The sequence below is a fragment of the Triticum urartu genome, chromosome 3A (assembly GCF_056163025.1).
Source record: "Triticum urartu cultivar PI428250 chromosome 3A, HENAU_Tu73, whole genome shotgun sequence".
Classification (NCBI taxonomy): Eukaryota; Viridiplantae; Streptophyta; class Magnoliopsida; order Poales; family Poaceae; genus Triticum; species Triticum urartu.
The window spans coordinates 75,308,198-75,452,376 of record NC_141875.1 but is presented as its reverse complement, the minus strand read 5'-3'; the positions used below and the strand labels follow the sequence as shown (position 1 = coordinate 75,452,376).

Sequence of the window (144,179 nt, the reverse complement as noted above, 5' to 3'; positions counted from 1 at the left end):
ATTATCGTCGTGTTCACCTATTAGACTCCGAGACAGTACCAAACTAATGCTGAAACTTGAGTTTTTAAATGGTTGTGGGGTACATATTGGGGCGGCAATCAGTACTATCTGTCTACTATCTGGTTAATCTCCGGTGTCTACTATGAGTTTCATGTTGGGTGCAAACAAACATTAAAGGAGCCATTATCTGTATTTTTTAACTAAAGCTATTATCTGCCTGCTATCATTGGTTTTGGGTCTATCCACAGTTTGCTACCATCACTCTGGATTTGTGCATGCACTCCTTACATAATCTCACTATGTTTTACTCCTATGCATGCCAGTTATTGTACACAATGGAACTGATCATGTAGAGCAAAAGAGATGAGCCTTGTGTGGCAATAAAATTTCATGCAAACGTCGTTCCATGGTGGGCGCAAAGGCAGCCCCCCTCCACCCATTTCAGATCGTAATCAAGAGGAAGATAACTGTTATGAGGGGGATTCAGAAGGAGAAGACCACTCCTATTTACCACATGAGGTCTTCGCTCTAACTTGGCATGCTAATGTTGGTAATATCATGCATATGGTGCCTTGCATTGCTTATTGTATACATTAAAGATGTCATCTGCTTAGTTTAGACATGCTTTGTGTCAATGCCATCTGTTTAGTTTCTTTATCATATATGTGAATCATGCAATGCCATCTTGTCTAGCCAGGCATCATATATGTGAATTTTGCAATGCCACCCTGGTTAGCCAGTCATCTTATATGTGAATTATATCATGCCATCATTTTTTATTACATGTTAAATTTGTCAACAATTTTAGTACATTCAATTACTCTTCCTGTGCATCAGCCATTTGGCACGGTCATGGAAAAATCTGGAGTGGAAACAAGGTCTTCAGAGCAGACAATGCTATCTGACAAAGCGCATGTCTTGCTGGTTACCGATAGCTCCTCAGAGGAGGATTCAGAGACAGATGACCAGTCATATTCCCCCCCCCCCCCCGAGGTGCATGCCCTAACTTGGCAGGGTTATGTTGCTCATATCGTGTGTATGGTATCTTGCATTGCTATGTCATTTGCTTAGTTTAGACATGCTTTGTGTGAATGCCACCTGTTTAGTGTCTAATTACCATATATGCGAATTATGCAATGCCATCTTGTTGCAAGACATTATATATGTGAATTATGCAATGTTATCTTGTTGCAAGGCATTATGTATGTGAATTATGTAATGCCATGCTGTTTAGGCAAGCGTCATATATGTGAATTATATCATGTCGTCCTTTTTTTGTATTTCTCATTGCTTTTGTCGACAATGTTTGTATATTCAACTGCTCTTCCTGTGCATCAGCCATTTGAATTGGTGATGGACAAATCTGGAGTGAAAACAAGGTCTTCAGAGCAGACAATGCTACCTGCTGAAGCAGATATCTTGCTGGTTATAGATAGCTCTTCAGAGGAGGATTCAGAGGTAGATGACCAGTCCTATTATCCCCCTGAGGTGTATGCTCAAACTTGGCAGGGTTATATTACTCATATAATGCATATGTTGTATTGCAATGCTTAGTTTTTACATCATATACACAATATTGAATGCCATCTCCTTAGTTGACACATCATATATGCGATTGCCCTCTGCTCACTTCCTTAGTATATAAATCATATATTTGAATTATGTCATGCTATGATGTTTACATAGACAGCATGTATCTGAATTATGGCATGCCAACCCATTTTCTAAAGACATAATATAGTTATATCATCTCATCCTGTTCACATAGTCATCATATTTAAATTATGCCATTCTATCCGTGAATTATATCATGCCATCATGTTTCCATCGACGGCATGTTTGTGATTTATGGCATGCCAACCACTTTAATAGACACATCGTATAGTTATATCATGTCATCCTATTTACATAGTCATCATATTTTGAAGTATGTCATTCTATCCTGTTTAGTTAGCCATCATACATGTGAAATTGTGTCATGCTATCCTGTTTAATTAGCCATCATATATGTGAAATTATGTCCTGCTATTCTGTTTGCTTAGACAACATAAATGTGAATTATTTCATGCCATGTTTTCTTCCCTACTATCCATTGCACCTGTCTATCTTACAATGTTTGTACATTCAATTACTTTTCTTATTTATCACCCATTTCAATTGGAGGGAGTGATGGCAGTATCTGTGGGAGTAAAAACACAGTCTTCAGAAAAGATCGTGCTACCTATCGATGCAGGTAGAACCACGGTTGTACTTGCCCAAGAACTAGCCCCACCACACATAACCTACACTCATGCAGATTATACCCCTACCCAGTTGGACAGAGAACCAGCTACACCCCTTCTAACCCCAACCCCAGTAGATAGACACCCAGTTCCCGTTGACACAGCACCGTCTCCACCACAGAGCACCCAAACACGAGCAGTTAGTAAGGCAACTGCAGTGCCCAAATCACGAGGACCACCACTCCGAACCCGAAGTCAACGCTTAAAGCAGAAGAAAAATTGTTCTCAGGTCAGGTTCCGTAGCTATGGTTCATACTACTTTGCTCTTGCATCACTCTATTTACTGATACCAACTAATTTCAAATTTGAAGGATGCAATTGAAACTCCAATGGCGCAAAAGGTATGTTTTAAACCTGTTTCTTCAACGTGTTTGGCTGTTTGCTGTTGTAACTTGCTCTATGTTGATTTCAGTTTCAATTGAATAAACAATTATGTTCTCATGCCATGCACATTACATGTGTTGTTATTGCTGTGTAGTTTCCCACACTTATATTCTGTCTATGCTGCTTTGTCTTAAATAGATATGATTCGAACTGTATCTATCTTGATTTGGCAACATAAACTAGAATGATATAGACCATACAGTGACCATACTACATAGATATATGTTTGTTTCATGTTGTTATCCTGTCCACCTTACTACTGAACTGGTAAACCTGAGATGTGTTTGTTTGTTTCTCTTTTAGAACGCGGATAAAATATTGGAGAAGAGTACCCTGTTATGCAATGGTAAAGGAAGTAATGCAGATAAGGTTCAAGATAGTGAGACATCCCTGTTGGTCTCCAAGAAAGCTGATAAAAACTATATTGAAGACACTAAGACAACCCCAAAGTCCTGTCTTGATGTAGTGTTAAAGTTACTGGCTACCACTGTTGGCACCAGCTCTTCGAACTCGTTGCCTGAATCAGTTCGGCTTCTTGAGTCTCAACTTCAAGTTAAAAGACATCGATCAGATGTTATGCGACAGGAAGCCGAAGGACTGAGGAAGTCCCTGCAGAATTCAGATGCATACTTTCTGATGCAACAACAAGCGCTGGAGGACTTAAGCGCCAAATAAGAGAAAGTTAATAAGCTTGCTAAGCATCTTGCCAGCATTATGGGTACCCAGGATATTGTTTCTTGAACTCTTCTGAAGCGGTTTCAGTTCTGGACTTGTTTTGCTGCGGTGTTTATATGCTGTTGTGTTCCCTATATTTGCACTGGTGGCGCACTTTGATGCCCAGTGGATGTAATATGTGTAATAGCCGTGATAGCCTAGTGTAAGTTGCTTGCTTATTTATTTCCTTGTTGTCTTGTTTATTTGTTTTCTTGTAGTCAGTGCAGTTCTTTTTCTGCGGTTTGCTAGTGGCTACAATAACCTATTTTTTAAAACTAGGCCACAATAACCATGGGCTAATATTTACTGTAGTGACACTTGGCCTCCTACGGGCCGTAGAAACTATGGGCCTTCTACGGGCCGTATAAACAGTGGGCCTTCTATGGGCCGTAGAAGCAGTGGGCCTTCTACGGGCCGTAGAAACAATGGGCCTTCTACGGGCCGTATCATCAATGGGCCTTCTACGGGCTGTATCATCAATGGGCCTTCTACGGGCCGTATGATCGATTGGCCAAACATGGGCCGAACAGACCGCATTCTGGCCGTAAACGGGCTAGAGTTGGAATCGTCCGTTCATGGGCCGACCATAACGGGCCATCGTTAATAGGCCATATTTGACGACGCTATGAAAACGGCCCAACATATTAACGGACCACAAACGGGCCTACTGTAACCACGGGCTGAATTTGGCCCACAAGCAGAAAATGACAGTAACGGGCCGTAAGTAAACGAATGCTGGAAATGAGCCCAAGAATAAATGGGCTCTGAAGAAGGCCGGAAGATAACATGGGTTGGAAACGGCCCAACGGTATAACGGGTCGTTAATGGGTATAAAGTGATATATTGTTCATCACGGGCCAGTTCCACCACGGGCCGTTAGCGGGTGTAAAGTGATACACTGTTCATTACGGGCCAGTTTCACCACGGGCCGTTAATAGGCCAAGAGTTACATAGGGCCTCATATGGGCCGAAAGACCTCATGGGCCATACATGGGCCAGAAGTGAAAACGGGCTGGAATCATATTGGATGGCCCAGATGACGCTACTAGGCCTAATTCGGATAGGGCGTAACGGGCCTTGGGTTAGCGGGCTGTAAATGAGCTATATTCGAACAGGCCGTTAACAGGCTTTCCATGGGCCGGGCCGCCAGCTTTTCACCAAGTCAAACGGGCCGGCCTTTACACAGGGATGGCCCTCTGTTGGGCCGTGCCACATGTCGACGTATCATAGGCGCCTATATGACCCACTGACAAGCTGACATGTGTTTCGTCCAGCCAATAAGAATTTTACACGTGGAAATTTCCCATTGGTCGGGGCTGTTAATGGGTTATCGGATCCAAAACCCGACCCGATAGCTTAACGGCGTTCCGTTATGGTGGATGCCACGTCTCGGTCACCCTTGACGAAAGCACTTCTGTGACGCGTGATTTATCGTCATGGAAGTGGACACTTCCGTGATGATAATTTTGGTAATGTCATGGAACACTTCTACGACAGCACAGGTATGACTATCTTGATTCTATCATAAATTTGTCATGGATGTACATGCATGACAAAAAAGCGACCTACTGTGACAAACACGTATCATCACGGAAGTGTATTTTTTTGTAGTGACTCCCGGTGATGACCATAGTTTGAGGAGTTCATGTATTCACTATGTGCTAATGCTTTGTTCCGGTTCTCTGTTAAAAGGAGACCTTAATATCTCTTAGTTTCCAATAGGACCCTGCTGCCACGGGAGGGTAGGACAAAAGTTGTCATGCAAGTTCTTTTCCATAAGCACGTATGACTATGTAACGCCCTCGATGCGGCTATAGCTCCCACGTGTCGAGGCACGACTTAGAGACATAACCGCATTGAAAGCAATGTCGCAAGTCAGGCAATCATTACAACATCCCATGTAATATATAATAAAAGGGGGAGAACATAGTTGGCTTACACTCGCCACGTCAATCAAGAACATAAATAACATTACATCATCCAAAACACTCATGGCCCGACTACAGCGCCAAAATAGAAAAGAACCCAACATGCGACAAGGCCCTGAATCGAACCCCAACTAGGCACCACTACTGATCATCAGGAAAAGACACGTAGTAACGCTGAGAGTCCTCATCGAACTCCCACTTGAGCTCGTACTCGTCACCTGGAGCGGAATCACCTGGACCTGCATCTGGAGTTATAGTATCTGTGAGCCACAGGGACTCAACAATCTCGCACCCTCGCGATCAAGACTATTTAAGCTTATAGGAAGGATAAGACAAATATATGTGGAGCTGCAGCAAGCGACTAGCATATATGGTGGCTAACTTATACGCAAAAGAGAGCGAGAAGAGGAGGCAAGGCGCGAGCGAGAATCTAGAGGAACAACCTGCGCAAGCATCACTCCAACACCGTGTCCACTTCCTGGACTCCGCCGAGAAGAGGCCATCACAGTAACACACACAGTTGATTCATTTTAATTAATTAAGGTTCAAGTTATCTACAACCGGACATTAACAAATTCCCATCTGCCCATAACCGCGGGCACGGCTTTCGAAAGTTCAATCCCTGCAGGGGAGTCCCAACTTAGCCCATGACAAGCTCTCACGGTCAACGAAGGAATAGACCTCCTCCCAAGACGTTCCGATCAGACTCGGTATCTCGGTAACTCAAGACACTTCGACAGGTTAAAACAAGACCAGCAACACCGCCTGAACGTGCCGACAAATCCCGATAGGAGCTGCACATATCTCTTTCTCAGGGCACACTCAGATGAGCAAGACGTCGGGTAGGCCAGCCCAGAGTTGCCCCTGGTAGCCACCGGCGGCTGACGGTTTGGACCAACACTCAGAGGAGCACTAGCCCGGGGGGGGGGGTTAAAATAAGATGACCCTTGAGTCTGCAGAACCCAAGGGAAAGAAAAGGCTAGGTGGCAAATGGTAAAACCAAGGTTGGGCATTGCTGGACAAGCATTAATCAAGGCGAAATATCAAGGGGTTCCCATTATAACCCAACCGCGTAAGGAACGCAAAATCCGGGAACATAACACCGATATGACGGAAACTGGGGCGGCAAGAGTGGAACAAAACACTAGGCGAGAGGCCGAGCCTTCCACCCTTTACCAAGTATATAGATGCATTAAGATAACATAGCAATATAATGATATCCCAACAAGTAAATAAATGATGTTCCAACAAGGAACGGCCTCCAATCTTCACCTGCAACTAGCAACGCTATAAGAGGGGCTGAGCAAAGCGGTAACATAGCCAATCAACGGTTTGCTAGGACATGGTGGGTTAGAGTTTCAACATGGCAATTGGGAGGCTGACAAGCAAAATGTAGGCATCGTAGCATTGGCATAGCAAGAGCGAGCAAACTAGCATAGCAAAGATAGTAGTGATTTCGAGGGTATGATCATCTTGCCTGCACAGTTGTCAGAGTTGACTGGATCCTCACAAGCAAACTCAACGGGCTCCTCGGTAGCGAACTCGTCTCCCGGCTCTACCCAAACAAGACAAACAAGCAACAATGATACAATCAACCACGTGCAAGACCAAGCAATAAGATGAAATGATGATATGCTATGCGGGATGCGATGCGGGATGCAAAATGCAAGATATGATAGGAAATGCATGAACCTGGCCTCAACTTGGAATTCCAAGGGTGCCACTGGAAAGATGAAATGAAATCTCTTGAAAACGATATAAAGATCATCGGAATCGGAGTTACGGTTTGGAAATGGCAAGCGTTTCAAAAAATGACTCCGGTCTGCGATTTACATCAAGTAGGCATCTAAATGCAATGAAATGAACATGCTACAGCCACCAAACATGACAATAAAATACATGGAAGGGATGCACATAAGATGTTTAACAAAAGTCTAGAACTGAGCTACGGTCAATTCATCCATTGGGAGGTTCAAACAAGCATGGCAAAAACGCAAATGCAAAACAGATTCCAGACTTAGTGAAATTAACACTTGTCTGAAATTTCAGATCACGAAGCCCTCTTCGGAGCAGCAAAACAACATGATACATGACCTGATTAAGACAAGTAAGAACATGGCATGGAGCTACTCAACAAGCTTAACAAAAGACCCAAAGTGACCTGAGGCCAAAAGGGTGCACAAAATATACTAACGGGCACACGAACATAGCTAAAACACAATCAGTTTTCAGACTTGGTGAAAACTGAGACATGCTGAAATTTAACTCACGAAGGCAAGTAAACGAGCTCGATGCACTCACTACGGTGCAAGTCATGGAAAGACAAGCATACATCCATAAAGAAGGCACAAAATGCTAGCTAGACATGGCAAGAACAATGGCATAGCATGCACGGATCAACTACAATAACATCGGCAAAATCGCAAACGAGTTGACGATCTGCCCAGATTCACAACGAAGCAAAAGTAGAGCTCGATTGAATCAAGCTAGGTTGCTCCATAATTGCAAGTAAAGACATGGATAGATAGAGCATAACATGATTAACAAAACTCCTTTACTGATCATCCTCAAAAGAGGCACGGATCACTAGGAAACAAGCCGAACATATGGCATCATGAACTAAATAATCCCAGACTTAGTGAAAACAACTAAGTCCCTGAAAACAGATTTACCGGGTGCCTCACTTTGCGAGCTTGCACAAGTCATCACACACATACTAAAAATGCATGGGTTGCACCTATGTAAAGAAGACAAAACCCTTAACAAAACATATGAAGGACTCACAGGCATATCATGCACACAATAATCATGGCAAAAATGACAAAAGTCTAAGATGAACTAGCAGATCTGACAATTAACTCACGAAGCCTCCTTCTAACAGCATTTTGGGCATCAATATGAACTCAAATGAAAATGATGCAATGGAATGAAATGATGTACTCGTCGAGGCGAACATTTTGATATACTATATCTCCAAATCAGAGCTACGGATGCGGAGATACGACCGGTCAAAGTAGGCATAAAAAATTAGGGTTTGGAGGGAAAAGTCAACCGTGAGGAGATATTTTTCTCAGATCTGGATCTGGCACGCAATCCGAGGAACGCCAGAACACTGTAGCTGGCCGGAACTTGGTCGCCGGAGTTCGTCGTTGCCGGGGAAGGAGAGGAAGAAGCCGGCCTTGGCGCGGCTCCCGAGGACGGCGGCGGGCTTGGACGGGGCGGCGCCGGCGGCGAGGGGCGGCCGGGCGCGGGCGGCGTGGCGGCGAGGCGGCGCCGGCAGCGGTAGGCGGCGGCGGGCGGCGAGGCCGGTCGGGCGGCGCGGCAGCCAGGCGGCGGGGAGGGCGCCGCGGCTCGGGCGGGAGGAGAGCCGGGCAGCTGGCGGCGGCGACCGGGCTCCGCGGGCCAGATCTGGGCCCGGGCGGGCCGCGGAGAGAGAGAGACGGCGGCGCGGATGAGGTGGCGGCGTGCGGTTGGCCGGGCGCGGCGGCGGTGCTGAGGTGGCGCGCTCTGATTGGTCGGAGCGATGTGGAGGGCGGACGTGTCCGGCCGGGTCGGAAAATGTCCGGCCGGCGCGAGGGATTTTTAGGGTTTCGTGGGGGAATGAGATCCGAAAAACGGGGGGTCTATTTATAGGCATAAGTGGAGCTAGGAGAGTCCAAATGAGGTGCGGTTTTTGGCCATGCGATCGTGATCGAACGCTCTAGGACATGGAGCAGAGTTTGGTGGGTTTTGGGCCAAATTGGAGGGGTGTTGGGCTGCAACACACGAGGCCTTTTCAGTCCCTCGGTTAACCGTTGGAGTATCAAACGAAGTCCAAATGATACGAAACTTGACAGGCGGTCTACCGGTAGTAAACCAAGGCCGCTTGGCAAGTCTCGGTCCAATCCGGAGATGTTTAATCCCCACACACGAAAGAAAGCTAGAAATGGCCACCGGAGGAGAACAGAGCGCCGGAATGCAAAACGGACAACGGGAAAAATGCTCGAATGCATGAGATGAACACGTATGCAAATGCAATGCACATGATGACATGATATGAGATGCATGACAACGAAAACAACACACGAAGACAAAGACCCGAACTCGAGAAATAAATATAACTTAACGCCGGAAACGGCAAGAGTTGGAGTACAAATAGGGAAAGTTACATCCGGGGTGTTACAGACTATATACGGAATACATGCCTACATTACATTGATGAATTAGAGCTAGTTCTGTGTCACCCTATATTATGACTATTACATGATGAACCGCATCCGGCATAATTATCCATCACTGATCCGGTGCCTACGAGTTTTCTATATACTAGTTTACGCTTATTTACTTTCCCGCTGCTACTATTACAATCACTACAAAATACCAAAAACATTACCTTTGCTGTCTTTACTTTTGTTGCCGCTACCACCACTATCATATTACTTTGCTACTAAACACTTTGCTGCAGATACTAAGTTTCCAGGTGTGGTTGAATTGACAACTCAGCTGCTAATACTTGAGAATATTCTTTGGCTCCCCTTGTGTCGAATCAATAAATTTGGGTTGAATACTCTACCCTCGAAAGCTGTCACGATCCCCTATACTTGTGGGTTATCAGCGTCCTCCATGGCAATGGAGGTGATAGAGAGGATGCGATTGGGGAAAGAGAGACGACAAGGTGGGAGAGGAGAGGGAGTGGAGAGCGAGACGATGTGGCGGGGGGAAATGGTGGGCGATGAGGCCGGAGGTAGTTGCCGTCCACATTTATATGATGGGACAGTTTTGGCTTGTTGCCATGGACACGTGCTGCCACACGGACGCGGACGACTGCACGCGAAAACGAAACGCATGCCATATACAAATACGTATAGGGCCGGACATACGATCTAACCGGGCCCGTACGGGCCTCCCAGGGCTCCTCGATGGCTATACGCGGGCGCAATAAAGACGATCGTGCGCCTCGTGATGAATCGTTTTTGGTTCATCCTGGCCGTCCTTGTGTTTTTCCCCTCGCGTTCAGCCCGGGGGGAGCACCGGAGCAGAAACGGATAGACAGTGTACATCGCAGTACGCCCATGCTGGGACATTCTTGCATCGTAGTACTAGTTTCTACGAGGTCCGAGACGACAGATCTGGAATTTTCGGAGTCCGATCCGCTTTCCGTCGCGTCGGAGATTGTCGGAGAGAAGTTTGTAGACGCATCGGCATAGACTGGAGTGAAGTAAAGTGGCTATGTTTTGTCAGGGATCGATAGAGACACATATTTGTGGGGTCAGGATGGGCCAACATGAACCAAATTCGACGTAATGGACGCATCCAAGTGTCATCATATCCGTCTCACATATGGAATGGATATTTGAGGGTGCGGGGCAACCTGGATGTATGGGTCGGTTTAAGACGCAAATGATATATGTCACTCTTTGTGAGCGTTATGGCGCCGATTGGCCTGGCCCACCAAGCGGAAGGATACCCAACATTTTGGGGAAGCTTCCAGATGTTTCTTTTCTTCCCTATGTTTTTTTCTTTTTTTTCCTTTCTTTCTCTTTCTTTTAAACTCATCACTATTTTTTACTGGTTTTTTGTTTCCTTTTCAGGTTTTCATCCTTTTGGTTTTTCTGTTTCTTTTTTCTTCTCAGTATTTAAATTTCATAAAAAAATTAAAATGTTCAAAATTTAGAAAATTATTAGCATTTTTTGAAATGTTCACATTTTGAAAAATGTATTTGTGTTTTCTCAAAACATGTTTGGAATTTATTTAATTTTCACAATTTCAAGAAATGTTCACAAATTTTAAAAAATACTTAACATTTTTAAAACAAAAATTGGGATGTCAAAAATTGCTCGTGAATTTCAAAAAATGTTCACCGTATATCAAAAAACGTGTAACTGAAAATTGTTCACCGTATACTAGAAAATAATTCAGTGCGTACAATTAGAATACCCATCGTATATTAAAAAAATGTTCACTGTGTATTTTGTTAAAGACATCACTGTATATTTAAAAATGTTCATTACATATATATGATGTTCATCATATATTAAATAATTTTTGAGTATGTCCTTGGTAAAAGTGCTCACCATATTTGAAAATTTGTTCTATTATCCAAAAAATAGAATTTGAATTTGAGGGTTTTTTGAATTCAAAGTTTTTGTTTAGGATTCCAAAAAATGTTCCTATTTACCAAATTTGGTCTTATTTTCAGAAAATGTTTGAGGAATTTCATGTAATTGTCACATTTCCAAACATATTCGGGTATTTTTATAGAATTTTCTCGTTTCCAGAAATTATCAGAATTTGAATTTGTGGCCATTAAGAAAACATTTTTTGAGACTAAAGAAAGAAAAACAAACACGCTAGTTGGTGCTTACTCACTCGTGCCACAACGCTTGTTCGCAGGCGCTTGCTCCCTCGGATGGGCCAGGCCTGTTTAAGATGGCGTGCAAGCGACACATGTGCTACCGCTCGCAAGCGATGTATAGAAACACCCGGTTTAAGATGTCCGGTTAGGTGACAAAAAAGCCAGACTGTGATCAGGGAGGCTGCCCGAACATTTGATAATGATATGAGAACTCCGGTTACAGATGCTTCAAGTAGTCCCAAACACCTCAAGCCGCGAACCACTCACATACAAACGGGACAATGTGCGCCTCCCAAGGCCTCGATGCACCCCGAGCGTGCATTTCCTGGGTGCTGGCCCGGAATAGAGGATACACACAGCTAAACCCACCAAGACCCATCTAGAGAGGTAGACCGAACAAGCAATGGATCCAACATCGGCAAAGTCGCCACCAAGGACACCGCAAGCGAACAAGATAGCGCCTTCGTGAAGGAGAATGATGCCGAGACGCCGTCTCCATCCGATCCGGAGAACCGGACCTAGGGTTCCTCTGAGCTCGAAGAGGGGCATCGATGGAGGCCATGGCCGCACCTTCAATAAGAGAAAACAACACTCGTGAGTGACGCTGCTGCCGGCATCGGCTAGCTAAGCAAGGATTTCTCCTTGGACTGAGTCTAAGCAATCCCATGGCCACCGAATATGGACTCTATGATGAGGAAGTCAAACATCGGCCGAAACTGCCACGTCAAGAAGAGAGTTGGTGGGGCTGCACCTGTCGCTGGAGGGGGCACTGAGCGCCATCGGACACACGAGCATTGGATCTAGCCCAAGGCGAGGCGTGGAGGTATACGGCGTTGGGGACGCGATGAGGCGGAGAGAAACCTGCACAAGGCAATCATTGGCAACCGGCAACACCGACAAGCTAGGAACCGGAGGAACACAGATCCAAGCTGATGGGGTCGTAGCAGACAGGATACTGATGGGCAAAGTAAGCTGGAGGAGAATGCATCTACTTGGTCGTTGGGGCCGGAGCTGCGCCGGCAGAGGCCCCGCAAGCCACGGACATCGGAGAATGCAGGCCCGAGGCCATCAGGGACGGAACAACGCCAACAAACCCGCTGCAGGGTGCCACTCGCCCACCATGCCGCCAAGCCGAAGCTTAGAAAACTTAGGAGATACATTGTGCCTCTCACTAGGAATAGGAACGTCGGCGTATGGCCCTCACCAGGTGTGCAGGCGTATTGCTTCATGGAGCTTGGTATTTAAAATAATAACAAAATTCATATTTAAATATTTTTCTAAAAAAATTCTTGTGAAAACTAATATGTGTGCAGTAATGCCTGTGAAAATTTGTTTGAAAATATTGTGATTTGTAGGCTACACGGATAAAAGTCAGCCCAACAACTTTTCTGGCCCATTTGAAATAGATATTGTTTTGTATGCCACATGTGAAAAGTATTACTTCCTCTCTAACTTAATAAACGTCTTATGTTAAGTTACAGAGGTTGCGTAAAATTTTATAAATACATAGTGCACATGTGTATGTGTATTCACAATTTTCTTTCTAAATCAAGTCGAACTCGTTGCCGCCACATCCCGGCACCTTCTCCTTCGCGAAGAGCATCGACAGAAGTCCGCTACCCATCTCTGGGAACTTGATCACGTGATAGGTCAACACACTATAGTTTTGCGAGACAAGAAGGAATCAAAGAAGCATGATTAGTACGCGTGTTTCGGTTATCGGATGGAGAGAAGAGGAAAGTGCCCGGCAAGTAAAGGACGAATTACTCATAACATCGCCCTTTTTCTTTGCTCCAGGGCTCGAGCAGGAGTGTTCGGTGGTTTAACCTAACGGAAAAATGATCGTTATATTATCTACTCCTTTTAACGGTACTTAAAATTCATCTTACTAATCACTACATAAATATGTATATATTTATAAAATAATTCTGAGAAAGAAGTCACGGGCATGTTAGGGGTCACATGTGCGTGTACTACTCCAAGCAACAACCTTTATTCAACTTCTGGTGGTAATAATGTAATACATAGGGTGGTGTAAACATATACGGCATGCTAGTACGCATTACCAACACACATGGCTATCTACCGCCTAGTGCTTAGTATAGAGCGTGACGTTGGTCCATCGTGACTCCATGCAGCTGGATTGGTCATGGTGCTGCATGTACACCCCAAACTTGAAGTAGTAGGACTCGCTGGGGGTCACGCTGGTGCTGAACTTTCGCTCGCCGTCGACGTACACGGCCACCGTGGACGCGCCGACGTCGTGCATCACGTTGAGGCGGAACCACCGGTCGTAGATGTCGGGCTCGATGGCCGCCCCGCTGTAGAACCGAAGGACGCCGTCGTAGACGTGCAACATCAACACCGTCGAGTGCGCGGCGCCCTCCTCGTTGTGGATCTGCATCACCGACACGCCGGAGGTCCCCGACGGCACGTAGCCATAGCCCTCGAATTGCCACACCCCCGACGAGTAGTCGTGGCCCTGGAAGAGCATAGATCATATATTATGTGACTCCATGGCAGGAGGAATCTCAACAATGTGCTGCCATGTACTTACCCGGAGCTTGACTTCAGAGCGCGGGTTGGTGTGGGTGACGGTGTTGAAGGGCTTGTCATTTCGGTGCACCCAGAACGTCCGCACACCGTTGCGGTACTGGAACCGCTGGCTCTCCGGCACGTTGTACGGGCTCTGCACCTGGAAATCGCCGTCGGCGAGCTGCACCTTCTGGAACCCGGCGGCGGGGTTCCCGCTGCCACCGGCGGCCGCGAACGTGCCGCCCATGGCCACGAGAAACAGTAGGAGATGAAGCCATGGACTACTCGAGAGAGAAGCCATTTTGCAACCTGTGAGCGAGGATGTGTACGTACGTAGCTGGTGTCCACAATCAGCTGTTAACTGATCTCTAGCTAGCTAGTAGTAAGCTGTCTTGGTGCAGATCGACATGGGAGAAGATCGAGCTTAAATAGCCATCGACCAGCCAGTTTGAGGCGTGTGGATGCATCACGGGAGCAGCACGCGTTCACTTTGTCTGACGTGCATTGTGGTGCACGGTATAGGCGGCCCAAGCACGTACGTACGTAGTTGCGCAGCGGTGCGATTGGATATGCATGCAATCGTTTTCCTCCGCGCGTGCTTACTTGGACCTGTGGTTTCATATTCAGAGAAAAAGTCTGGAAGAGGGCACCCTGCTTGAAACGTCACGAACAGGGTTCATGCCCGATAGACAGGAGCCTTGCTCCGGTTCACCCCCCTAACTCAATTTCCTAGGGGTATTCTTGACCCCCGTCATATATTTTTTCTCCGGCCTGCCGCTGCCCATATCCAAGCCCCGTATAACCCATATAACCCATACGTCTGTATACGGTGACATCTCGAGAAAAAGATGACACGACCCCACGACCAGGTATGACCTGCCGACGGCCGATACATCAATCACGCAGCTCCATCATTCACGCAGCTCTTCCATCATTCTGTTGAGGTTCTGTAGAAATATCGACGGCAGTGATCTCGTCCGAGAGCGCGCGCGGCACCGTCGTGAACCTCCAGCGCTCGCAGGCACCGCATCCCGTTTCCCCATATTTGTCTCGCTCGCGGCAGCATCCTGCCGCTGTTATCGTCGTAGTGGTTAACCTAGCGGGGCGGGTAACCTAGCTTTCCGGCGGTCCAGGTCATCGCACATCTTGTTCTGGTAGTGCTGCTCGTCGTGATATACACAGTGATCACGCGGGCTAATGTGGGTTTCTTCTTTCTAGGGTTAACTTAGCGTCGTTCGCCGTCGGTTGTGTGCACGACGGCTTCGTTATTTGATGCGGCGGCTTACTGTAACGCCCCGAGACCGTTGCGCCAGGTGTCTTCCAGTTATTCGTTGTTGTTGCCTTGTCATTTGTTTGCGTGTCATGCATTTCATATCATGTCATCATGTGCATCGCATTTGCATACGTGTTCGTCTCATGCATCCGAACATTTCCCCGTTGTCTGTTTTGCATTCCGACACTCTTATGTCCTCCGGCGCCCCCTGTTGTCTTTTTTGTGAGCGGGTGTTAAATTTTCTCGGAATGGACCGAGATTTGCCAAGCGGCCTTGGTACGCCACCGGTAGACCGCCTGTCAAGTTTCGTGCCATTTGGAGTCCGTTTGATACTCCAACGGTTAACCGAGGAACCGTAAAGGCCTCGTGTGTGTTGCAGCCCAACACCCCTCCAAAGTGGCCCAAAACCCTTCCAAACCCCCTCCATCCTCTCGGCCGTTCGATCACGATCGCATGGCCGAAAACCGCACCTCATTTGGACTCTCCTAGCTCCCTCTACCTATAAAAACATCTTCCCCCCGAAATCTCGGATGAAACCCTAGATCTTTCCTCTCTCGCCTGCCGGACATGTCCGTCCCGGACCGGACGTAACCGCGCCGCCGCTCCCAGCCTCTCAGCGCCGGCCACGTGGCCTCCGCCACCACGCCCCGCCGCCCGGCCCGCGGGGCCCGCAGCCGTCCGCTCGGCCCGCAGCCGGCCCGCTCGGCCCGCGCGCCCGCGCCTCTCCGCCGCCGATCCCGCGCCGCCACCGGAGTTCTTCTCCGTCCCCCGTCCGCCGGCGCCGCCTTCGCCGCTCTGCGCCGCGCCTCTCCGTCGGCTGCGCCGGCCGCCGCCACGGGGCACCGCCGCCGCCTGCTCCGTCCGCAGCGCGCCCCGCCGCCTCCTCTACTCCTCGTCGCCGGCAGCGAGCTCCGGCCACCTCCTCCCCCTCTCCAGATCGGTCGCCTTCGTCTCCCTCCTCTCCGGCGAGCCCGCTCCGGTCATCCTCGATCCGCGTGCCCCTGAGTCAACCCTAGATCTGAGGTCTAACCCCCCTCTTTTTCTCCAAGTCTTTTCAGTCTGCAATAATTTCAAGCACTATTCATCATGCCATAACTTCTCATCCGTAGATCCGTTTTGCATGCATGAGATATCAAAATGTTCATCATGTTGTGCTCTTCATTTTGTTCAATTGTGCCATGCTTGTTTGAGTCGATCTTGATGCCCAAATGTTTGATGCAAGAGTGCTATAAAATGTTAGTTCCAGTTTCCTATCAGCTTATGAGCATTTGTCATTTTTGCCACGATTATTGTGTGCTCCATATGGGCATGAGCTCTACATGTGTTTTGGGCTATGTCATGCCATCTTTAGAGGGGTGTATGCCATGTATTTTTGTGATCAATGTGGTGACTAGCACATGCATGCAAAGTAGCTCTCGTGATGTTGCTGATTTCAGGGACTTGGAATTTCACCAAGTCTTTTCCCAGCTGTTATTTTAATGCCATGTATTCATATTGCTACATAGAGATCCATGCTTCTTTTGGGCATGTTCAGTAAGGATGATTTTGACATATGGTTACGCTCTATCCATCCATGCCCCTGTTTGCATTTATGGAGTGCCCTAGCATGACTCAATCTTGCTCTACTTTTGCTACAAAATGTTCCTGGCAGATTGTTTACGTGTTAATCAATTTTGCCAAGGTTGTTGTAGTTGATTCATGCATGCTATGAGATTGTTCTTGCCATGGATAGCTTCTTGAACATGTCTTCTTGCTGGTAATATGCTTAGTTTTTCATGCAATGCCTTGTGTTGAGTGCATCGAGCTCGCAAACGTACCTTCATAATTCTGTTTATGTCGTGTCCAGTTTTTTTGCTAAGTCTGAATCTGTTAACAAAACTTGTTATGTTTACATGGGTGCCATCATATCTTCATGTTCCTTTTTAGCTTATGGTCATTAAGGGACTTTTGTTATATGCTTTGAGTAGATTCATGCCATGCCTTGTATTGCTATGATCTAATCCTGTAGCATGTTGTTATCTTGCTCTAAACATTGCTTCCTGATGTTAATTCTTGACATGTTAGTTTTCTCACTAAGTCTGTGATGCTGTTATCTTTTGCACTTTTGCCATGCTTGTTTGAACCTGCTCTTGTGTGATTTAGCCATAGCTCAGTGTTTATCTTTTGTCAAGCATCTTGAGTATATCACTGCCATGTGCTTTGTTGTTATGTTGGAGTGCAGTAGCTTAGTTTCTTGTTGCATTCTAGATGGCATCGTGCTGTTAATCGCAGAATTGTGTCATTCTTGTTTTGCTTGCCATTTGCAAACCGTGCATCCGATTCCGGTGATCTTTATATCGATTTCGACCGAAATCAACTCATCTTTCCAGCGGCACTCTTGGATTGCCAAGTTGATGCCTGGTCCAATCTTTTCCTTCTGGAGCACGCATATGCATTGCATACCACATCTCACATATCATGGCATGTTTTGCATCATGTTGCTTGCGCATTGCACCGTGGTTGATTGTTGTTTTCCTTTGCTTGTGTTCTTGCCTTGGGTAGATCCGGGAGACGAGTTCGTGATCGAGGAACCCGTTGAGTACGCTTACGAGGACCAAGCTTACGTCAACTCCGAGAACTTTGCAGGCAAGATGACCATACCCTCAAAATCACTTCTATCTTTGCTTACTAGTTGCTCGCTCTATTGCTATGCTGCGATACCTACGACTTGCTATATCATGCCTCCCATATTGCCATGTCAAGCCTCTAACCCACCTTGTCCTAGCAAACTGTTGTTTGGCTATGTTACCGCTTTGCTCAGCCCCTCTTATAGCGTTGTTAGTTGCAGGTGAAGATGAAGTTTGTTCCATGTTGGAACATGGATATTGTTGAGATATCATTATTATATCTTGTTTAATTAATGCACCTATATGCTTGGTAAAGGGTGGAAGGCTCGGCCTTATGCTTGGTGTTTTGTTCCACTCTTGCCGCCCTAGTTTCCGTCATACCGGTGTTATGTTCCTTGATTTTGCGTTCCTTACGCGATTGGGTGTTATGGGAACCCCTTGACAATTCGCTTTGAATAAAACTCCTCCAGCAAGGCCCAACCTTGGTTTTACATTTGCACTAACGACCTATCACCGTCCCTTGGGTTCTGCAGACTCAAGGGTCATCTTTATTTTAACCCCCCCGGGCCAGTGCTTGTCTAAGTGTTGGTCCGAACCAGAGCCACTTGCTGCGCCACCTCGGGGAAACCTGAGGGCTAGTTTTAGCTGTACGTAGTGTTCATCTGGTGTTGCCCTGAGAATGAGATATGTGCAGCTCCTATTAGGATGTCGGCGCATCGGGCGGTCTTCTGGTCTTGTTTTACCATTGTCGAAATGTCTTGTAACCGGGATTCCGAGTCTGATCGGGTCTTCCTAGGAGAAGGAATATCCTTCGTTGACCATGAGAGCTTGTGATGGGCTAAGTTGGGACACCCCTGCAGGGTTTTGAACTTTTGAAAGTCGTGCCCGCGGTTATGGGCAGATGGGAATTTGTTAATGTCCGGTTGTAGAGAACTTGACACTTGACTTAATTAAAATGCATCAACCGCGTGTGTAGCCGTGATGGTCTCTTTCCAGCGGAGTCCGGGAAGTGAACACGGTTCTTGTGTTATGCTTGAACGTAAGTAGTTTCAGGATCACCTCTTGATCACTTCTAGTTCACGACCGCGCTTTGCTTCTCTTCTCGCTCTCATTTGCGTATGTTAACCACCATATATGCTAGTGCTTGCTACAGCTCCACCTCACTACCCTATCCTACCCATAAGATTATATAGTCTTGATCGCGAGGGTGTGAGATTGCTGAGTCCCCGTGACTCACAGATTACTTCAAACAGTTGCTGGTGCCGATGACAACCGTGCAGGTGACGCAACCGAGCTCAAGGAGGAGCTCGATGAAGATCGTGTTCGATTGTGTTGTTTCGTTTCCAGTTGATCAGTAGTGGAGCCCAGTCGGGGCGACCGAGGATCTAGCATTAGGGGTTGTCTTTCTTTATTTGGTTCTGTAGTCGGACCTTGATTGTATTCTGGATGATGTAATGCTATATTTATGTATTGTGTAAAGTGGCGTTTGTAAGCCAACTCTTTATCCCTTTCTTATTCAGTACATGGGATGTCTAAATATTACGCCTCTTGCAACATGCCTACTATGCGAATATGCCTCTAAGTCATGCTCCGACACGTGGGAGATATAGCCGCATTGTGGGTGTGACAAGTTGGTATCAGAGCCATTCCCGACTTAGGAGCCCCCTGCTTGATCGAATCGCTGACGTTGTTGAGTCTAGAAAAATGTTTTGAGTCTTATAGGATTATATATATAACGGAGAGTAGGATTCTTTTTACTCCTTATTCCCTTCGTCGCTCTGGTGAGGCCTCTTGACGTAGATATTGACTCTTCTCTTCTCAAATTTCATGAAATTTTTTTTAGGATAACGCGGGTATCTTGGAATCGTTCCGATGGTTTTGTGACGAGAACATTGTTCTTGGTGCCTCCTGACATTTAGGGGTTGTGGCAGTGTCCCGGGGAGTTGAGCTCCGAGGTGTTGTCGTCACAATTTTATCGTTGCAGTTCTGGAATACCTGAGTTTCATTGACATCGAAAATCTCTTTTATGCAGTTGTTGGTGAGATAACCTCGACGCCACCCAGTACTGGGGCGGGAGGTCGGGAGTATTGCCATAACTCGTATAACGGATGCTTTTCAAAGGTTGAGGTAAATGATTTCCGAAGGTTTCTTGGTTATGTGTTGAAGGATGGATACAGCTGGATGTAGGTTTTGCTAGTTTGGGTGAGATATTATGCTTCCCCTGTATCCCAACACCTGATTGCATAACCAAAAAGTTTCGGGAGTTTATAAGTGATTATTCAAGTATCTCCTAGAATATCTTTTCCAACAGACACATGATACGATATGGGATCTATCATATATTTGTTCCGCCTTATTTTGCAAGCCAATCCTTTGTTTTGTTTTGATTGTGGTATTCGAGTTGCTTCGAAGTCAAGTGTTGATTCCATACCTTTTTGAAGCGGTGTTCTCATACTCCTATGTGAATACCAATCCTTCATGATAATCGAGATTGTCATGTCAATCCTTTTCAACTGATGTCTTTCTCTTCAAGTGGTTCCGATCATTTCCACATCCGCAAGTTCAATTCTAAGTTCTCTCAACGGTGCTCGTTTCATCCGCCCCCAAGTTGTCTTTGTTTTCCCGCCCACCCACCCTTTTCTTCAAGGATTCAGATTTCTTAATCAAGTATCCATTTTATTCATGTGAAGTCTCTTCATTCTTTTCAATCAATGTTCTTACCCGGTGGTTCTCGTGAAGATGCTCTACAAGTTCATCATTATTCGTTCTCTTTCTTCTCCGGTGGATTTAATTCAAGCTTTGCTGATCATATCCCTTTTCCTCGTTTCAAATATTTTTCCCATACTGGTGCACCTCATAATCATTCCCTGCTTGCTATTCAATTGTTCCGGAGTACTGAAGATATCTCGAAGATTCGTGTTTCCACTCTGCATTCGTTCAAGCTCTTTCGAGATTGGTATCTCATTCAAGCCATTTAATTCAACCGGTGTAATCTCTCTTTTCAAATAATCGTTCAACAGTGTTTCTTTTGAGTGGGCCCTAACCCACAAGTCTTTTCCCAGGATCTTACCTGACTCCTCTATTTTCCCAGAGTTACTCTCAAATTATTTTCCAAGTTTGACGTAAGAATGAATTATCATCAGTCATATGTATTTCTCCAAGATTGGTCAAATTCTTTTCATCGTTGGCTCAACCTCTTCGCTTTTGATTCTTCCGGAGTACCTCAACAATTCATGGTGGTGTTTCTCATCGTCATTCTCAAATCTTGAAGACCGAAGAAGGGTTTTCCTCCAAATTTTACACGTTCTTTCAAAGATTCATGGTTCTAGCCTTATGCCATCCTCTCATAATTGGTTTCGATTGTGAGAATTCTTCCACCCATCCGGAGCAATTCAGGAGTATTATCAGTTTGTTTCTCCGGAGCCCATCATCTCAGAATTATTCATTCCAGCTTTCAGCTCTCATTCTCCAAATCATACTGGTGCATCATTCAAATCTCTTGTTTTCCTGTTTTAGGGTTTCGAAGAATAGGAATATCAAACGGAGTCCAAACGGAATGAAACCTTCGGGAACGTGTTTTTCTCAATGAACAAGACCCGGGAGACTTGGACCCTACGTCAAGACACAAAAGAGGAGGCCACGAGGTAGGAGGCGCGCCTACCCCCCAGGCGCGCCCTCCACCCTCATGGGCCCCTTGTTGCTCCACCGACGTACTCCTTCCTCCTATATATACCTACGTATCCCCAAACGATCAGATATGGAGCCAAAAACCTAATTCCACTGCCGCAACTTTCTGTATCCATGAGATCCCATCTTGGGGCCTGTTCCGGAGCTCCGCCGTAGGGGGCATCGATCACGGAGGGCTTCTACATCAACACCATAACCCCTCCGATGAAGTGTGAGTAGTTTACCTCAGACCTACGGGTCCATAGTTATTAGCTAGATGGCTTCTTCTCTCTTTTTGGATCTCAATACAATGTTCTCCCCCTCTCTTGTGGAGAACCATTCGATGTAATCTTCTTTTTGCGGTGTGTTTGTTGAGATCGATGAATTGTGGGTTTATGATCAAGTCTATCTATGAACAATATTTGAATCTTCTCTGAATTCTTTTATGTATGATTGGTTATCTTTGCAAGTCTCTTCGAATTATCAGTTTGGTTTGGCCTACTAGATTGATCTTTCTTGCAATGGGAGAAGTGCTTAGCTTTGGGTTCAATCTTGCGGTGTCCTTTCCCAGTGACAGTTGGGGCAGCAAGGCACGTATTGTATTGTTGCCATCGAGGATAACAAGATGGGTTTTCATCATATTGCATGAGTTTATCCCTCTACATCATGTCATCTTGCTTAAGGCGTTACTCTGTTTTTAACTTAATACTCTAGATGCATGCTGGATAGCGGTCGATGAGTGGAGTAATAGTAGTAGATGCAGGCAGGAGTTGGTCTACTTGTCTCGGACGTGATGCCTATATACATGATCATACCTAGATATTCTCATAACTATGCTCAGTTCTGTTAATTGCTCAATAGTAATTTGTTCACCCACCATAGAGTACTTATTCTTTCGAGAGAAGCCACTAGTGAAACCTATGGCCCCGGGTCTATCTTTATCATATTAATCTCCTACTACTTAGTTATTTCATTTGCTTTTATTTTACTTTGCATCTTTATCACAAAAATACCAAAACAATTATCTTATCATATCTACCAGATCTCACTCTCGTAAGTGGCCGTGTAGGGACTGACAACCCCTATTCGCGTTGGTTGCGAGGATTTATTTGTTTTGTGCAGGTACGAGGGACTCGCGCGTAGCCTCCTACTGGATTGATACCTTGGTTCTCAAAAACTGAGGGAAATACTTATGCTACTTTGCTGCATCATCCCTTCCTCTTCGGGGAAAACCAACGCAGTGCTCAAGAGGTAGCAAGAAGGATTTCTGGCACCGTTGCCGGGGAGGTCTACGCAAAAGTCAACATACCAAGTACCCATCACATACCCTTATCTCCCGCATTACATTATTTGCCATTTGCCTCTCGTTTTCCTCTCCCCCACTTCACCCTTGCCGTTTTATTCACCCTCTCTCTCTATCCTCCCTCTATTTCTCTATTTATCTCTTTTTGCCCGCTTTCTTTTTGTTTGCTTGTGTGTTAGTTTGCTTGCTTGTCACTATGGCTCTACCTAAATTTGGTGACCTTCAACTTAAAAGGTTAGAAGAGATGGAAAGCAATGTCAGGAGTTTCATGGTTTTGCAATTTGAACATAATAGTTTCTTCAGAAATGATCTTAAAGAACAGAAAAGTTTTATGAATAAAGAGCTTGATGATATGTCTAAAGAAATCGATGGTTTAAGATCCCAAATTGTTCATCTTGAGAAATTAACTACTGAAATTTCGGATAGGCAGGCTACCTTAGTTAATAAGATGGCCGCTAAACCAGATTGCTATGAAAATAAAGATGAAGATCTAAAAGTTATTGATGTGTCCCCTATTAAATCTCTATTTTGCAATATGAATCTTAATAATGATAGGACTGAATATGATCCACGTTTACCTAGAAGGCGTTCCAAGAATTCAGAATTTGTTGATCTTGATGCTAAAATTGATAAAAGTGGGATTGAAGAAATTAAAACCCTGGATGTTGCTAAACCCACTATTATGGATTTCAAGGAATTTAACTATGAAAATTGCTCTTTGATTGATTGTATTTCCTTTTTGCAATCCGTGCTAAATTCTCCTCATGCTTATAGTCAAAATACAACATTTAGTAAACATATCGTTGATGCCTTGATGTAATCTTATGAAGAAAAACTTGAATTGGAAGTTTCTATCCCTATAAAGCTTTATGATGAGTGGGAACCAACTATTAAAATTAAAATTAAAGATCATGAATGCTATGCTTTATGTGATTTGGGTGCTAGTGTTTCCATGATCCCAAAGACTTTGTGTGATCTGTTAGGTTTCCGTGATTTTGATGATTGATCTTTAAACTTGCACCTTGCGGATTCCACTATTAAGAAACCTATGGGAAGAATTAATGATGTTCTTATTGTTGCAAATAGGAATTATGTGCCCGTAGATTTTATTGTTCTTGACATAGATTGCAATCCTTCATGTCCTATTATTCTTGGTAGACCTTTCCTTAGAACGATTGGTGCAATTATTGATATGAAGGAAGGAAATATTATATTCCAATTTCCATTAAGGAAAGGCATGGAACACTTTCCTAGAAATAAAATTAAATTACCTTATGAATCTATTATGAGAGCCACTTATGGATTGCCTACCAAAGATGGCAATACCTAGATCTATCCTTACTTGTTATGCCTAGCTAGGGGCATTAAACGATAGCGCTTGTTGGGAGGCAACCCAATTTTATTTGTATTCCTTGGTTTTTGCTCCTGTTTAGTAATAAATAATTTATCTAGCCTTTGTTTTGGTTGTTTTTTTTGTGTTTAATTAGTGTTTGCGCCAAGTAGAACCGTTGGGAAGACTTGGGGAAAGTCTTGTTACACTTGCTGTAAAAAACAGAAACTTTAGCGCTCACGAGAGCTGCTGCCATTTTTATTTGTAAAGTGATATTTAGTTAATTATTTTTTAATATGATTAATAGATAAATTCCTAACGTCCAGCAATTTATTTTAGAATTTTTGGGGTTCCAGATCTTGCGCTAGCTACAGATTACTACAGACTATTCTGTTTTTGACAGATTCTGTTTTTCGTGTGTTGTTTGCTTATTTTGATGAATCTATGGCTAGTAAAATAGTTTATAAACCATAGAGAAGTTGTAATACAGTAGGTATAACACCAATATAAATAAAGAATGAGTTCATTACAGTTCCTTGAAGTGGTCTTTTGTTTTCGTTCGCAAACGGAGCTCACGAGATTTTCTACTTTAAGTTTTGTGTTGTGAAGTTTTCAAGTTTTGGGTAAAGATTTGATGGATTATGGAACAAGGAGTGGCAAGAGCCTAAGCTTGGGGATGCCCATGGCACCTGCAAGATAATCTAAGGACACCTAAAAGCCAAAGCTTGGGGATGCCCTGGAAGGCATCCCCTCTTTTGTGTACTTCTATCGGTAACTATATTTTTATTCGCCACATGATATGTGTTTTGCTTGGAGCGTCTTGTATGATTTGAGTCTTTACTTTTTAGTTTAACACAATCATCCTTTCTGTACACACCTTTTGAGAGAGCCATACATGATTTGGAATTTGTTAGAATACTCTATGTGCTTCGCTTATATCTTTTGAGTTATGTAGTTTTGCTCTAGTACTTCACTTATATCTTTTAGAGCACGGTGGTGGATTTGTTTTATAGAAACTATTGATCTCTCATGCTTCACTTATATTATTTTGAGAGTCTTAAATAGCATGGTAATTTGCTTAAAATCCTAATATGCTAGGTATTCAAGAATAATAAAATTCTCTTAAGAGTGTGTTGAATACTATGAGAAGTTTGATGCTTGATAATTGTTTTGAGATATAAAGATGGTGATATTAAAGTTGTGCTAGTTGAGTAGTTGTGAATTTGAAGAATACTTGTGTTAAAGTTTGTGATTCCCGTAGTATGCACGTATGGTGAACCGTTATGTGATGAAGTCGGAGCATGATTTATTTATTGATTGTCTTCCTTATGAGTGGCGGTCGGGGACGAGCGATGGTCTTTTCCTACCAATATATCCCCCTAGGAGCATGCGCGTAATACTTTGCTTTGATAACTTGTAGATTTTTGCAGTAAGTATATGAGTTCTTTATGACTAATGTTGAGTCCATGGATTATACACACTTTTCTCACCCTTCTACCTTTGCTAGCCTCTCTAATACCGCGCACCTTTCGCCGGTATCATACACCCACCATATACCTTCCTCAAAACAGCCACCATACCTACCTATTATGGAATTTCCATAGCCATTCCGAGATATATTGCCATGCAACTTTCCACCGTTCCGTTTATTATGACACACTCCATCATTGTCATATTGCTTAGCATGATCATGTAGTGGACATCGTATTTGTGGCAAAGCCACCATTCATAATTCTTTCATACGTGTCACTCTTGATTCATTGCATATCCTGGTACACCGCCGGAGGCATTCATATAGAGTCATATTTTGTTCTAAGTATCGAGTTGTAATTGTTGAGTTGTAAGAAAAATAATAGTGTGATGATCATCATTATTAGATCATTGTCCCAGTGAGGAAAGGATGATGGAGACTATGATTCCCCCACAAGTCGGGATGAGACTCCGGACGAAAAAAAAGAGAAAGAAAAGAGGCCATAAAAAAAGAGAAAAGGCCCAAATAACAAAATGAGAGAAAAAGAGAGAAGGGACAATGCTACTATCCTTTTACCACACTTGTGCTTCAAAGTAGCACCATGATATTCATGATAGAGAGTCTCCTATGATATCACTTTCATATACTAGTGGGAATTTTTCATTATACAACTTGGCTTGTATATTCCAATGATGGGCTTCCTCAAAATGCCCTAGGTCTTCATGAGCAAGCAAGTTGGATGCACACCCACTTAGTTTCTTTTTGAGTTTTCACATACTTATAGCTCTAGTGCATCCGTTGCATGGCAATCCCTACTCACTCACATTGATATCTATTGATGGGCATCTCCATAGCCCATTGATACGCCTAGTTGATGTGAGACTATCTTCTCCCTTTTTGTCTTCTCCACAACCACCATTCTATTCCACCTATAGTGCTATGTCCATGGCTCACGCTCATGTATTGCGTGAAGATTGAAAAAGTTTGAGAACACTGAAAGTATGAAACAATTGCTTGGCTTGTCATCGGGGTTGTGCATGATTTAAATATTTTGTGTGGTGAAGATAGAGCATAGCCAGACTATATGATTTTGTAGGGATAAATTTCTTGAGCAATGTTATTTTGATAAGACATAATTGCTTTGTTAGTATGCTTGAAGTATTATTATTTTTATGTCAATATTAAACTTTTGTCTTGAATCTTTCGGGTCTGAATATCCATACCACAACTAAGAAGAATTACATTAACATTATGCGAAGTAGCACTCCGCACCAAAAATTCTGTTTTTATCATTTACCTACTCGAGGACAAGCATGAATTAAGCTTGGGGATGCTTGATACGTCTCCAACGTATCTATAATTTTTGATTGCTCCATGCTATATTATCTACTATTTTGGACATTATTGGGCTTTATTTTCCACTTTTATATTATTTTTGGGACTAACCTATTAACCGGAGGCCCAGCCCAGAATTGCTGTTTTTTGCCTGTTTTAGGGTTTCGAAGAAAAGGAATATCAAACGGAGTCCAAACGGAATGAAACCTTCGGGAACGTGATTTTCTCAACGAACAAGACCCGAGAGACTTGGACCCTACGTCAAGACACAAAAGAGGAGGCCATGAGGTAGGGGGGCGCGCCTACCCCCCCCAGGCGCGCCCTCCACCCTCGTGGACCCCCTGTTGCTCCACCGACGTACTCCTTCCTACTATATATACCTATGTACCCCCAAACAATCAGATACGGAGCCAAAAACCTAATTCCACCGCTGCAACTTTCTGTATGCACGAGATCCCATCTTGGGGCCTGTTCCGGAGCTCTGCCGGAGGGGGCATCGATCACGGAGGGCTTCTACATCAACACCATAGCCCCTCCGATGAAGTGTGAGTAGTTTACCTCAGACCTATGGGTCCATAGTTATTAGCTAGATGACTTCTTCTCTCTTTTTGGATCCCAATACAATGTTCTTCCCCTCTCTTGTGGAGAACCATTCGATGTGTCCGTGTAGGGATTGACAACCCCTATTCGCGTTGGTTGCGATGATTTATTTGTTTTCTGCAGGTATGAGGGACTCGCGCGTAGCCTCCTACTGGATTGATACCTTGGTTCTCAAAAACTAAGGGAAATACTTACGCTACTTTTCTGCATCATCCCTTCCTCTTCGGGGAAAACCAACGCAGTGCTCAAAAGGTAGCAGTGTTATGTCTTTCTTGACAATTTTCCCTTCATGCTTCATGATTCGAAAGTTGTCAGGAATGAGATATTTAAATCCATCATTTTCTCACTTGGAGTTATCTTGGTATAGATTTCACTCAATGCCTTCCCTAAGGAATGTTGCTTATTGTGGTGTCTATCAATGATACAAATTTTTCTCCTATCCTCTCGACGAAAGGAGTTGTCATCTCCTTGTTGACCTCAATCCAATCTATTGTTTTTTCGTTAGTGGCAGAATTTCACCTCATTTTTGAGATGTTTTCCATAAGCCCACAACAAGCTTACTCTTTTCGTTGTTGGTTTCCATCAACTCCGTTTGACCCTTCCCCTAAGGATGCCTTTTCAAGCTCTTTTGTGGCAGAAGTTGGCATCTTCTTCTCCATCCTTTCATTTCAAAGATCTATATTCTTTCATTTCTTCCGGAGGCATCGTGATGTTGCTCTTTCCTCTCATCATCTCAGATTGTAAGGACCATGTTCTTTTCGTGCTTATCCTTTAACCGGAGTGTTGTGCCCTGTACTCAAGTTCTTTTCATCTTATCAAGTTTCATATCTCTTTTCAACCGGAGTGCTGCCCCAAGTTGTTCTTCCTTGTTCCTCTTTTCTAACAGAGTGTTTTAAACTTTGTTCATCTCTGTTGTATTCCTTTATTGAAATTGGTTAACCTTTCAAGATTCTTTGGTTTCACTTGTTTGTCAAAGAAGCAACTTTGTTTTACCTCTTATCTTCCTCTTCCTTTTCCCTCCGGTGCCATCCTAGATCTCGGGATGAGATCCTCTCGTAGTGGTGGAGTGTTGTAACGCCCCGAGACCGTTGCGCTAGGTGTCTTCCAATTATTCGCTGTTTTTGCCTTGTCATTTGTTTGCATGTCATGAATTTCATATCATGTCATCATGGGCATCGCATTTGCATACGTGTTCGTCTCATGCATCCGAGCATTTTTCCCGTTGTCCGTTTTGCATTCCGACACTCCTATGTCCTCTAGCGCCCCCTTTTGTCTCTTTTCATGAGCGGGTGTTAAATTTTCTCGGAATGGACCGAGATTTGCCAAGCGGCCTTGGTACGCCACCAATAGACCGCCTGTCAAGTTTCGTGCCATTTGGAGTCCGTTTGATACTCCAACGGTTAACCGAGGAACCGTAAAGGCCTCGTGTGTGTTGCAGCCCAACACCCCTCCAAAGTGGCCCAAAACCCTTCCAAACCCCCTCCATCCTCTCGGCCATTCGATCACAATCGCGTGGCCGAAAACCGCACCTCATTTGGACTCTCCTAGCTCCCTCTACCTATAAAAACATCTTCCCCTCCGAAATCCCGGATGAAACCCTAGATCTTTCCCCTCCCAGCCTCTCAACGCCTGCCACGTGGCCTCTGCCACCGCGCACCGCCGCCCGGCCCGCGGGGCCCATAGCCGGCCCACTCGGCCATCGCGCACCGCCGCGCGCCCGCGCCTTTCCGCCGCCGATCCCGCGCCGCCACCGGTGTTCTTCTCCGTCCCACGTCCGCCGGCGCCGCCTTCGCCGCCCTGCGCCGCACCTCTCCATCGCCGGCGCCGGACGCCGCCGCGGGGCACTGCCGCCGCCGCCCGCTCTGTCCGCAGTGAGCCTCGCCGCCTCGTCTGCTCCTCGTCGCCGGCAGCGAGCTCTGGCCACCTCCTCCCCCTCTCCAGATCGGTCGTTGTCGTCTCCCTCCTCTCCGGCGAGCCCGCTCCGGTCATCCTCGATCTGCGTGCCCTTGAGTCAACCCAAGATCTGAGGTCTAACCTCCCCCTCTTTTTCTCCAAGTCTTTTCAGTCCGCAATAATTTCAAGCACTATTCATCATGCCATAACTTCTCATCCGTAGATCCGTTTTGCATGCATGAGATATCAAAATGTTCATCATGTTGTGCTCTTCATTTTGTTCCACTTTTCCATGCTTGTTTGAGTCTATCTTGATGCCCAAATTATTGATGCAAGAGTGCTATAAAATGTTAGTTCCTGTTTCTTATCAGATTATGAGCATTTGTCATTTTTTCCATGATTATTGTGTGCTGCATATGGGCATGAGCTCTACATGTGTTTTGGGCTATGTCATGCCATCTTTACAGGGGTGTATGGCATGTATTTTTGTGATCAATGTGGTGACTAGCACATGCATGCAAAGTAGCTCTCGTGATGTTGCTGATGTCAGGGACTTAGAATTTCACTAAGTCTTTTCCCTGCTGTTATTTTAATGCCATGTATTCATGTTGTTACATAGAGATCCATGCTTCTTTTGAGTATGTTCATTAAGGATGATTTTGACATATGGTTACGCTCTATCCATCCATGCCCCTGTTTGCATTTATGGAGTGCCCTAGCATGACTCAATCTTGCTCTACTTTTGCTATAAAATGTTCCTGGCAGATTGTTTATGTGTTAATCAATTTTGCCAAGGTTGTTGTAGTTCATCCATGCATGCTATGAGATTATTCTTGCCATGGATAGCTTCTTGAACATGTCTTCTTGCTGGTAGTATTCTTAGTTTGTGATGCAATACCTTGTGTTGAGTGCATCGAGCTCGCAAACATGCCTTCATAATTCTGTTTATGCCATGTCCAGTTTTTCTTCTAAGTCTGAATCTGTTAATAAAACTTGCTATGTTTACATGGGTGCCATCATATCTTCTGATCCTTTTTGGCTTATGGTCAGTAAGGGACTTTTGTTATATGCTTCGAGTAGATTCATGCCATGCCTTGTATTGCTATGATCTGATCCTGTAGCATGTTGTTATCTTGCTCTAAACATTGCTTCCTGATGTTAATTCCTGACATGTTAGTTTTCTCACTAAGTCTGTGATGCTGTTATCTTTTGCACTTTTGCCATGCTTGTTTGAACCTGCTCTTGTGTGATTTAGCCGTAGCTCAGTGTTCATCTTTTGCCAAGCATCTTGATTATATCACTGCCATGTGCTTTGTTGTTATGTTGGAGTGCAGTAGCTTAGTTTCTTGTTGCATTCTAGATGCCATCGTGCTGTTAATCGCAGAATTATGCCATTCTTATTTTGCTTGCCATTTGCAAACCGTGCATCCGATTCTAGTGATCTTTATATCGATTTCGACCGAAATCAACTCATCTTTCCAGAGGAACTCTTGGATTGCCAAGTTGATGCCTGGTTCAATCGTTTACTTCTGGAGCACGCTTATGCATTGCATACCACATCTCACATATCATGCCATGTTTTGCATCATGTTGCTTGCGCATTGCACCGTGGTTGATTGTTGTTTTCCTTTGCTTGTGTTCTTGCCTTTGGTAGAGCCGGGAGACGAGTTCCTGATCGAGGAACCCATTGAGTACGCTTACGAGGATCAAGCTTACGTCAACTCGGAGAACTTTGCAGGCAAGATGACCATAGCCTCGAAATCACTTCTATCTTTGCTTGCTAGTTGCTCGCTCTTTTTCTATGCCTCGATACCTACCACTTGCTATATCATGCCTCCCATATTGCCATGTCAAGCCTCTAACCCACCTTGTCCTAGCAAACCATTGTTTGACTATGTTACCGCTTTGCTCAGCCCCTCTTATAGCGTTGTTAGTTGCAGGTGAAGATGAAGTTTGTTCCATGTTGGAACATGGATATTGTTGGGATATCATTATTATATCTTGTTTAAGTAATGCACCTATATACTTGGTAAAGGGTGGAAGGCTCGACCTTATGCCTGGTGCTTTGTTCCACTCTTGCCGCCCTAGTTTCCGTCATACCGGTGTTATGTTCCTTGATTTTGCATTCCTTACGAGGTTGGGTGTTATGGGAACCCCTTGGCAGTTCGCTTTGAATAAAACTCCTCCAGCAAGGCCCAACCTTGGTTTTACATTTGCACTAACAACCTATCACCTTCCCTTGGGTTCTGCAGACTCAAGAGTCATCTTTATTTTAACCCCCGGGCCAGTGCTTGTCTAAGTGTTGGTCCGAACCAGAGCCACTTGCGGCGCCACCTCGGGGAAACCTGTGGGCTAGTTTTAGCTGTACGTAGTGTTCATCCAGTGTTGCCCTGAGAATGAGATATGTGCAACTCCTATCAGGATGTCGGCGCATCGGGCGGTCTTGCTGGTCTTGTTTTACCATTGTCGAAATGTCTTGCAACCGAGATTCCGAGTCTGATCGGGTCTTCCTGGGAGAAGGAATATCCTTTGTTGACCGTGAGAGCTTGTGATGGGCTAAGTTGGGACACCCCTGCAGGGTTTTGAACTTTCAAAAGTCATGCCCGCGGTTATGGGAAGATGGGAATTTGTTAATGTCCAGTTGTAGAGAACTTGACACTTGACTTAATTAAAATGCATCAACCGCGTGTGTAGCCGTGATGGTCTCTTTCCGGCGGAGTCCGGGAAGTGAACACGGTTCTTGTGTTATGCTTGAACGTAAGTAGTTTCAGGATCACCTCTTGATCACTTCTAGTTCACGAGTGCGCTTTGCTTCTCGTCTCGCTCTCATTTGCGTATGTTAGCCACCATATATGCTAGTGCTTGCTGCAGCTCCACCTCACTACCCTATGCTACCCATAAGCTTAAATAGTCTTGATCGCAAGGGTGTGAGATTGCTGAGTCCCCGTGACTCACAGATTACTTCAAACAGTTGCAGGTGCCGATGACAACCGTGCAGGTGACGCAACCGAGCTCAAGGAGGAGCTCGATGAAGATCATGTTCGATTGTGTTGTTTCGTTTCCAGTTGATCAGTAGTGGAGCCCAGTCGGGGCGATCGGGGATCTAGCATTAGGGGTTGTCTTGTTGGGGAACGTAGCAATAATTCAAAATTTTCCTACGTGTCACCAAGATCAATCTATGGAGTCATCTAGCAACGAGGCAGGAGTGGATCTACATACCCTTGTAGATCGCGCGCGGAAGCGTTCAAGAGAACGGGGTTGATGGAGTCGTACTCGTCGTTATCCAAATCACCGATGATCCTAGCGCCGAACGGACGGCACCTCCGCGTTCAACACACGTACGGAGCAGCGATGTCTCCTCCTTCTTGATCCAGTAAGGGGGAGGAGAGGTTGATGGAGATCCAGCAGCACGACGGCGTGGTGGTGGCAGTAGCGGGATTCCAACAGGGCTTCGCCAAGCGCTGCGGGAGGAGGGAGATGTGTCATGGGAGGGAGAGGGAGGCGCCAGGGCTTAGGTATGGTTGCCCTCCCTTCCCCCCCCCACTATATATAGGGCCAAGGGAGAGGGGGAGGGCGCAGCCTTGCCCCTTCCTCCAAGGAAGGGTGCGGCCAAGGGGGGAGGTGTCCATCCTCCCCAAGGCACCTCGGAGGTGCCTTCCCCCTTTAGGACTCTCCCCTCCTCTTGTCCCTTTGGCGCATGGGCCTCTAGGGGCTGGTGCCCTTGGCCCATATAGGCCAAGGCGCACCCCTACAGCCCATGTGGCCCCCCGGGGTAGGTGGCCCCACCCGGTGGACCTCCGGGACCCTTCCGGTGGTCCCGGTACAATACCGGTGACCCCGAAACTTGTCCCGATGGCCGAAATAGCACTTCCTATATATAATTCTTTACCTCCAGACCATTCCGGCACTCCTTGTGACGTCACGGATCTCATCCGGGACTCCGAACAACTTTCGGGTTACCGCATACTAATATCTCTATAACCCTAGCGTCACCGAACCTTAAGTGTGTAGACCCTACAGGTTTGGGAGACATGCAGACATGACCGAGATGACTCTCCGGTCAATAACCAACAGCGGGATCTGGCTACCCATGTTGGCTCCCACATGTTCCACGATGATCTCATCGGATGAACCACGATGTCAAGGACTTAATCAATCCCGTATACAATTCCCTTTGTCTAGCGGTACGATACTTGCCCGAGATTCGATCGTCGGTATCCCGATACCTTGTTCAATCTCGTTACCGGCAAGTCTCTTTACTCGTTTCGTAACACATCATCCCGTGATCAACTCCTTGATCACATTGTGCACATTATGATGATGTCCTACCGAGTGGGCCTAGAGATACCTCTCCGTTTACACGGAGTGACAAATCCCAGTCTCGATTCGTGCCAACCCAACAGACACTTTCGGAGATACCTGTAGTGTACCTTTATAGCCACCCAGTTACGTCGTGACGTTTGGCACACCCAAAGCACTCCTACGGTATCCGGGAGTTGCACAATCTCATGGTCTAAGGAAATGATACTTGACATTAGAAAAGCTTTAGCATACGAACTACATGATCTTGTGCTAGGCTTAGGATTGGGTCTTGTCCATCACATCATTCTCCTAATGATGTGATCCCGTTATCAATGACATCCAATGTCGATGGTCAGGAAACCGTAACCATCTATTGATCAACGAGCCAGTCAACTAGAGGCTTACTAGGGACATGGTGTTGTCTATGTATCCACACATGTATCTGAGTTTCCTATCAATACAATTCTAGCATGGATAATAAACAATTATCATGAACAAGGAAATATAATAATAACCAATTTATTATTGCCTCTAGGGCATATTTCCAACAGTCTCCCACTTGCACGAGAGTCAATAATCCAGTTCACATCGATATGTGATTAACACTCAAGGTCACATCCCCATGTGACTAACACCCAAAGAGTTCACTAGAGTCAATAATCTAGTTCACATTACCATGTGATTAACACTCGATGAGTTCTGGGTTTGAACATGTTATGCCTGTGAGAGATGTTATAGTCAACGGGTCTGAATCTTTCAGATCCGTATGTACTTCGCAAATCTCTATGTCATCTTGTAGATGCAGCTACTACGCTACATTTGGAGCCATTTCAAATAACTGTTCTACTATACGAATCCAGTTTACTACTCAGAATAATCTGGATTAGTGTCAAAGTTTGCATCGGCGTAACCCTTTACGACGAACTCTTTATCACCTCCATAACCGAGAAACATATCCTTATTCCTCTAAGGATAATTTAGACCGCTATCTGGTGATCTACTCCTAGATTACCTTTGTACCCTCTTGCCAGATATGTGGCAAGGCACACATCAGGTGCGGTACACAGCATAGCATATTGTAGAGAGCCTATGATAAAAGCATAGGGGACGACCTTCGTCCTTCCTCTTTCTTCTGCCGTGGTCGAGCTTTAAGTCTTAACTTCATACCTTACAACTCAGGCAAGAACTCCTTCTTTGACTGATCCATCTTGAAGACCTTCAAGATCATGTCAAGGTATGTGCTCATTTGAAAGTACCATTAAGCGTTTTGATCTATTCTTATAGATCTTGATGCTCAATGTTCAAGTAGCTTAATCCAGGCTTTCCATTGAAAAACACTTTCCAAATAACCCTATATGCTTTCCAGAAATTCTACGTCATTTCTGATCCATAATATGTCTAACAACATATACTCATCATAAATTCTATAGTGCTCCCACTCACTTCTTTGGAAATACAAGTTTCTCATAAACTTTGTATACACCAAAATCTTTGATCATCTCATCAAAGCATACATTCCAACTCCGAGATGCTTACTCCAGTCCTTAGAAGGATTGCTGGAGCTTTGCATACTTGTTAGCATCTTTCAGGATTGACAAAACCTTCCAGTTGTATCACATACAACCTTTCCTCAAGAAAATCGTCGAGGAAACAATGTTTTGACATCCTATATGCAAGATTTCATAAATAATGTAGTAATCGCTAATATAATTCCAACAGACTTTTAGCATCGCTACGTGTGAGAAAGTCTCATCGTAGTCAACTCCTTGAACTTGTCGGGAAACATCTTAACGACAAGTCGAGCTTTCTCAATGGTGACACTTACCATCATTGTCTGTCTTCCTTTTAAAAATCCATATGTAGCTAACAGCCTTACGACCATCAAGTAGCTCTTCCAAAGTCTACACTTTGTTTTCATACATGGATCCTCTCTCGGATTATATGGCCTTTGAGCCATTTTGGAATCCAGGCCCACCATCGCTTCTCCATAGCTCGTAGGTTCATTGTTGTCTAGCAACATGACTTCCAAGACATGATTACGTACCACTCTGAAGTAGTACGCATCCTTGTCCTCCCACGAGGTTTGGTAGTGACTTGATCTGAAGTTTCATGATCACTATCATAAGCTTCCACTTCAATTGGTGTAGGTGCCACAGGAACAACTTCCTGTGCCCTGCCACACACTAGTTGAAGAGACGGTTCAATAACCTCATCAAGTCTCCACCATCCTCCCACTCAATTCTTTTGAGAGAAACTTTTCCTCGAGAAAGGACCCAATTCTAGAAACAATCCCTTATTGCTTTCGAATCTAAGACAGGAGGTATACCCAACTGTTTTAGGTGTCCTATGAAGATGCATTTATCTGCTTTGGGTTCGAGCTTATCAGCCTGAAACTTTTCACATAAGCGTCACAGCCCCAAACTTTTAAGGAATGACAGCTTAGGTTTCTCTAAACCATAGTTCATACGGTGTCATCTCATCGGAATTATGGGGTGCCCTATTTAAAGTGAATGTGGTTGTCTCTAATGCCTAACCCATAAACTATTGTGGTAATTCGATAAGAGACATCATGGTATGCATCATATCCAATAGGGTGCAGTTATGATGTTCGGACACACCATCACACTATGGTGTTCCAGGCTGTATTAGTTTTGAAACAATTTCCACAATATCTTAATTCTATGCCAAACTCGTAATTCAGATATTCATCTCTATGATCATATCATAGATACTATATCCTCTTATCACGACGATCTTTCAACTTCACCTTGAAATTACTTGAACCTTTCAATAATTCAGACTCGTGATTCATCAAGTAAATATACTCAACATCTACTCAAATCATCTGTGAAGTAAGAACATAACGATATCCACTACACGCCTCAGCACTCATTGGACTGCACACATCAAAATGTATTACTTCCAACAAGTTGCTTTCTAGTTCCATTTTACTGAAACCGAGGCTTTCAGTCATCTTGCCCATGTGGTATGATTTGCATGTCTCAAGTGATTCAAAATCAAGTGAGTCCAAACGGTCCATTTGCATGGAGTTTCTTCATGCACATACACCAATAGACATGGTTCGCATGTCTCAAACCTTTCAAAAATGAGTGAGCCCAAAGATCCATCAACATGGAGCTTCTTCATGCGTTTTATACCGATATGACTTAAGTGGCAGTGCCACAAGTAGGTGGTACTATCATTACTATCCTATATCTTTTGGCATGAACATGTGTATCACTATGATCGAGATTCAATGAACCATTCATTTTAGGTGCAAGACCATTGAAGGTATTATTCAAATAAACAGAGTAACCATTATTCTCCTTAAATGAATAACCGTATTGCGATAGACATAATCCAATCATGTCTATGCTCAACGCAAACACCAATCTTGATGGTAGAGGGAGCGTGCGATGCTTGATCATATCAACCCTGGAAACACTTCCAACACATATCGTCAGCTCACCTTTAGCTAGTCTCCGTTTATTCCGTAGCCTTTTGTTTCGAGTTACTAACACTTAGCAACCGAACCGGTATCTAATACCCTGGTGCTACTAGGAGTACTAGTAAAGTACACATCAACACAATGTATATCCAATATACTTCTATCGACCTTGCCAGCCTTCTCATCTACCAAGTATCTAGGGTAATTCTGCTCCAGTGGCTGTTCCCCTTATTACAGAAGCACTTAGTCTCGGGTTTGGGTTCAACCTTGGGTTTCTTCACTAGAGCAGCAGCTGAATTGCCGTTTCATGAAGTATCCCTTCGTGCCCTTGCCCTTCTTGAAACTAGTGGTTTCACCAACCATCAACAATTGATGCTCCTTCTTGATCTCTACTTTAGTGGTGTCAAACATCGCGAATATCTCAAGGATCATCATATATGTCCCTGATATATTATAGTTCATCACGAAGCTCAAGCAGCTTGGTGGTAATGACTTCGGAGAACCATCACTATTTCATCTGGAAGATCAACTCCCACTCGATTCAAGCGATTGTTGTAGTCAGACAATCTGAGCACAAGTTCAACAATTGAGCTTTTCTCCCTTAGTTTGCAGGCTAAGAAAATCGTCGGAGGTCTTATACCTCTTGACGTGGGCACGAGCCTGAAATCCCAATTTCAGCCCTCGAAACATCTGATATGTTTCGCGACGTTCCAAAACGTCTTCGGTGCCTCAACTCTAAACCGTTTAACTGAACTATCACGTAGTTATCAAAATGTGTATGTCAGATGTTCGCAACATCCATAGACAACGTTCGAGGTTCAGCACACTGAGCGGTGCATTAAGGACATATGCCTTCTATGAAGCAATGAGGACAATCCTCAATTTACGGACCTAGTCTGCATAATTGCTACTATCAACTTTCAACTAAATTTTCTCTAGGAACATAACTAAACAGTAGAACTGAAGCGCGAGCTATGACATAATTTGCAAAATCCTTTTGACTATGTTCAGGATAATTAAGATCATCTTATGAACTCCCACTCAGATAGACATCCCTCTAGTCATCTAAGTGATTACATGATCCGAGTCAACTAGGCCGTGTCCGATCATCACGTGAGACGGACTAGTCAACATCGGTGAACATCTTCATGTTGATCGTATCTACCATACGACTCATGCTCGACCTTTCGGTCTCTTGTGTTCCGAGGCCATGTCTGTACATGCTAGGCTCGTCAAGTCAACCTAAGTGTTTCGCGTGTGTAAATCTGGCTTACACCCGTTGTATGTGAACGTAAGAATCTATCACACCCGATCATCACGTGGTGCTTCGAAACGATGAACTTTCGCAATGGTGCACAGTTAGGGGGAACACCTTCTTGAAATTTTAGTGAGGGATCATCTTATTTACTACCGTCGTTCTAAGTAAACAAGATGTATAAACATGATAAACATCACATGTAATCAAATAGTGACATGATATGGCCAATATCATATTGCTCCTTTTGATCTCCATCTTCGGGGCTCCATGATCATCATCGTCACCGGCATGACACCATGATCTCCATCATCATGATCTCCATCATCGTGTCTCCATGAAGTTGTCTCGCCAACTTATTACTTCTACTACTACAGCTAATGGTTAGCAATAAAGTAAAGTAATTACATGACGTTTATGTTGACACGCAGGTCATAAATAAATTAAGACAACTCCTATGGCTCCTGCCGGTTGTCATACTCATCGAAATGGAAGTCGTGATTCCTATTACAAGAACATGATCAATCTCATACATCACATATATCATTCATCACATCCTTTTGGCCATATCACATCACATAGCATACCCTGCAAAAACAAGTTAGACGTCCTCTAATTGTTGTTTGCATGTTTTACGTGGCTGCTATGGGTTTCTAGCAAGAACGTTTCTTACCTACGCAAAGACCACAACGTGATATGCCAATTGCTATTTACCCTTCATAAGGACCCTTTTCATCGAATCTGATCCGACTAAAGTGGGAGAGACAGACAACCGCTAGCCACCTTTATGCAACTAGTGCATGTCAGTCGGTGGAACCAGTCTCACGTAAGAGTACGTGTAAGGTTGGTCCGGACCGCTTCATCCCACGATGCCGCCAAATCAAGATAAGACTAGTAACGGCAAGCATATTGAACAAAATCAACGCCCAAAACTACTTTGTGTTCTACTCGTGCATAGAAACTACGCATAGACCTAGCTCATGATGCCACTGTTGGGAACGTAGCAATAATTCAAAATTTTCCTATGTGTCACCAAGATCAATCTATGGAGTCATCTAGCAACGAGGGAGGAGTGGATCTACATACCCTTGTAGATCGCGCGCGGAAGCGTTCAAGAGAATGGGGTTGATGGAGTCGTACTCGTCGTGATCCAAATCACCAATGATCCTAGCGCCGAACGGACGGCACCTCCGCGTTCAACACACGTACGGAGCAGCAACGTCTCCTCCTTCTTGATCCAGCAAGGGGGGAGGAGAGGTTGATGGAGATCCTGCAGCACGACGGCGTGGTGGTGGCAGTAGCGGGATTCCAACAGGGCTTCGCCAAGCGCTGCGGGAGGAGGGAGATGTGTCATGGGAGGGAGAGGGACGCGCCAGGGCTTAGGTATGGTTGCCCTCCCTTCCCCCCCACTATATATAGGGCCAAGGGAGAGGGGGAGGGCACAGCCTTGCCCCTTCCTCCAAGGAAGGGTGCGGCCAAGGGGGGGAGGAGTCCATCCTCCCCAAGGCACCTCGGAGGTGCCTTCCCCCTTTAGGACTCTCCCCTCCTCTTGTCCCTTTGGCGCATGGGCCTCTAGGGGCTGGTGCCCTTGGCCCATATAGGCCAAGGCGCACCCCCTACAGCCCATGTGGCCCCCCGGGGCAGGTGGCCCCACCCGGTGGACCTCCGGGACCCTTCCGGTGGTCCCGGTACAATACCGGTGACCCCGAAACTTGTCCCGATGGCCGAAATAGCACTTCCTATATATAATTCTTTACCTCCGGACCATTCCGGAACTCCTCATGACGTCCGGGATCTCATCCGGGACTCCAAACAACTTTTGGGTTACCGCATACTAATATCTCTATAACCCTAGCGTCACCGAACCTTAAGTGTGTAGACCCTACGGGTTCGGGAGACATGCAGACATGACTGAGATGACTCTCCGGTCAATAACCAACAGAGGGATCTGGATACCCATGTTGGCTCCCACATGTTCCACGATGATCTTATCGGATGAACCACGATGTCAAGGACTTAATCAATCCCGTATACAATTCCCTTTGTCTAGCGGTACGATACTTGCCCGAGATTCGATCGTCGGTATCCCGATACCTTGTTCAATATCGTTACCGGCAAGTCTCTTTACTCGTTTCGTAACACATCATCCCATGATCAACTCCTTGATCACATTGTGCACATTATGATGATGTCCTACCGAGTGGGCCCAGAGATACCTCTCCGTTTACACGGAGTGACAAATCCCAGTCTCGATTCGTGCCAACCCAACAGACACTTTCGGAGATACCTGTAGTGTACCTTTATAGCCACCCAGTTACGTTGTGACGTTTGGCACACCCAAAGCACTCCTACGGTATCCGGGAGTTGCACAATCTCATGGTCTAAGGAAATGATACTTGACATTAGAAAAGCTTTAGCATACGAACTACATGATCTTGTGCTAGGCTTAGGATTGGGTCTTGTCCATCACATCATTCTCCTAATGATGTGATCCCGTTATCAATGACATCCAATGTCCATGGTCAGGAAACCGTAACCATCTATTGATCAACGAGCTAGTCAACTAGAGTCTTACTAGGGACATGGTGTTGTCTATGTTTCCACACATGTATCTGAGTTTCCTATCAATACAATTCTAGCATGGATAATAAACGATTATCATGAACAAGGAAATATAATAATAACCAATTTATTATTGCCTCTAGGGCATATTTCCAACAGTCTCCCACTTGCACTAGAGTCAATAATCCAGTTCACATCGATATGTGATTAACACTCAAGGTCACATCCCCATGTGACTAACACCCAAAGAGTTTACTAGAGTCAATAATCTAGTTTACATTACCATGTGATTAACACTCGATGAGTTCTGGGTTTGAACATGTTATGCCTGTGAGAGATGTTATAGTCAACGGGTCTGAAGTCGTTGGCGTCGGTTGTGTGCACGATCTGAACGCCCTCTGTTGGGGCGCTCTCCGGTTGGGGTAGTTTACTTAACATCCGTGATCATGTGCTAGGTGTTGTATATTTCAGCATTGATAATGTTTGCACATGTGATGATACATATTATTTGATGTAGGAAATGGCGGATGATGAGTTAACTGATATGATGTATGACATGGAGTTTGGAGAACTGATGAAAGACTGGATAGAAGATTGGCTAGATGATGAAAATTCAGATCGTGGAGATATGTCAGAGAATGGGGGCAAATTGGAAGATCTTAATGTGAGTGGCATTATCATGTTGTAATTTTTTGGTGGCATCCGACAAGATTATATTTTTGTGTTGAAAATTTATAGATGGATGAGCATGATGATGGTCAGGAAAACAATGAGCATGATGATGGTCAGAAAAACAACTCGGAGATCTCGAATGAAGATTACATTAGTCAGGTATGGAAGTGGAATTATTTATTGGCATGCAATTTGAATTTATCTTGGAATATTATATGATAAGTACTTATGTATTTGTGTTATATTCTCTAGCTCATTTCTGAATGTCATAATGCGTACGACTATTACGGTGAATCCGACGCAGAGACAGGCCTTGATGACTAATCATTAGGTGCACCTGATTCTGGGGAGTCGCAGTTGTCGGTCATGATGAGTGAGGTATGTATGTAATCAATGTTGTATGGAAGTAATGTTATACCATAGAAAGTTGTTTTCATGGCTATGTTATGATTGTGTAGGTCACAGAAGATGAGGGGGAAAAGAATGTCCAAGATACTGCCAGTGCAGATGATAAGAGGGAGATGTTCATGCAGATAATACAAATGACTTCTATGTCTCACGATGCTGCATATGATTTCTACAACAGCTATGCTAGAGATAATGGTTTCAGCATTAGAAAGAATAATGTGAGGTATAGCAAAACCGAGTCACATCATATGCATTATAGGCGGTTTGTTTGTTCCAGACAAGGAAAACGTGACAGCAGGTTGCTAACCGAGGAAGGACACAACCGTAGGCTCAGACCCGAGACACACTGCCATTGCGAAGCGCACCTGACCGTGAAGCTTGACCAAAAGCATGGGCTTTGGTATGTTGACAGTTTTGAGGACAAGCATAGCCATATCTTGGTAGGTCCGGGCGAGGTACCTTTTCTTTGGTCACACAGAAAATCAAAGAGTGCCAGAAAGCTGAGATAATGTCCATGGGAGCTGCAGGGATTAGAATTCACGACATGATGGATTCCTTCATCAGCAAACATGTATGGTATGACGGTATTGGTTTTACCAGGTGTGAAATATATAACCTTTGCGCCAGGGAGAAGAGGAAGCTACTTTCAAAAGGTGATGCTGCCACAGCCATAGGCATCATGGCCAGTAGGAAACAGAGGGATCCTAGCTTCTTTTTCGAGTACAAGCTAGATAATAAAGGACATGTGAATAGGATGTTCTGGTGTGACTCCCAGTCTCGTCATGACTATGAGGACTTCGGTGACGTGCTTGTATTTGATAGCGCATACAAGATGAACCGGTATGGTATGCCATTCATACATTTTGTTGGCCTTAGCAATCACCGGAAGACCATTGTTTTTGCTTGTACCATAGTTTCGGACAAGACCAACGAGACATATGTGTGGCTGCTGCAGACATTTTTGAGGTCCATGTGTCAAAAGATGCCGAAGAGTGCTATCACGGATGCCGGCACTGTGATGATCAAGGCAATTCGCCAAGTCTTGCCAGACGTGTGGCACCATATATGTACGTGCCATATAGAAAAAAAATATGAAGATTCACCTCAGTCACAAGTCCTTGAAGGAGTTCCGAACTCTTATGTACTACAACACGTCCACGACCACGTTTGACAAGACATGGCACGTGTTTTCCAAAAGAAGATGGCAGTCAAAAAAAACAGTAACATGGTTGAGACGGATGTATAAGAAGAGGAGACTGTGGGTCGCAGCTTATCTGACAGAGGGGTTCTGGTTTGGCATGAAAAGCCACCAGAGGAGTGAAAGTATAAACTCATACATTCACCTCCACTTAGACGGTGAAATGACCCTGGTGGATATGTTTTTGCACTATGAGAACACCGTTGTACGTATCCGTGAGAACGAGGCATGAGATGACTGCACGGCCTCACAGAGTTTACCGGTGCCAGTTACTAGCTCGAGGGAACTTGAGATAGCTGCGTCTCACGTCTTCACTCCAGCAAACTTCTATATGTTCCAAGATGATCTTAGGAAAATTGGCGGCATGGAGATTGTAGAAATAAAGCTCGGAGACATATCACAGCAGTACATCGTGGCCTGGAAGAAAAACCGGAAGAGCCGTTTTTGGGTGGAGTATACACGAGTAAATTCTGCAGAAACCATAAGGTGCAGCTGCAGAAGAATGATTCGAAAGGGTCTACCTTGCAAGCACATGTTCCATGTACTGAAGTACTTGAATATATATGAAATACCAAAGTTTTTAGTTCTTGTGCGGTTCACAAAAGACGCAAGGTTGGGACTGCCCGCGAGGCGCGACAAGCGATCTGTTGGGATTTGGATGTGCTAGGGCAGCTGAAAGAATGAAATATAGCCAGGTCAGTGTGTTGGCTTCAGAAGCTATGCATGAGGCTTGCAAACACCCAACTTTGTGGGGTCAGTTACATGAGAGTTTAAAGGCCGTGATAGCTAAGAACCATGAGTATGATCAGCTAGAGGAAAATTTGAGTAAGAAAATGGCTGATCTCAGTAGGTGTGCAATTCAATATGTAGACGATGGTGAAGGCAACATAGTTGAAGTTCAAGATCCTATTAAAGTATCAACGGAAGGTGCAGGTAAGGTAGATGAGAACCGCCCTATGTCGAAAAATGGTAGGTCAGTTTCGTACGACGAGATCAGAATCAGGTGGGGCGCATGCAAATTGCTAGGGCACACTAAACGCAGCAAGAAATGCAAACTAAACAAGAAGTAAGTTTTTGTACGAATTGTAGGTTATAATTGTTTTTAACTTGTCATTCATTAATTTTTCCTGTTATCATGTGCAGAAGCGGGGTGGGCGAAGAAGAGTAGAACACTTGCTAGATATATGTACGGATGAATCCAGTGATCTAATAGTGAGGTGTTTACAATGTGTTACTGCATACATGATATATACTCTTGCAAGAGGCCAAGACCTTGAGATAGCGCTTGTAGCATATATGGACTAAACAGGAGGCAGTCACTAGGGACTTAAATCATGGGAAATGGATAGCATTTGAGCCATTATAATGATGGCATCTTTTGTGTTGTCCACTCGAGTTATATTATATTAGAAAACTAGACGATACCCCGCACGTTGTTGCGGGAATGTTTTGCAATATATTCATAGAAAAATGGTTACGTGGAACATGCATATGTTGTTGGGGGAATCTTTTGTTTGCATGTTGTGGTGGACCTTTCTCCATGCATGTTGAATGATGAGGTGGCAAACTTGCATGTTAAGAGAAATAGGTTAGTGGGGGCTAGTAGTTTAGATATAGAAGATGTAATTATGTGTGGTAATAAATAATTTTTTTCCACTCCTCTGGTTCACCACCATTTAGATATAGAAAATACCAGCTCACTTGGGTATAGAGTATAGACTTGGTACCGAAAAAACCACCATTTTCCCCGCAAAAAGAAAAGATAAACCCAGCATTTTATGGCATGTTGTGTAACTCGGGCCGCTTGTCGCGATGATGTGGAGGGGGGCGACGGATGCCATTAGACGGCGCGACACACGACCGCTCCCGTTGCCAAGCCCATTTAACAATTTTTATTTTGATTACAGCCCGTTTAAATGGGCCGCACTGGCCACCTAGTCGGGGCGGTTCTTCCCTCACGATCTCCACGCGCGTTCTGTCTATCCACTACGACCGCCGCCGCCACCACCGATCCACGTCTTTCCGTCGGTCGCGTTACGCCATGGTTTCATGGAGCGATGACTCGAACTCTTCTTCGGACGGCGAATCCGTGACTAGCCTGTAGGTACGCTCCAACTATATAATCTCCAGATAGTGCTAGGCTTAGGGTTAGGGTTCTTCATTACCGGTATTTAACGCAAGGCATTGATTTATGCATTATATCTATTGTTTCTTTTAGCTTCCTACGACTATCCCTTGCTATGAATGGAGTGGCATTGCCCACGATCTGTCTTCTCGTTGTCTGCATCGAGAACCTTGCGTCAGGCTAGTTGCTTTTGATTCCTTGGACACTAGCAGACGTTTTCTTTCTTGTGGTCAGAAGGTATGTTGTTCCGTACTATAAATATATGTTTACATTAGCTCGTGCTCGATTTTCTTCGCGGTAATCCATTGTTCTTCCCATAATTACATACAATTTCAATTAATTTATGCATTTACAAAGTCTGTATTTATGTTGTCTTTTTTACGGTCTAATATTTGTTTTAGCCCATAATAGCATATACTTGTAGTTAATTGATCCATATATATATATATGTATATCATTGCATGCTACATTTTTTGTTTATATGATTGAGAACATATTTGTAGTGCATTGTTTGTAATTGTAGTGCATTTGTGCATATATGATTGAGACCATATTTTTTCATACTGTAGGAATAAGTGAAATGTAACTATGTGGAATGGGTAGACCCGGAGTGGTCTGTGGCTACAAAGTTCTGCCTCAGAGAACTGTGGAGCATGTATGACGAGAAGCTGAGACAGAATGTTAAGAATGCTGAAGAAAATTTCAAGTTAATTGGAGAAAAGAGGAGGACAGAGGAAGAGCTGAGATTTTTCAAAATGGACTTTGCTAAAATGGTGGATGATAAGGAGGATGCTCTCACACAGTTGGGCAACGCAAGATTGTCACTTAGAGATCTCAAAGAGGAGGATGCTGTCACGCAGTTGGGCAACGCAAGATTGTCACTTAGCGATCTCAAAGAGGAGCTGGAGAAGAATAAGATGGCAGACCATGGTTGTGCCATTCTACATCAGGTCCGGAGGGCAAAGGCTAAGAAAGACCGGGCCCGGGTGGTGCTAGAGAGAGACCAAGTGATGAGAGAGAGGGACCAGCTAAAGCAAGAGAAGAAAAAACTTGAGTATATTAGTGCAGATTTTCTCAAACAGAAACACGGGTACGTTGATAAGATCAAGAAGCTGAAGGAGATTTGTGATGAATTTTAAGTATGTTTTGTAGTTTATTGTTGAACTGAATGGTCAAGTCCTATCTGCATTTTGGGCAGTTAATTGTGTAAGGCCTAAGTATATTATATTAACTAATAAATTATATCACATTCGAAGCAGTTTTCCCTTCTCTGACCTGCATCCTAATGTGGGTTCTCGACTAAGCACTGAAATTCTTTTGCTTCCACCGAAGCTCCTTAATCCTACTGATCAAGGGGCCAAAAGAGTTGTTGATCATGTAATTGATGGTGCTACTGATACTGATCTTCATGATGCAGAAAAGGAAAAGGGTAACAAAAATGCAGCAAAACAATCTATGCATCATGATTTCAAGCAACGCATAACGCCAAGGGAGTCTGGCGCAAGACACGAGGAAGATCCACCTGCGGACGCCGATCCCGAGAGATCCAGCGGCAATCATACGCATGGGATCCCAGGTGGATCCGCCTACTCCACTCAGCGCAGGATCCACGGGTGGCCCGTCTGCGTCCGACACACGGGCTGTCTCCACCGAGCGGTCGGGCGGGAGCGAACCTGGCACATCCCCCCGCGCCAACTGGTGCTTGTTGACTGGGTCTCTAGCGCCTGGTCCGCTACGCATTGATGACGCCGGCAGGCGGTCCCCAGGGGGTGTGTCGCCCATGTGTCAGCTGGATCTATCATTGTCTCGGGCGCGGGATCCCACACCGGATGGCACGACAGCCGAGGGTGATTCTCAGGCAAAAAAAGAATTTGTTGAAATTTTTTTTTTTTTGTGTTGAATAATGCCAAATCAAATAAAAAAATCCAAAAGTAAAAAGGAAATGAATTACTCTTCCATGGAAGAAAAGAATGAACACAGCAACAAAAAACATTAAGCTAGAACAAATGAAGGGAGGCAAAAATGAACCGTTCTTACCTACACATCAAAAAACACAACGTGGTATAGTGATTACTTTTTGATCTTCAGAAAGAACCTGTTCATTGAATCCGATTCAACTAAAGTTGGAGAAACTAACACCCATTAGCCACCTGTGTGCGAAGCACGTCGGTAGAACTAGTCTCGGGTAAGCATACGCGTAATGTCGGTCTGAGCCGCTCCATCCAACAATACCGCTGAATCAAGAATCAACTAGTGACGGCAAGTAATATGTATATACCCACGCCCACAACTCCTTTGTGTTCTACTCATGCATATAACGTCTACGCATAGACCTGGGTCGGATGTCACTGTTGGGAACGCAGTAATTTCAAAAAAAAATCCTACGCACACGCAAGATCTATCTAGGTGATGCATAGCAACGAGAGGGGAAGAGTATTGTCCACGTACCCTCGTAGACCGTAAGCGAAAGTGTTATGACAACACGGTTGATGTAGTCGAACGTCTTCACGATCCGACCGATCCTAGCACCGAAGGTATAGCACCTCCGCAATCTGCACATGTTCAGCTCGGTATATGGGGTGCCCCCTCCCCCGTATATAAAGGAGTGAAGGAGGGGGGAGGGCCGGCCCTCTGTGGTGTGCCCTAGGTGAGTCCTTCTCCCAGTGGGAGTAGGATGCCCCCTTCCAAGTAGTAGGAGTCAGAGAGAAGGAAGGGGAGGAGAGAAGGAAGGAAAGGGGGAGGGGGGCGGCCGCTACCCAATTTGGATTGGGATAGGGTGCGCGCCTCCCACCTTTTCCCTTCCCCTCCTCTATTACACTAAGGCCCAATAAGGCCCATATACTCCCTGGGGGGTTCCGGTAACCTCCCGGTACTCCGGAAAATGCCCGAACTCATCTGGAACCATTCCGATGTCCAAACATAGGCTTCCAATATATCGATTTTTATTTCTCCACCATTTCGAGACTCCTCGTCATGTCCGTGATCAAATCCGGGACTTCGAACTACCTTCGGTACATCAAAACACATAAACTCATAATACTGATCGTCACCGAACGTTAAGCTTGCGGACCGTACGGGTTCGAGAACTATGTAGACATGACCGAGACTCATCTCCGGTCAATAACCAATATCAGAACCTAGATGCTCATATTGGTTCCTACATATTCTACGAAGATCTTTATTGGTCAAACCGCATAACAACATACGTTGTTCCCTTTGTCATCGGTATGTTACTTGCCCAAGATTCGATCGTCGGTATCCTCATACCTAGTTCAATCTCGTTACCGGCAAGTCTCTTTACTCGTTCCGCAATACATCATCCCGCAACTAACTCATTAGTCAGAATGCTTGCAAGGCTTATAGTGACGTGTATTACCGAGAGGGCCCAGAAATACCTCTCCGACAATCAGAGTGACAAATCCTAATCTCGATCTATGCCAACTCAACAAGTACCATCGGAGACACCTGTAGAGCACCTTTATAATCACCGAGTTAGGTTGTGACGTTTGGTAGCACACAAAGTGTTCCTCCGGTACTCGGGAGTTGCATAATCTCATAGTCATAGGAACATGTATAAGTCATGAAGAAAGCAATAGCAACAAACTAAACGATCATCGTGCTAAGCTAATGGAATGGGTCAAGTCAATCACATCATTCTCTAATGATGTGATCCCGTTAATCAAATGAAAACTCATATCTATGGTTAGGAAACATAACCATCATTAATTCAACGAGCTAGTCAAGTAGAGGCAAACTAGTGACACTCTATTTGTCTATGTATTCACACATGTACTAAGTTTCCGGTTAATACAATTCTAGCATGAATAATAAACATTTATCATGATATAAGGAAATAAATAATAACTTTATTATTGCCTCTAGGGCATATTTCCTTCAGCATATGACTCGGAACCCAACAGTTCATGGGCCAGGATGCAGGCCCGTGGTGCATATTTCTCTGCTGCTGGTATGCCCCACGGGGCAGAGGGCAGATGATTAGGCAATGTACTGCATGCATATGAGAGGAGCTTGACTGGCGACTCGCAGCCGGGTATATAAGCTGGTGCGACTCCCTCTCGCTAGGCGAGGTGGGACTAAACTCCCACCACCGTGTGCTCTGCCCTGGTGCGGCCATGCGATGGGCCAGATTAGATGGGCTTTCACAGGCCAGCCTAACCCGCGTGCTGGACCACGCATGGGTATAGATGGCTAGGCTGGCCCATGCTTTTCCTTTTGTTTAATTTTTTCCCTTTCCTTTTGTTTACATAAAAATTACCTGAGCCCTCAAAAAATAATATATATATATATAACCTAATTTTTATTTATTACCTATGAATTCAAAAGGTATTTTTATCAAAGACATCTTTTTAAATATTTATATTTTCTTTTCTTATAAATAAGTGACATTTTCAAAATTCTAATAAGTATGATAATATAACTTTATTAAAAAATATAGTACATCTTATTTCAAATTCCGTTTTTTGCACACACTATTTTTAACTAGTATTACATTACTCTTCTAAATTTACATTTTAATTCCTTCACACTTTGATGATGGAATATTTGCTCTGTTATTGCAATAGTTGTTCAAATGATGGAACATTTCATCTTTTTGCTTATTCAAATTATGCAATGATGGAATGTGTGAGGATGAACAATTATCAGTAACTTTACTAAACCCCATGTACCATAACTCATGACACGGCTATTTTCGAACATTGCCAGATTATAAATATCATACGATTTGCACACGGGCACACCATGTTGCACTTTCCCACAGCATGCATAAGTCTTGCAGCATGCGTCAAGCAACACTGAAGCAGCTTTTGTGATCATTGCACCATCGAAACTCGTAAACTACACATTGAAACAACATCTAAATAGAAGGTGCCATTCACCACAAATAAAGTTAAGGCCACACAAATATAGATAGCATTCTAGATTACCACCACAGGTACCATCCTGTTCACAACAGATCCAGTTCAGACACATAATACATTACATTCATATAAGCATACTAGATTAGTAGAGCTAGTTCCCAACAGTTCACACCCACATGCAGCTTTCCAAAAGTAAAACACCATCAAATTTATTGATGATGAGTAGGGCTTCCAGCTTCTGATGATCATCACGAAGTAGGGCAATTACACTGGATACAGGGCCTTCACGAGGGCAGCATGCTGCGCCCTGATCTTCGGGTCGCCGCCGCTGACTGATGAAGCCCTTGCATGATCCAGAAGATGCTCATAGAGCCCATCCCTGAGCTTTGGCCTCGAGCAGTACGGGCATTTGAACTCCCCCCCTTGTACTAGAAAGAAAGACCCTGGTCCCTGATCTTCTGTAGCTCCTTCTCGATGAATGATTCGACGTTGGTGTGGTCCACCTCATCTCCAGAGGCATACTGCACACATTAATGAATTCCATTATTACTAATATAAAACCAGTGCCAATAATACAATATAGGCTTCAGCCTATCATACATTTAGGAAAGCAAAGTTAAGCCAAATGTTATTAGAAAAATGTATAGTGAACATTAAAATATTTTAATCTGAAGTTGTGGAGCAAAGGAGGATACACATAAACTCACTTTTTTTGAATTTTTCATAAACTCAATTTAGATGGTTGTTTATACTATCAGCTCAATTACTTGCATAATCAGGCCTAGTCATTCAACATTGATTCTATTCAAGGTTTGGAAATCAGCTTTCCATGTGTTGCAAATAAACCTTAAAGGAAACAATGTCACTCTTTGAATCATGAAAGCAAGCAAGTTATACATTGGACCTAAGGCTAAGGGAAGTGAGAATATAGCTAACTAAAGCGGTGAGACATGTATTTCAATGGTGCCAAGAAGAGAAATTGAGAGAGAAATTAGTGATGAGAACAATCAGCTTCAAACCTACATAGTGGAAACTGGAACCTAAATTTTACAACAACCAGTTTCATTTTGACCACTCAAGGTTTCGTCTTCTTGTAGGAAAGAAAGTACATTGTATCACTCAATATATATTCTAACATGATAACATGGGATTCTGATCAGCGAGACCTGGCAGGAGTAAATCAAATTCCGGGTGTGTGCTACACTGACCTATATCTCCTTATAATCATATAGGTTTGAATGCACTATTGTACAAAAGAGCCTTCACTAACTTTCTCTCACTATTCATGTCAACCATGCTGCCACAAAAAGTGTGGCTAACAAAATGGCCACCATAAGTGTGGCAACATTTGGCAAAAAATGGCCACCAAATAGGCCCTATGATTAGATGCTTATATGATTAGACGCTTGGGTGATTATATGGCTAATATTAAAGGTGAACTTAAACTTGTTAGCAAACATGCTTCTATGGTTACCAGGCAAGTAGAACAAGTGCTTAAAGCTCAAAAAGAAGTGCTTGATGAAATGAATAGTAAGAAAAATGATTATGCTGTTAGAGTGGCTACTAGAACTGGTAGAATGACTCAGGACCCTTTGTATCCTGAAGGCCACCCTAAGAGAATCGAGCAAGATTCTCAGAGAAATAATATTGATGTTCCTAGTTCTTCTAAAAAGAAGAAGAAGAAAAATGATAGAACTGTGCAAACTTCTAGTGAACCTATTGCTGAACCACCTGATAATCCAAATGATATCTCTATGTCTGATGCTGAAACACAATCTGGTAATGAACATGAACCTAATGAAAATATTAATGATGATGTTCATGATGATGCTCAACCTAGTAATGACAATGATGTAGAAATTGAACCTGTTGTTGATCTTGATAACCCACAATCAAAGAATAAACGTTATGATAAAAGAGACTTTGTTGCTAGGAAACATGGTAAAGAAAGGGAACCTTGGGTTCAGAAACCCATGCCTTTTCCTCCAAAACCATCCAAGAAAAAGGATGATGAGGATTTCGAGCACTTTGCTGAAATGATTAGGCCTATCTTTTTGCGTATGCGACTAACTGATGTGCTCAAAATAAATCCTTATGCTAAATATATGAAGGATATCATTACTAATAAAAGAAAGATACCAGAAGCTGAAATTTCCACCATGCTTGCTAATTATACTTTTAAGGGTGGAATACCAAAGAAACTTAGAGACCCCGGAGTACCTACTATATCTTGCTCCATTAAAAGAAATTATATTAAAACTCCTTTATGTGATCTTGGAGCCGGTGTTAGTGTTATGCCTCTCTCTTTATATCGTAGACTTGACTTGAATAAGCTGACACCTACTGAAATATCTTTGCAAATGGCTGATAAATCAACTGCTATACCTGTCGGTATCTGCGAGGATGTGCCTGTTGTGGTTGCAAACGTTACTATTTTAACGGACTTTGTTATTCTGGATATTCCCGAGGATGATAGTATGTCTATTATTCTTGGAAGACCTTTTCTTAATACTGTAGGGGCTGTTATTGATTGCAACAAAGGCAATGTCACTTTTCATGTTAATGGTAATGAGCATACGGTACACTTTCTGAGGAAACAACCTCAAGTTCACAGTATCAATTCTATCGAAAAAATTCCATCGGTTATATTTGGAGGTTTTGAATTTCCTCTTCCTACTGTCAAGAAGAAATATGATATTCTTATTATTGGGGATGTGCATATCCCCATTGAGGTAACCTAGTGTTATTCGAAATTTCTCCGGTTTCATGATTATCGGAATGAGTTTGTTAACAAGACTTGATCAACCTTGTTAGTGGATTCTTTTTTATGAGCATGAGATGGATGAAACTAGAAGCACAACCTTCTGTACCCTCTCTATATTTTCTGTTATTTAGTAGAAATAAAGTAAAAATAGTTTTTTTCGTCTGTTTCCTGACTTATCCGTGCAATATAAAAATATCCCGAAAATAAAAGTCCTCAGAATGACATGCCAATTTAATATGATTTTTTCGGGAATATTTGAGGATTTACTGTGCAAAAATTACCGCGGGAGGAGCTGCCACCTGGCCACGAGGGTGGTGGGCGCCCCCCCCTCTAGGGCGCCCCCCTGCCTCGTGGGCCCATGGTGGCCCTCCTCCACTTATCCCAGCACCCATCTTCTTCCTCTGTCTCACACAAACCCGAAAAACCAACTCAAGCACGAGTTCCAGCCACTTTTGCTGTGATTTTCGATCTCCTTGCTCAAAGCACCTCTCGCAAAACTGCTTGGGGAGATTGTTCCTTAGTATGTGACTCCTCCATTGGTCCAATTAGTTTTTGTTCTAGTGCTTCATTCTTTGCAAATTTGTGCTGCATAGGTGACCATGTTCTTGAGCTTGCATATCAAATTTATATGGTTCCAAGTAGTTCTAATGCTTGATTTAGGCTCTAGGCACTTGTAGGAGTAGTTGCTATCAGTTTTATTGAAGTTGGTTCACTTTTGTTTGAAGTTACTAAATTTTTTAGAATTTTTCAGAAAATGATGAGGAGATTATTGAGGGGCTCATCGAGCCAAAGCTCGAAGGAAAAGGCACTGAAGCCTAAGTATAATTTGCCGCGCACCACGGAGGTTCGGGCGTGTGAATGGCCTTCCGAGGATTTCTTGAGAGCAACCGGGATTTATGAAGATTTTCATGAATTGGCTCATAATGCAGGCCTCACCGCTTTCCTCCACAACCAATGCGATCAGTATCTCTTACTCACAAATACCTTTGTGCAAAACTTTCATTTTCATTCTAGGAACTCACCACCTACAGTGGAGTTTCATTTATATGATGAGCATAAGGAGATGTAACTTTATGATTTCTGTCGGATTTGTTTACTCCCTTTTGAGGGCAAGACAGAAGAACCACATTATGATGATGTGGTTGGGTTTATTGATACTATCACTGTTGGAGAAACTAGGAAGGTTTCCGATGCATGAATCACTAGCATACATTTTCCTGTTTTACGTTACTTTGCATTATTTGCTAGTCGTTGCTTAATTGGACGCGGAAACTGTGGAAACCTTAGTATCCCTGATATTATTATTTTGCTCCAAGGTTTATACAGTGATAACACTTTTAGTATGGGCGGCATTATTGCTAGACGGTTAAGTATGAACCGTACTAAGGGTCCCATCTTTGGAGGCATCTATACTACGCGCCTAGCTGCACATTTTAACATACCTATTAGGCATGCTGAGAAGGAAGAAAAAGTTTTGCCTCGTGTTTATTTAGATTATAAAAGTATGGTGGCACATGATTTTATTGTTAAGAATAGGGCAGGAGAGCTTAAATATCAATTGTTCTTTAATAAACATCATCCTGAGATTATTACCTTGCCTGCTCCTTCTTTGTTTGATTTGACTGTAGGCAAGTACCTTGTTCCGTTGACGGCTATCCACACCTACCGGAACCCTGCACCAGCCGAGGAGCTAGAACCGGAACCACAATTTGATCCTTCACGACAGTCTAACTATCAGTGGGATCCGGAGATGATTGCCATCCAGTGGCAATCGGAGCCTTCTTCTTCCTCATCGCAGTACGACCCCAACTATTATTATGGATATCCGCCAGGCCAGCCGTGGCCATAGACCAACTTAGGCCAAAAGCCTAAGCTTGGGGGAGTACGTATTTCTCACCAATATTACATTTATGTTCACACACACTCATCACTAGATGTCGGTGCTCATACTTTTTCATTGTAATATCCATGCTAGTTTATTTTCTTTTTCCTGCTTTCTTCTTGTGTGTTCGTTAAACCTTAAGAAAAACCAAAAAAAATAGTAGTAGTTTATTTTTCTGCTGTAATAGTAATAATTAAAAAGAAAACCCAAAAATATTTCCCGTTCTTCTTTTGCTTATTGGGAGCTTTCTCGTGTAAATAGTTTTATTTCTTTTCTTTTCTTTGGGGTCAGTAGGAGAAGACCATAATTAAATTGTTGAAGTGGCTCTTATATGCATTATTGTTGATTTAACCAAGAGCCCATATTGCCTTGTCTTCTCCTGTTTATTGAATGCTCGCAGATTCCAGCTTAGTCCAATGCACGTACACTCTTATTATTATTCACACCATTCGGTCGTGCAAGTGAAAGGCAATTATGATGATATATGATGGGCTGATTGAGATGAGAAAAGCTGGTATGAACTCGATCTCTTTTGTTTTTGTAAATATGATGAGTCCCTCGTTCTTGATTCAGCTTATTATGAATAAACATGTTTGCAATGACAATTAGAGATCGTAGTTGCTTGTGCCATGCTTGATTAGCTATGAGTTATAATGGTTTACCTTGTGTGCCAACATGCTATTGCGATGATTATGATGTGGTATGATGGGGTGGTATCCTCCTTTGAATGATTTAAGTGACTTGACTTGGCACATGTTCACGCATGTAGTTGAAACAAATCAACATAGCCTTCACGATATTTATATTCATGGTAGATTATATCCTACTCATGCTTGCATCCAATGTTTATTAATTTTAATGCATGTACATGGGTGTTGTCGCTCTCTAGTTGGTCGCTTCCCAGTCTTTTGCTAGCCTTCACTTGTACTAAGCGGGAATACTGCTTGTGCATCCAATCCCTTAAACCCCAAAGTTATTCCAGATGAGTCCACTATACCTTCCTATATGCGGTATCTACCTGCCGTTCCAAGTAAATTTGTATGTGCCAAACTCTAAACCTTCAAAGAAACATTCTGTTTTGCATGCTCGAATAGCTCATGTATCAACCAAGGTTGTCCTTATCTTCCGTGTTAGGCGGGTTATTCTCAAGAGGAGTGGACTCCGCTCCTCACTCACGAGAAAATGGCTGGTCACCGGGATGTATAGTCCCATGCTTTATGCAAACTAAATCAAAATTAATTGCAAACAAAACTCCCCCTGGGACCTGATGTATGTTGGAGGCACTCGTTGTTTCGAGCAAGCCATGGATTGATGTTTGTTGGTGGAGGGGGAGTATAAAGTTTACCATTCTGTTTGGGAACCGCCTATAATGTGTGTAGCATGGGAGATATTGCCATCTCTTGGTTGTTATGTTGACAATGAAAGTATACCGCTCAAAATACAATTTATCTCTATTTTAAAACCGAGCTCTGGCACCTCTACAAATCCCTGCTTCCCCCTGCGAAGGGCCTATCCATTTACTTTTATGTTGAGTCATCACCCTCTTATTAAAAAGCACTAGCTGGAGAGCACATCTGTCATTTGCATTCATCACTATTAATCTATGTTGGGTGTGACGATGATTGGATCTCTTTTACCATGAATTACAATGTCTAGTCAGTCCTTGATCTTTAAAGGTGCTCTGCATTTATGTTTTGCGGTCTCAGAAAGGGCTAGCGAGATACCATCTTGTTATATCATATTATGATTGTTTTGAGAAAGTGTTGTCATCCGAGATTTATTATTATGACTTGCTAGTTGATTATGCTATTGACATGAGTAATTATGAGACCTGAGAATTATTGCAAATGTGGTTAGTTATGATCTATGCTGAAAACTTGAATGTTGGCTTGACATAGTTACAACAACAAGAGCAAACAGAGTTTGTAAAAGTTTTTCTTTCTTTCTTTCAGTTTGTCAACTGAATTGCTTGAGGACAAGCAAGGGTTTAAGCTTGGGGGAGTTGATACGTCTCCGTCTTATCTACTTTTCCAAACACTTTTGCCCTTGTTTTGGACTCTAACTTGTATGATTTGAAGACCAGGGGGCCCACACCCTGTCCACGAGGGTGGGGGGCGCCCCCCTAGGGCGCGCCCCCTACCTCGTGGGCCCCCTGGATGCCCTCCGACGCCAACTCCAACTCTATATATTTGCTTTCGGAGAGAAAAATCAAAGAGAAGAAATCATCGCGTTTTACGATACGGAGCCACCGCCAAGCCCTATAACCTCTCAGGAGGGATGATCTGGAGTCCGTTCGGGGCTCCGGAGAGGGGGATTCGTTGCCGTCGTCATCATCAACCATCCTCCATCACCAATTTCATGATGCTCATCGCCGTGCGTGAGTAATTCCATCGTAGGCTTGCTGGACGGTGATGGGTTGGATGAGATTTATCATGTAATCGAGTTAGTTTTGTTAGGGTTTGATCCCTAGTATCCACTATGTTCTGAGATTGATGTTGCTATGACTTTTCTATGCTTAATGCTTGTCACTAGGGCCCAAGTGCCATGATTTCAGATCTAAATCCTATTATGTTTTCATGAATATATGTGAGTTCTTGATCCTATCTTGCAAGTCTATAGTCACCTACTATGTGTTATGATCCGGCAACCCCGAAGTGACAATAATCGGGACCACTCACTACAAAAAAAGACACATCCGTGACATTTTGGGCCGAACGAATTTTTTTTTCTGTCATACATATGACACTTCTATGACGATAATTGTGACAAAACCCGGTATCATCATAGATGTGGTGGGCTCCTACTTCTATGACAAAAAATCATGACAGAAAATGGGCTTTTCGTCCTGGGCGGGCCGGAGACACAGCTGCATGACATTCTTTGGGCCGTCCATGACGGAAAAAACAATGGTAGAAGCGAGGGGGAGGAAAATTTCGGGGAGTTCCCGGTTACGGTGGAAGGTCGGGGGCCGAGCGATGCGCGTTTCTCTCGTACACGTACGCGCGTGTGTGCAAGGCGTTGGCTCTAACTGAACCCGAGCGAGGCATTGGGCTCTAACTGAACCCGAGCGATTGCACTGCAGGCTACGAGTTACTGAACCCAAGCAATCGATCGATGGCTGTTAACTGAACCCGATCGAGCGATTCCTTGGCTACTGCTGCTAACTGAAGCCGATCGATGGGATGAATAGTGAGCGTTGCGGGGGGGTTTGGATGAACAGTGAGCGGTGGCATTGCCTCTGGATGAACAGGACCCCGTGGTGTGGTGGAGGGCTGGATGAACAGTAGATGGTGGAGGGGTGCCCGTGGAGGGGTGGATGAACAGGACCCCATGGTGTGGAGGGCTGGATGAACAGTAGACGGTGGAGGGGTGCCCGTGGAGGGGTGGTTGAATAGGACCCCGTGGTGTGGAGGGCTGGATGAACAGTAGACGGTGGAGGGTGGTTGAACAGTAGCCGGTGGAGTAGCGCACGGTGTAGGCTGGATGAACAGGAGCCGGTGGAGGCTGGAGGAGGTCGACGGTGGATGAACAGTAGCTCTTGGAGGCTGGAGGGGGTCGACGGTGGAGATGAACAGTATCCCGTGGAGTCCCGTTTTGCGGTACACCACACCCTTCCCGATGAACAAGACCCGCGTTTCGACCGTAGCACTCCAACACAAGTCTGTTTCCTCCGTTTTGCGGTACGCCACACCCCTCCCGATCAACAGGACCCCCGTTTCGACCGTAGGAGGTCCGTTTCCTCTGTTTTGCGGTACGCCAGACCCCTCCCGATCAACAGGACCCCCGTTTCGACCGTAGGAGGTCCGTTTCCTCCGTTGTGCGGTACGCCAGGCCTCGTTTCCATCGCCTCTTCCGTCCAAGCCCTCCCGATGAACATGACCACGCATTTCGTTCCGACCCAGCCGCGTTGCCTCCCGATGAACACGACGCATTCCGTTGCCTCCCCATGAACACGACGACGACGCTGTTTCTCCGTTCCGACCCAGCCATGTACACGAGCCCTCGCCATACGTATGCGTGAGTAGGCGTTCGAGACCCCACCCGTATGTACACATACGTGGCCGTATTTTCTTTCTTGCACCCTGGCCGCCTCTACTACGACACGTGCGTGCCTCTACATCCACCAGTATATATGTACGTACACGTTCGCGACCAGAATGACAACGCCACGTACGCTTCGACCAGGTGGGTCCCGACTGTCAGGCTGGTGGGTCTCAGCAGTCAGGGGGCGAATCGTTTTTTTTGCCCGGACGCACTTCCTTGCGTGCGAAGATATAGCTGGTGGGTCCCAGCAGTCGGGGGGCTGGTGGGTCCCAGCAGTCAGGGGGGCGAATCGTTTTGGTTTTTTTTTTGCCTGGACGCACTTCCTTGCGTGCGAAGATGTAGCTGGTGGGTCCCAGCAGTCAGGGGGGCGAACCGTTTTTTTGCCCGGACGCACTTCCTTGCGTGTGAAGGTGTAGCTGGTGGGTCCCAGCAGTCAGGGGGGATACGTTTTTGTCGCGAAATACGGTGGCCCGTCCGGTGGGTCCCTGCTGTCAGGTGGAGGAATCATTATTTTCTGCGTAATAAGGAGGCACTTCCTTGCTGCCGCCGTGGATCCAGCTGTCAGCCTCTCCACGTATAGTGCATGTCCGATGGAAGTCGTTCCTTGACCACGTTGACCACGCCGCGCCGAGAGCACCAGGGCAGTGGACGATGGCGAGGCCTAGGAAGGGGACAACACGGAGGCAGGGAAGACTCGGCAATTGTTTCCCACGCGGAGGGGAGTACGACTGTACGAGGGTTTACTGGTTCATCTACCGTCGCCGGAGAATAACAGTAGGTGTGGGTGAGTAGAGGGATGGCTAGGCCAGCGATGGGAGTATGGTCGGGCGGTGAGGCCTGCGCGGTAGCACAGCCGGCCGCGAGGAGGAGGGAGCAGGCAGTCCCGCTGGCGCTTATTTGAGCGGCTGGAGCAGGAAGAGCAGAGATTGAAGAAGCACGACGGCCGTTGGATGGACATCCAACAGTCAGTGCTTGTGCGTCAACCTTTTTTTAGGAAAGCCTCAAATCTGTGGAAAACAGCATACATCCCATCTGCCATTATTTCTAATAATTTACAGCCCATTTGCTAATTCTTAAGGTTTTTTTGGAGCCCATATTCTTTTTGTTAGCCTTGCAGCCCATATTGTGGCAACGGTTAAAAAATTATACGAAATTTTGCATATTTCGGTGCGGTCTGAACTGTTTTTAATTCCGAAATTTCGACTCACATTCAAACTGATTTTAAAAATAAATGTATATCAATATAAAATCCAAAAAATTCTCCACGCATAAAAATTAATGTAATTTAAAATCTTGAAATAAAAAAAGATATTTGAAACTAATTGCCGGTTTGATGTGTTTTAAAAATGTACAACCCATTTCTCATTACTGATGGGCCATTTTCTCGGCCAGCCGAATGAAAGCTCTCCTCGTCTTGAAAGATTTGCAGCCCAACAAGCCTGACAAAGCGACTTACTTGGCAAATCACAAAAAACTGGGCTGTGGCCGTGGACCCAGCTGTCAGCCTCTCCACGTAAAGTACTCTTCCAATGGAAGTCGTTCCTTGACCACGTTGACCACGCCGCGCGGAGAGCACCATGGCGGTGGACGACGGCGAGGCCTAGGAAGGGGACGACGCGGAAGTGGAAGCCCACGCGGAGAGGACTACGAGGGTTCACTGGTTCGGCTGCGGTGTGAGGCTGCCGTCGCCGCAGGGCCTGGCCAGTGGTGGGAATAGTAGGGGGCGGTGAGGCCTCTGCGGCAGCATAGCCGGCCAGGGGAGGCAGGAGCATGCGGCACGACCAGCGCTGCTTTGGGGGGCTGGAGCAAGAAGACCAGAGGTTGAAGAAGCACTACGGCCGTTGGATGGACATCGTACGGTCACTGGAGCTAGAATCGTTCATATTGACTAAGTTGACAAAGCCCTTTGTCCCCGTTAACTTAGTAGGCCCACAAGTCAGCCTCCCAGCAAGGTGGGTCCCAGCTAGCCGGGGGAGTATTCATTTTTTTGTGCGTAATAAGGAGGCACTTCCAGTGGGTCCGAGCTGACAGCGGGGGGAACGTTTTTTTTGCGAAATACGGTGGCCCGTCCGGTGGGTCCGAGCAGTCAGGGGGAAACGATTTTTTTCACAAAATACTGGTGGCCCGTCCGGTGGGTCCCTGCTGTCAGGTGGATTAATAATTATTTTCCGCGTAATAAGGAGGCACTTCCTTGCGGCTGCCGTGGACCCAGCTATCAGCCTCTGCACGTACAGTACTCTTCTGATGGAAGTCGGTCGTTGACCACGTTGACGACGCCGCGTCGAGAGCACCAGGGCGGTGGACGACGGCGAGGACTAGGAAGGGGACGACTCGGAGCCAGGGAAGACGCAGCAGTGGATGCCCACGCGAAGAGGAGTATGAGGGTTCACTAGTTCGGCTGCGGTGTGAGGCTGCTGTCGCCGCAGATTAACAGGGGGTGTGGGTGAGTAGAGGGATGGCCTGGCCGGTGGTGTGAGTAGTAGGGGGCGGTGAGGCCTCCGCGGCATCACAGCCGGCCACGGGAGGCAGGAGCACGCGGCACAACCGGCGCTGGTTTGGGCGGCTGAAGCAAGAAGACCAGAGGTTGAAGAAGCACTACGGCCGTTGGATGAACATCGTACGGTAACAGGAGCTAGAATCATTCATATTGACTAAGTTGACAAAGCCCTCCGTCCCGTCAACTTGGTAGGCCCACAAGTCAGCCTCCCACTATGCTGGGTTCCAGCTGGCAGGGGGAATATTCATTTTTTTGTGCATAATAAGGAGGCACTTCCTTGCGTGCGAAGATAGCTGGTGGGTCCGACATGTCAGCGGGGGGCACTTTATTTCGCGAAATACAGAGGCCCTTCCGGTGGGTCCCAGATGTCAGGTGGAGGAATCATTATTTTGCGCGTAATAAGGAGGCATTTCCTTGTGTGCAGCCGTGGACCCAGCTGTCAGCCTCTCCACGCATAGTCTACTTCCGATGGTGTCGTTCGTTGACCACATTGACCACGCGGAGCCGAGCGCATCCAAGGTGGTGGACGACGGCGAGGCCCCGGACAGCAACGAGCCGGAGATGGGAAGACGCGGGAGTAGTGTCGCAGACGGAGAGGTGTACGAGGGTTAACTGGTTCAAGCGCGGTGTGGTTCGGCAGTCAGTGGAGAAGAACAGGAGGTGTGGAGGGGTGGAGGGATGGCCTAGCCAACGGTGGAGTAGCGCTTCATAGCGAAGTGTGCTAAGGAGAGCTGCTAGCAGCAGGAGGCAGGAGGTGGTCCCGACGGCGCTGGAGGAAGAAGACGAGAGATTGAAGATGGATGCCTGTCGTTGGATGTAAATCCAACGGCTAACATGTTAGAATCATTTGTTGACTAAATTGACAACGACTTGCATTGGCTTCGACCTATTGGCCCACATTTCAGCCTCCAAAAATGTGGCACGTATTCAACACATTTTTTCAGAATTTACAGTCTTTTTTTGCGCGGTAGAATTTACAGTCAATTTGATCTTTTTTTTGAATTACAGCCATTAGCTGGGCTGGGTGAACAAATAATGTACCGTCCATGCGGCCCGTTTATTTTATTTCCTAAAAAATTACAGGCCATTTGCACTTTCTCGAAATACACGATTTTGCTGGGCTGATTCTAATTATAATGTTGGGTTGGGCCAGCAATGTTATCAAAAAATAAAAAGGGGCTGAGCATTTTGTTATAAATATATTTAAATAATAAGTGATATTATTACATTCGTCCTTAAATCTTACCAAGCTTTTGTACACAATCACTAGGATTTTCGTGCCAAAACAATCCAGGATTTTATTTGTTAAGAAATTATTTTTATAAGTTAATAAGATGTGGGATATTGTTTTCTTACATATGTAAGTATCTGTTAAATATATGATGACAATAAAAATAATATATAATAACATATGAAATATTTTTTTAGAAAAACAGGGAGCATCTCCCCGGTTCCATTGCTGAGAATGAAACTACAACATATTCTGATACAGCAGCTCAAAGAGCAGTTCGAAAGCAAAGGTAGAAAAGCTACAAACTAGGGGGGTGGATGAACAAGTTCTCTGAATAACACAAATCACCCGAGCGGTGCCAAAGGCAGAGCGGATAGAGCACTCAAATGACACAAGGAGGGTCCAGCGAAGCCTTCATGGTCTTCAGCCGAGGGGCCGTGTCAGCCTGCGGCGACCAGTAAGCAAGCGGAGAGACCGGGCTGGAAGGCGTAGCATGGTGGATGTCCCTCTTTTTCGGCGCCAGGTGCCCATCATCTTCATCAGAGATCTTGAGATGAGCCCACGGGTCCAGCCCCAGAGCAGGTCGAGCCTTGTTCAGCCACAAGTGATCGCCAACGGTTTCTGGAGGGATCTTGTTAGGGTTTCCACGAAGCTCATCAACTTGTCCTTGTCCGATCCGGAGGAGAGAATCGCCCAATTCCTCACCATGCTCCTGATCAACCTCAAGACCTATGGAATGGAAATCCAGGAGGTGTTACTGAAAATCATAGCATTTCTATATTTCCAGAGGCACCAAAGGACAGCTGAGCTAACAGTGTTTAAAACTGAGCACTTTTTGGTAGCAATCCAGAATCTGGCGACAGATTCGAAGGATGAGCCAATCTGACTAGAGAAATATTCCTCAATGTGGGCCCAGAGATGTTTAGCAACTATACATTCAAAAAATAGGTGAGAACAAGACTCTTGTTCCAAGCAGTAAACACAATCAAGGGGTTTGATGATGTGTCTCTTCCTAAGGTTATCCCTAGTCATCAATTTGTTTTTGGAGAGAAGCCAGAGAAATACATGAATTTTAGGGGGAACTCTCAATTTCCAGACAGCGGGGATAAACATGGGTTGAACCCCTCTAAAGTTGATAACATGATAGAGGGCGCTGGAGGAATACTTCCCCTTATTGTCCAGCTGCCAAATCAGGGCATCCGGCTCGACAGTAAAGGTAATGCTTTTGTTAAAGAGAGTTTTAGGCATTGACCGTCCCAAACTTCATTGACACTTTTGTGAAGCTCATTGCGGACAGAGTAAATAGGCCAAAATTGGACTGCTAGGGGGGATGTGCCAAACCAACTATCTTCCCAGAACCTGGTTCTACTCCCATCCCCTATGTTCCATCTGTAGCCAAATTTCACAGCATGCATAATAGATTTTAATCTTTTCCAGAATCTAGAGGTCTTAGGGTTGGAGGAAGGGACAAAAATATTAGGTTTATTTCCTAGGTATTTATGGGCAATAGAAGCTTCCAGGGTTTCAGGTCTTCCTCATAGAATCTTTTAATCCAAGACCCTAGAAGACAGATGTTAATTTCTTGGAGGTTAGGTATGCCTAGGCCTCCAAAATCTTTTTTCATAGAGACTAGGGCCCAATTAGCAAGGTGTAGCTTCCTATTTCCCTCAAAATCATTCCACAAGCAATGAGACATCTGAGAATTGATGAGGTTCACTACCCATTTAGGGAACTTGAAGAAGGAGAGGAGATACACTGGAATGCTAGCCAAACAAGCTTGTATGAGGATCAATCTACCTCTGTAAGAGAGAAGTTTGCCCCTCCACCCAGCAATCCTTTTATGATTTTATCCAGAAGGGGTTGGATATCCTCTCTCCTCAGTTTATCATAGTGGAGAGGGATACCTAGGTACTTAATGGGGAAGTTACGTTTATTACAGACTAGAATAGAGAGGAAGTCAGCTAACTCCTGATCATCCATGTTGATAGGGATGAGTTCACTTTTAGAGTAGTTGATTCTCATGCCTGAGACTTGTTCAAACCAGGTTAGAACAGTTTTCAGATTGCTAGCATGTGTGGATTCATTGTCTAATAAAAGGATGGTATCATCTGCATATTGAAGGCAGATGATGCCACCAGGGCAGACCTCAGGACAGAGCCCTGCAATCAGACTATGATCAGCAGCTTTGCTCAGCATTTTAGTAAGAACGTCCACTACTAAATTAAACAAAAGCGGGGAGATGGGGTCACCTTGCCTAAGGCCTTTACCAGCAAGGAAAAAAAATCACTTTCACAGTTATTTAACTTGACCCCAACAGACCCCCCATGAGTAAGTTGCTGGATCCAACTCTCCTCTATGAAAGGCTTGGAAAAGATCTAAGAGATCATTTTTCACCAAGTCCCAAAAATGCTAGTAAAACAAGAAGGGAATCACATCAGGACCAGGAGCCCCATCAGGATAAGAGCTAAAAATGGCTTCCTTCTCCTCTGTCTCTGAAAAAAGGGCTTCTAGCAGCTCATTTTCAGCAGGAGAGACTTTTTCAGAAGCAGAGAAAAAAATTGTAGAGGGAACCCAGAAAGGTTTTCTTTCTTAAACAGGTCTTTGTAGAAGTCACTAGCCACTTTCAGCATCTCATCTACCTCAGTAACAGGGCCATTAGGGCCATCAAGGGAGTGAATGAGGGTTTTCCTCCTCCTCTGGTTAGCTACTGCATGGAAGTAAGTAGTATTTCTATCACTTCCAACATATCTAGTAGAACTGTGGGTTTTCCTTCTGATAGGGCAATTCTCAACTTTATGGGTAACCATTTTGCAGATAAAACAACTCTTGGGCTTGACACATTTATCCAAATGATGCCCTGGTTCCCCACAGTTGTAACAAATCAGCTCAGAGTATGCCATAAGGCCCGAAGCAGGGGCAGGAGCAGTTTTCTGGATGTCCTATCTCTTCTTTTGTTGATTCTTACCTTGATATTTCCCACTAATCTGAGAGTTAGAACCACCAGCAGATTGATCTTGGGCAATTACAGGAGTCTGCCCAGATTGTGCCCCCATTTGGGGCGGAGGTGGGCCGTACCACTGCCCAACCGGCGCTCCCCCCCCCCCCATTGTGATAGGGGAAATTCATCGGAGTTCCTGGTTCCTGCTCATCCTCCAGCCAGATGTTGTCTCTCAGGAAGCAGAAATAACCACCAGACAGCTCAATTGAAGCAGATTGCAAGCCTAATTTCAATCTTCTGCAGGTTTGGGGGAGAGGTAAGGTAGAGGATCCACCTGCTCCGGCTCCGGTGGCGTGCTGGTGGGCAGGAGTCCAGTCAAGCATTCCCATCTCGTAGCACGGCGCGGATCTCCTGAATTCACTTCTCCTTTCGCCCATCGAACGAACGCAATCGGCGGCTCACTGGGGTGGGGCATCCTGTGCTTCTCTGAGAAATCTCCTTCGAAGTAGATCCGCAGGGCTAGATTCAGCAGCTCCCAACCCACATGATCCTTGCACATCCGAGCATACCTGCGCGAGTGAGAGAACGGATTCGGTCCCTCCTCGGCTTCCTCCCTCGCAGCTTCCTCCTCTGCTTCCCTCCATTCGCGCGTGCACTGGGTCCAGGTGAGAGCGTCATCGCGGATCCGCATCGCCCGCTCCCTCCATCTCCTTCCTCGAGTCTCCCGCAGCACCGCCGACGCGATGGAGTCGAGCGGCTGGAGCATCCGCAGGTAGGCTTTGTAGACATGTGGGAGATGCATCTTGTACATCTGCCTGTCTTCCAGCCATTCCCCCATGGATATGGCCGGCGACTCCATGGGGCGCGCGAGCGGACTTGCTGAGGGGGGCAGGCGCGCCTGGAGTCAGGAGGCGGGGGGTGGCGGCGAGATCTATTTGCCAATTACTCCCTCCTTTTCGGTTTATAGAGCTCAATTCGAAAATCTCACCAACCAAGGTAGATGATGAATGGTGGAATACTTTTTGTAGTTTGCAAAAGCACCTAATTAATGCACTTGTTTTCCTCAAAAAATTATGTTTATCAATGCATAAATTGCAATGCATGCATGCATGAAGTACATGCATTGGTCAATTTTCTCTTAATACTTTCATGCAATGATTTAATGCACCTTGGAATCTGAACATGTGATGGAAAACAACCAAATTGAGCCTTATAAAATTGAAAAACTAAAATTTTGAGATAAGCCCTATAAACCGAAAAGGAGGGAGTATGTGAACTAAACAGCCAACATATAAAATAATTTAAATATATATAATATAGTTAGAAGGGAAACATAAGTTGGGCCTGGCGTTCCTATTCTTATATAGAAAAATAGAACATACCTCTGTGTTTTCTTCAAAAAAATACATAAATTGGGCTGCCAAAAATAAAACCTCGGATGGGAGGTCCATAGGCCGGTCGATACATGACGGCCCTAAGAAAATACAAACAGGCCTATGGACCTCCCATCCGAGGTCGTGGTCTGCGCATGTTAAAAATGAAAGCCTAGACGGGGCAGCCCAAAACCATGTCCAACACTTGCCAAAACTTCGTCCCTCGTTTTCTCTGTGTTTCGCACACTCGACATTGTGCGGGCATTTTGACTATGCATCATATGAAGATGTGCTATGCATGAATGTTGATCAGCATGATGTTAACTGGCTGGTAGTTCCATTTTCGACCATGAATAAAACTTCCAACATGATGTTAACCCTGTTTAAAAAGGCCGTGTTAATATAAATGCTCTGCCTCTGAAAGTTGCAGTTTCTTATCTGAAACTGAACTTGCAGTTTCTAATCTGAAACTGAAACTTACAGTTTCTTCTCTGAGAATCACATTGTCTGCACTTTTATACTCCTATGAAACTTCATTTTTTAAGTGCTAAAAATAGATCTCTAGAATTCATAAAATACTTCATATGCTCAATACTGCAAATCTGAAATTCAAAATACATTCATATCTAAAAGTACTCTCAAAATACACAACACAAAACACAATTCACAACCTGCAAATACTGACAACCCTAAGCTCCTCCTGACAATTCACAACCTGCCCGACTATTGGGCTGGGGGGCAGCCCCCTCCTATTCCTCGGCGGCAGACAGCCGCCCCGTGGGACGATGTGAACGGCGATGGAGACGATGGCGGGGAAGCGTCGTCGGGCCAACTACTTTTCTCCTCTTGCAGTTGGGTTCAGTCAACGAAGACTCCACCGGCTCGCTCTGGCAGGACACCCTCACAAACGGCACCCTGTAGATGCTCGATCCTTCAATCTCTGGTGGATGCTCCATCTGGGATCGATACTCCCACCACCGCTCCCTCACGATCGGATTCAGTGAATCTGTTTGCTCCATGGCCCAGAGGAGCAGCTCTATGTACTCCGGCGCGACTCCCTCCGGGAGTATCGCCACCTTTTTGCTCTGTTGCAGATATTTGGCCATGGATGTCGCCGTCGCCGCTAGTTGGTCCTTGTTGTCAAACCAAGACTGTATCTCCAACATCCTAGCTAGCTTCATAGGGTTGCCGTCTGTGATCCTCACGTATCGGTTATACTCCTCCATCGATCTACTTCTCCACAGCACCTTCACTCGCTGGCGGTGGTTTTTGAATGGAAGAGGAGAGGAGCAACGCTGGTTTTGGATTAGAACGGGAGAGGAGCGACGCTGGTTTTGGACTGGAACAGGAAAGGAGGGGCGGTGGTTTTGAAATGGAAGAGGAGAGTAGCGACGCTGCATTTAGATTGGAACAAGAGAGGAGCGGCGGTGGTTTAAGAGGAGAAGAGCGGAAGAGCGGCGCTGGTCTTGGAAGTATTTTTGTTGTTTCGCGTATTTTGGGTCAAAGTTTGACCACGTACTGTATTTGACAAGCAAAATGTGAATGCATGTCACCAAAAATTGTACTATTTGGTTCGTATCTGAATGTACTTCCAAATTATACTCCCTCCATTTCTTTATACAAGGCCACAAACTCATATTACAGGTACCAAGGTAAAAATCAATGCTATGTTTAAGTCAATGTTGCTAGCTAGCTTGTCACCTTGATTGTCGTGTTAATTAATGTGTTTTTTCTCTCCCAAGCACAACAAGCCAACCCTCTTACTCCTCATTGGTTGATTAATGTTGGGAATGCAAGCTAACCTTCTCACTCCCGCATGCACACAAGGGATATTAATGTCCTCGGGTGCTAGTACAAGGCAAACGCCATCAATTTTGCCTCGATTAATGTTAGTGGCCTTGTATAGTTGCAAATTGTAATTTTGATAGTGACCTTGTATACAACGTATAACATATATTTTATGTGCGAAAATCATGGTCAATTATGACCCAGAATAAAAGGGAGACTAGTTACTGTGGAGTCGCTTTCTTAATTGAAGGGTAAATTGATTTTTATTTTGATCCAGTCAGAGCGCGCCGGCCCTCTCGTCCAATCCTAAATCGCTGCCGCACGCTCCTCTCCCTCTTCTCCATTGCAAAACCACCTCCTCTCCTCTCCATCATCTCCATTCCAAAACCACTGTCTCGCCTCTCCCTCTTCTCTATTGCAAGACCACCGTGTCTCCTCCGTTTTCTAGACGCTTTGCTCCATGGCGCGGGCGCAATCCATGGATACAAAATCAGTATACTGTATACTATTTAAAAGTCGAGGGCGGGGCTTTTCCTGCGCGGTAGGCGGCGGGGCAGTTCCGCCTAGTCGGTTCGACAGAGACGCGAGAAGACGAGGGAGTAGGCTGCTGCAAACGTAGGGCTGTGTGATTTGACAGCGAGTTACTGCTGAATAGGTGGGGCCCCGTGATTTGACTTGCCATTATCATTTTAACTGCGGCGCTACGATCAGCGTGAGTCTCCCAAATTCCTGACCACCTCCATAAAGGTGCCTCTCCCAATGCTCCACCATGTAGTAGAGGCTGGCTCCTGCATGAGAGCCCACTTCTCCACTTTTTCCTTGCCTCTCTTTCCTCCACATATGCAAAAATGCCATGTAAAGGGCACTATTGTACTTACTTTTACTTGCTCCTACATGTGCTTAAGCTTGCCACATAGGCATAAAGTCTGATGTGGCAAGTTAATCAAGAAGAGAGAGACTAGTTTGGTGACCCAAGGAAGAAACGGTGCTAAGCGCGTGTACCTAGGTGAAAAGACAATTTTGAGTCTATAGCTAATTAAATGAAGCAAACTTAGCAACACCATTTCATTGGAAGAGGTCACTCCTTGGCAAATGCAATAAATACACATGCTTACTAGCACCGTTTCTTCCTTGAGTATGAAGAAAGAGATAGAGAGGAGTAACAAAAAATACACTTATAGCCAACCTTGTTGTAGTATGAGTGACTAAGTGATGACTATGTATGACATGCCAACATCAGATAGCCTAACGCACCGTGTTAAATCTCCAAGGGCGCGACCGCGCGAGCGATGCGACGGTCGTGGTAGGCGCGACCATGATATGGGCTGCTGGCAGCCCTTGGATCTGAGATCAAACAGTCGCATGCTAAGTTGCTAAAAATTTGCAGAATAACCCTCCAGGATAGGATATTCACCCATAGGTCTAGAATCACGCCATGCAACCGTTCGATCTCAGATCCAAGGGCTCTCGGAAGCCCGTATCATGAGAGAATGGAAAGCCACTACCCTTCCATTCGCACGCTGGCAGTTCACTCCTACTCGTCCCCGCACGTCCTTCAATACTATGGCGGTTCGCTCCTAGTCGTCCCGCCCATTCACATTACGGCAGTTCCACTAATCCTAACCCTCCTCCCAAATCCATGGCGTCCCAAATCTCCATGATCGGCGGTGAGTACAAGGTTAGAACCATCACCGGCGATGAGTTCGACGTCATCTACACCCGTTCTTCCGCGACGGTGAAAGGATGCCTTTCTCGCTTCAGACGCATGTTCGAAAACTCAGATGATGAGTGGGTCGCTGGGCTAGATGTTGAGTACATCACAGTCCTAGGACGAGAGAAGGATCTAAAGGACGAAGAGAGGAAGAAGCCCGCCGTGATCCAGGTTTGCGTGCATGACTTATGCTTGGTCTACCACATATGCCATGCCGACGTTGAGTGCCAGGATTTTAAGGACTTCCTCGGGAGCAACCTAGTCAAATTCGTTACTATAGAGTTTGGTAACGACAAAGAAATCCTGTGTCAGATAGGCCTCATTGTAGGCAACCCCTTCGACCTCCAGAAGAATCGGCTGGTGCCCTCTCGTGAGCCTTCAATGCTGACCCTGGCAGGAGCCATGGTCCATCCTTCGTATGGTAAACTGGTGAAACCTCCATACACGTTTCATCGTCATGCATGGCAGCGGAATGTACTAGATATAGACCACATCCAGTACGCTGCAATGGATGGCTACCTTTGCTTCAATATCTACAAGAGTTGGATGAAGAGCAACAGCCAAGTGTGCGGTTCAAGCAAAGAAGTATCGGCCAAGAGGAAGAGGGACAAGGACGAAGTCGAGGACGTGGACGAGGACTCAGAGTAAGGTGGCAGTGCCGTTGCTCATGGTGGTTCTAATGCAGTGTCTACCGGAACAGTTGCAAAGTTTAATTTCAGGTGTGCTTAATTTAATTTGAGGGTGTGTTGTGCTGAGCCCCCAGCAGAACTATGTTATGTTTCTTCTCATTACTTTAACTCTCCAGTACGTACATACTAGTATTTCTTACATTTCATCTTTTAGTTGGTATAGTACTACCACTCGTTACTTCACATTATATACGTACAATATATATGGCCAACATCATATAGCCAGCAGTTTAGTTGTCAAAGAATTTCAGGGTGCTTAGTTTTGTCAAAGAAATCCAGGATGCTTAGAGGGTGCTTGGATCCAAGGGACTTATTTTAGTCTGACTAAAAATAGTCTCTTTAAGAGGCTAAAGTTCCAAGCACCCCTGACTAAAGAGGGGCTAAAACTAGTCTTGAGACTAAATTTTTTTAGTCAGGGATACCCCTACTAAAATGTGGATTAGTCCTCTCTCTACTCATTTAACTCCTCTCCTTTAACACATGCGAGTTCTGGATTGGAGGGTTTGGAGGATAATAAATGCTCATTAACTTGATTTTAGCCTTTTTAGTATTTGGATCCAAGCATGGGTGAGGCTAGCATGTTTTAGTCCCACTACTTTTAGTCATGGGACTAAAACGTATCCAAGCACCCTCTTAGTTTTATTTGAGGGGTGGGTTGTGCTGGACACCATTATTGTGACTAGCCTTTTTAATAGTACTATATGCATAATTTGGCGACAAGCGCTCTCTATATGTATCACCTTTTTTTTAATTTCAAGTTTTGCTCCATGGCGCAATCCATCGATACTACTGCTGTACAAAAGTATACATTTTTTAAAAGGCTAGAGGGTGGGGCAGTCTAGCTTGGTCGGTTTCACGAGAGGCGAGGGCCTTTGTGATTTGACGGCTCATTACTGCTGGAAGGCAGGGCCTTGTGATTTGACTGCTCGTATAAATGCGCCGACGACCTGATCGAGGAGGAGCAAAGAACCGTGCGGTATACTCAAGTTTTCCATTGGAGTAGTACTGCGACGGAGGAGCACGAAACACGGCAGCCCAGTGCCATATGGCGATAAAAAATGATCTAATTTTCTAGTCATCTCATTGCTAGCATTGTTCTATTCATTCCCTCAAAAAAAACATTGTTCTATTCATGCCTCGCAGAGAACGTGACACGTGCGGCGAAACACCTAAAGCAAAAGATGAAACATAGGAGCAAAAGAAGAAGGAAGATTATCACCCCAAATGATCTAATTCGCCACGGAGTTGTAACTGCTTCTTCATCGCATGCATGACCTCCATCTCCTTGTGCGTCTCCTCCGCCATCTTCATCATTGTGTCCATGACGCGGCATTTCTCGACGCGGGCCTTCATCATCTGTTCCACGGCCATATTACGTACCTTGACAACAGTCGGGTGCTCAATATGGAGCTTCACCAACTCTTCCTTCTGTTCCATGGCGAGGGCCTGCAGCATCTTCATCGAGGAACTACTGTTCTCATGCAGCTTCTTCCAGCCGGCGTTCTTCTCCTTCAACAGGTCGATCTCGTGGCGGAGCTTCGCATTGTCCTCCCGAAGTCGCAGGATTTCGCCGGTCGCCTTCTTCTCCGAGGCAATGCTCTTCTTTAGCAGCATCACCAAGCCGGCGGTCAACTCCTCCTGCTGATTGAGCTCAGCGGGCATGTCGTCGAGGCTCTCCTTCAGCAACTCCATCAAGCCTTGGATGAACTCCTTCTGCTTATTGAGCTGATCGGGCATGCCGTCGAGGGATAACGACTCCATCTCCGCCGGCTCGGCATGTTCGCCTCCGCGGCTAGGGCGCTCCTGGGAGCCACTGCCTGCCCGTGAGAGATCTTTCGAGGTCTCAGCGTGGCGGCGAGCCCTCTCTTTTTTTCCGCAGCCTTGGTTGCCGCTCCCTTGTTACGAGTAGTTCTCGACCTAGAGCTCCGCTCACCGGCCATGGCAACGATGGACGAAGAAGAAGCACTTATGAGGAGGAAAGGTAGAGTGATTTTCGGTTAGGTCGTTCCCCTTTTTATAACCTAAGTACTAGCACTAGTACTAATACCTGCATAGTGGGAACACGTTCAAGTTTGGTATGTACTACTAGTAGGTGTGAGCAGGCTTTCGAATGTGATGGGAACAAGGTAAAGATTAATTGATGGTTTTGGTTTCGAGGCCCGAAACGGCTCCCGATGAGTTTAGCGGAACATAAATTTCAAGTACTACACTGCTCAAATGCGTAAATATTGAGTAGTATGTTACTGTCAAAAATTGGCACAAAATACGAAGGAGACCAATGGAAGTACTACTAGCAACCCATGATTTAACTACTTGCATGCGCGCAGTGGAGTAATAATGTCTTTCTTCCGCCCTCACGTCCACTCAATTTGCATGCGCTGTATTAATCGACCATCAATGAAGTGAACGACTTTACACGCGTCAAATTATCACATGGGGTGGATCTTGGTACAAAATTGCGTCCGCCCATGTACCCGCGTGTGTGTGCGAGGAATGAGTGCATGCATGGCGTGCGTGCACATCTTCGCTTCGTGCATGTACCGCCAGTATGGCTCAGGGAGGACGAGTACATTCTTCTGGAACCAGCAGCATGTCACTGTGATCAATCCACGCAAGGAGGTCGCGACAACGCCTACACATGTGCCATGTGGCTTCATGAACTGTAAGAGAGACACTGTGTAGCGTGCCATTGGTATTCTAGTTTACGTGTTCTGCACAAATTCGAAATACTAGTAAGGTACACGTGCATTGCACGCATCAGATTTTGCAACCAAATTATGAATAAATACCACACTATAGCATGTAAGCTCTGAGTCATATATGCCTGATGTAGCCCTTCGTTTAATTCTTATAGTTCATCTCATTCAAAATCAATTAGTTTTTATAAAAAAGCTAAGAATGCGGGAATAGGAAAAACATGGGATTATAGTGGAATGTCGTCTTGAATCCTACAGGATTGTACGAGTGTTTGATTGTGCATAGAAAAAACGCAGAATTCTTTCAAAGAGGTTTGAGTGGATGGGATGTTTCCTATGAAATCTAGTGCAAATGAATCATATGGAAAAATTCCTATGGTTTACAATCCTACGAATCAAACAACCAAGATAGGAAAAATTCCTAATGATTAGAATCCTCCAAAATTCCTTTGAGAATCCTTTGAATCAAAGAAGCCCTTAATATATTTTATGATTCATGGAATTGTGCGTTGTAAAGCATAAAGTAAAAACAAATAATGGCAATTCAACTAGAAAAAAAGTTTGGGCAGTTATGATACAGAAGAATCTAGAACAAAAGAGAACCACTGTTGTTTTGAGGTTTGTGCATTATGCTTAAGTTCAACCATGGAGTCTGCTAGATTGTACATGTGGTAAAATCCGGTGGGTGGGCTAGAAGATGGTGCGAGGGGCTGAGTGGAGGGAGACTATGAAGGAATGCACAAGTGGAGATCGATATTTAGAGAGAGGGGGCGAACACGTGCGCTGATGCGCGCAGTGGTGGAGCCATGAAAAATAAATGAGCTAGGGGGCCAAGCATTGCTAATCCTTTACGAGGAGGGTCAATTCATGAACTTAAACCATTTTTAGCAGCAATTGTCTAATGATCACATTCATGTTAGCCTTGATATATAGTGATGTTAGGGGGGGGTAGGGCCCTTACTGCCCCTGTCTTCGCCATTGTGCATGCGTCTGAGAGATGAAGAGGAAGGCATGGATGATGAGAGGGGGACATTGGATACATAATTAATGTGGGTGTATTAGCTATATATGTTAATCCTATATAGAGAGATATAGATTGATCGATGTGGACGTGGGAAAGAGGGTGAGACCTCACTGGATATATCGATTGATCGATTTGTGTGGAAAACTATGAAAGACCTAGCTATATACACACATACATAGAGGAACATCGATCATTGCGCATGCACGCGTGAGAGATAATGATGAGGACATCAATACCATTGTTACACCCACAGCCCCTACTGTTACATATACTGGACCAATTACTAGAGCTCGCGCACGCCAATTAAATTACCAGGTACTTTCGTTTCTTGGTAATGATTCTAATGTTCATGAGATTATGATGCTGCCTAAATTGGATACATTTGTTTTGCTTACAAATGAAGGGCCTAGCTTGGAGAAGGATGAACATTGGAGCAAGAACACACATGGAGTTGATGGCATGCGCAAGGGGATCAAGAACGGAGTTACAAGTGATGATTTCAGGACTGTAAAGCCGCCATAAGGAGTGCATGAAGCCTTGGACGAAATATACAAGATGCCACTTCATAATATTCGTCCATAGGCTATTCTAGGTGCTGCATCACCTTATTAATGGGCCAGGCCCATGTAATTTCGAAATACTTAAGTATAGGTTATTTTTAGAGTCCGTATGTGTGGGGAAACAAGAGTTAGGGTTGGTTTCGGACCCCACCCTCAAGGGCCACGAAATTCCCCCCTCTTCCTCCATATATGCAGCCCTTAGGGCGTCGTTTAGACTTTGGGATTTTGTTTAGATTAAAAGTTTGCCATAGCTGCAACTTCACGTACTTCGTTTGTGTCCAACGACCAGACCAAGACGTCACAGAACCCCACCTTGATCAATAAAGCTTTCATCTTATATTCGCAATATCCAGATTGCAATCTCAGTTTCTTTCTTGTTCTTCGTTTGCTCGCAGGAAACAGACCCTCGTGGTCAGGTTGATCGTGCTCCGGCATGGTCAATAACCCTCGGAAGCTGGTTTAGCGATTGCTAAGGCGCGACGTCTCGCACGTTCGTAGTCGGATCGTCAGGTCGACTCCCACAGAAAACGATAGCCACCATCTCATCGAAACATCGGGACACCTTAGCCTCTATCAGATAAAGAATGCCCGATATGATGGAGAGGGGGATGTGTGTTGGCGTGTGCCCTCATGGGAGACCGACCTGAAGAAAAAGATTGCATGCGTGCGATGGATAATGCCGACTGGTAGTGTGTGTGCATGCATGCACGAGAGAAAGTTAGTGGTACAATTATAAAGAGAAGACTACTGTGTGGGTGTAAAAGAATAGCTGAATAGGTGAGGTCACAATTAATGTAAAGTTGAATTCAAATATTTGAATAAGAGATCCTGATGTTTGAAACCCATGCATGCATGAATATAACGGAGATCTGCACGGTGTGGTTTGGAAATGAGCATGTTGTAATGTATACACATTGAACAAGGTCAGACTGATTTGAATTTGAGATACCGATGGCACACATCATTTGGCCACGTCGCATCCGTGCATGGACACACTATTCTAATTGGAGATGATGGGCGGCTTTTGCATCACATATCTATATCTATACCCCTATATGTATATTATATATTTTTTATATTGTATGCGGGTAACTTTAACTTTGAAAGATGGTCGTTGGATGAGGCGAATCTGATGGTCCAAAGATGGCAAATTTGAACACTACTGGCCGTTGGATATCATCTAGATTCCACCAGATTTTGCCACATGTATAATCTAGAAGACTCCATGGTTGAACTTAAGCATAATGCACAAACATCAAAACACAAGCACTTCTTATTTGTTCTAGAATCTTCCGTATCAGAATTGCCCAAATGTTTTTCTACATGATTTGCCATTATTTGTTTTTACTTTATGTCTTACGACGCACAATTCCATAAATCTTAAAATAGATTAGCTTATAAAAACTAGATGATTTTGAATGAAATGAACTATAAGAATTAAACGAACATCTACATCATGCATATATGACTCAAAGCTTGCATGCTATAATGTGGTATTTATTCATAATTTGGTTGCCAAATCTCATGCGTGCAATGCACGTGTACCTTACTCTGGTCTAAATGGTGTTTATGTGTGTGTTGTGCGTGTTGAGGTGCAAATTGTTTTTTTGGGTACGCGTTAAGCTTGTTCTTCCGGAATTTCAAGCCGCGCCTTGTTATGCCGAAAATTCAAGCTAGTGTCTCTGTCTATCGTGCTGCGAAACTCCCGCCTCTTCAACCCGCACCTTGTTAGCCCGAAACATTTAAGATATATCTTTGTCTCTTTGTGCTCCGACAAATCCCTCCATGTCAACCTGCGCCTTGCTATTCCGAAATTACAACACGCGCAAAAACTCCCACCTCCTATGAAATCCAGACACGCGAAATGCCCGTGGTACCCCTGAACCGAAAGAACCGCCTCAAATCGGTGGGGATACTTCCGTAACTTACCCCACATTTCGGACAAGGACGTCTCTAAGTCATGGTTCCCCACTGCCATCCCATCCGCCCACCCATTCGTACACCGAGGCCGCGAAAACTCGTGACGAAACCCCACACCCTACTCCGTCCGCCACCCAGCCGGAGCCTCTTCCCCGATGACATCGTCCACAGCAACACCTCGACGTCCCTCATCCACCGTACCGGATGAGGATCCATCATCGATCTCATCGTCCTGCTGGTTCAGCGACCCCGTCCTCCACCTCCAAGGAGCTGCCCTGACGTTCCCCTCGTCTTTCGCGCCACCTCCATTCCCACACCGCCGTCTTCACCTGCACCACTGGAAGAGCATCATCATCACCGTTTCCTCGGATGAAGCTGCGGCCTAATCGGCGCCACCAAAGAGGTTGTACACTAATCGCCGCATTTTCTTCTTGATTCAATCTCACGGTGCTGCCGGCGCTCGGTCCCGAGCCGACACGGCGCGGATCCATCCACGGCGGCGTCGCCGGCCACTTCCTCCACGGTGTCGCTCCCTCAGCGGCGACGTCCACATCAGTAGGACCTGCTGCTGCTTTAGCTCTCGCTCGCGCTGCTGCTCTGCTCTTGCTCTCGGTCCCCTGCCCGGTCTTCTCTTGCTATTGCTCTTGCTCGCGCTGCTGCTCTCGCTCTTGCTCTTGCTTGCGATGCTGCTCCGATTTAGCTACACTTCAGTCGACTGAATCGACTTTTGGGTCAGTCGATTTTCAGGTGGTGGGGGGCTCGCTGGGGTGAAGGAAGAACCAGCCGCAGCGGGGAGGGGGGCTCGCCGGAGAGATACCCCACTAACTATCTTAGGGTTCAGGATGGGGGCGGTGGTCGCCGGCGGTGGCGGGGCGTTGGCAGGGTGGTGGCGTGGGGATCACCGGAGAAAAAACTCGGCACGGGGTGGCCTAGAGGGATGGCCGGGGCGGCAGCGGACCGGCGGTGGGAAGTGTTTTCGGGGCGGGCGGGGCGGCGCACCGCCGGCCGCGGGCGGCGGGGGGCTGCTGTTTGGCCGGCTCAGGGGGGTGGAGGTTGAAGATGAACCGCAGGCCCTTGATTTCGTATCCAACGGCTGCAAAATCGACTGACCAGAGATGAAAAAGTCAGTCGACCGACGTGTAGCCTCACCTTGCTAGTGCGTTTAGTTTCGATAGCAAAATTCAGTTTCGACAGTTAAGTTCAGTTTCGACAGTTAAGTTCAGTTCCGACAGTTAAATTCAGAGATGAGCGGCTGATGTATTTTACATCTAGCACTTTGTGGTTATGTATTTTACATCATGTATTGGAGATGCTATTAGAATTCCACTCAGGTTAATGTTGTTCGTTGTCTCTCTTGTCCTGCTTCAGCCTCGGCGTCGTACAACTCACCGGAGCTGCTCCAACGACGAAACCCTCCATCACAGCGGAGCAGTACCTCGGGCTCCATCTCCAGACACCTAAGATCTTCTTCCCCTCCTCCGACAGCCAAGTCAGCCGGAGCATCCTCACCGGCCAACCCAATCACGCTGAGATCGACATGGCTTCGCCAAAGAGGTTCTACACTTGTTGCATCTCTTTTTTACTCTACATGTTATATATATTGTCCACTGAGCACTCGTAGTAACGGGAAATACAATTATTTTATCCTACTATATGACAAGCAGTGAGGTACCAGGCAACTTAGCTATCCGTGATGGACTCTCTTGAACGCCATCATTATTTATCTCTGCGCGTTTCAGTTGTGCATTTGTCGATGGGCCTGGGAGTTGAGCTAGTATGGCAGTGGCCTGGGTCCAAAGTAATAGAAGTAGCACAAAAACATTTTTCTAATGTAGGATTTTCCTTGCTCAAGCCTGCCTACTAGAATCGCCAGTGCTTGAAAGGAAAAGTGAATTAAAAACATCGGAATTGGAAAGTTTCCTATGGTACTACTTTTCATGAATTTGGTGCAAAGGAATGGAGCAAAGGAAAACTGTAGGATTTGTTCCTTTAGTGTCTCCTTGAAAGAAAAACTATAGGAATTCTAATTTCCACTTCTCCTCATTTTCATATTCCTATTCATCAAGCACAAGACTAAGAGATAGTAGCATAATAGCATTATAACCATACATTTTCTTGTGATTTGACTTAATCTCACCATGCTTTTTTGCATCCTGTGATCTTCCAATTGTTGTGAATCAAACACCCAGATTGGCAGAAATCCCTTGTTTTTAAATTCTCTGTTTTGCACGTGCATTCCTATCCTATTCCTGTCTATTTCCTATCCCTGCATTGTTAGAATCCTCAAATTCAAACAAGCCCTTACTCAATTACTTCTGTTACAGATATGTGTCAAAGAAAACCTTGTGTGGTTTGTCCTGCTCCTGCGGCACTGTGTTCCACCCCAGCTCAGCTGCTCCAACAACGGAAGGGTTCACCACAGCAGGATTCCGCTCTCCAGACTATCTTTCGCCGCCTCAGATCTTCTTCCCCGCCGCCGGCAGCCACGGCAACTACATTACCATCATCAACTAAGCAGATGACCTTGAGGACTACACGGGTCCGCAAGAGAGGTCGCACTCTTCCATGTCTGCTTACGTTATGTGTCGCTTAATATGATGACATGCTACATTATCGTCGTGTTCACCTATTAGACTCCGAGACAGTACCAAACTAATGCTGAAACTTGAGTTTTTAAATGGTTGTGGGGTACATATTGGGGCGGCAATCAGTACTATCTGTCTACTATCTGGTTAATCTCCGATGTCTACTATGAGTTTTATGTTGGGTGCAAACAAACATTAAAGGAGCCATTATCTGTATTTTTTAACTAAAGCTATTATCTGCCTGCTATCATTGGTTTTGGGTCTATCCACAGTTTGCTACCATCACTCTGGATTTGTGCATGCACTCCTTACATAATCTCACTATGTTTTACTCCTATGCATGCCAGTTATTGTACACAATGGAACTGATCATGTAGAGCAAAAGAGATGAGCCTTGTGTGCCAATAAAATTTCATGCAAACATCGTTCCATGGTGGGCGCAAAGGCAGCCCCCCTCCACCCATTTCAGATCGTAATCAAGAGGAAGATAACTGTTATGAGGGGGATTCAGAAGGAGAAGACCACTCCTATTTACCACATGAGGTCTTCGCTCTAACTTGGCATGCTGATGTTGGTAATATCATGCATGTGGTGCCTTGCATTGCTTACTGTATACATTAAAGATGTCATCTGCTTAGTTTAGACATGCTTTGTGTCAATGCCATCTGTTTAGTTTCTTTATCGTATATGTGAATCATGCAATGCCATCTTGTCTAGCCAGGCATCATATATGTGAATTTTGCAATGCCACCCTGGTTAGCCAGTCATCTTATATGTGAATTATATCATGCCATCATTTTTTTATTACATGTTAAATTTGTCAACAATTTTAGTACATTCAATTACTCTTCCTGTGCATCAGCCATTTGGCACGGTCATGGAAAAATCTGGAGTGGAAACAAGGTCTTCAGAGCAGACAATGCTATCTGACAAAGCTCATGTCTTGCTGGTTACCGATAGCGAGGAGGATTCAGAGACAGATGACCAGTCATATCCCCCCCCCCCGAGGTGCATGCCCTAACTTGGCAGGGTTATGTTGCTCATATCGTGTGTATGGTATCTTGCATTGCTATGTCATTTGCTTAGTTTAGACATGCTTTGTGTGAATGCCACCTGTTTAGTGTCTAATTACCATATATGCGAATTATGCAATGCCATCTTGTTGCAAGACATTATATATGTGAATTATGCAATGTTATCTTGTTGCAAGGCATTATGTATGTGAATTATGTAATGCCATGCTGTTTAGGCAAGCGTCATATATGTGAATTATATCATGCCGTCCTTTTTTTGTATTTCTCATTGCTTTTGTCGACAATGTTTGTATATTCAACTGCTCTTCCTGTGCATCAGCCATTTGAATTGGTGATGGACAAATCTGGAGTGAAAACAAGGTCTTCAGAGCATACAATGCTACCTGCTGAAGCAGATATCTTGCTGGTTATAGATAGCTCTTCAGAGGAGGATTCAGAGGTAGATGACCAGTCCTATTATCCCCCTGAGGTGTATGCTCAAACTTGGCAGGGTTATATTACTCATATAATGCATATGTTGTATTGCAATGCTTAGTTTTTACATCATATACACAATATTGAATGCCATCTCCTTAGTTGACACATCATATATGCGATTGCCCTCTGCTCACTTCCTTAGTATATAAATCATATATTTGAATTATGTCATGCTATGATGTTTACATAGACAGCATGTATCTGAATTATGGCATGCCAACCCATTTTCTAAAGACATAATATAGTTATATCATCTCATCCTGTTTACATAGTCATCATATTTAAATTATGCCATTCTATCCGTGAATTATATCATGCCATCATGTTTCCATCGACGGCATGTTTGTGATTTATGGCATGCCAACCACTTTAATAGACACATCGTATAGTTATATCATGTCATCCTATTTACATAGTCATCATATTTTGAAGTATGTCATTCTATCCTGTTTAGTTAGCCATCATACATGTGAAATTGTGTCATGCTATCCTGTTTAATTAGCCATCATATATGTGAAATTATGTCCTGCTATTCTGTTTGCTTAGACAACATAAATGTGAATTATTTCATGCCATGTTTTCTTCCCTACTATCCATTGCACCTGTCTATCTTACAATGTTTGTACATTCAATTACTTTTCTTATTTATCACCCATTTCAATTGGAGGGAGTGATGGCAGTATCTGTGGGAGTAAAAACACAGTCTTCAGAAAAGATCGTGCTACCTATCGATGCAGGTAGAACCACGGTTGTACTTGCCCAAGAACTAGCCCCACCACACATAACCTACACTCATGCAGATTATACCCCTACCCAGTTGGACAGAGAACCAGCTACACCCCTTCTAACCCCAACCCCAGTAGATAGACACCCAGTTCCCGTTGACACAGCACCGTCTCCACCACAGAGCACCCAAACACGAGCAGTTAGTAAGGCAACTGCAGTGCCCAAATCACGAGGACCACCACTCCGAACCCGAAGTCAACGCTTAAAGCAGAAGAAAAATTGTTCTCAGGTCAGGTTCCGTAGCTATGGTTCATACTACTTTGCTCTTGCATCACTCTATTTACTGATACCAACTAATTTCAAATTTGAAGGATGCAATTGAAACTCCAATGGCGCAACAGGTATGTTTTAAACCTGTTTCTTCAACGTGTTTAGCTGTTTGCTGTTGTAACTTGCTCTATGTTGATTTCAGTTTCAATTGAATAAACAATTATGTTCTCATGCCATGCACATTACAAGTGTTGTTATTGCTGTGTAGTTTCCCACACTTATATTCTGTCTATGCTGCTTTGTCTTAAATAGATATGATTCGAACTGTATCTATCTTGATTTGGCAACATAAACTAGAATGATATAGACCATACAGTGACCATACTACATAGATATATGTTTGTTTCATGTTGTTATCCTGTCCACCTTACTACTGAACTGGTAAACCTGAGATGTGTTTGTTTGTTTCTCTTTTAGAACGCGGATAAAATATTGGAGAAGAGTACCCTGTTATGCAATGGTAAAGGAAGTAATGCAGATAAGGTTCAAGATAGTGAGACATCCCTGTTGGTCTCCAAGAAAGCTGATAAAAAATATATTGAAGACACTAAGACAACCCCAAAGTCCTGTCTTGATGTAGTGTTAAAGTTACTGGCTACCACTGTTGGCACCAGCTTTCGAACTCGTTGCCTAAATCAGTTCGGCTTCTTGAGTCTCAACTTCAAGTTAAAAGACATCGATCAGATGTTATGCGACAGGAAGCCGAAGGACTGAGGAAGTCCCTGCAGAATTCAGATGCATACTTTCTGGTGCAACAGCAAGCGCTGGAGGACTTAAGCGCCAAACAAGAGAAAGTTAATAAGCTTGCTAAGCATCTTGCCAGCATTATGGGTACCCAGGATATTGTTTCTTGAACTCTTCTGAAGTGGTTTCAGTTCTGGACTTGTTTTTCTGCGGTGTTTATATGCTGCTGTGTTCCCTATATTTGCACTGGTGGCGCACTTTGATGCCCAGTGGATGTAATATGTGTAATAGCCGTGATAGCCTAGTGTAAGTTGCTTGCTTATTTATTTCCTTGTTGTCTTGTTTATTTGTTTGCTTGTAGTCAGTGCAGTTCTTTTTCTGCGGTTTGCTAGTGGCTACAATAACCTATTTTTTAAAACTAGGCCACAATAACCATGGTCTAATATTTACTATAGTGACACTTGGCCTCCTACGGGCCGTAGAAACTATGGGCCTTCTACGGGCCGTATAAACAGTGGGCCTTCTATGGGCCGTAGAAGCAGTGGGCCTTCTACGGGCTGTAGAAACAATGGGCCTTCTACGGGCCGTATCATCAATGGGCCTTCTACGGGCTGTATCATCAATGGGCCTTCTACGGGCCGTATGATCGATTGGCCAAACATGGGCCGAACAGACCGCATTCTGGCCGTAAACGGGCTAGAGTTGGAATCGTCCGTTCATGGGCCGACCATAACGGGCCATCGTTAATAGGCCATATTTGACGACGCTATGAAAACGGCCCAACATATTAACGGACCACAAACGGGCCTACTGTAACCACGGGCTGAATTTGGCCCACAAGCAGAAAATGACAGTAACGGGCCGTAAGTAAACGAATGCTGGAAATGAGCCCAAGAATAAATGGGCTCTGAAGAAGGCCGGAAGATAACATGGGCTGGAAACGGCCCAACGGTATAACGGGCCGTTAATGGGTATAAAGTGATATACTGTTAATCACGGGCCAGTTTCACCACGGGCCGTTATTGGGTGTAAAGTGATACACTGTTCATTACGGGCCAGTTTCACCACGGGTCGTTAATAGGCCAAGAGTTACATAGGGCCTCATATGGGCCGAAAGACGTCATGGGCCATACATGGGCCAGAAGTGAAAACGGGCTAGAATCATATTGGATGGCCCAGATGACGCTACTGGGCCTAATTCGGATAGGGCGTAACGGGCCTTGGGTTAGCGGGCTGTAAATGAGCTATATTCGAACAGGCCGTTAACAGGCTTTCCATGGGCCGGGCCGCCAGCTTTTCACCAAGTCAAACGGGCCGGCCTTTACACAGGGATGGCCCTCTGTTGGGCCGTGCCACATGTCGATGTATCATAGGCGCCTATCTGACCCACTGACAAGCTGACACGTGTTTCGTCCAGCCAATAAGAATTTTACACGTGGAAATTTCCCATTGGTCGGGGCTGTTAATGGGTTATCGGATCCAAAACCCGACCCGATAGCTTAACGGCGTTCCGTTATGGTGGATGCCACGTGTCGGTCACCCTTGACGAAAGCACTTCTGTGATGCGTGATTTATCGTCATGGAAGTGGACACTTCCGTGATGATAATTTTGGTAATGTCATGGAACACTTCTACGACAGCACAGGTATGACTATCTTGATTCTATCATAAATTTGTCATGGATGTACATGCATGAAAAAAAAGCGACCTACTGTGACAAACACGTATCATCACGGAAGTGTATTTTTTTGTAGTGACTCCCGGTGATGACCATAGTTTGAGGAGTTCATGTATTCACTATGTGCTAATGCTTTGTTCCGGTTCTCTATTAAAAGGAGACCTTAATATCTCTTAGTTTCCAATAGGACCCTGCTGCCACGGGAGGGTAGGACAAAAGATGTCATGCAAGTTCTTTTCCATAAGCACGTATAACTATATACGGAATACATGCCTACATTACATTGATGAATTGGAGCTAGTTCTGTGTCACCCTATGTTATGACTATTACATGATGAACCGCATCCGGTATAATTATCCATCACTGATCCGGTGCCTACGAGTTTTCTATATACTGGTTTACGCTTATTTACTTTCCCGCTGCTACTATTACAATCACTACAAAATACCAAAAACATTACCTTTGCTGTCTTTACTTTTGTTGCCGCTACCACCACTATCATATTACTTTGCTACTAAACACTTTGCTGCAGATACTAAGTTTCCAGGTGTGGTTGAATTGACAACTCGGCTGCTAATACTTGAGAATATTCTTTGGCTCCCCTTGTGTCGAATCAATAAATTTGGGTTGAATACTCTACCCTCGAAAGCTGTCACGATCCCCTATACTTGTGGGTTATCAGCGTCCTCCATGGCAATGGAGGTGATGGAGAGGATGCGATTGGGGAGAGAGAGACGACAAGGTGGGAGAGGAGAGGGAGTGGAGAGCGAGACGATATGGCGGGGGGAAATGGTGGGCGATGAGGCCGGAGGTAGTTGCCGTCCACATTTATATGATGGGACAGTTTTGGCTTGTTGCCATGGACACGTGCTGCCACACGGCCGCGAGCGACTGCACGCGAAAACGAAACGCATGCCATATACAAATACGTATAGGGCCGGACATACGATCTAACCGGGCCCGTACGGGCCTCCCAGGGCTCCTCGATGGCTATACGCGGGGGCAACAAAGACGATCGTGCGCCTCGTGATGAATCGTTTTTGGTTCATCCTGGCCGTCCTTGTGTTTTTCCCCTCGCGTTCAGCCCGGGGGGAGCACCGGAGCAGAAACGGATAAACAGTGTACATCGCAGTACGCCCATGCTGGGACATTCTTGCATCGTAGTACTAGTTTCTACGAGGTCCGAGACGACAGATCTGGAATTTTCGGAGTCCGATCCGCTTTCCGTCGCGTCGGAGATTGTCGGAGAGAAGTTTGTAGACGCATCGGCATAGACTGGAGTGAAGTAAAGTGGCTATGTTTTGTCAGGGATCGATAGAGACACATATTTGTGGGGTCAGGATGGGCCAACATGAACCAAATTCGACGTAATGGACGCATCCAAGTGTCATCATATCCGTCTCACATATGGAATGGATATTTGAGGGTGCGGGGCAACCTGGATGTATGGGTCGGTTTAAGACGCAAATGATATATGTCACTCTTTGTGAGCGTTATGGCGCCGATTGGCCTGGCCCACCAAGCGGAAGGATACCCAACATTTTGGGGAAGCTTCCGGATGTTTCTTTTCTTCCCTATGTTTTTTTCTTTTTTTCCTTTCTTTCTCTTTCTTTTAAACTCATCACTATTTTTTACTGGTTTTTTGTTTCCTTTTCAGGTTTTCATCCTTTTGGTTTTTCTGTTTCTTTTTTCTTCTCAGTATTTAAATTTCATAAAAAAATTAAAATGTTCAAAATTTAGAAAATTATTAGCATTTTTTGAAATGTTCACATTTTTAAAAATGTATTTGTGTTTTCTCAAAACATGTTTGGAATTTATTTAATTTTCACAATTTCAAGAAATGTTCACAAATTTTAAAAAAGACTTAACATTTTTAAAACAAAAATTGGGATGTCAAAAATTGCTCGTGAATTTCAAAAAATGTTCACCGTATATCAAAAAACGTGTAACTGAAAATTGTTCACCGTATACTAGAAAATAATTCAGTGCGTACAATTAGAATACCCATCGTATATTAAAAAAATGTTCACTGTGTATTTTGTAAAAGACATCACTGTATATTTAAAAATGTTCATTACATATATATGATGTTCATCATATATTAAATAATTTTTGAGTATGTCCTTGGTAAAAGTGCTCACCATATTTGAAAATTTGTTCTATTATCCAAAAAATAGAATTTGAATTTGAGGGTTTTTTGAATTCAAAGTTTTTGTTTAGGATTCCAAAAAATGTTCCTATTTACCAAATTTGGTCTTATTTTCAGAAAATGTTTGAGGAATTTCATGTAATTGTCACATTTCCAAACATATTCGGGTATTTTTATAGAATTTTCTCGTTTCCAGAAATGATCAGAATTTGAATTTGTGGCCATTAAGAAAACATTTTTTGAGACTAAAGAAAGAAAAACAAACACACTAGTTGGTGCTTACTCACTCGTACCACAACGCTTGTTCGCAGGCGCTTGCTCCCTCGGATGGGCCAGGCCTGTTTAAGATGGCGCGCAAGCGACACATGTGCTACCGCTCGCAAGCGATGTATAGAAACACCCGGTTTAAGGTGTCCGGTTAGGTGACAAAAAAAGCCAGACTGTGATCAGGGAGGCTGCCCGAACATTTGATAATGATATGAGAACTCCGGTTACAGATGCTTCAAGTAGTCCCAAACACCTCAAGCCGCGAACCACTCACATACAAACGGGACAATGTGCACCTCCCAAGGCCTCGATGCACCCCGAGCGTGCATTTCCTGGGTGCTGGCCCGGAATAGAGGATACACACAGCTAAACCCACCAAGACCCATCTAGAGAGGTAGACCGAACAAGCAATGGATCCAACATCGGCAAAGTCGCCACCAAGGACATCGCAAGCGAACAAGATAGCGCCTTTGTGAAGGAGAATGATGCCGAGACGCCGTCTCCATCCGATCTGGAGAACCGGACCTAGGGTTCCACTGAGCTCGAAGAGGGGCATCGATGGAGGCCATGGCCGCACCTTCAATAAGAGAAAACAACACTCGTGAGTGACGCCGCTGCCGGCACCGGCTAGCTAAGCAAGGATTTCTCCTTGGACTGAGTCTAAGCAATCCCATGGCCACCGAATATGGACTCTATGATGAGGAAGTCAAACATCGGCCGAAACTGCCACGTCAAGAAGAGAGTTGGTGAGGCTGCACCTGTCGCCGGAGGGGGCACTGAGCGCCATCGGACACACGGGCATTGGATCTAGCCCAAGGCGAGGCGTGGAGGTATACGGCGTTGGGGACGCGATGAGGCGGAGAGAAACCTGCACAAGGCAATCATTGGCAACCGGCAACACCGACAAGCTAGGAACCGGAGGAACACAGATCCAAGCTGATGGGGTCGTAGCAGACAGGACACTGATGGGCAAAGTAAGCTGGAGGAGAATGCATCTACTTGGTCGTTGGGGCCGGAGCTGCGCCGGCAGAGGCCCCGCAAGCCACGGACATCGGAGAATGCAGGCCCGAGGCCATCAGGGACGGAACAACGCCAACAAACCCGCTGCAGGGTGCCACTCGCCCACCATGCCGCCAAGCCGAAGCTTAGAAAACTTAGGAGATACATTGTGCCTCTCACTAGGAATAGGAACGTCGGCGTATGGCCCTCACCAGGTGTGCAGGCGTATTGCTTCATGGAGCTTGGTATTTAAAATAATAACAAAATTCATATTTAAATATTTTTCTAAAAAAATTCTTGTGAAAACTAATATGTGTGCAGTAATGCCTGTGAAAATTTGTTTGAAAATATTGTGATTTGTAGGCTACACAGATAAAAGTCAGCCCAACAACTTTTCTGGCCCATTTGAAATAGATATTGTTTTGTATGCCACATGTGAAAAGTATTACTTCCTCTCTAACTTAATAAACGTCTTATGTTAAGTTACAGAGGTTGCGTAAAATTTTATAAATACATAGTACACATGTGTATGTGTATTCACAATTTTCTTTCTAAATCAAGTCGAACTCGTTGCCGCCACATCCCGGCACCTTCTCCTTCGCGAAGAGCATCGACAGAAGTCCGCTACCCATCTCTGGGAACTTGATCACGTGATAGGTCAACACACTATAGTTTTGCGAGACAAGAAGGAATCAAAGAAGCATGATTAGTATGCGTGTTTCGGTTATCGGATGGAGAGAAGAGGAAAGTGCCCGGCAAGTAAAGGACGAATTACTCATAACATCGCCCTTTTTCTTTGCTCCAGGGCTCGAGCAGGAGTGTTCGGTGGTTTACCCTAACGGAAAAATGATCGTTATATTATCTACTCCTTTTAACGGTACTTAAAATTCATCTTACTAATCACTACATAAATATGTATATATTTATAAAATAATTCTGAGAAAGAAGTCACAGGCATGTTAGGGGTCACATGTGCGTGTACTACTCCAAGCAACAACCTTTATTCAACTTCTGGTGGTAATAATGTAATACATAGGGTGGTGTAAACATATACGGCATGCTAGTACGCATTACCAACACACATGGCTATCTACCGCTAGTGCTTAGTATAGAGCGTGACGTTGGTCCATCGTGACTCCATGCAGCTGGATTGGTCATGGTGCTGCATGTACACCCCAAACTTGAAGTAGTAGGACTCGCTGGGGGTCACGCTGGTGCTGAACTTTCGCTCGCCGTCGACGTACACGGCCACCGTGGACGCGCCGACGTCGTGCATCACGTTGAGGCGGAACCACCGGTCGTAGATGTCGGGCTCGATGGCCGCCCCGCTGTAGAACCGAAGGACGCCGTCGTAGACGTGCAACATCAACACCGTCGAGTGCGCGGCGCCCTCCTCGTTGTGGATCTGCATCACCGACACGCCGGAGGTCCCCGACGGCACGTAGCCATAGCCCTCGAATTGCCACACCCCCGACGAGTAGTCGTGGCCCTGGAAGAGCATAGATCATATATTATGTGACTCCATGGCAGGAGGAATCTCAACAATGTGCTGCTATGTACTTACCCGGAGCTTGACTTCAGAGCGCGGGTTGGTGTGGGTGACGGTGTTGAAGGGCTTGTCATTTCGGTGCACCCAGAACGTCCGCACACCGTTGCGGTACTGGAACCGCTGGCTCTCCGGCACGTTGTACGGGCTCTGCACCTGGAAATCGCCGTCGGCGAGCTGCACCTTCTGGAACCCGGCGGTGGGGTTCCCGCTGCCACCGGCGGCCGCGAACGTGCCGCCCATGGCCACGAGAAGCAGTAGGAGATGAAGCCATGGACTACTCGAGAGAGAAGCCATTTTGCAACCTGTGAGCGAGGATGTGTACGTACGTAGCTGGTGTCCACAATCAGCTGTTAACTGATCTCTAGCTAGCTAGTAGTAAGCTGTCTTGGTGCAGATCGATATGGGAGAAGATCGAGCTTAAATAGCCATCGGCCAGCCAGTTTGAGGCGTGTGGATGCATCACGGGAGAAGCACGCGTTCACTTTGTCTGACGTGCATTGTGGTGCACGGTATAGGCGGCCCAAGCACGTACGTACGTAGTTGCGCAGCGGTGCGATTGGATATGCATGCAATCGTTTTCCTCCGCGCGTGCTTACTTGGACCTGTGGTTTCATATTCAGAGAACAAGTCTGGAAGAGGGCACCCTGCTTGAAACGTCACGAACAGGGTTCATGCCCGATAGACAGGAGCCTTGCTCCGGTTCACCCCCCCTAACTCAATTTCCTAGGGGTATTCTTGACCCCCGTCATATATTTTTTTCTCCGGCCTGCCGCTGCCTATATCCAAGCCCCGTATAACCCATACGTCTGTATACGGTGACATCTCGAAAAAAAAGATGACACGACCCCACGACCAGGTATGACCTGCCAACGGCCGATACATCAATCACGCAGCTCCATCATTCACGCAGCTCTTCCATCATTCTGTTGAGGTTCTGTAGAAATATCGGCGGCAGTGATCTCGTCCGAGAGCGCGCGCGGCACCGTCGTGAACCTCCAGCGCTCGCAGGCACCGCATCCCGTTTCCCCATATTTGTCTCGCTCGCGGCAGCATCCTGCCGCCGTTATCGTCGTAGTGGTTAACCTAGCGGGGCGGGTAACCTAGCTTTCCGGCGGTCCAGGTCATCGCACATCTTGTTCTGGTAGTGCTGCTCGTCGTGATATACACAGTGATCACGCGGGCTAGTGTGGGTTTCTTCTTTGTAGGGTTAACTTAGCGTCGTTTGCCGTCGGTTGTGTGCACGACGGCTCCGTTATTTGATGCGGCGGCTTACTGTAACGCCCCGAGACCGTTGCGCCAGGTGTCTTCCAGTTATTCGTTGTTATTGCCTTGTCATTTATTTGCGTGTCATGCATTTCATATCATGTCATCATGTGCATCGCATTTGCATACGTGTTCGTCTCATGCATCCGAGCATTTTCCCCGTTGTCTGTTTTGCATTCCGACACTCTTATGTCCTCCGGCGCCCCCTTTTGTCTTTTTTGTGAGCGAGTGTTAAATTTTCTCGGAATGGACCGAGATTTGCCATGCGGCCTTGGTACGCCACCGGTAGACCGCCTGTCAAGTTTCGTGCCATTTGGAGTCCGTTTGATACTCCAACGGTTAACCGAGGAACTGTAAAGGCCTCGTGTGTGTTGCAGCTCAACACCCCTCCAAAGTGGCCCAAAACCCTTCCAAACCCCCTACATCCTCTCGGCCGTTCGATCATGATCGCATGGCCGAAAACCGCACCTCATTTGACTCTCCTAGCTCCCTCTACCTATAAAAACATCTTCCCCCGAAATCCCGGATGAAACCCTAGATCTTTCCTCTCTCGCCCGCCGGACATGTCCGTCCCGGACCGGACGTAGCCGCGCCGTCGCTCCCAGCCTCTCAGCGCCTGCCACGTGGCCTCCGCCACCACGCCCCGCCGCCCGGCCCGCGGGGCCCGCAGCCGCCCGCTCGGCCCGCGCGCACCGCCGCGCGCCCGCGCCTCTCCGCCGCCGATCTCGCGCCGCCACCGGAGTTCTTCTCCGTCCCGCGTCCGCCGGCGCCGCCTTCGCCGCCCTGCGCCGCGCCTCTCCGTCGACTGCGCCGGCCGCCGCCGCGGGGCACCGCCGCCGCCCGCTCCGTCCGCAGCGCGCCCCGCCGCCTCCTCTGCTCCTCGTCGCCGGCAGCGAGCTCCGGCCACCTCCTCCCCCTCTCCAGATCGGTCGCCGGCGTCTCCCTCCTCTCCGGTGAGCCCGCTCCGGTCATCCTCGATCCGCGTGCCCCTGAGTCAACCCTAGATCTGAGGTCTAACCCCCCCTCTTTTTCTCCAAGTCTTTTCAGTCTGCAATAATTTCAAGCACTATTCATCATGCCATAACTTCTCATCCGTAGATCCGTTTTGCATGCATGAGATATCAAAATGTTCATCATGTTGTGCTCTTCATTTTGTTCCATTGTGCCATGCTTGTTTGAGTCGATCTTGATGCCCAAATGTTTGATGCAAGAGTGCTATAAAATGTTAGTTCCTGTTTCTTATCAGCTTATGAGCATTTGTCATTTTTGCCACGATTATTGTGTGCTCCATATGGGCATGAGCTCTACATGTGTTTTGGGCTATATCATGTCATCTTTACAGGGGTGTATGCCATGTATTTTTTTGATCAATGTGGTGACTAGCACATGCATGCAAAGTAGCTCTCATGATGTTGCTGATTTCAGGGACTTGAAATTTCACCAAGTCTTTTCCCAGCTGTTATTTTAATGCCATGTATTCATGTTGCTACATAGAGATCCATGCTTCTTTTGAGTATGTTCGGTAAGGATGATTTTGACATATGATTACGCTCTATCCATCCATGCCCCTGTTTGCATTTATGGAGTGCCCTAGCATGACTCAATCTTGCTCTACTTTTGCTATAAAATGTTCCTGGCAGATTGTTTACATGTTAATCAATTTTGCCAAGGTTGTTGTAGTTGATCCATGCATGCTATGAGATTGTTCTTGCCATGGATAGCTTCTTGAACATGTCTTCTTGCTGGTAGTATGCTTAGTTTGTCATGCAATACCTTGTGTTGAGTGCATCAAGCTCGCAAACATGTCTTCATAATTCTGTTTATGCCATGTCCAGTTTTTCTTCTAAGTCTGAATCCGTTAACGAAACTTGCTATGTTTACATGGGTGCCATCATATATTCTGATCCTTTTTGACTTATGGTCAGTAAGGGACTTTTGTTATATGCTTTGAGTAGATTCATGTCATGCCTTGTATTGCTATGATCTGATCCTGTAGCATGTTGTTATCTTGCTCTAAACATTGCTTCCTGGTGTTAATTCCTGACATGTTAATTTTCTCACTAAGTCTGTGATGATGTTATCTTTTGCACTTTTGCCATGCTTGTTTGAACCTGCTCTTGTGTGATTTAGCCGTAGCTCAGTGTTCATCTTTTGTCAAGCATCTTGAGTATATCACTGCCATGTGCTTTGTTGTTATGTTAGAGTGCAGTAGCTTAGTTTCTTGTTGCATTCTAGATGGCATCGTGCTGTTAATCGCAGAATTGTGTCATTCTTATTTTGCTTGCCATTTGCAACCCATGCATCCGATTCCGGTGATCTTTATATCGATTTCGACCGAAATCAACTCATCTTTCCAGCGGCACTCTTGGATTGCCAAGTTGATGCCTGGTTCAATCTTTTCCTTCCGGAGCACGCATATGCATTGCATACCACATCTCACATATCATGCCATGTTTTGCATTGCACCGTGGTTGATTGTTGTTTTCCTTTGCTTGTGTTCTTGCCTTGGGTAGATCCGGGAGACGAGTTCGTGATCGAGGAACCTGTTGAGTACGCTTACGAGGACCAAGCTTACGTCAACTCCGAGAACTTTGCAGGCAAGATGACCATACCCTTGAAATCACTTCTATCTTAGCTTACTAGTTGCTCGCTCTATTGCTATGCCACGATACCTACCACTTGCTATATCATGCCTCCCATATTGCCATGTCAAGCCTCTAACCCATCTTGTCCTAGCAAACCGTTGTTTGGCTATGTTGCCGCTTTGCTCAGCCCCTCTTATAGCGTTGTTAGTTGCAGGTGAAGATGAAGTTTGTTCCATGTTGGAACATGGATATTGTTGGGATATCATTATTATATCTTGTTTAATTAATGCACCTATATACTTGGTAAAGGGTGGAAGGCTCGGCCTTATGCCTGGTTTTTTGTTCCACTCTTGCCGCCCTAGTTTCCGTCATACCGGTGTTATGTTCCTTGATTTTGCGTTCCTTACGCGGTTGGGTGTTATGGGAACCCCTTGACAGTTCGCTTTGAATAAAACTCCTCCAGCAAGGCCCAACCTTGGTTTTACATTTGCACCAACAACCTATCACCTTCCCTTGGGTTCTGCAGACTCAAGGCTCATCTTTATTTTAACCCCCCCCCCCCCCGGGGCCAGTGCTTGTCTAAGTGTTGGTCCGAACCAGAGCCACTTGCGGCGCCACCTCGGGGAAACTTGAGGGCTAGTTTTAGCTGTACGTAGTGTTCATCCAGTGTTGCCCTGAGAACGAGATATGTGCAGCTCCTATCAGGATGTCGGCGCATCGGGCGGTCTTGCTGGTCTTGTTTTACCATTGTCGAAATGTCTTGTAACCGGGATTCCGAGTCTGATCGGGTCTTCCTAGGAGAAGGAATATCCTTCGTTGACCATGAGAGCTTGTGATGGGCTAAGTTGGGACACCCCTGCAGGGTTTTGAACTTTCAAAAGTCATGCCCGCGGTTATGGGAAGATGGGAATTTTTTAATGTATGGTTGTAGAGAACTTGACACTTGACTTAATTAAAATGCATCAACCGCGTGTGTAGCCGCGATGGTCTCTTTCCGGCGGAGTCCGGGAAGTGAACACGGTTCTTGTGTTATGCTTGAACGTAAGTAGTTTCAGGATCACCTCTCGATCACTTCTAGTTTACGACCGCGCTTTGCTTCTCTTCTCGCTCTCATTTGTGTATGTTAGCCACCATATATGCTAGTGCTTGCTGCAGCTCCACCTCACTACCCTATCCTACCCATAAGATTATATAGTCTTGATCGCGAGGGTGTGAGATTGCTGAGTCCCCGTGACTCACAGATTACTTCAAACAGTTGTAGGTGCCGATGACAACCGTGCAGGTGACGCAACCGAGCTCAAGGAGGAGCTCGATGAAGATCGTGTTCGATTGTGTTGTTTCGTTTCCAGTTGATCAGTAGTGGAGCCAAGTCAGGGCGATCGGGGATCTAGCATTAGGGGTTGTCTTTCTTTATTTGATTCCGTAGTCGGACCTTGATTGTATTCTGGATGATGTAATGATATATATATATATGTATTGTGTGAAGTGGCGTTTGTAAGCCAACTCTTTATCCCTTTCTTATTCAGTACATGGGATGTGTAAAGATTACCCCTCTTGCGACATGCCTACTATGCGGATATGCCTCTAAGTCATGCTCCGACACATGGGAGATATAGCCGCATCGTGGGTGTTACAAGTTGGTATCAGAGCCATCCCCGACTTAGGAGCCCCCTGCTTGATCGAATCGCTGACGTTGTTGAGTCTAGAAAAATGTTTTGAGTCTTATAGGATTATATATATCGGAGAGTAGGATTCTTTTTACTCCTCAGTCCCTCCGTCGCTCTGGTGAGGCCTCCTGACGTAGATATTGACTCTTCTCTTCTCAAATTTCACGAATTTGTTTTTAGGATCACGCGGGTATCTTGGAATCGTTCTGATGGTTTTGTGACGAGAACATTGTTCTTGGTGCCTCCTGACATTTAGGGGTTGTGGCAGTGTCCCGGGGAGTTGAGCTCCGAGGTGTTGTCGTCACAATTTTATTATTGCAGTTCTGGAATACCTGAGTTTCGCCGACATCGAAAATCTCTTTTATGCAGTTGTTGGTGAGATAACCTCGACGCCACCCAGTACTGGGGCGGGAGGTCGGGAGTATTGCCATAACTCGTATAACGGATGCTTTTCAAAGGTTGAGGTAAATGATTTCCGAAGGTTTCTTGGTTATGTGTTGAAGGATGGATACAGCTAGATGTAGGTTTTGCTAGTTTGGGTGAGCTATTATGCTTCCCCTGTATCCCCAACACCTGATTGCATAACCAGAAAGTTTCAGGAGTTTATAAGTGGGAATTCAAGTATCTCCTAGAATATCTTTTCCAACAGACACATGATACGATATGGGATCTATCATATGTTTGTTCCGGCTTATTTTGCAAGCCAATCCTTTGTTTTGTTTTGATTGTGGTATTCGAGTTGCTTCGAAGTCAAGAGTTGATTCCATACCTTTTTGAAGCGGTGTTCTCATACTCCTATGTGAATACCAATCCTTCATGATAATCGATATTGTCATGGCAATCCTTTTCAACCGATGTCTTTCTCTTCAAGTGGTTCCGATCATTTCAACATCCGCAAGTTCAATTCTAAGTTCTCTCAACGGTGCTCATTTCATCCGCCCCCAAGTTGTCTTTGTTTTCCCGCCCACCCACCCTTTTCTTCAAGGATTCAGATTTCTTAATCAAGTATCCATTTTATTCATGTGAAGTCTCTTCATTCTTTTCAATCAATGTTCTTACCCGGTGGTTCTCGTGAAGATGCTCTACAAGTTCATCATTATTCGTTCTCTTTCTTCTCCGGTGGATTCAATTCAAGCTTTGCTGATCATATCCCTTTTCCTCGTTTCAAATATTTTTCCCATACCGGTGCACCTCATAATCATTCCCTGCTTGCTATTCAATTGTTCCGGAGTACTGAAGATTCGAAGATTCGTGTTTCCACTCTGCATTCGTTCAAGCTCTTTCGAGATTGGTATCTCATTCAAGCCATTTAATTCAACCGGTGCAATCTCTCTTTTCAAATAATCGTTCAACGGTGTTTCTTTTGAGTGGGCCCTAACCCACAGGTCTTTTCCCAGGATCTTACCTGACTCCTCTATTTTCCCGGAGTTACTCTCAAATTATTTTCCAAGTTTGATGTAAGAATGAATTATCATCAGTTAGATGTATTTCTCCAAGATCGTTCAAATTATTTTCATCGTTGGCTCAACCTCTTCGCTTTTTATTCTTCTAGAGTACCTCAACAATTCATGGTGGTGTTTCTCGTCGTCATTCTCAAATCTTGAAGACCGAAGAAGAGTTTTCCTCCAAATTTTACACGTTCTTTCAAAGATTCATGGTTCTAGCCTTATGCCATCCTCTCATAATTGTTTTCGATTGTGAGAATTCTTCCACCCATCTGGAGCAATTCAGGAGTATTTTCAGTTTGTTTCTCCGGAGCCCATCATCTCAGAATTATTCATTCCATCTTTCAGCTCTCATTCTCCAAATCATACCGGTGCATCATTCAAATCTCCTCTAATTAGTTCATGATCTCTCCATTCTCATGTATTTATAATCTCTCAAGTTTCTTCGTTCTTTTATAATTCTTCCCGGTGTTTTCCTTATCTTTTCTTTGTTCATTTTTAATTCTTATGGTGGTTCTTCCAAGATTCTTCTTCCTTCATTTATCATATCAATTTATTCGTTGTTTCGATTTTACCGGTGGATCATTGAGGACCTTATTCAAGTTTGCGCCATATCTATCTTAACCCTTTCTACGAGAATAAGTAGTATGCCAAATCCGTTGCTTGTCATCAATTTAAATTGGTGAAGGATAAGCATAATGTAATTCTTATTCTTGTTTCATCGAGTAAATTCAATTCCTGCTTTCTGGAGTGGTTCATCATATCACATTCTCGGTTTGAGATGCTTTATCTTTTCTTTTCCAAGAGTTCCAACCTATCTCAATTATATCACCACGAAGATTCATCTAAATCATTGCAAGGATTCACCTTGTGTTTTCAACTTCTCTTTCCTTTCGTTTGATCATTCTTTTATTACCGGAGTTCTTCATGGAGGCTCTACATGATGATTCACAAAGGATTTAATTCCTTCTCGAAGTGTTCATCAAGAATCTTTTCTGAGGACTTCAAGCATTCTTTGTCTTGCAATCCGGAGTGTAATTCTTTCTAACTTATCTTTTGAGATGGTATTTGATACGTCTCCAACGTATCTATAATTTTTGATTGCTCCATGCTATATTATCTACTGTTTTGGACATTATTGGGCTTTATTTTCCACTTTTATATTATTTTTGGGACTAACCTATTAGCTGGAGGCCCAGCCCAGAATTGCTGTTTTTGCCTGTTTTAGTGTTTCGAAGAAAAGGAATATCAAACGGAGTCCAAACGGAATGAAACCTTCGGGAAAGTGATTTTCTCAACGAACAAGACCCCGGAGACTTGGACCCTACGTCAAGACACAAAAGAGGAGGCCACGAGGTAGGGGGTGCGCCTACCCCCCCCCCAGGCGCGCCCTCCACCCTCGTGGGCCCCATGTTGCTCCGCCGACGTACTCGTTCCTCCTATATATACCTACGTACCCCCAAACGATCAGATACGGAGCCAAAAACCTAATTCCACCGCCGCAACTTTCTGTATCCACGAGATCCCATCTTGGGGCCTGTTCCGGAGCTCCGCCGGAGGGGGCATCGATCATGGAGGGCTTCTACATCAACACCATAGCCCCTCCGATGAAGTGTGAGTAGTTTACCTCAGACCTACGGGTCCATAGTTATTAGCTAGATGGCTTCTTCTCTCTTTTTGGATCTCAATACAATGTTCTCCCCCTCTCTTGTGGAGAACCGTTCGATGTAATCTTCTTTTTGCGGTGTGTTTGTTGAGATCGATGAATTGTGGGTTTATGATCAAGTCTATCTATGAACAATATTTGAATCTTCTCTGAATTCTTTTATGTATGATTGGTTATCTTTGCAAGTCTCTTCGAATTATCAGTTTGGTTTGGCCTACTAGATTGATCTTTCTTGTAATGGGAGAAGTTCTTAGCTTTGGGTTCAATCTTGCGGTGTTCTTTCCCAGTGACAGTTGGGGCAGCAAGGCACGTATTGTATTGTTGCCATCGAGGATAACAAGATGGGGTTTTCATCATATTGCATGAGTTTATCCCTCTACATCATGTCATCTTGCTTAAGGCATTACTCTATTTTTAACTTAATACTCTAGATGCATGCTGGATAGTGGTCGATGAGTGGAGTAATAGTAGTAGATGCAGGCAAGAGTTGGTCTACTTGTCTCGGACGTGATGCCTATATACATGATCATACCTAGATATTCTCATAACTATGCTCAATTCTGTCAATTGCTCAACAGTAATTTGTTCACCGACCGTAGAATACTTATTCTCAAGAGAGAAGCCACTAGTGAAACATATGGCCCCGGGGTCTATCTTTATCATATTAATCTCCTACTACTTTTTCCTTTGCTTTTATTTTACTTTGCATCTTTATCACAAAAATACCAAAAATATTATCTTATCAAAACTATCAGATCTCACTCTCGTAAGTGGCCGTGTAGGGATTGACAACCCCTATTCGCGTTGGTTGCGAGGATTTATTTGTTTTGTGCAGGTACGAGGGCCTCGCGTGTAGCCTCCTACTGGATTGATACCTTGGTTCTCAAAAACTGAGGGAAATACTTACGCTACTTTGCTGCATCATCCCTTCCTCTTCGGGGAAAACCAACGCAGTGCTCAAGAGGTAGCAAGAAGGATTTCTGGCGCCGTTGCCGGGGAGGTCTACGCAAAAGTCAACATACCAAGTACCCATCACATACCCTTATCTCCCGCATTACATTATTTGCCATTTGCCTCTCGTTTTCCTCTCCCCCACTTCACCCTTGCCGTATTATTCACCCTCTCTCTCTCTATCCTCCCTCTCTTTCTCTATTTGTCTCTTTTTGCCCGCTTGCTTTTTGTTTGCTTGTGTGTTAGTTTGCTTGCTTGTCACTATAGCTCTACCTAAATTTGGTGACCTTCACCTTAAAAGGTTAGAAGAGATCGAAAGCAATGTCAGGAGTTTCATGGTTTTGCAATTTTAACATAATAGTTTCTTCAGAAACGAGCTTAAAGAACAGAAAAGTTTTATGAATAAAGAGCTTGATGATATGTCTAAAGAATTCGATGGTTTAAGATCCCAAATTGTTCATCTTGAGAAATTAACTGCTGAAATTTCAGATAGGCAGGCTACCTTAGTTAATAAGATGGCCGCTAAACCGGATTGCTATGAAAATAAAGATGAAGATCTAAAAGTTATTGATGTGTCCCCTATTAAATCTTTGTTTTGCAATATGAATCTTAATAATGATGGGACTGAATATGATCCACGTTTACCTAGAAGGCATTCCAAGAATTCAGAATTTGTTGATCTTGATGCTAAAATTGATAAAAGTGGGATTGAAGAAATTAAAACCCTAGATGTTGCTAAACCCACTATTATGGATTTCAAGGAATTTAACTATGAAAATTGCTCTTTTATTGATTGTATTTCCTTATTGCAATCCGTGCTAAATTCCCCTCATGCTTATAGTCAAAATACAGCGTTTACTAAACATATCGTTGATGCCTTGATGCAATCTTATGAAGAAAAACTTGAATTGGAAGTTTGTATCCCTATAAAGCTTTATGATGAGTGGGAACCAACTATTAAAATTAAAATTAAAGATCATGAATGCTATGCTTTATGTGATTTGGGTGCTAGTGTTTCCACGATTCCAAAGACTTTGTGTGATCTGTTAGGTTTCCGTGATTTTGATGATTGCTCTTTAAACTTGCACCTTGCGGTTCCACTATTAAGAAACCTATGGGAAGAATTAATGATGTTCTTATTGTTGCAAATAGGAATTATGTGCCCGTAGATTTTATTGTTCTTGACATAGATTGCAATCCTTCATGTCCTATTATTCTTGGTAGACCTTTCCTTAGAACGATTGGTGCAATTATTGATATGAAGGAAGGAAATATTATATTCCAATTTCCATTAAGGAAAGGCATGGAACACTTTCCTAGAAATAAAATTAAATTACCTTATGAATCTATTATGAGAGCCACTTATGGATTTCCTACCAAAGATGGCAATACCTAGATCTATCCTTGCTTGTTATGCCTAGCTAGGGGCGTTAAACGATAGTGCTTGTTGGGAGGCAACCCAATTTTATTTTTATTCCTTGCTTTTTGCTCCTGTTTAGTAATAAATAATTTATCTAGACTCTGTTTTGGTTGTGTTTTTTGTGTTTAATTAGTGTTTGTGCCAAGTAGAACCGTTGGGAAGACTTGGGGAAAGTCTTGTTACACTTGCTGTAAAAAACAGAAACTTTAGCGCTCACGAGAACTGCTGCCATTTTTATTTGGAAAGTGATATTTAGTTAATTATTTTTCCATATGATTAATAGATAAATTACTAACTTCCAGAAATTTATTTTATAATTGTTGGGGTTCCAGATCTTGCGCTAGCTACAGATTACTACAGACTATTCTGTTTTTGACAGATTCTGTTTTTCGTGTGTTGTTTGCTTATTTTGATGAATCTATGGCTAGTAAAATAGTTTATAAACCATAGAGAAGTTGGAATAAAGTAGGTATAACACCAATATAAATAAAGAATGAGTTCATTATAGTACCTTGAAGTGGTCTTTTGTTTTCTTTCGCAAGCGGAGCTCACGAGATTTTCTACTTTAAGTTTTGTGTTGTGAAGTTTTCAAGTTTTGGGTAAAGATTTGATAGATTATGGAACAAGGAGTGGCAAGAGCCTAAGCTTGGGGATGCCCATGGCACCCGCAAGATAATCTAAGGACACCTAAAATCCAAAGCTTGGGGATGCCCCGGAAGGCATCCCCTCTTTTGTCTACTTCTGTCGGTAACTTTACTTGGAGCTATATTTTTATTCGGCACATGATATGTGTTTTGCTTGGAGCGTCTTGTATGATTTGAGTCTTTACTTTTTAGTTTAACACAATCATCCTTTCTGTACACACCTATTGAGAGAGCCATACATGATTTGGAATTTGTTAGAATACTCTATGTGCTTCGCTTATATCTTTTGAGTTATGTAGTTTTGCTCTAGTACTTCACTTATATCTTTTAGAGCACGGTGGTGGATTTGTTTTATAGAAACTATTGATCTCTCATGCTTCACTTATATTATTTTGAGAGTCTTAAATAGCATGGTAATTTGCTTAAAATCCTAATATGCTAGGTATTCAAGAATAATAAAATTCTCTTAAGAGTGTGTTGAATACTATGAGAAGTTTGATGCTTGATAATTGTTTTGAGATATAAAGATGGTGATATTAAAGTTGTGCTAGTTGAGTAGTTGTGAATTTGAAGAATACTTGTGTTAAAGTTTGTGATTCCCGTAGCATGCACGTTTGGTGAACCGTTATGTGATGAAGTCGGAGCATGATTTATTTATTGATTGTCTTCCTTATGAGTGGCGGTCGGGGACGAGCGATGGTCTTTTCCTACCAATCTATCCCCCTAGGAGCATGCACGTAATACTTTGCTTTGATAACTTGTAGATTTTTGCAATAAGTATATGAGTTCTTTATGACTAATGTTGAGTCCATGGATTATACGCACTTTTCTCACCCTTCTACCTTTGCTAGCCTCTCTAATACCGCGCACCTTTCGCCGGTATCATACACCCACCATATACCTTCCTCAAAACAGCCACCATACCTATCTATTATGGAATTTCCATAGCCATTCCGAGATATATTGCCATGCAACTTTCCACCGTTCTGTTTATTATGACACACTCCATCATTGTCATATTGCTTAGCATGATCATGTAGTGGACATCGTATTTGTGGCAAAGCCACCATTCATAATTCTTTCATACGTGTCACTCTTGATTCACTGCATATCCTGGTACACCGCTGGAGGCATTCATATAGAGTCATATTTTGTTCTAAGTATCGAGTTGTAATTGTTGAGTTGTAAGAAAAATAATAGTGTGATCATCATCATTATTAGATCATTATCCCAGTGAGGAAAGGATGATGGAGACTATGATTCCCCCACAAGTCGGGATGAGACTCCGGACGAAAAAAAAAGAAAAAGAAAAGAGGCCATAAAAAAAGAGAAAAGACCCAAATAAAAAAATGAGAGAAAAAGAGAGAAGGGACAATGCTACTATCCTTTTACCACACTTGTGCTTCAAAGTAGCACCATGATATTCATGATAGAGAGTCTCCTATGATATCACTTTCATATACTAGTGGGAATTTTTCATTATAGAACTTGGCTTGTATATTCCAATGATGGGCTTCCTCAAAATGCCCTAGGTCTTCATGAGAAAGCAAGTTGGATGCACACCCACTTAGTTTCTTTTTGAGCTTTCACATACTTATAGCTCTAGTGCATCCATTGCATGGCAATCCCTACTCACTCACATTGATATCTATTGATGGGCATCTACATAGCCTGTTGATACGCCTAGTTGATGTGAGACTATCTTCTCCCTTTTTGTCTTCTCCACAACCACCATTCTATTCCACCTATAGTGCTATGTCCATGGCTCACGCTCATGTATTGCGTGAAGATTGAAAAAGTTTGAGAACACTGAAAGTATGAAACAATTGCTTGGCTTGTCATCGGGGTTGTGCATGATTTAAATATTTTGTGTGGTGAAGATAGAGCATAGCCAGACTATATGATTTTGTAGGGATAACTTTCTTGAGCAATGTTATTTTGATAAGACATAATTGCTTTGATAGTATGCTTGAAGTATTATTATTTTTATGTCAGTATTAAACTTTTGTCTTGAATCTTTCGGGTCTGAATATTCATACCACAATTAAGAAGAATTATATTAAAATTATGCGAAATAGCACTCCGCATCAAAAATTCTGTTTTTATCATTTACCTACTCGAGGACAAGCAGGAATTAAGCTTGGGGATGCTTGATACGTCTCCAACGTATCTATAATTTTTGATTGCTCCACGCTATATTATCTACTGTTTTGGACATTATTGGGCTTTATTTTCCACTTTTATATTATTTTTGGGACTAACCTATTAACCGGAGGCCTAACCTAGAATTGCTGTTTTTTGCCTGTTTTAGGGTTTCGAAGAAAAGGAATATCAAACGGAGTCCAAACGGAATGAAACCTTCGGGAACGTGATTTTCTCAACGAACAAGACCCGGGAGACTTGGACCCTACGTCAAGACACAAAAGAGGAGGCCACGAGTTAGGGGGCGCGCCTACCCCCCCCCCCCCCCCACAGGTGCGCCCTCCACCCTCGTGGGCCCCCTGTTGCTCCACCGACGTACTCCTTCCTCCTATATATACCTATGTACCCCCAAACGATCAGATACGGAGCCAAAAACCTAATTCCATCGCCGCAACTTTCTGTATCCACGAGATCCCATCTTGGGGCCTGTTTCGGAGCTCCGCCGGAGGGGGCATCGATCACGAAGGGCTTCTACATCAACACCATAGCCCCTCCGATGAAGTGTGAGTAGTTTACCTTAGACCTATGGGTCCATAGTTATTAGCTAGATGGCTTCTTCTCTCTTTTTGGATCCCAATACAATGTTCTCCCCCTCTCTTGTGGAGAACCATTCGATGTGTCCGTGTAGGGATTGACAACCCCTATTCGCGTTGGTTGCGAGAATTTATTTGTTTTCTGCAGGTACGAGGGACTCACGCGTAGCCTCCTACTGGATTGATACCTTGGTTCTCAAAAATTGAGGGAAATACTTACGCTACTTTGCTGCATCATCCCTTCCTCTTCGGGGAAAACCAACGCAGTGCTCAAAAGGTAGCAGTGTTATGTCTTTCTTGACAATTTTCCCTTCATGCTTCATGATTCAAAAGTTGTCAGGAATGAGATATTTAAATCCATCATTTTCTCCCTTGGAGTTATCTTGGTATAGATTTCACCCAATGCCTTCCCTAAGGAATGTTGCTTATTGTGGTGTCTATCAATGATACAAGTTTTTCTCCTATCCTCTCGACGAAAGGAGTTGTCATCTCCTTGTTGACCTCAATCCAATCTATTGTTTTTTCGTTAGTGGCAGAATTTCACCTCAGTTTTGAGATGTTTTCCATAAGTCCACAACAAGCTTACTCTTTTCTTGTTGGTTTCCAACAACTCCGTTTGACCCTTCCCCTAAGGATGCCTTTTCAAGCTCTTTTGTGGCAGAAGTTGGCATCTTCTTCTCCATCCTTTCATTTCAAAGATCTATATTGTTTCATTTCTTCCGGTGGCATCGTGATGTTGCTATTTCCTCTCATCATCTCAGATTGTAAGGACCATGTTCTTTTCGTGCTTATCCATTTAACCGAAGTGTTGCGCCCTCTGCTCAAGTTCTTTTCATCTTATCAAGTTTCATATCTCTTTTCAACCGGAGTGCTGCCCGAAGTTGTTCTTCCTTGTTCCTCTTTTCTAACAGAGTGTTTTCAACTTTGTTCATCTCCGTTGTATTCCTTTCTTGAAATTGGTTAACCTTTCAAGGTTCTTTGGTTTCACTCGTTTGTCAAAGAAGCAACTTTGTTTTACCTCTTATCTTCCTCATCCTTTTCCCTCCGGTGCCATCCTAGATCTCGGGACGAGATCCTCTCGTAGTGGTGGAGTGTTGTAACGCCCCGAGACCGTTGCGCCAGGTGTCTTCCAATTATTCGTTGTTGTTGCCTTGTCATTTGTTTGCGTGTCATGCATTTCATATCATGTCATCATGTGCATCGCATTTGCATACGTGTTCGTCTCATGCATCCGAGCATTTTCCCCGTTGTCCCTTTTGCATTCCGACACTCCTATGTCCTCCGGCGCCCCCTTTTGTCTCTTTTCGTGAGCGGGTGTTAAATTTTCTCAGAATGGACCGAGATTTGCCAAGCAGCCTTGGTACACCATCGGTAGACCGCCTGTCAAGTTTCGTGCCATTTGGAGTCCGTTTGATACTCCAACGGTTAACCGAGGAACCGTAAAGGCCTCGTGTGTGTTGCAGCCCAACACCCCTCCAAAGTGGCCCAAAACGCTTCCAAACCCCCTCCATCCTTTCGGCCGTTCGATCACGATCGTGTGGCCGAAAACCGCACCTCATTTGGACTCTCCTAGCTCCCTCTACCTATAAAAATATCTTCCCCTCCGAAATCCCGGATGAAACCCTAGATCTTTCCCCTCTCGCCCGCGGGACATGTCCGTCCCGGACCGGACGTAACCGCGCCGCCGCTCCCAGTCTCTCAGCGCCTGCCACATGGCCTCCGCCACCGCGCACCGCCGCCCGGCCCGCGGGGCCCGTAGCCGGCCCGCTCGACCCGCGCGCACCGCCGCGCGCCCGCGCCTCTCCGCCGCCGATCCCGCGCCGCCACCAGAGTTCTTCTCCGTCCCGCGTCCGCCGGCGCCGCCTTCGCCGCCCTGCGCCGCGCCTCTCCGTCGCCTGCGCCGGACGCCACCGCGGGGCACCGCCGCCGCCACCCGCTCCGTCCGCAGCGCGCCCCTCCGCCTCCTCTGCTCCTCGTCGCCGGCAGTGAGCTCCGGCCACCTCCTCCCCCTCTCCAGATCGGTCGTCGTCGTCTCCCTCCTCTCCGGCGAGCCCGCTCCGGTCATCCTCGATCTGCGTGCCCCTGAGTCAACCTAAGATCTGAGGTCTAACCCCCCCCCCCTCTTTTTCTCCAAGTCTTTTCAGTCTTCAATAATTTCAAGCACTATTCATCATGCCATAACTTCTCATCCGTAGATCCGTTTTGCATGCATGAGATATCAAAATGTTCATCATGTTGTGCTCTTCATTTTGTTCCATTGTGCCATGCTTGTTTGAGTCGATCTTGATGCCCAAATGTTTGATGCAAGAGTGCTATAAAATGTTAGTTCCTGTTTCTTATCAGCTTATGAGCATTTGTCATTTTTGCCACGCTTACTGTGTGCTCCATATGGACATGAGCTCTACATGTGTTTTGGGCTATGTCATGCCATCTTTACAGGGGTGTATGCCATGTATTTTTGAGATCAATGTGGTGACTAGCATATGCATGCAAAGTAGCTCTCATGATGTTGCTGATTTCAGGGACTTGAAATTTCACCAAGTCTTTTCCCAGCTGTTATTTTAATGCCATGTATTCATGTTGCTACATAGAGATCCATGCTTCTTTTGAGTATGTTCGGTAAGGATGATTTTGACATATGATTACGCTCTATCCATCCATGCCCCTGTTTGCATTTATGGAGTGCCCTAGCATGACTCAATCTTGCTCTACTTTTGCTATAAAATGTTCCTGGCAGATTGTTTACATGTTAATCAATTTTGCCAAGGTTGTTGTAGTTGATCCATGCATGCTATGAGATTGTTCTTGCCATGGATAGCTTCTTGAACATGTCTTCTTGCTGGTAGTATGCTTAGTTTGTCATGCAATACCTTGTGTTGAGTGCATCGAGCTCGCAAACATGCCTTCATAATTCTGTTTATGCCATGTCCAGTTTTTCTGCTAAGTCTGAATCTGTTAACGAAACTTGCTATGTTTACATGGGTGCCATCATATCTTCTGATCCTTTTTGGCTTATGGTCAGTAAGGGACTTTTGTTATATGCTTTGAGTAGATTCATGCCATGCCTTGTATTGCTATGATCTGATCCTGTAGCATGTTGTTATCTTGCTCTAAACATTGCTTCCTGGTGTTAATTCCTGACATGTTAGTTTTCTCACTAAGTCTGTGATGCTGTTATCTTTTGCACTTTTGCCATGCTTGTTTGAACCTGCTCTTGTGTGATTTAGCCGTAGCTCAGTTTTCATCTTTTGTCAAGCATCTTGATTATATCACTGCCATGTGCTTTGTTGTGATGTTGGAGTGCAGTAGCTTAGTTTCTTGTTGCATTCTAGATGGCATCGTGATGTTAATCGCAGAATTGTGCCATTCTTGTTTTGCTTGCCATTTGCAAACCGTGCATCCGATTCCGGTGATATTTATATCGTTTTCGACCGAAATCAACTCATCTTTCCAGAGGAACTTTTGGATTGCCAAGTTGATGCATGGTTCAATCGTTTACTTCCGGAGCACGCATATGCATTGCATACCACATCTCACATATCATGCCATGTTTTGCATCATGTTGCTTGCGCATTGCACCGTGGTTGATTGTTGTTTTCCTTCGCTTGTGTTCTTGCCTTGGGTAGAGCTAGGAGACGAGTTCTTGATCGAGCAACCCGTTGAGTATGCTTATGAGGATCAAGCTTACGTCAACTCGGAGAACTTTGCAGGCAAGATGACCATAGCCTCGAAATCACTTCTATCTTTGCTTGCTAGTTGCTCGCTCTATTGCTATGCCGCGATACCTACCACTTGCTATATAATGCCTCCCATATTGCCTTGTCAAGCCTCTAACCCACCTTGTCCTAGCAAACCGTTGTTTGGCTATGTTACCGCTTTGCTCAGCCCCGCTTATAGCGTTGTTAGTTGCAGGTGAAGATGAAGTTTGTTCCATGTTGGAACATGGATATTGTTGGGATATCATTATTATATCTTGTTTAAGTAATGCACCTATATACTTGGTAAAGGGTGGAAGGCTCGACCTTATGCCTGGTTTTTTGTTCCACTCTTGCCGCCCTAGTTTCCGTCATACCGGTGTTATGTTCCTTGATTTTGCATTCCTTACGCGGTTGGGTGTTATGGGAACCCCTTGACAATTCGCTTTGAATAAAACTCCTCCAGCAAGGACCAACCTTGGTTTTGCATTTGCACTAACAACCTATCACCTTCCCTTGGGTTCTGCAGACTCAAGGGTCATCTTTATTTTGACCCCCCCCCCCGGGGCCAGTGCTTGTCTAAGTGTTGGTCCGAACCTGAGCCCAAGAACAGTTGTGTTGCCCTGAGAACGAGATATGTCCAGCTCCTATCAGGATGTCGGCGCATCAGGCGGTCTTGCTGGTCTTGTTTTACCATTGTCGAAATGTCTTGCAACCAAGATTCCGAGTCTGGTCGGGTCTTCCTGGGAGAAGGAATATCCTTTGTTGACCGTGAGAGCTTGTGATGGGCTAAGTTGGGACACCCCTGCAGGGTTTTGAACTTTCGGAAGTCGTGCCCGCGGTTATGGGCATATGGGAATTTGTTAATTTCCGGTTGTAGAGAACTTGACACTTGACTTAATTAAAATGCGTCAACCGCGTGTGTAGCCGTGATGGTCTCTTTCCGGTGGAGTCCGGGAAGTGAACACGGTTCTTGTGTTATGCTTGAACGTAAGTAGTTTCAGGATCACCTCTTGATCACTTCTAGTTCACGACTGCGCTTTGCTTCTCTTCTCGCTCTCATTTGCGTATGTTAGCCACCATATATGCTAGTGCTTGCTGCAGCTCCACCTCACTACCCTATCCTACCCATAAGCTTAAATAGTCTTGATCGCAAGGGTGTGAGATTGCTGAGTCCCCGTGACTCACAGATTACTTCAAACAGTTGCAGGTGCCGATGACAACCGTGCAGGTGATGCAACCGAGCTCAAGGAGGAGCTCAATGAAGATCGTGTTCGATTGTGTTGTTTCGTTTCCAATTGATCAGTAGTGGAGCCCATTCGGGGCGATCGGGGATCTAGCATTAGGGGTTGTCTTTCTTTATTTGGTTCCGTAGTCGGACCTTGATTGTATTCTGGATGATGTAATGCTATATTTATGTATTGTGTGAAGTGGCATTTGTAAGCCAACTCTTTATCCCTTTCTTATTCAGTACATGGGATGTGCAAAGGTTACCCCTCTTGCGACATGCCTACTATGAGGCTATGCCTCTAAGTCGTGCTCCGACACGTGGGAGATATAGCCGCATCGTGGGTGTTACACTTATCTAGGTATCCGGCGATCCAAAGTGATCACGACTGGTGCCGTGGGCTAGGTATCCGGCGGCACATGTTATCACGGGTAGCGCTACTTCTCGCGATCCAAAGTGATCACGTACTGGTGTCGTGGGCATCTTCCTTACTAGGGTTGACGTACCTTAACGCCGATGACCGGTGTGGAGAGGGGGGAGGATCCATGGGTGGTCAGAGGTCGTTGGCTTCGGTTGTGTGCACGATCTGAACGCCCTCTGTTGGGGCGCTCTCCGATTGGGGTAGTTTACTTAACATCCGTGATCATGTGCTAGGTGTTGTATATTTCAGCATTGATAACGTTTGCACATGTGATGATACATATTATTTGTTGTAGGAAATGGCGGACGATGAGTTAACTGATATGATGTATGACATGGAGTTTGGAGAACTGATGAAAGACTGGATAGAAGATTGGCTAGATGATGAAAATTCAGATCATGGAGATATGTTAGAGAATGGGGACGAATTGGAAGGTCTTAATGGGAGTGGCATTATCATGTTGTAATTTTTTGGTGGCATCCGACAAGATTATATTTTTGTGTTGAAAATTTATAGATGGATGAGCATGATGATGGTCAGGAAAACAATGAGCATGATGATGGTCAGAAAAACAAATCGGAGATCTCGAATGAAGATTGCATTAGTCAGGTATGGAAGTGGAATTTTTTATTCGCATGCAAATTGAATTTATCCTGAAATATTATATGATAAGTACTTATGTATTTGTGTTATATTTTCCATCTCATTTATGAATGCCATAATGCGTACGACTATTACGGTGAATCCGACGCGGAGACAGGCCTTGATGACTAATCATTAGGTGCACCTGATTCTGGGGAGTCGCAGTCGTCGGTCATGATGAGTGAGGTATGTATGTAATCAATGTTGTATGGAAGTAATGTTATACCATAGAAAGTTGTTTTCATGGCTATGTTATGATTGTGTAGGTCACAGAAGATGAGGGGGAAAAGAATGTCCAAGATACTGCCAGTGCAGATGATAAGAGGGAGATGTTCATGCAGATAATACAAATGACTTCTATGTCTCACGATGCTGCATATGATTTCTGCAACAGCTATGCTAGAGATAATGGTTTCAGCATTAGAAAGAATAATGTGAGGTATAGCAAAACCGAGTCACATCATATGCATTATAGGCGGTTTGTTTGTTCCAGACAAGGAAAACGTGACAGCAGGTTGCTAACCGAGGAAGGACACAACCGTAGGCTCAGACCCGAGACACGCTGCCACTGCGAAGCGCACCTGACCGTGAAGCTTGACCAAAAGCGTGGGCTTTGGTATGTTGACAGTTTTGAGGACAAGCATAGCCATATCTTGGCAGGACCGGACGAGGTACCTTTTCTTTGGTCACACAGAAAATCAAAGAGTGCCAGAAAGCTGAGATAATGTCCATGGGAGCTGCAGGGATTAGAATTCACAACATGATGGATTCCTTCATCAGCAAACATGTATGGTATGACGGTGTTGGTTTTACTAGGTGTGAAATATATAACCTTTGCGCCAGGGAGAAGAGGAAGCTACTTTCAAAAGGTGATGCTGCCACAGCCATAGGCATCATGGCCAGTAGGAAACAAAGGGATCCTGGCTTCTTTTTCGAGTACAAGCTAGATAAGAAAGGACATATGAATAGGATGTTCTCGTGTGACTCCCAGTCTCGTCATGACTATGAGGACTTCGGTGACGTGCTTGTATTTGATAGCACGTACAAGATGAACCGGTATGGTATGCCATTCATACCTTTTGTTGGCCTTAACAATCACCGGAAGACCATTGTTTTTGCTTGTGCCATAGTTTCAAACGAGACCAATGAGACATATGTGTGGCTGCTGCAGACATTTTTGAGGTCCATGTGTCAAAAGATGCCGAAGAGTGCTATCACGGATGTCGACGCTGTGATGATCAAGGCAATTCGTCAAGTCTTGCCAGACGTGTGGCACCGTATATGTACGTGCCATATAGAAAAAATATGAAGTCACAAGTCCTTGAAGGAGTTCCGAACTCTTGTGTACTACAGCACGTCCATGGCCATGTTTGACAAGACATGGCATGTGTTTTCCAAAAGAAGATGGCAGTCGAAAAAAACAGTAACATGGTTGAGATAGATGTATAAGAAGAGGAGACTGTGGGTCACAGCTTATCTGACAGAGGGGTTCTGGTTTGGCATGAAAAGCCACCAGAGGAGTGAAAGTATAAACTCATGCATTCACCTCCACTTAGACGGTGAAATGACCCTGGTGGATATGATTTTGCACTACGAGAACACCGTTGTACGTATCCGTGAGAACGAGGCACGAGATGACTGCACGGCCTCAAAGAGTTTACTGGTGCCGGTTACTAGCTCGAGGGAACTTGAGATAGCTGCTTCTCACGTCTTCACTCCAGCAAACTTATATATGTTCCAAGATGATCTTAGGAAAATTGGCGGCATGGAGATTGTAGAAATAAAGCTCGGAGACGGATCACAGCAGTACATCGTGGCCTGGAAGAAAAACTGGAAGAGCCATTTTTGGGTGGAGTATACACGAGTAAATTCCGCAGAAACTATAATGATTTGAAAGGGTCTACCTTGCAAGCACATGTTCCATGTACTGAAGTACTTGAATATATATGAAATACCAAAGTGTTTAGTTCTTGTGCGGTTCACAAAAGACGCAAGGTTGGGACTGCCGGCGAGACGCGACAAGCGATCTGTTGGGATTTGGATGGACTAGGGCAGCTGAAAGAATGAAATATAGCCAGGTCAGTGTGTTGGCTTTGGAAGCTATGCATGAGGCTTGCAAACACCCTGCTTTGTGGGGTCAGTTACATGAGAGTTTGAAGGCTGTGATAGCTAAGAACCATGAGTATGATCAGCTAGAGGAAAATTTGAGTAAGAAAACGGCTGATCTCAGTAGGTGTGCAATTGAATATGTAGACGATGGTGAAGGCAACATAGTTGAAGTTCAAGATCCTATTAAAGTATCAATGGAAGGTGCAGCTAAGGTAGATGAGAACCGCCCTATGTCGAAAAATGGTAGGCCACTTTCGTATGACGAGATCAGAATCAGGTGGGGCGCATGCAAATTGCTAGGGCACACTAAACGCAGCAAGAAATGCAAACTAAATAAGAAGTAAGTTTTGGTACGCATTATAGGTTGTAATTGTTTTTTACTTGTCATTCATTAACTTTTCCTGTTATCATGTGCAGAAGCGGGGTGGGCGAAGAAGAGTAGAACACTTGCTAGAGTTATGTACGGATGAATCCAGTGATCTAATAGTGAGGTGTTTACAATGTGTTACTGCATACATGATATATACTCTTGCAAGAGGCCAGGACCTTGAGATAGCGCTTGTAGCATATATGGACTAAACAGGAGGCAGTCACTAGGGACTTAAATCATGGGAAATGGATAGCATTTGAGCCATTATAATGATGGCATATTTTGTGTTGTCCACTCGAGTTATATTATATTAGAAAACTAGACGATACCCCGCACGTTATTGCGGGAATGTTTTGCAATATATTCATAGAAAAATGGTTATGTGGAACATGCATATGTTGTTGGGGGACTCTTTTGTTTGCATGTTGTGGTGGACATTTCTCCATGCATGTTGAATGATGAGGTGGCAAACTTGCATGTTAAGAGAAATAGGTTAGTGGGGGCTAGTAGTTTAGATATAGAAGATGTAATTATGTGTGGTAATAAATAATTTTTTTTCCACTCCTCTGGTTCACCACCATTTAGATATAGAAAATACCAGCTCACTTGGGTATAGAGTATAGACTTGGTACCGAAAAAACCACCATTTTCCCCGCATAAAGAAAAGAAAAACCCACCATTTTATGGCATGTTGTGTAACTCGGGCCGCTTGTCGTGATGACGTGGAGGGGGGCGACGGATGCCGTTAGACGGCGCGACACACTGCCGCTCCCGTTGCTGAGCCCATTTAACAATTTTTATTTTGATTATAGCCTGTTTAAATGGGCCGCGCTGGCCACCTGGTCGGGGCGGTTCTTCCCTCACGATCTCCACGCGCGTTCTGTCTATCCACTGCGACCGCCGCCGCCACCGATCCACGTCTTTCCGTCGGTCGCGTTACGCCATGGTTTCATGGAGCGATGACTCGAACTCTTCTTTGGACGGCGAATCCGTGACTAGCCTGTAGGTACGCTCCTACTATATAATCTCCAGATAGTGCTAGGCTTAGGGTTAGGGTTCTTCATTACCGGTATTTAACGCAAGGCGTTGATTTGTGCATTAATTCTATTGTTTCGTTTAGCTCCCTACGACTATCCCTTGCTATGAATGGAGTGGCATTGCCCACGATCTGTCTTCTCGTTGTCTGCATCGAGAACCTTGCGTCGGGCTAGTTGCTTTTGATTCCTTGGACACTAGCAGACGTTTTCTTGCCTGTGGTCAGAAGGTATGTTGTTCCGTACTGTAAATATATGTTTATATTAGCTCGTGCTCGATTTACTTCGCGGTAATCCATTGTTCTTCCCATAATTACATACAATTTCAATTAATTTATGCATTTACAAAGTCCGTAGTTATGTTGTCTTTTTTACGGTCTAATATTTGTTTTAGCCCATAATAGCATATACTTGTAGTTAATTGATCCATATATATATATGTATATCATTGCATGCTACATTTTTTGTTTATATGATTGAGAACATATTTGTAGTGCATTGCTTGTAATTGTAGTGCATTTGTGCATATATGATTGAGACCATATTTTTTCATACTGTAGGAATAAGTGAAATGTAACTATGTGGAATGGGTAGACCCGGAGTGGTCAGTGGCTACAAAGTTCTGCCTCAGAGAACTGTGGAGCATGTATGACGAGAAGCTGAGGCAGAATGTTAAGAATGCTGAAGAAAATTTCAAGTTAATTGGAGAAAAGAGGAGGACAGAGGAAGAGCTGAGATTTTTCAAAATGGACTTTGCTAAAATGGTGGATGATAAGGAGGATGCTCTCACGCAGTTGGGCAACGCAAGATTGTCACTTAGCGATCTCAAAGAGGAGGATGCTCTCACGCAGTTGGTCAACGCAAGATTGTCACTTAGCGATCTCAAAGAGGAGCTGGAGAAGAATAAGATGGCAGACCATGGTTGTGCCAATCTACATCAGGTCCGGAGGGCAAAGGCTGAGAAAGACCGGGCCCGGGTGGTGCTAGAGAGAGACCAAGTGATGAGAGAGAGGGGCCAGCTGAAGCAAGAGAAGAAAAAACTTGAGTATATTATTGCAGATTTTCTCAAACAGAAACACAGGTACGTTGATAAGATCAAGAAGCTGAAGGAGATTTGTGATGAATTTTAAGTATGTTTTGTGGTTTATTGTTGAACTGAATGGTCAAGTCCTATCTGCATTTTGTGCAATTAATTGTGTAAGGCCTAAGTATATTATATTAACTAATAAATTATATCACATTCGAAGCAGTTTTCCCTTCTCTGACCGGCATCCTAATGTCGGTTCTCGACTAAGCACTGAAATTCTTTTGCTTCCACCGGAGCTCCTAAATCCTACTGATCAAGGGTCCTAAAGAGTTGTTGATCATGTAATTGATGGTGCTACTGATACTGATCTTCATGATGCAGAAAAAGAAACGGGTAACAAAAATGCAGCAAAAAAATCTATGCATCATGATTTCAAGCAACGCATAACGCCAAGGGAGTCTGGCGCAAGACACGAGGAAGATCCACCTGCGGACGCCGATCCCGAGAGATCCAGCGGCCATCATACGCACGGGATCCCAGGTGGATCCGCCTACTCCACCCAGCGCAGGATCCACGGGTGGCCCGTCTGCGTCCGACACGCGGGCTGTCTCCACCGAGCGGTCGGGCGGGAGCGAACCTGGCGCGTCCCCCCGCGCCAACTGGTGCTCGTCGACTGGGTCTCTAGCGCCTGGTCCGCTACGCATTGATGACGTCGGCAAGCGGTCCCCAGGGGGTGTGTCGCCCATGTGTCAGCTGGATCTGTCGTTGTCTCGGGCACGGGATCCCACACCAGATGGCACGACAGCCGAGGGTGATTCTCAGGCAAAAAAAGAATTTGTTGAAATTTTATTTTTTTTTGTGTTGAATAATGCCAAATCAAATAAAAAAATCCAAAAGTAAAAAGGAAATGAATTACTCTTCCATGGAAGAAAAGAATGAACACAGCAACAAAAAACATTAAGCTAGAACAAATGAAGGGAGGCAAAAATGAACTGTTCTTACCTGCACATCAAAAAACACAACGCAGTATAGTGATTACTTTTTGATCTTCAGAAAGAACATGTTCATTGAATCCGATTCAATTAAAGTTGGAGAAACTGACACTCATTAGCCACCTGTGTGCGAAGCACGTCAGTAGAACTAGTCTCGCGTAAGCATACGCGTAATGTCGGTCTGAGCCGCTCCATCCAACAATACCGCTGAATCAAGAATCAACTAGTGATGGCAAGTAATATGTATATACCCACGCACACAACTCCTTTGTGTTCTACTCGTGCATATAACATCTACGCATAGACTTGGCTCGGATGTCATTGTTGGGAACGCAGTAATTTCAAAAAAAATCCTACGCACACACAAGATCTATCTAGGTGATGCATAGCAACGAGAGGGGAAGAGTATTTTCCACGTACCCTCGTAGACCGTAAGCGAAAGCGTTATGACAACACGGTTGATGTAGTCGAACGTCTTCACGATCCGACCGATCCTAGCACCGAAGGTATAGCACCTCCGCAATCTGCACATGTTCAGCTCGGTATATGGGGTGCCCCCTCCCCCGTATATAAAGGAGTGAAGGAGGGGGGAGAGCCGGCCCTCTATGGTGCGCCCTAGGTGAGTCCTACTCCCAGCGGGAGTAGGATGCCCCCCTTCCAAGTAGTAGGAGTCGGAGAGAAGGAAGGGGAGGAGAGAAGGAAGGAAAGGGGAAGGGGGCGGCCGCCACCCAATTCGGATTGGGCTAGGGTGCGCGCCTCCCACCTTTTCCCTTCCCCTCCTCTATTACACTAAGGCCCAATAAGGCCCATATACTCCCCGGGGGGGTCCGGTAACCTCCCGGTACTCCGGAAAATGCCCGAAGTCATCCGGAACCATTCCGATGTCCAAACATAGGCTTCCAATATATCGATATTTATTTCTCCACCATTTCAAGACTCCTCGTCATGTCTGTGATCAAATCCGGGACTCCGAACTACCTTCGGTACATCAAAACACATAAACTCATAATGTTGATCGTCACCGAACGTTAAGCTTGCGGACCCTACGGGTTCGAGAACTATGTAGACATGACCGAGACTCATCTCTGGTCAATAACCAATAGCAGAACCTAGATGCTCATATTGGTTCCTACATATTCTACGAAGATCTTTATTGGTCAAACCGCATAACAACATACGTTGTTCCCTTTGTCATCGGTATGTTACTTGCCCGAGATTCGATCGTCGATATCCTCATACCTAGTTCAATCTCGTTACCGGCAAGTCTCTTTACTCGTTCCGCAATACATCATCCCGCAACTAACTCATTAGTCAGAATGCTTGCAAGGCTTATAGTGACATGTATTACCGAGAGGGCCCAGAGATACCTCTCCGACAATCGGAGTGACAAATCCTAATCTCGATCTATGCCAACTCAACAAGTACCATCGGAGACACCTGTAGAGCACCTTTATAATCACCCAGTTAGGTTGTGACGTTTGGTAGCACACAAAGTGTTCCTCCGGTACTCGGGAGTTGCATAATCTCATAGTCATAGGAACATGTATAAGTCATGAAGAAAGCAATAGCAACAAACTAAACGATCATCGTGCTAAGCTAATGGAATGGGTCAAGTCAATCACATCATTCTCTAATGATGTGATCCCGTTAATCAAATGACAACTCATGTCTATGGTTAGGAAACATAACCATCATTGATTCAACGAGCTAGTCAAGTAGAGGCAAACTAGTGACACTCTATTTGTCTATGTATTCACACATGTACTAAGTTTCCGGTTAATACAATTCTAGCATGAATAATAAACATTTATCATGATATAAGGAAATAAATAATAACTTTATTATTGCCTCTAGGGCATATTTCCTTTAGCATACGACTAGGAACCCAACAGTTCATGGGCCAGGATGCAGGCCCGTGGTGCATATTTCTCTGCTGCTGGTATGCCCCACGGGGCAGAGGGCAGATGATTAGGCAATGTACTGCATGTTAGAAATATGCCCTAGAGGCAATATAAATTAGTTATTATTATTATATTTCCTTGTCCATGATAATCATTTATTATCCATGCTAGAATTGTATTGATAGGAAACTCAAATACATGTGTGGATACATAGACAACACCATGTCCTTAGTAAGCCTCTAGTTGACTAGCTCGTTGATCAATAGATGGTCACGGTTTCCTGACCATGGACATTGGATTTCGTTGATAACGGGATCACATCATTAGGAGAATGATGTGATGGACAAGACCCAATCCTAAGCCTAGCACAAGATCATGTAGTTCGTATGCTAAAGCTTTTCTAATGTCAAGTATCATTTCCTTAGACCATGAGATTGTGCAACTCCCGGATACCGTAGGAGTGCTTTGGGTGTGCCAAACGTCACAACGTAACTGGGTGGCTATAAAGGTACACTACAGGTATCTCCGAAAGTGTCTGTTGGGTTGGCACAAATCGAGACTGGGATTTGTCACTCCGTGTAAACGGAGATGTATCTCTGGGCCCACTCGGTAGGACATCATCATAATGTGCACAATGTGATCAAGGAGTTGATCACGGGATGATGTGTTACGAAACGAGTAAAGAGACTTGCCGGTAACGAGATTGAACAAGGTATCGGGATACCGACGATCGAATCTCGGGCAAGTATCGTACCGCTAGACAAAGGGAATTGTATACGGGATTGATTAAGTCCTTGACATCGTGGTTCATCCGATGAGATCATCGTGGAACATGTGGGATCCAACATGGGTATCCAGATCCCGCTGTTGGTTATTTACCGGAGAGTCATCTCGGTCATGTCTGCATGTCTCCCGAACCCGTAGGGTCTACACACTTAAGGTTCGGTGACGCTAGGGTTATAGAGATATTAGTAAGCGGTAACCCGAAAGTTGTTCGGAGTCCCGGATGAGATCCCAGACGTCACGAGGAGTTCCGGAATGGTCCGGGGGTAAATAATTATATATAGGAAGTGCTATTTCGGCCATCGGGACAAGTTTCGGGGTCACCGGTATTGTACCGGGACCACCGGAAGGGTCCCGGGGGTCCACCGGGTGGGGCCACCTGCCCCGGGGGGCCACATGGGCTGTAGGGTGTGCGCCTTGGCCTATATGGGCCAAGGGCACCAGCCCCTAGAGGCCCATGCGCCAAAGGGACAAGAGGAGGGGAGAGTCCTAAAAGGGGAAGGCACCTCCGAGGTGCCTTGGGGAGGATGGACTCCTCCCCCCCTTGGCCGCACCCTTCCTTGGAGGAAGGGGCAAGGCTGCGCCCTCCCCCTCTCCCTTGGCCCTATATATAGTGGGGGGAAGGGAGGGCAACGATACCTAAGCCCTGGCGCCTCCCTCTCCCTCCCATGACACATCTCCCTCCTCCCGCAGCGCTTGGCGAAGCCCTGTTGGAATCCCGCTACTGCCACCACCACGCCGTCGTGCTGCTGGATCTCCATCAACCTCTCCTCCCCCCTTGCTGGATCAAGAAGGAGGAGACGCCGCTGCTCCGTATGTGTGTTGAACGCGGAGGTGCCGTCCGTTCGGCGCTAGGATCATCGGTGATTTGGATCAGGACGAGTACGACTCCATCAACCCCGTTCTCTTGAACGCTTCCGCGCGCGATCTACAAGGGTATGTAGATCCACTCCTCCCTCGTTGCTAGATGACTCCATAGATGGATCTTGGTGACACGTAGGAAAATTTTGAATTATTGCTACGTTCCCCAACAGTGGCATCATGAGCTAGGTCTATGCGTAGTTTCTATGCACGAGTAGAACACAAAGTAGTTGTGGGCGTTGATTTTGTTCAATATGCTTACCGTTACTAGTCCAATCTTGATTCGGCGGCATCGTGGGATGAAGCGGCCTGGACCGACCTTACACGTACTCTTACGTGAGACTGGTTCCACCGACTGACATGCACTAGTTGCATAAGGTGGCTAGCGGGTGTCTGTCTCTCCCACTTTAGTCGGATCGGATTCGATGAAAAGGGTCTTTATGAAGGGTAAATAGCAATTGGCATATCACGTTGTGGTCTTTGCGTAGGTAAGAAACGTTCTTGCTAGAAACCCATAGCAGCCACGTAAAACATGCAAACAACAATTAGAGGACGTCTAACTTGTTTTTGCAGGGTATGCTATGTGATGTGATATGGCCAAAAGGATGTGATGAATGATATATGTGATGTATGAGATTGATCATGTTCTTGTAATAGGAATCACGACTTGCATGTCGATGAGTATGACAACCGGCAGGAGCCATAGGAGTTGTCTTAATTTATTTATGACCTGCGTGTCAACATAAACGTCATGTAATTACTTTACTTTATTGCTAACTGTTAGCTACAGTAGTAGAAGTAATAGTTGGCGAGACAACTTCATGAAGACACGATGATGGAGATCATGATGATGGAGATCATGGTGTCATGCCGGTGACGATGATGATCATGGAGCCCCGAAGATGGAGATCAAAAGGAGCAACATGATATTGGCCATATCATGTCACTATTTGATTGCATGTGATGTTTATCATGTTTTTGCATCTTGTTTACTTAGAACGACGGTAGTAAATAAGATGATCCTTCATTAAAATTTCAAGAAAGTGTTCCCCCTAACTGTGCACCGTTGCGAAAGTTCGTCGTTTCGAAGCACCACGTGATGATTGGGTGTGATAAATTCTTACGTTCACATACAATGGGTGTAAGACAGATTTACACACGCGAAACACTTAGGTTGACTTGACGAGCCTAGCATGTACAGACATGGCCTCGGAACACAAGAGACCGAACGGTCGAGCATGAGTCGTATGGTAGATACGATCAACATGAAGATGTTCACCGATGATGACTAGTCTGTCTCACGTGATGATCGGACACGGCCTAGTTGACTCGGATCATGTAATCACTTAGATGACTAGAGGGATGTCTATCTGAGTGGGAGTTCATAAGATGAACTTAATTATCCTGAACATAGTCAAAAGGTCTTCGCAAATTATGTCGTAGCTCGCGCTTTAATTCTACTGTTTAGATATGTTCCTAGAGAAAATTTAGTTGAAAGTTGATAGTAGCAATTATGCGGACTAGGTCCGTAAACTGAGGATTGTCCTCATTGCTTCATAGAAGGCTTATGTCCTTAATGCACCGCTCAGTGTGCTGAACCTCGAACGTCGTCTGTGGATGTTGCGAACATCTGACATACACATTTTGAGGACTACATGATAGTTCAGTGTGTAATGCTAAATGGTTTAGAATTGAGGCACCAAAGACGTTTTTTCACAGAACATATGAGATGTTCCAAGGACTGAAATTGGGATTTCAGGCTCGTGCCCACGTCAAGGGGTATAAGACCTCCGACGATTTTCTTAGCCTGCAAGCTAAGGGAGAAAAGCTCAATTGTTGAGCTTGTGCTCAGATTGTCTGAGTACAACAATCATTTGAATCAAGTGGGAGTTGATCGTCCAGATGAGATAGTGATGTTTCTCCGAAGTCATTACCACCAAGCTGCTAGAGCTTCGTGATGAACTATAATATATCAGGGACATATATGATGATCCTTGAGATATTCGCGATGTTTGACACCACAAAAGTAGAAATCAAGAAGGAGCATCAATTGTTGATGTTTAGTGAAACCACTAGTTTCAAGAAGGGCAAGGGCACGAAGGGATACTTCATGAAACGGCAATTCAGCTGCTGCTCTAGTGAAGAAACCCAAGGTTGAACCCAAACCCGAGACTAAGTGCTTCTGTAATGAGGGGAACAGCCACTGGAGCAGAATTACCCTAGATACTTAGTAGATGAGAAGGCTGGCAAGGTCGATAGAAGTATATTGGATATACATTGTGTTGATGTGTACTTTACTAGTACTCCTAGTAGCACCAGGGTATTAGATACCGGTTCGGTTGCTAAGTGTTAGTAACTCGAAATAAAAGCTACGGAATGAACGGAGACTAGCTAAAGGTGAGCTGACGATATGTGTTGGAAGTGTTTCCAATTTTGATATGATCAAGCATCGCACGCTCCCTCTACCATCGAGATTGGTGTTTGCTTTGAGCATAGACATGATTGGATTATGTCTATCGCAATACGGTTATTCATTTAAGGAGAATAACGGTTACTCTGTTTATTTGAATAATACCTTCAATGGTCTTACACCTAAAATGAATGGTTTATTGAATCTCGATCGTAGTGATACACATGTTCATGCCAAAAGATAGTAATGATAGTACCACCTACTTGTGGCACTGCCACGTAAGTCATATCGGTATAAAACGCATGAAGAAGCTCCATGTTGATGGATCTTTGGGCTCACTCGTTTTGAAAAGTTTGAGGCATGCGAACCATGTCTATTGGTGTATATGCATGAAGAAACTCCATGCAAATGGACCGTTTGGACTCACTTGATTTTGAATCACTTGAGACATGCAAATCATACCACATGGGCAAGATGACTGAAAGGCCTTGTTTTCAGTAAGATGGAACAAGAGAGCAACTTGTTGGAAGTAATACATTTTGATGTGTGCAGTCCAATGAGTGCTGAGGCATGTAGTGGATATCGTTATGTTCTTACTTCACAGATGATTTGAGTAGATGTTGAGTACATTTACTTGATAAATCACGAGTCTGAATTATTGAAAGGTTCAAGTAATTTCAGGGTGAAGTTGAAAGATCGTCGTGACAAGAGGATAAAATATCTATGATATGATCATAGAGATGAATATCTGAATTACGAGTTTGGCACAGAATTAAGACATTGTGGAAATTGTTTCACAACTAATACAGCCTGGAACACCATAGTGTGATGGTGTGTCCGAACATCATAACTGCACCCTATTGGATATGATGCATACCATGATGTCTCTTATCGAATTACCACGATAGTTTATGGGTTAGGCATTAAAGACAACCACATTCACTTTAAATAGGGCACCCCGTAATTCCGATGAGATGACACCGTATGAACTATGGTTTAGAGAAACCTAAGCTGTCATTTCTTAAAAGTTTGGAGCTGCGACGCTTATGTGAAAAAGTTTCAGGCTGATAAGCTCGAACCCAAAGCGGATAAATGCATCTTCATAGGACACCTAAAGCAGTTGGGTATACCTCCTGTCTCAGATTCGAAAGCAATAAGGGATTGTTTCTAGAATTGGGTCCTTTCTCGAGGAAAAGTTTCTCTCGAAAGAATTGAGTGGGAGGATGGTGGAGACTTGATGAGGTTATTGAACCGTCTCTTCAACTAGTGTGTGGCAGGGCACAGGAAGTTGTTCCTGTGGCACCTACACCAATTGAAGTGGAAGCTTATGATAGTGATCATGAAACTTCAGATCAAGTCACTACCAAACCTCGTGGGAGGACAAGGATGCGTACTACTTCAGAGTGGTACGTAATCCTGTCTTGGAAGTCATGTTGCTAGACAACAATGAACCTATGAGCTATGGAGAAGCGATGGTGGGCCTGGATTCCAAAATGGCTCAAAGGCCATATAATCCGAGAGAGGATCCATGTATGAAAACAAAGTGTAGACTTTGGAAGAGCTACTTGATGGTCGTAAGGTTGTTAGGTACATATGGATTTTTAAAAGGAAGACAGACAATGATGGTAAGTGTCACCATTGAGAAAGCTCGACTTGTCGTTAAGATGTTTCCCGGCAAGTTCAAGGAGTTGACTACGATGAGACTTTCTCACACGTAGCGATGCTAAAAGTCTGTTGGAATTATATTAGCGATTACTGCATTATTTATGAAATCTTGCAGATAGGATGTCAAAACATTGTTTCCTCAACGTTTTTTTTTGAGGAAAGGTTGTATGTGATACAAACCGGAAGGTTTTGTCAATCCTGAAAGATGCTAATGAGTATGCAAAGCTCCAGCAATCCTTCTAGGGGCTGGAGTAAGCATCTCGGAGTTGGAATGTATGCTTTGATGATGATCAAAGATTTTGGGTTTATACAAAGTTTATGAGAAACTTGTATTTCCAAAGAAGTGAGTGCGAGCACTATAGAATTTCTGATAAGTATATGTTGACATATTGTTGATCAGAAATGACATAGAATTTCTGGAAAGCATATAGGGTTATTTGGAAAGTGTTTTTCAATGGAAAGCCTGGATTAAGCTACTTGAACAGTGAGCATCAAGATCTATAAGGATAGATCAAAACGCTTAATGGTACTTTCAAATGAGCACATACCTTGACATGATCTTGAAGGTGTTCAAGATGGATCAGTCAAAGAAGGAGTTCTTGCCTGAGTTGTAAGGTATGAAGTTAAGACTTAAAGCTCGACCACGGCAGAATAGAGAGAAAGGACGAAGGTCGTCCCCTATGCTTAAGACATAGGCTCTACAGTATGCTATGTTGTGTACCGCACCTGAAATGTGCCTTGCCATAAGTCAGTCAAGGGGTACAAGAGTGATCCAAGAATGGATCACAGGACAGCGGTCAAACTTATCCTTAGTAACTAGTGGACTAAGGAATTTTCTCGATTATGGAGGTGGTAAAAGAGTTCGTCGTAAAGGGTTACGCTGATGCAAACTTTGACACTAATCCAGATTATTCTGAGTAGTAAACTGGATTCTTATAGTAGAACAGTTATTTGAAATGGCTCCAAATATAGCGTAGTAGCTGCATCTACAAGATGACATAGAGATTTGCGAAGTACGTACGGATCTAAAAGATTCAGACCCGTTGACTATAACATCTCTCACAAGCATAACATGATCAAACCCAGAACTCATCGAGTGTTAATCACATGGTAATGTGAACTAGATTATTGACTCTAGTAGACTCTTTGGGTGTTAGTCACATGGGGATGTGACCTTGAGTGTTAATCACATATCGATGTGAACTGGATTATTGACTCTAGTGCAAGTGGGAGACTGTTAGAAATATGCCCTAGAGGCAATAATAAATTAGTTATTATTATTATATTTCCTTGTTCATGATAATCATTTATTATCCATGCTATAATTGTATTGATAGGAAACTCAAATACATGTGTGGATACATAGACAACACCATGTCCCTAGTAAGCCTCTAGTTGACTAGCTCGTTGATCAATAGATGGTCACGGTTTCCTGACCATGGACATTGGATGTCGTTGATAACAGGATCACATCATTAGGAGAATGATGTGATGGACAAGACCCAATCCTAAGCCTAGCACAAGATCATGTAGTTCGTATGCTAAAGCTTTTCTAATGTCAAGTATCATTTCCTTAGACCATGAGATTGTGCAACTCCCGGATACCGTAGGAGTGCTTTGGGTGTGCCAAACGTCACAACGTAACTGGGTGGCTATAAAGGTACACTACAGGTATCTCCGAAAGTGTCTGTTGGGTTGGCACGAATCGAGACTGGGATTTGTCACTCCGTGTAAACGGAGAGGTATCTCTGGGCCCACTCGGTAGGACATCATCATAATGTGCACAATGTGATCAAGGAGTTGATCACGGGATGATGTGTTACGAAACAAGTAAAGAGACTTGCCGGTAACGAGATTGAACAAGGTATCGGGATACCGACGATCGAATCTCGGGCAAGTATCGTACCGCTAGACAAAGGGAATTGTATACGGGATTGATTAAGTCCTTGACATCGTGGTTCATCCGATGAGATCATCGTGGAACATGTGGGAGCCAACATGGGTATCCAGATCCCGCTGTTGGTTATTGACCGGAGAGTCATCTCGGTCATGTCTGCATGTCTCCCGAACCCGTAGGGTCTACACACTTAAGGTTCGGTGACGCTAGGGTTATAGAGATATTAGTATGCGGTAACCCGAAAGTTGTTCGGAGTCCCGGATGAGATCCCGGATGTCACGAGGAGTTCCGGAATGGTCCGGAGGTAAAGAATTATATATAGGAAGTGCTATTTCGGCCATCGGGACAAGTTTCGGGGTCACCGGTATTGTACCGGGACCACCGGAAGGGTCCCGGGGGTCCACCGGGTGGGGCCACCTGCCCCGGGGGGCCACATGGGCTGTAGGGGGTGCGCCTTGGCCTATATGGGCCAAGGGCACCAGCCCCTAGAGGCCCATGCGCCAAAGGGACAAGAGGAGGGGAGAGTCCTAAAAGGGGAAGGCACCTCCGAGGTGCCTTGGGGAGGATGGACTCCTCCCCCCTTGGCCGCACCCTTCCTTGGAGGAAGGGGCAAGGCTGCGCCCTCCCCCTCTCCCTTGGCCCTATATATAGTGGGGGGAAGGGAGGGTAACGATACCTAAGCCCTGGCGCCTCCCTCTCCCTCCCATGACACATCTCCCTCCTCCCGCAGCGCTTGGCGAAGCCCTGTTGGAATCCCGCTACTGCCACCACCACGCCGTCGTGTTGCTGGATCTCCATCAACCTCTCCTCCCCCCTTACTGGATCAAGAAGGAGGAGACGTCGCTGCTCCGTACGTGTGTTGAACGCGGAGGTGCCGTCCGTTCGGCGCTAGGATCATCGGTGATTTGGATCACGACGAGTACGACTCCATCAACCCCGTTCTCTTGAATGCTTCCGCGCGCGATCTACAAGGGTATGTAGATCCACTCCTCCCTCGTTGCTAGATGACTCCATAGATTGATCTTGGTGACACGTAGGAAAATTTTGAATTATTGCTACGTTCCCCAACACTGCATGCATATGAGAGGAGCTTGACTAGGGACTCGCAGCCGGGTATATAAGCTGGTGCGACTCCCTCTCGCTAGGCGAGGTGGGACTAAACTCCCAACACCGTGTGCTGTGCCCTGGTGCGGCCATGCGATGGGCCAGATTAGATGGGCTTTCACAGGCCAGCCTAACCCGCGTGCTGGACCACGCATGGGTATAGATGGCTAGGCTGGCCCATGCTTTTCCTTTTGTTTAATTTTTTTCCCTTTTCCTTTTGTTTACATAAAAATTACCTGACCCCTCAAAAAATAATATATATATATATATATATATGTATATATATTACCTAATTTTTATTTATTTCTGATGAATTCAAAAGGTATTTTTATCAAAGACATCTTTTTAAATATTTATATTTTCTTATAAATAAGTGACATTTTCAAAATTCTAATAAGTATGATAATATAACTTTATTAAAAAATATAGTACATCTTATTTCAAATTCCATTTTTTGCACACACTATTTTTAACTAGTATTACATTACTCTTCTAAATTTACATTTTAATTCCTTCACACTTTGATGATGGAATATTTTCTCTGTTATTGCAACAGTTGTTCAAATGATGGAACATTTCATCTTTTTGCTTATCCAAATTATGCAATGATGGAATGTGTGAGGATGAACAATTATCAGTAACTTTACTAAACCCCATGTACCATAATTCATGACAGGGCTATTTTCGAACATTGTCAGATTATAAATATCATACGATTTGCACACGGGCACACCATGTTGCACTTGCCTACAACATGCATAAGTCTTGCAGCATGCGTCAAGCAACACTGAAGCAGCTTTTGTGATCATTGCACCATCGAAACTCGTAAACTACACATTGAAACAACATCTAAACAGAAGGTGACATTCACCACAAATAAAGTTAAGGCCACACAAATATAGATAGCATTCTAGATTACCATCACAGGTACCATCCTGTTCACAATAGATCCAATTCAGACACATAATACATTACATTCATATAAGCATACTAGATTAGTAGAGCTAGTTCCCAACAGTTCACACCCACATGCAGCTTTCCAAAAGTAAAACACCATCAAATCTACTGATGATGAGTAGGGCTTCCAGCTTCTGATGATCAGCACGAAGTAGGGCAACTACACTGGATACAAGGCCTTCATGAGGGCAGCATGCTGCGCCCTGATCTTTTTGTCGCCGCCGCTGACTGATGAAGCCCGTGCATGATCCAGAAGATGCTCATAGAGCCCATCCCTGAGCTTTGGCCTCGAGCAGTACGGGCCTTTGAACTCCCCCCCCCCCTTGTAGTAGCAAGAAAGACCCTGGTCCCTGATCTTCTACAGCTCCTTCTCGATGAATGATTCGACATTGGTGTGGTCCACCTCATCTCCAGAGGCATACTGCACACATTAATGAATTCCATTATTACTAATATAAAACCAGTGCCAATAATACAATATAGGCTTCAGCCTACCATACATTTAGGAAAGCAAAGTTAAGCCAAATGTTATTAGAAAAATGTATAGTGAACATTAAAATATTTTAATCTGAAGTTGTGGAGCAAAGGAGGATACACATAAACTCACTTTTTTTGAATTTTTCATAAACTCAATTTAGATGGTTGTTTATACTATCAGCTCAATTACTTGCATAATCAGGCCTAGTCATTCAACATTGATTCTATTCAAGGTTTGGAAATCAGCTTTCCATGTGTTGCAAATAAACCTTAAAGGAAACAATGTCACTCTTTGAATCATGAAAGCAAGCAAGTTATACATTGGACCTAAGGCTAAGGGAAGTGAGAATATAGCTAACTAAAGCGGTGAGACATGTATTTCAATGGTGCCAAGAAGAGAAATTGAGAGAGAAATTAGTGATGAGAACAATCAGCTTTAAACCTACATAGTGGAAACTGGAACCTAAATTTTACAACAACCAGTTTCATTTTGACCACTCAAGGTTTCATCTTCTTGTAGGAAAGAAAGTACATTGGATCACTCAATATATATTCTAACATGATAACATGGGATTCTGATCAGCGAGACCTGGCAGGAGTAAATCAAATTCTAGGTGTGTGCTACACTGACCTATATCTCCTTATAATCATATAGGTTTGAATGCACTATTGTACAAAAGAGCCTTCACTAACTTTCTCTCACTATTCATGTCAACCAAGCTGCCACAAAAAGTGTGGCTAACAAAATGGCCACCATAAGTGTGGCAACATTTGGCAAAAAAATGGCCACCAAACAGGCCCTAATTTTCAGGGTGGGCTTACCTCAAACACTTCATTGTCACCATAGCCTTCAGCATACGGGTCTTCGAAGTCGGTCATGTCCAGCTTCCTCTTCTTATCCACTGAACCATCCACATAAATATAAAATTACATCCATTACTACTAATTACAGAAGCCAACTACAAATTTAAATATGCACACATGACACATTGACTAGCTTATCCAAACTATGATCGTACTTGCATTTTTTCCATTTTCATGCACACATCTGAACAACATAGCTAATATAACTAATATTCTGCAAAACTTTCTAATTACAGGAAACCTACACAAAAGAATAATTAAAATGTACCTAAGCATTTTTGGGGATAGTGTAGCAAAGCTCCTACACATATTAACATAATGCAGTAGTTACTTATGTACAACTTCAACTATAAATGCGTACATCTCCAACAAGCATCTAAAATTTCATTACTTACCTAAACAACAAAATATTATACTATATATGAATCTTGTATCATCTAAATCAATTCATTGCCACATCAAAATAAATGCATTCCAATTCCAATATGTTTCCATCCAGTAACATTGAACCACAGAACAAATCAAATAATCATATATGTCTGCTTCTAACCTAATCTAATAAGGATCTGAAAAAACCCATCCCTCAATCCGGCTACTTCTAACCTAATCTAATAATCATATGTGGTCCACCATTCTTGCACGAATAAAAAACAGAAAAACCCTAATGTAGAGAAAACCCTCAATCCAACTAATCTAACCCAAGAAACTTCTGGCCAAAAACCCTAGAATCTAAAAACTACCAACTAAATGGGATAAGCACATACCTTCTGCTCCACCTGCTCCTTGTCGGAGCCGGCCTCCACCTTCTCCACCTCGTGCGCCTCGCCAGAGCCCGCCTCCACCTTCTGCACCTCGCCGGAGATCGCCAGAGCGGGCGCATCTGGCTGGACTGCGTCGCTCGAGCCCGCCTCCACCTTCTCCAGATCTGCAGCATCTGCTGCACTGCCTTGGACGCCGGTACCTTCCCTCACCCATGTGCCCGCCGCAACCTCTTGTGCCTGCGCCACCAGATATGCGCCCCAATCGGGGCGCTCGCCTCCTGCGTCTGATACATCTCCGTTGTATCTACTTTTCCAAACACTTTTGCCATTGTTTTGGACTCTAACTTGTATGATTTGAATGGAACTAACCCGGACTGACGTTGTTTTCAGCAGAATTGCCATGGTGTTGTTTTATGTGCAGAAAACAAATATTCTTGGAATGACCTAAAACTCCATGGAACATCTTAGAAAAAATAATAAAAAATCCTCGCCAAAGATGAAGACCAGGGGGCCCACACCCTGTCCACGAGGGTGCCCCCCCTAGGGCGCGCCCCATACCTCGTGGGCCCCCTGATGCCCTCCGACGCCAACTCCAACTCTATATATTTGCTTTCGGGGAGAAAAAATCAGAGAGAAGAAATCATCGCGTTTTACGATACGGAGCCGCCGCCAAGCCCTAAAACCTCTCGGGAGGGCTGATCTGGAGTCCGTTCGGGGCTCCGGAGAGGGGGATTCGTCGCCGTCGTCATCATCAACCTTCCTCCATCACCAATTTTATGATGCTCACTGCCGTGCGTGAGTAATTCCATCATAGGCTTGCTAGACGGTGATGGGTTGGATGAGATTTATCATATAATCGAGTTAGTTTTGTTAGGGTTTGATCCCTAGTATCCACTATGTTCTGAGATTGATGTTGCTATGACTTTGCTATGCTTAATGCTTGTCACTAGGGCCCGAGTGCCATGATTTCAGATCTGAACCTATTATGTTTTCATGAATATATGTGAGTTCTTGATCCTATCTTGCAAGTCTATAGTCACCTACTATGTGTTATGATCCGGCAACCCCGAAGTGACAATAATCGAGACCACTCCCGGTGATGACCATAGTTTGAGGAGTTCATGTATTCACTATGTGCTAATGCTTTGTTCCGGTTCTCTATTAAAAGGAGGCCTTAATATCCCTTAGTTTCCAATAGGACCCCGCTGCCATGGGAGGGTAGGACAAAAGATGTCATGCAAGTTCTTTTCCATAAGCACATATGACTACATACGGAATACATGCCGACATTACATTGATGAATTGGAGCTAGTTCTGTGTCACCCTATCTTATGACTGTTACATGATGAACCGCATCCGGCATAATTATCCATCACTGATCCAGTGCCTACGATTTTTCTATATACTGGTTTACGCTTATTTACTTTCCCGCTGCTACTGTTACAGTCACTACAAAATACCAAAAACATTACCTTTGTTGGCTTTACTTTTGTTGCCGCTACCACCACTATCATATTACTTTGCTACTAAACACTTTGTTGCAGATACTAAGTTTCCAGGTGTGGTTGAATTGACAACTCAGCTGCTAATACTTGAGAATATTCTTTGGCTCCCATTGTGTCGAATCAATAAATTTGGGTTGAATACTCTACCCTCGAAAGCTGTTGCGATCCCCTGTACTTGTGGGTTATCAAGACAAATTTCTGATGCCCCGGGGAGCATAGCTCTATTCTTTGAGTCACTTGGGATTTATATTTGCTGGACACTATGAAGAACTTGAGAGATCCAAAAACCAAGATCTATCCCTCAACTACGAGGGGAGGTAAGGAACTGCCATCTAGCTCTGCACTTGATTCACCTTCTGTTATGAGTAAGTTTGTGACACCTACACCTGCTTCTGCTATTCGTTCTGATATGTCGCATGTTATTGATGATGCCACTTCTGCTATGCATGATACTTATGATGAAACTGCTTCTATGCCTGATACTACTGTGCCCCTTGGTGAATTTCTTGATGAACAAATTGCTAGGGCTAGAGAAAAAGAAATTATTGAATCTGAATACGATGATGAAAGTGATGATGAAAATATGCCTGTTATTCCTGAGGGCTATCTTTTTGATATGGAATCTTCTGCCGCTATTTTAGCTTGCAAAGATAGATATGAGCTCAAGAGGTTATTAGTTAAATGGAACAAAGAATCACTTAGAGATAAAATGAAACCCGACCCTGCTTTTGCTACTTCACCTATTTGTGTTCCTGATAAGGATTATGAATTCTCTGTTGATCCTGATATAATTACTTTGGTTGAATCTGATCCGTTTTATGGCTATGAATCTGAAACTGTTGTGGCACATCTTACTAAGTTAAATGATATAGCTGCCCTGTTTACTAATGATGAGAGATCGCGTTACTTTTATATACTCAAAATATTTCCGTTCTCATTAAAGGGTGATGCTAAGATATGGTTTAATTCTCTTGATCCTGGTTGTGTGCGTAGTCCCCAGGATATGATTTATTACTTCTCTGCTAAATATTTCCTTGCTCATAAGAAACAAGCTGCTTTGAGGGAAATATACAACTTTGTGCAAATTAAAGAAGAGAGTCTCCCACAAGTTTGGGGGAGGCTTCTCAAGTTACTTAATGCTTTGCATGATCATCCTCTTAAGAAACCCGAAATACTTGATATCTTTTATAATGGACTAACGGATACTTCCAGAGATTACCTGGATAGTTGTGCTGGTTCTCTTTTCAGGGAAAGAACACCGGATGAAGCTGAAATTCTATTCAATAATATGTTGACAAATGAAAATAATTGGGCACCTCCTAAGCCAGCTCCTGAGCCAACTCCTGCTCCAATTACTGAGTCTATTCCTAAACCAACTCCGAAGAAGAGAGGTGTTCTATTCCTCAGTCCCGAAGATATGCAAGAGGCAAAGAAATCTATGAAAGAAAAAGGTATTAAAGCTAAAGATGTTAAGAATTTACCTCCTATTGAAGAAATAAATGGTCTTAATATACCGCCTCTTGAAGAAACATATGATCTCAATTCTTTATTTATTGAAGAACCTCCTGATCCCGATATCCCGACACAGGTAGTAAAGGTAAATTCTCTCTATAGATATGATAAAGCTGAAGTCCCTCCTACTAAAATTGCTAGTCAGTGCTTGGATGAGTTTGATAACTTCATGTTTAAGCAAGACGACTTCAATGCTTATTTTGGTAGACAATTAAAAGAAAATGCTTATATGATTAGACGCTTGGGTGGTTATATGGCTAATATTAAAGGTGAACTTAAACTTGTTAGCAAACATGCTTCTATGGTTACCAGGCAAGTAGAACAAGTGCTTAAAGCTCAAAAAGAAGTGCTTGATGAAATGAATAGTAAGAAAAATGATTATGCTGTTAGAGTGGCTACTAGAACTGGTAGAATGACTCAGGAACCTTTGTATCCTGAAGGCCACCCTAAGAGAATCGAGCAAGATTCTCAGAGAAATAATATTGATGTTCCTAGTTCTTCTAAAAAGAAGAAGAAGAAAAATGATAGAACTGTGCAAACTTCTAGTGAACCTATTGCTGAACCACCTGATAATCCAAATGATATCTCTATGTCTGATGCTGAAACACAATCTGGTAATGAACATGAACCTAATGAAAATATTAATGATGATGTTCATGATGATGCTCAACCTAGTAATGACAATGATGTAGAAATTGAACCTGTTGTTGATCTTGATAACCCACAATCAAAGAATCAACGTTATGATAAAAGAGACTTTGTTGCTAGGAAACATGGTAAAGAAAGGGAACCTTGGGTTCAGAAACCCATGCCTTTTCCTCCAAAACCATCCAAGAAAAAGGATGATGAGGATTTCGAGCGCTTTGCTGAAATGATTAGACCTATATTTTTGCGTATGCGATTAACTGATGTGCTCAAAACAAATCCTTATGCTAAATATATGAAGGATATCATTACTAATAAAAGAAAGATACCGGAAGCTGAAATTTCCACCATGCTTGCTAATTATACTTTTAAGGGTGGAATACCAAAGAAACTTGGAGACCCCGGAGTACCTACTATACCTTGCTCCATTAAAAGAAATTATATTAAAACTGCTTTATGTGATCTTGGAGCCGGTGTTAGTGTTATGCCTCTCTTTATATCGTAGACTTGACTTGAACAAGCTGACACCTACCAAAATATCTTTGCAAATGGCTGATAAATCAACTACTATACCTGTCGGTATCTGCGAGGATGTGCCTGTTGTGGTTGCAAACGATACTTTTTTAACAGACTTTGTTATTCTTGATATTCCCGAGGATGATAGTATGTCTATTATTCTTGGAAGATCTTTTCTTAATACTGTAGGGGCTGTTATTGATTGCAACAAAGGCAATGTCACTTTTCATGTTAATGGTAACGAGCATACGGTACACTTTCCGAGGAAACAACCTCAAGTTCACAATATCAATTCTACCGGAAAAATTACATCGATTATATTTGGAGGTTTTGAATTTCCTCTTCCTACTGTCAAGAAGAAATATGATATTCTTATTATTGGGGATGTGCATATCCCCGTTGAGGTAACCTAGTGTTATTCGAAATTTCTCCGGTTTCATGATTATCGGAATGAGTTTGTTAACAAGACTTGATCAACCTTGTTAGTGGATTCTTTTTTATGAGCATGAGATGGATGAAACTAGAAGCACAACCTTCTGTACCCTCTCTATATTTTCTATTATTTAGTAGAAATAAAGTAAAAATAGTTTTTTTCGTCTGTTTCCTGACTTATCCGTGCAATATAAAAATATCCCGAAAATAAAAGTCCTCAGAATGACATGCCAATTTAATATGATTTTTTCGGGAATATTTGAGGATTTACTGTGCAAAAATTACCGCGGGAGGAGCTGCCACCTGGCCACGAGGGTGGTGGGCGCCCCCCCCCCCTCTAGGGCGCGCCCCCCTGCCTCGTGGGCCCATGGTGGCCCTCCTCCACTTATCCCAGCACCCATCTTCTTCCTCTGTCTCACACAAACCTGAAAAACCAACTCAAGCACGAGTTCCAGCCACTTTTGCTGTGATTTTCGATCTCCTTTCTCAAAGCACCTCTCGCAAAACTGCTTGGGGAGATTGTTCCTTAGTATGCGACTCCTCCATTGGTCCAATTAGTTTTTGTTCTAGTGCTTCATTCTTTGCAAATTTGTGCTGCATAGGTGACCATGTTCTTGAGCTTGCATATCAAATTTATATGGTTCCAAGTAGTTCTAATGCTTGATTTAGGCTCTAGGCACTTGTAGGAGTAGTTGCTATCAGTTTTATTGAAGTTGGTTCACTTTTGTTTGAAGTTACTAAAAATTTTAGAATTTGTCAGAAAATGATGAGGAGATTATTGAGGGGCTCATCGAGCCAAAGCTCGAAGGAAAAGGCACCAAAGCCTAAGTATAATTTGCCGCGCACCGCGGAGGTTCGGGCGTGTGAATGGCCTTCCGAGGATTTCTCGAGAGCAGCCGGGATTTATGAAGATTTTCATGAATTGGCTCATAATGCAGGCCTCACCACTTTCCTCCACGACCAATGCGATCAGTATCTCTTACTCAGAAATACCTTTGTGCAAAACTTTCATTTTCATTCTAGGAACTCACCACCTACGGTGGCGTTTCATTTATATGATGAGCATAAGGAGATGTCACTTTATGATTTCTGTCGGATTTGTTTAGTCCCTTTTGAGGGCAAGACAGAAGAACCACATTATGATGATGTGGTTGGGTTTATTGATACTATCACTGTAGGAGAAACTAGGAAGGTTTCCGATGCACGAATCACTAGCATACATTTTCCTGTTTTACGTTACTTTGCATTATTTGCTAGTCGTTGCTTAATTGGACGCGGAAACTGTGGAAACCTTAGTATCCCTGATATTATTATTTTGCTCCAAGGTTTATACAGTGATAACACTTTTAGTATGGGCGGCATTATTGCTAGACGGTTAAGCATGAACCGTACTAAGGGTCCCATCTTTGGAGGCATCTATGCTACGGGCCTAGCTGCACATTTTAACATACCTATTAGGCATGCTGAGAAGGAAGAAAAAGTGTTTCCTCGTGTTTATTTAGATTATAAAAGTATGGTGGCGCATGATTTTATTGTTAAGAATAGGGCAGGAGAGCTTAAATATCAATTGTTCTTTAATAAACATCATCCTGAGATTATTACCTTGCATGCTCCTTCTTTGTTTGATTTGACTGTAGGCAAGTACCTTGTTCCGTTGACGGCTATCCACGCCTACCGGAACCCTGCATCAGCCGAGGAGCCAGAACCGGAACCACAATTTAATCCTTCATGACAGTCTAACTATCAGTGGGATCTAGAGATGATTGCCAGCCAGTGGCAATCGGAGCCTTCTTCTTCCTCATCGCAGTACGACCCCAACTATTACTATGGATATCCGCCAGGCCAGCCGTGGCCATAGACCAACTTAGGCCAAAAGCCTAAGCTTGGGAGAGTACGTATTTCTCACCGACATTACATTTATGTTCACACACACTCATTACTAGATGTCGGTGCTCATACTTTTTTATTGTAATAGCCATGCTAGTTTATTTTCTTTTTCCTGCTTTCTTCTTGTGTGTTTGTTAAACCTTAAGAAAAACCAAAAAATTTAGTAGTAGTTTATTTTTCTGCTGTAATAGTAATAATTAAAAAGAAAACCCAAAAATATTTCCCGTTCTTCTTTTGCTTGTTGGGAGCTTTCCCGTGTAAATAGTTTTATTTCTTTTCTTTTCTTTGGGGGTCAGTAGGAGAAGACCATAATTAAATTGTTGAAGTGGCTCTTATATGCATTATTGTTGATTTAACCAAGAGCCCATATTGCCTTGTCTTCTCCTGTTTATTGAATGCTCGCAGATTCCAGCTTAGTCCAATGCACGTACACTCCTATTATTATTCACACCGTTCGGTCGTGTAAGTGAAAGGCAATTATGATGATATATGATGGGCTGACTGAGATGAGAAAAGCTGGTATGAACTCGACCTCTTTTGTTTTTGTAAATATGATGAGTCCCTCGTTCTTGATTCAGCTTATTATGAATAAACATGTTTGCAATGACAATTAGAGATCGTAGTTGCTTGTGCCATGCTTGATTAGCTATGAGTTATAATGGTTTACCTTGTGTGCCAACATGCTATTGCGATGATTATGATGTGGTATGATGGGGTGGTATCCTCCTTTGAATGATTTAAGTGACTTGACTTGGCACATGTTCACGCATGTAGTTGAAACAAATCAACATAGCCTTCATGATATTTATATTCATGGTAGATTATATCCTACTCATGCTTGCATCCAATGTTTATTAATTTTAATGCATGTACATGGCTGTTGTCGCTCTCTAGTTGGTCGCTTCCTAGTCTTTTGCTATCCTTCACTTGTACTAAGCGGGAATACTGCTTGTGCATCCAATCCCTTAAACCCCAAAGTTATTCCAGATGAGTCCACTATACCTTCCTATATGCGGTATCTACCTGCCGTTCCAAGTAAATTTGTATGTGCCAAACTCTAAACCTTCAAATAAATATCCTGTTTTGCATGCTCGAATAGCTCATGTATCAACCAAGATTGTCCTTATCTTCCATGTTAGGCGGGTTATTCTCAAGAGGAGTGGACTCCGCTCCTCACTCACGAGGAAATGGCTGGTCACCGGGATGCCCAGTCCCATACTTTATGCAAACTAAATCAAAATTAATTGCAAACAGAACTCCCCCTGGGACCTGATGTATGTTGGAGGCACTCGTTGTTTCGAGCAAGCCATGGATTGATGTTTGTTGGTGGAGGGGGAGTATAAACTTTACCATTATGTTTGGGAACCGCCTATAATGTGTGTAGCATGGGAGATATCGCCATCTCTTGGTTGTTATGTTGACAATGAAAGTATACCGCTCAAAATACAATTTATCTCTATTTTAAAACCGAGCTCTGGCACCTCTACAAATCCCTGCTTCCCTCTATGAAGGGACTATCCATTTACTTTTATGTCGAGTCATCACCCTCTTATTAAAAAGCACTAGCTGGAGAGCACAGCTGTCATTTGCATTCATCACTATTAATCTATGTTGGGTGTGACTATGATTGGATCTCTTTTACCATGAATTACAATGTCTAGTCAGTCCTTGATCTTTAAAGGTGCTCTGCATTTATGTTTTGCGGTCTCAGAAAGGGCTAGCGAGATACCATCTTGTTATATCATATTATGATTGTTTTGAGAAAGTGTTGTCATCCGAGATTTATTATTATGACTTGCTAGTTGATTATGCTATTGACATGAGTAATTATGAGACCTGAGAATTATTGCAAATGTGGTTAGTTATGATCTATGCTGAAAACTTGAATGCTGGCTTGACATAGTTACAACAACAAGAGCAAACAGAGTTTGTAAAAGTTTTTCTTTCTTTCTTTCAGTTTGTCAACTGAATTGCTTGAGGACAAGCAAGGGTTTAAGCTTGGGGGAGTTGATACGTCTCCGTCGTATCTACTTTTCCAAACACTTTTGCCCTTGTTTTGGACTCTAACTTGTATGATTTGAATGGAACTAACCCGGACTGACGCTGTTTTCAGCAGAATTGCCATGGTGTTGTTTTATGTGCAGAAAACAAATATTCTCGGAATGACCTGAAACTCCACGGAACATCTTAGAAAAAATAATAAAAAATCCTCACCAAAGATGAAGACCAGGGGGCCCACACCCTGTCCACGAGGGTGGGGGACGCCCCCCCCCCTAGGGTGCGCCCCCTACCTCGTGGGCCCCCTGGATGCCCTCCAACGCCAACTCCAACTCTATATATTTGCTTTCGGAGAGAAAAAAATCAGAGAGAGGAAATCATCGTGTTTTACGATACGGAACCGCCGTCAAGCCCTAAAACCTCTTGGGAGGGCTGATCTGGAGTCCGTTCGGGGCTCCGGAGAGGGGGATTCGTCATCGTCGTCATCATCAACCATTCTCCATCACCAATTTCATGATGCTCACCGCCGTGCGTGAGTAATTTCATCATAGGCTTGCTGGACGGTGATGGGTTGGATGACATTTATCATGTAATCGAGTTAGTTTTGTTAGAGTTTGATCCCTAGTATCCACTATGTTCTGAGATTGATGTTGCTATGACTTTGCTATGCTTAATGCTTGTCACTAGGGCCCGAGTGCCATGATTTCAGATCTGAACCTATTGTGTTGAATATATGTGAGCTCTTGATCCTATCTTGCAAGTCTATAGTCACCTACTATGTGTTATGATCCGGCAACCCCAAAGTGACAATAATCGGGACCACTCCCGGTGATGACCATAGTTTGAGGAGTTCATGTATTCACTATGTGCTAATGCTTTGTTCCGGTTCTCTATTAAAAGGAGGCCTTAATATCCCTTAGTTTCCAATAGGACCCCGCTGCCACGGAAGGATAGGACAAAAGATGTCATGCAAGTTCTTTTCCATAAGCACGTATGACTATATACGGAATACATGCCTACATTACATTGATGAATTGGAGCTAGTTCTGTGTCACCCTATGTTATGACTGTTACATGATGAACCGCATCCGGCATAATTATCCATCACTGATCCGGTGCCTACGAGTTTTCTATATACTGATTTACGCTTATTTACTTTCCCGCTGCTACTGTTACAATCACTACAAAATACCAAAAATATTACCTTTGTTGTCTTTACTTTTGTTGCCGCTACCACCACTATCATATTACTTTGCTACTAAACACTTTGCTGCAGATACTAAGTTTCCAGGTGTGGTTGAATTGACAACCCAGCTCCTAATACTTGAGAATATTCTTTGGCTCCCCTTGTGTCGAATCAATAAATTTTGGTTGAATACTCTACCCTCAAAAGCTGTTGCGATCCCCTATACTTGTGGGTTATCAGCGTCCTCCATGGCAATGGAGGTGATGGAGAGGATGCGATTGGGGAGAGAGAGATGACAAGGTGGGAGAGGAGAGGGAGTGGAGAGCGAGACGATGTGGCGGGGGGAAATGGTGGGCGATGAGGCCGGAGGTAGTTGCCGTCCACATTTATATGATGGGACAGTTTTGGCTTGTTGTCATGGACATGTGCTGCCCCACGGCCGCGGGCGGCTACATGCGAAAACGAAACGCATGTCGTATACAAATACGTATAGGGTCGGACATACGATCTAACCGGGCCCGTACGGGCCTCCCAGGGCTCCTCGACGGCTATACGCGGGGGCAACAAAGACGATCGTGCCCCTCGTGATGAATCATTTTTGGTTCATCCTGGCCGTCCTTGTGTTTTTTCCCTCGCATTCAGCCCGAGGGGAGCACCGGAGCAGAAACGGATAGACAGCGTACGTCGCAGTACGCCCATGTTGGGACATTCTTGCGTCGTAGTACTAGTTTCTACGAGGTCCGAGTCGACGGATCTGGAATTTTCGGAGTCCGATCCGCCTTCCCTCGCGTCGGAGATTGTCGGAGAGAAGTTTGTAGACGCATCGGCATGGACTGGAGTGAAGTAAAGTGGCTATGTTTTGTCAGGGATCGATAGAGACACATATTTGTGGGGTCAGGATGGGCCAACATGAACCAAATTCGACGTAATGGACGCATCCAAGTGTCATCATATCCATCTCACATATGGAATGATATGTGAGGGTGCAGGGCAACCTGGACGTATGGGTCGGTTTAAGACGCAAATGATATATGTCACTCTTTGTGGGCGTTATGGCGCCGATTGGCCTGGCCCACCAAGCGAAAGGATACCCAACATTTTGGGGAAGCTTCCGGATGTTTCTTTTCTTTCCTATGTTTTTTTTTCTTTTTTTTCCTTTCTTTCTCTTTCTTTTAAACTCATCACTATTTTTTACTGGTTTTTTGTTTCCTTTTCAGGTTTTCATCCTTTTGGTTTTTCTGTTTCTTTTTTCTTCTCAGTATTTAAATTTCATAAAAAATTTAAAATGTTCAAAATTTAGAAAATTATTAGCAATTTTTGAAATGTTCACATTTTTAAAAATGTATTTGTGTTTTCTCAAAACATGTTTGGAATTTATTTAATTTTCACAATTTCAAGAAATGTTCACAAATTTTTAAAAAGACTTAACATTTTTAAAATAAAAATTGGGATGTCAAAAATTGCTCGTGATTTTCAAAAAATGTTCACCGTATACTAGAAAATAATTCGGTGCATACAATTAGAATATCCATCGTATATTAAAAAATTGGTCACAGTGTATTTTGTAAAAAACATCATTGTATATTTAAAAATGTTCATTATATATATATATGATGTTCGTCATATATTAAATAATTGTTGAGTATGTCCTTGGTAAAAGTGCTCACCATATTTGAAAATTTGTTCTATTATCCAAAAAATAGAATTTGAATTTGAGGGTTTTTTGAATTCAAAGTTTTTGTTTAGGATTCCAAAAATGTTCCTATTTACCAAATTTGGTCTTATTTTCAAAAAATGTTTGAGGAATTTCATGTAATTGTCACATTTCCAAACATATTCGGGTATTTTTATAGAATTTTCTCGTTTCCAGAAATGATCAGAATTTGAATTTGTGGCCATTAAGAAAACATTTTTTTAGACTAAAGAAAGAAAAACAAACACGCTAGTTGGTGCTTACTCACTCGTGCCACAACGCTTGTTCGTAGGTGCTTGCTCCCTCGGATGGACCAGGCCTGTTTAAGATGGCGCGCAAGCGACACATGTGCTACCGCTCGCAAGCGATGTATAGCAACACCCGGTTTAAGGTGTCCGGTTAGGTGACAAAAAAAACCAGATTGTGATCAGGGAGGCTGCTCGAACATTTGATAATGATATGAAGACTCCGGTTACAGATGCTTCAAGTAGTCCCAAACACCTCAAGCCGCGAACCACTCACATACAAACGGGACAATGTGCGCCTCCCAAGGCCTCGATGCACCCTGAGCGTGCATTTCCTGGGTGCTGGCCCGGAACAGAGGATACACACAGCTAAACCCACCAAGACCCATCTAGAGAGGTAGACCGAACAAGCAATGGATCCAACATCGGCAAAGTCGCCACCAAGGACACCGCAAGCGAACAAGATAGCGCCTTCGTGAAGGAGAATGATGTCGAGACGCCGTCTCCATCCGATCCGGAGAACCGGGCCTAGGGTTCCTCTGAGCTCGAAGAGGGGCATCGATGGAGGTCATGGCCGCACCTTCAATAAGAGAAAACAACACTCGTGAGTGACGCCGCTGCCAGCACCGGCTAGCTAAGCAAGGATTTCTCCTTGGACTGAGTCTAAGCAATCCCATGGCCACCGAATATGGACTCTATGATGAGGAAGTCAAACATCGGCCGAAACTGCCACGCCAAGAAGAGAGTTGGTGGGGCTGCACCTGTCGCCGGAGGGGGCACTGGGCGCCATCGGACACACGAGCATTGGATCTAGCCCAAGGCGAGGCGTGGAGGTATACGGCGTTGGGGACGCGATGAGGCAGAGAGAAACCTGCACAAGGCAATCATTGGCAACCGGCGATGCCGACAAGCTAGGAACCGGAGGAACGCAGATCCAAGCTGATGGGGTCGTAGCAGACATGATACTGATGGGCAAAGTAAGCTGGAGGAGAATGCATCTACTTGGTCGTTGGGGCCAGAGCTGCGTTGGCAGAGGCCCCGCAAGCCACGGACATCGGAGAATGCAGGCCCGAGGCCATCAGAGACGGAACAGCGCCAACAAACCCGCTGCAGGGTGCCACTCGCCCACCATGCCGCCAAGCCGAAGCTTAGAAAACTTAGGAGATACATTGTGCCTCTCACTAGGAATAGGAACGTCGGCGTATGGCCCTCACCAGGTGTGCAGGCGTATTGCTTCATGGAGCTTGGTATTTAAAATAATAACAAAATCCATATTTAAATATTTTTCTAAAAAAATTCTTGTGAAAACTAATATGTGTGCAATAATGCCTGTGAAAATTTGTTTGAAAATATTGTGATTTGTAGGCTACACGGATAAAAGTCAGCCCAACAACTTTTCTGGCCCATTAGAAATAGATATTGTTTTGTATGCCACATGTGAAAAGTATTACTTCCTCTCTAACTTAATAAACGTCTTATGTTAAGTTACAGAGGTTGTGTAAAATTTTATAAATACATAGTACACATGTGTATGTGTATTCACAATTTTCTTTCTAAATCAAGACGAACTCGTTGCCGCCACATCCCGGCACCTTCTCCTTCGCGAAGAGCATCGACAGAAGTCCGCTACCCATCTCTAGGAACTTGATCACGTGATAGGTCAACACATTATAGTTTTGCAAGACAAAAGGGAATCAAAGAAGCATGATTATTACACACGTTTCAATTATCAGATGGAGAGAAGAGGAAAGTGCCCGGCAAGTAAAGGACGAATTACTCATATCGATCGCCCTTTTTCTTTGCTCCGGGGCTCGAGCGGGAGTGTTCGGTGGTTTACCCTAACGGAAAAATGATCGTTATATTATCTACTCCTTTTAACGGTACTTAAAATTCATCTTACTAATTACTACATAAATATGTATATATTTATAAAATAATTCTAAGAAAGAAGTCACGGGGCACGTTAGGGTTCACATGTGCGTGTACTACTCCAAGCAACAACCTTTATTCAACTTCTGGTGGTAATAATGTAATACATAGGGTGGTGTAAACATATACGGCATGCTAGTACGCATTACCAACACACATGGCTATCTACCGCCTAGTGCTTAGTATAGAGCGTGACGTTGGTCCATCGTGACTCCATGCAGCTGGATTGGTCATGGTGCTGCATGTACACCCCAAACTTGAAGTAGTAGGACTCGCTGGGGGTCACGCTGGTGCTGAACTTTCGCTCGCCGTCGACGTACACGGCCACCGTGGACGCGCCGACGTCGTGCATCACGTTGAGGCGGAACCACCGGTCGTAGATGTCGGGCTCGATGGCCGCCCCGCTGTAGAACCGAAGGACGCCGTCGTAGACGTGCAACATCAACACCGTCGAGTGCGCGGCGCCCTCCTCGTTGTGGATCTGCATCACCGACACGCCGGAGGTCCCCGACGGCACGTAGCCATAGCCCTCGAATTGCCACACCCCCGACGAGTAGTCGTGGCCCTGGAAGAGCATAGATCATATATTATGTGACTCCATGGCAGGAGGAATCTCAACAATGTGCTGCTATGTACTTACCCGGAGCTTGACTTCAGAGCGCGGGTTGGTGTGGGTGACGGTGTTGAAGGGCTTGTCATTTCGGTGCACCCAGAACGTCCGCACACCGTTGCGGTACTGGAACCGCTGGCTCTCCGGCACGTTGTACGGGCTCTGCACCTGGAAATCGCCGTCGGCGAGCTGCACCTTCTGGAACCCGGCGGTGGGGTTCCCGCTGCCACCGGCGGCCGTGAACGTGCCGCCCATGGCCACGAGAAGCAGCAGGAGATGAAGCCATGGACTACTCGTGAGAGAAGCCATTTTGCAACTTGTGAGCTACGTAGCTGGCGTCCACAAT

At 44.4% G+C, this 144,179-nt stretch overlaps 3 protein-coding genes and 1 pseudogene across 3 annotated transcripts in view; 1 reads left to right on the top strand and 3 right to left on the bottom strand.

The window, feature by feature from the left end:
• Positions 1–13,608: 13,608 nt before the first annotated feature.
• LOC125547998 (citrate-binding protein-like) lies at positions 13,609–14,569 on the bottom strand. The gene is made up of 2 exons (XM_048711714.2): positions 14,201–14,569; positions 13,609–14,125 (listed from the first exon to the last, which is right to left on the bottom strand). The coding sequence occupies exons 1-2, from the start codon at positions 14,477–14,479 to the stop codon at positions 13,733–13,735; spliced, it is 672 nt and encodes a 223-aa protein (XP_048567671.2). The 5' UTR covers positions 14,480–14,569; the 3' UTR covers positions 13,609–13,732.
• Positions 14,570–41,742: 27,173 nt separating this feature from the next.
• LOC147978642 (uncharacterized) lies at positions 41,743–100,618 on the top strand (annotated as a pseudogene).
• LOC125548002 (citrate-binding protein-like) lies at positions 89,649–90,500 on the bottom strand. The gene is made up of 2 exons (XM_048711717.2): positions 90,117–90,500; positions 89,649–90,041 (listed from the first exon to the last, which is right to left on the bottom strand). Exons 1-2 carry the CDS (start codon positions 90,393–90,395, stop codon positions 89,649–89,651), a joined length of 672 nt encoding a protein of 223 aa, XP_048567674.2. The 5' UTR covers positions 90,396–90,500.
• Positions 100,619–143,271: 42,653 nt separating the features above from the next.
• LOC125548001 (citrate-binding protein-like) overlaps positions 143,272–144,179 on the bottom strand; it is a 971-nt gene continuing 63 nt past the window's right edge. The window contains exons 1-2 of the mRNA XM_048711716.2: positions 143,864–144,179; positions 143,272–143,788 (exon numbers count right to left, since the gene is read on the bottom strand). The exon at positions 143,864–144,179 is cut by the window's right edge and continues 63 nt beyond it. Coding sequence (XP_048567673.2) covers positions 143,396–143,788; positions 143,864–144,142 — 672 coding nt within the window. The 5' untranslated portion in view covers positions 144,143–144,179 and the 3' untranslated portion in view covers positions 143,272–143,395. The remainder of the gene's footprint in view (positions 143,789–143,863) is intronic.

What these genes read in the sequence shown, in the direction of transcription:
- LOC125547998 (XM_048711714.2), bottom strand. Translation starts at nt 14,479, where the DNA reads ATGGCTTCTCTCTCGAGTAGTCCATGGCTTCATCTCCTACTGTTTCTC. An exon ending in GCTCTGAAGTCAAGCTCCGG is followed by an intron (nt 14,126 to 14,200) that starts GTAAGTACATGG and finishes ATGCTCTTCCAG; the next exon opens with GGCCACGACTACTCGTCGGG.
- LOC125548002 (XM_048711717.2), bottom strand. Translation starts at nt 90,395, where the DNA reads ATGGCTTCTCTCTCGAGTAGTCCATGGCTTCATCTCCTACTGCTTCTC. An exon ending in GCTCTGAAGTCAAGCTCCGG is followed by an intron (nt 90,042 to 90,116) that starts GTAAGTACATAG and finishes ATGCTCTTCCAG; the next exon opens with GGCCACGACTACTCGTCGGG.